Below are 141,042 nucleotides of genomic sequence, written 5' to 3' on the forward strand. Positions count from 1 at the left end.
TCATTTGGTGCAACGCAGACAGGATGGTGTGAGTGGTGAAAGAGAAGAGTTATTGTCTGTTCTTTTGAGTTTTTATGTTGAGTCTCTGCACGATAAAGTGATGTTAGGATATTTCAGTTATCCCGTACGAGCGTATGTGCCCGAATACATTACATTGTCACCGGTGTCAAGCTTATGGGCATGTGGCAGCAGGCTGACCTCGGTTGTCAGGTGAACAGTGTTTCCTCCGACATATTGGTGCGGCTGGCTTCCGAGTTAAGCGGGTGGGTGTTAAGAAGTGCGGTTTGACAGGTCATGTTTCAGAGGACGACCTTCACCTCCCGAACCCGTTGGGGAGTTGCAGCAATGAGACAAGATCGAAATTGGGGAGAAAAAGGGGGGTTAAATAAAAAACAATGCTAAAAAGGGTGAGGGATCCTGAGAGGATTCGTGTGAGTAGTAGATCTGTATCAGTACAGAGGGATAGACCTATGTTTCTGTAAGATTGGCTTTTTGGCGTTCATAGCAATGGTTATCAACTGTACTGCAGGGATGAAACGTAAGTTGCAGAAAATAGAGGTTGTGGTGGCAGCTGCAGAGAAGTATTTGGGTGTGACGTTAGAAGAGTTACAGGGTGTGTTGAGTGGTGGTGTCCTGTCCTTTCAGCCTGTTGGCCTGAGGTAGGACTAGGTTTAAATTATTGTGGAGTAGGGTAACGAGTGTAGTTAGCTTTTGTTTTTGGGCATTTGTGGATTAATGTTAAAAAAATGTTTTGCGGAAGATGGCAACTGCCAATAAGCCTCATCGAAGAAGAAGTTGCCAGGATGTCATGTGTCCTACTTATATCAGTACACTCGTAACAACCTAAGCATTACGAAACTTCTATTCGATTAAATAAGCCACAAGTAGCATTTTGTGATACAAAAATAAAAAGAAAGGGGGAAAAGAAAAATTGCACCACCAAATAACCCTACACCTATATACCACTATTTAATATAAAAACACAACTTTGACCCTAACTGATCCTACACCAGGCCAACGACAGAATTATTTAGTTCAACACACCTTCTGCAGTAAAATATTGTACACCCAAGTACTTCTCTGCAGCTGCCACCACAACATCTATTTTCTGTGATTTGCGTTCCATTTCTGCAGTACAGTTGATAAACATGTCAATGAATGCTAAGAAGCCAACGTTACTGAAGCACATATTCTATCACTCTGTATTGGCTTAGGCCTACTACTCACCCTTGACCCATCATCCTCTACTCTCTCCACTGCCTCAACATACAAAACCTGTTATACTCTGACCCTGACAACCTCAACCAGCCTCTCTCGCACTGGGCACTTCTGATCCCCAGCAACATGAGCATCCGCACCTCTCTGATTCAGAGGGGTGGGGTCAAATGCAGATGACACGTTTTGATTGAATGCATTCAGTTGTGCAACTGACTAGTGTTGCATTCACGTGCTAGTCGGAACTCTGACATTTCCAACATGCTAGCTGGTTGTAGTTATACACTAATCAGCAAGTCTTACATTTCTGAGTTTCCTTGTTCTGACTAGGATGTGGACGCGGCATAGGTATTCCCTTTCCCTTCCCTTCCCCATCAATTGACACACAGTTTTTCCCACTGATACTACACATTCCTTTCTCATGCCCTCCTACACACTTCTCACATCTCAGAATCTCCCTCCTACCCACTGCTGCAACATGACCATAAGCTTGGCCTCTGAAACACCTTAGTGGGTTCGGCACAAAAGCTCTCTCGGGATAACTGACATGTTCTAACATGACTTTGTCAGGTGAAACTCAAAAGGACCGACAGTGACTTTTCAGTTTCATCATGCTCGCCACCGGGTCTGCGTCGCACCAAACAGCGGGTGTCACAGACTCAGGAAATCTTCCATTTCAGTAGCTTCGCCTAAACAATTAACATCACCCCAGTTATCACTCAATTCGAAGGAGCCCTGCTCTAGAGAGCAAGGCAAGTCACAGGTCTTGTCCCAGGGCATGTGACTCTTTTGAGGAAGTGTATACTGGCTACGGCGTTCCAATGTGCAGGGATACTGGAGTAATAGATGTAGATATGTATGTATTGGGGTAAGGTGAGTAGGCATCAGGATATATGATAAACAGTAGCAGCAGCGTAAATATTGATTGTATGTGATTGTGTGTGCGTGTATGAAAAGACAGTATAAATGTCTGCATTCTACTCTATGTGTGTGTTGGAGTGTCAAATCAAATCATATTTTATTTGTCACATGCGCCGAATACAGTGAAATGCTTACTTACAAGCCCTTAACCAACAATGCAGTTTTAAGAAAAATACCAAGAAAAAATTAAATAAAATGAACAAATAATTTAAGAGCAGCAGTAAAATAACAATAGCGAGGCTATATACAGGGGGTACCGGTACAGAGTCAATGTGCGGGGGCATGGTTAGTCGATGTAATTGAGGTAATATGTACATGTAGGTAGAGTTATTAAAGTGACTATACATAGATATTAAACATTGAGTAGCAGCAGCGTATAAGAGAGGGGGGGGGGGGGTGCAAATAGTCTGAGTAGCCATTTGATTATGTGTTCAGGAGTCTTATGGCTTGGGGGTAGAAGCTGTTTAGAAGCCTCTTGGACCTAGACTTGGCGTTCCGGTACCGCTTGCCGTGCGGTAGGAGAGAGAACGGTCTATGACTAGGGTGGCTGGAGTCTTTGATCATTTTTAGGGCCTTCCTCTGACACCACCTGGTATAGAGGTCCTGGATGACAGGAAGCTTGGCCCCAGTGATATACTGGGCCGTATGCCTACCCTCTGTGGTGCCTTGCGGTCGGAGGCCGAGCAGTTGCTATAGCCAGGCAGTGATTGCAACCCGTCAGGATGCTCTCGATGGTGCAGCTGTAAAACCTTTATCTTACCCTCTTCACGACTGTCTTGGTGTGCTTGGACCATGTTAGTTTGTTGGTGATGTGGACACCAAGGAACTTGAAGCTCTCAACCTGCTCCAATAATCTCCTGTGTCTTGATCACGTTGAGGGAGAGGTTGTTGTCCTTGCACCACACGGTCAGGTCTCTGACCTCCTCCCTATAGGCTGTCTCATTGTTTGGGGTATGTACGTACGGTCACTGTGGGGACGTCCTCGATGCACTTGTTCATAAAGCCAGTGACTGATGCGGTGTACTCCTCGATGCCATCGGAAGAATCCTGGAACATATTCCGTTCTGTGCTAGTAAAACAGTCCTGTAGTTTAGCATCTGCTTCATCTGACCACTTTTTTATAGACTGAGTCACTGGTGCTTCCTGCTTTAGTTTTTGCTTGTAAGCATGAATCAGGAGGATATCATTAATGGTCAGATTTGCCAAATGGGGGGCAAGGGAGAGCTTTGTACGCGTCTCTGTGTGTGGAGTAAAGGTGGTCTAGAATTTTTTCCCTTCTGGTTGCACATTTAACATGCTGATAGAAATTAGGTAAAACTGATTTAAGTTTCCCTGCATTAAAGTCCCCGGCCACTAGGACCGTCGCCTCTGGATGAGCGTTTTCCTGTTTGTTTATGACGGTATATAGCTCGTTGAGTGCAGTTTTAGAGCCAGTATCGGTGTCTTACCTGTTCTTAATGTCGTCGTTCAGCCACGGCTCTGTGAAACATAAGATATGACAGTTTTTAATGTCCCAAGTGGATGTGACACCTACTCCGGTTGCCTGCTGCACTGCTGTTGGGATTCTACCTGGTGATCTGTTCACTGTCTGCCCTGGCCTGTCTCCCCCTGTCTGGTATAGGTACCCCCACCACACTCCCCCATCTCTCCCGAGCTTTCGCTCGCCTCCAGCACACACACACTGTTGTGACGAGTGACTCTGAACTTACAATGGCTAGCCCCAAGTCATTATATATTTTTTTCTTGTGCATTTTGCTATTTTGCTATTTGCCTCATGTCTGAATGTACATTAGATGGCAACAAGATCATATTATATAGTAATTTCATCAGGTAACATGAATACAAAGCCGGTGAGAGGTGGGTAGAATAGGATGGGAGGCCAAAAGTCTGTGTAACCAATATATAGTCAGTGTCCCGAATGTTGGTATAAACATTGTCTCTCCCGTGGTTGGGTAAACAAGAAATTTCATAGTCAACAAAGCAAGCAGGAGTCGATGTCATAAATCAGCACTGCAGAGCTCTCCCTGTCCTCTGCAGTGCCTTGATTGCATTACTGCTTGTCAGGATTTGGCCAGGATTGTTCCGGTTTTGGCCACTAGATGCCCCCATTGTGCTTTTTGACCCTTTTGTTTTCCCTTGTTTCCAGTTATTATTTGCACCTGTGCCTTGTTTCCCTTGAATGTATTTAAACCCTTAGTTCTTTGCTCTGTGTTTGAATGTTAGCACCCAGCGATGCTGTGAACATTTGTTGCTCCAGTTGGACTGTCTTTTACACCTGCATCTGTCTATCGTCCTCCATCAGCACCGGCCTGTGCCCTACCTGCTCTAAGCTCTCTCCTGGCCCCTAAGTCTGAAATTGTCCTGCTAGGTGACCTAAACTGGGACATACTTAAACCACCCGACCAGTCCTAAAGCAATGGAACGCCCTAAATATTTTTCAATTATTACCAATCCCACAAGGTATGACTCCAAAACACTCAGGAAAAGGCTACTGTCCTCGATGTTACCCTCACAAATAAACCTGATAGCTATCAGTCTGTTTTCTGTAATGAACTTAGTGATCACTGTTTTACAGCCTGTGTTCGTAATGGCTGCTCAGTGAAACGACCTGTTCTGATTTGTCATAAACGCTTAAACTTTAATGAGCAAGCCTTCATGAACTGGTCTCTGTAAAATGGTATAGAATCAGCTTGATCCCCTCTGTCGAAGACGCTTGGACCTTATTTTTGATATTTTCAGTGGTATTGTTAAACACGCCCCATAAATAAAATGAGAATTAAAAACAGGTTCAGCCCCTGGTTCGACCATTATCTTGCAGATTTATTCCACCTCAAGAATTGCATTTGGCGAAAGGATCGGCACACGCATACTCACGCTGACTGGCTCTCATTCAGGCAAATGAGAAATAAGTGCACTCAGACCATCCAGAAGGCCAAAGTTTAAGGAGCAGTTCTCTCTCTTTGGGTCTAACCCCAAGAAGTTCTGGAAAAAGGTTAAAGACCTGCAGAAAAAACCCTCTTCACAGCAGCCCATGTCCCTTAATGTTGATGATGTGGTTGTTACTGACAAGAAGCACATGGCTGATCTCTTTAATCGCCACTTCATTAAGTCAGGATTCCTATTTGACTCAGCCATGCCTCCTTGCTCATCCAATATTTCCTGATCTCCCACCCCTTCTAATGCGACTAGCCCCGACGCTTCTCCCTCATTTTCCCCCTGCCCTGCTACAAAGTTTCTCCCTGCAGGCGGTCACTGAGTCAGAGGTGCTAAAGGAGCTCCTGAAACTTGACCCCAAAAAAACATCTGGGGCAGATGGTTTAGACCCTTTCTTCTTTAAGGTTGCTGCCCCTATCATCGCCAAGCCTATCTCTGACCTTTTTAACCTGTCTATCCTTTCTGGGGAGTTTCCCATTGCTTTTGAAGGCAGCCACAGTTCATCCTTTATTTAAAGGGGGAGATCAAGCTGATCATAACTGTTATAGGCATACTTCTATTTTGCTCTGTTTATCAAAAGTGTTGGAAAAACTTGTCAATAATCAACTGATTGGCTTTCTTGATGTCTTTAGGATTCTCTCTGGTATGCAAGCTGGTTTCCGCTCAGGTTATGGATGTGTCACTGTAACCTTAAAGGTCCTCAAATATGTCACCATTGCCCTGGATTCTAAGCAATGTTGTGCTGGTATTTTTTTTGACTTGGCCAAAGCTTTTGATACGGTAGACCATTCCATTCTTGTGGGTTTGCTAAGGAGTATTGGTGTGTCTGAAGGGTCTTTGGCCTGGTTTGCTAACTACCTCTCTCAAAAGAGTGCAGTATATAAAGTCAGAACATCTGCTGTCTCAGCCACTGCCTGTCACCAAGGGAGTACCCAGGGTTCGATTCTAGGCCCCACGCTCTTCTCAATTTACATCAGCAACATAGCTCTGGCAGTAGGAAGCTCTCTCATCCATTTATATGCAGATGATACAGTCTTAGACTCAGCTGGCCCCTCCCCGGATCTTGTGTTAAATGCTCTACAACAAAGCTTTCTTAGTGTGCAACAAGCTTTGTCTACCCTTAATCTAGTTCTGAACACCTCCAAAACAAAGGTCATGTGGTTTGGTAAGAGGACTGCCCCTCTCCTCACAGGTGTGATTAAGACCTCTGAGGGTTTAGCGCTTGAGGTAGTCACCTCATACAAGTACTTGGGAGTATGGCTAGATGGTACACTGTCCTTTTCTCAGCACATATCAAAGCTGCAGGCTAAAGATAAATCTAGACTTGGTTTCCTCTATCGTAATCGCTCCTCTTTCACCCCAGCTGCCAAACTAACCCTGATTCAGATGACCATCCTACCCATGCTAGATTATGGAGACATTAATTATAGATTGGCAGGTAAGGGTGCTCTCGAGCGGCTAGATGTTATTTACTCTTCGACCATCAGATTTGCCACCAATGTTCATCACTGCACTCTACACTCCTCTGTAAACTGGTCATCTCTGCATACCTGTCGCAACCCACTGGTTGATGCTTATTTATAAACCCTCTTAGGCCTCACTCCCCCCTATCTGAGATATCTACTGCAGCCCTCATCCTCCACGTACAACACCCATTCTGCCAGTCACATTCTGTTAATGGTCCTCAAAGCACACACATCCCTGGGTCGCTCGTCTTTTCAGATCGCTGCAGCTAGCGATTGGAACGAGCTGCAACAACACTCAATCTGGATAGTTTTATCTCAATCTCTTCATTGTGTTTTGTCCTATATTTATTTATATTTTTTTAAATCCCAGCTCCCATCCCCGCAGGAGGCCTTTTGCCTTTTGGTACGCCGTCATTGTAAATAAGAATTTGTTCTTAACTGTCTTGCCTAGTTAAATGAAGGTTAAATAAAAACTTATTTTTTTTAAAATGCTACTACCAGGTGTTCTTGTGGGATCAAGGACATGAATGGAGGGTAGGCTAAACACTTTCCCTTTGAATATTCAGAATGTTAGGCTACATGTCCGTAGTTACACGCACACACACAGTGGTGCCTGTGTGTGTGTGTGTGTGTGTGTGTGTGTGTGTGTGTGTGTGTGTGTGTGTGTGTGTGTGTGTGTGTGTGTGTGTGTGTGTGTGAGAGAGAGAGAGAGAGAGAGAGAGAGAGAGAGAGAGAGAGAGAGAGAATGAGGGAAAGGATACCTAGTCAGTTGCACAACTGAACAGTGGTGGAAAAAGTGCTCAATTGTCATACTTGAGTAAAAGTAAAGGTGCCTTAATTAATGGAAAATGACTCAAGTAAAAGTGAAAGTCAACCAGTAAAAAACTACTTGAGTAAAAATCTAAAACTATTTGGTTTAAAATATACTTAAGTATCAAAAGTAAATGGAATTGATAAAATATACTTAATTAAGAATCAAAAGTAAAAGTAAAAGTATGAATCATTTTAAATTCCTTTTTTAATTTTTTTTTTTAATGTATTGATGGATAGCAAAGGGGCACACTCCAACACTCAGACCAAATTTACAAATCTAGCATTTGTGTTTAGTGAGTCTACCAGATCAGAGGCAGTAGGAATGACCAGGGATGTTCTCTTGATAAGTGGGTGAATTGGACCATTTTCCTGTCAAAATGTAACGAGTACTTTTGGGTGTCAGGGAAAATGTTTTGAGTAAAAAGTACATTATTTTATTTATGAATGTAGTGAAGTAAAAGTATGTTTCCAAAACCTCGTGTGAATCGTGTGTGTGTGTGTGTGTGCGTGTGTGCGTGTGTGTGTGTGTGTGTGTGTGTGTGTGTGTGTGTGTGTGTGTGTGTGTGTGTGTGTTTGACTGCTTGTCGCGCTGAAGCGCAACACTTTTGGTGTAGCTTTGTGCAACTTCATATGCCTTCAATCTTTGACCCAGGTCCGGAAACGGATGTTTCTGAGTCACTTAAATCACATTATAAGTAAATAAATAGTGGTTTCCAGGGGAACTGACTCTGTTTCTTAGCAACATAATACAAATAATGTGAGCAAAAAAAAAAGAATTAGTAGTACATGCAAAATAATGTATTATCTTGGTAGCCTAGCCAATGATGACATCATTATGTAGCCCTCATCACTCCATCTTATCCCATAGCAGGACGTTGCTGCTTTAAATTGGAACCATCACGCCAAATTAAACAATAATAACAATGACAATCAATTAAATGAATTAAACTGTAATTATTTCATTAATTTATAATTTATATCAGGTTGTTAATATAAAGATTATTCATCTAAATGGAGGAGGGTGGTATCGGATGACTCGCAGTAGAAAGATGTGGAAATAACGCTTGAGACATTTCATACCTAATTTGGTTGCAATGGGCGGGAATCTGGGGGGGAGGGTTTTTTCTCACTATGACTGTGTTAAATTCAGGACTAGGAAGGCTACCAGTGTAAATTCGTATTCGATTAGAGATCCTGAGAGAGAACGAAACATTTTGCAGTCCCAAAACTAACGATAAGGTAATACCTTTTTGTTTCAGAGTTATATTTGAGATTGTGTAATAGAATACGGGTCTATCCGAGAGTTAGCGTAGTTTTTATACATGTTTTCTACAGCATGTTCTACAAACAGTTGAAACTTGGCCTACCTGCATGCTTTTCTATAGTTTTAACAGTCTATTGAAAATAATTATTTTCACCGTGAGCGCTGGAAATAAAACATCACTTTTGCACGGGATCAAGTAAATTGCTTATTATTAGCAGTATTTAGGACACAAGATAGGATAGTCAAGAAAATAACTGCTGCGGTGTTGTAAAACTTGTTTGCCATGGAAATGTTTTTGTTTTCTATGAATGACTTGATGGTGGATACACTCGTTTTTTTTGTAACACTGGGAAACTCCAGTGCGCGGCACAATTTGCACTTCACGCATCACCTCGGACTGTGGTTGTCAATGCCCAACCAGAATAACGGGAGGATAACGGTAGGCAACAGCTGCCAGAATAACGGGGAAGTTGTAAACCGATTTTAGCTGACTCTTTTGAATGAGGGCTCTGATATACACTACATGGCCAAAAGTATGTAGACACATGCTCGTCGAACATCTCATTCCAAAATCACGGACATTAATATGGAGTTGGTCCCCCTTAGCTGCTATAAGAGCCTCCACTCTTCTGGGAAGGTTTTCCACTAGATGTTGGAACATTGCTGTGGGGACTTGCTTCCATTCAGCCATGAGCATTAGTGAGGTCGAGCACTGATCAAATCAAATCAAATTGATTTATATAGCCCTTCGTACATCAGCTGATATCTCAAAGTGCTGTACAGAAACCCAGCCTAAAACCCCAAACAGCAAGCAATGCAGGTGTAGAAGCACGGTGGCTAGGAAAAACTCTCTAGAAAGGCCAAAACCTAGGAAGAAACCTAGAGGAACCAGGCTATGTGGGGTGGCCAGTCCTCTTCTGGCTGTGCCGGGTGGAGATTATAACAGAACATGGCCAAGATGTTCAAATGTTCATAAATGACCAGCATGGTCAATAATAATAAGGCAGAACAGTTGAAACTGGTGCAGCAGCACGGCCAGGTGGACTGGGGACAGCAAGGTCTTAGGGCTCAGGTCCTCCGAGAGAGAGAAAGAAGGAGAGAATTAGAGAATGCACACTTAGATTCACACAGGACACCGAATAGGACAGGAGAAGTACTCCAGATATAACAAACTGACCCTAGCCCCCCGACACATAAACTACTGCAGCATAAATACTGGAGGCTGAGACAGGAGGGGTCAGGAGACACTGTGGCCCCATCCGAGGACACCCCCGGACAGGGCCAAACAGGAAGGATATAACCCCACCCACTTTGCCAAGCACAGCCCCCACACCACTAGAGGGATATCTTCAACCACCAACTTACCATCCTGAGACAAGGCTGAGTATAGCCCACAAAGATCTGATGTTGGGCGATTAGGCCTGGCTCGCACTAGGCGTTCCAATACATCCCAAAGGTGTTCGATGGAGTTGAGGTCAGGGCTCTGTGCAGGCCAGTCAAGTTCTTCCAGACCGATCTCGACAAACATTTCTGTATGGACCTCGCTTTGTGCACGGGGGGGCATTTTCATGCTGAAACAGGAAAGGGCCTTCACCAAACTGTTACCATAAATTTGGAAGCACAGAATAATCTAGAATGTCATTGTATGCTGTAGCGTTAAGATTTCCCTTCACTAGAACTAAGGGGCCTAGCTCGAACCATGGAAAAACAGCCCCAGAGCATTATTCCTCCACCAAACTTTACAGTTGGCACTATGCATTGGGGCACATAGCGTTCTCCTTGCATCCGCCAAACCCAGATTCGTCCAGACCATGTGTGATTAATCACTCCAGAGAACACATTTCCACTGCTCCAGAGTCCAATGGTGGTGAGCTTTACACCACTCCAGCCGACACTTGTCATTGCGCATGATGATGTTAAGCTTGTGTGAGGCTGCTTGGCCATGGAAACCCATTTCATGATGCTCTCGAAGTTCTTGTGGTGACGTTGCCTCCGTAGGAAGTTTGGAACTAGTGAGTGTTGCAATCGAGGACAGACAATTTTTATGCGCTACACGCTTCAGCAGTCCAGTTCTGGGAGCTTGTGTGGCCTATCACTTCGCGGCTGAGCCGTTGTTGCTCCTTGAAGTTTCCACTTCACAATAACAGCACTTAGTTGACTGGGGCAGGTCTAGCAGAGCAGAAATTTGACTAACTGATTTGTTGGAAAGGTGGCATCCTATGATAGTGCCACGTTGAAAGTCACTGAGCTCTTCAGTAAGGCCATTCTACTGCCAATGTTTGTCTATGAAGATTGCATGGCTGTGAGCTCGATTTTATACACCTGTGCTGAGCACTTGTTGGCAGCTTTTCCTTCACTCTGGGGTCCAACTGATCCCAAACCATCCCAATTGGGTTGAGGTCGGGTGATTGTGGATGCCAGGTAATATGATGCCGCACTCCATCACCCTCCTTATTGGTCAAATAGCCCTGACACAGCCTGGATGTGTGTTGGGTCATTGTCCTGTTGGAAAAACAAATGTTAGTCCCACTAAGCACAAACCAGATGAGATGGCATATCACCACAGAATGCTGTGGTAGCCATGCTGTTTAAGTGTGCCTTGAATTCTAAATAAATCACTGACGGTGTCACCATGAAAGCACTATCACACCTCTTCCTCCATGCTTCATGGTGGGAACTACACCAAAAATCTCAAATTTAAACTCATCAGACCAAAGGACAGATTTCCACCGGTCTAATGTCCATTGCTCATATTTCTTGGCCCAAGCAAGTCTCTTCTTATTATTGGTGTCATTTAGTAGTGGTTTCTTTGCAGCAATTTGACCATGAAGGCCTGATTCACGCAGTCTCCTCTGAACAGTTGATGTTGAGATGTGTTTGTTACTTGAACTCTGAAGCATGTATTTGGGCTGCAATTTCTGAGGCTGGTAACTCTAATGAACTTATTCTCTGGGTCTTTCTTTCCTGTGGTGGTCCTTGTGAGAGCCAGTTTCATCATAGCGCTTGATGGTTTTTGCAACTGCCGCTTTGACTGACCTTCATGTCTTAAAGTAATGATGGACTGACGTTTCTCTTTGCAAATTTGAGCTGTTCTTGCCATGTTATGTACTTGGTCTTTTACCAAATAAGGCTGTCTTCTGTGAACCAACCCTACCTTGTCACAACACAGTTGATTGGCTTGAACACATTAGGAAGGAAACAAATTCCACAAATGAACTTTTAACAAGGCCCACCTGTTAATTTAAATGTATTCCAGGTGACTACTTCATGAAGCTGGTTGAGAAAATGCCAAGAATGTGCAAAGCTGTCATCAAGGCAAAGGGTGGCTACTTTGAAAAATCTCAAATATAAAATATTTGAGATTTGTTATAACACTTTTTTTGTTTTGTTTACTACATGATTCCATATGGGTTATTTCATAGTTTTGATGTCTTCGCTATTATTGTACAATGTAGAAAATAGTAAAAATAAAGAAAAATCCTGGAATGAGTAGGTGTCCAAACTTTTGACTAGTACTGTACTTTTGTGTGTATACATACATGCATACATGCATACAGTTGAAGTCGGAAGTTTACATACACTTAGGTTGGAGACATTAAAACTAGTTTTTCAACCACGCCAAAACTATAGTTTGTGTAAAGTTGGTTAGGACATCTACTTTGTGCATGACACAAGTTATTTTTCCAACAATTGTTTACAGACAGATTATTTCACTTATAATTCACTGTATCACAATTCCAGTGGGTCAGAAGTTGACATACACTAAGTTGACTGTGCCTTTAAAAAGCTTGGAGAATTCCATAAAATGATGTCATGGCTTTAGAAGCTTTTGATAGGCTAATTGACATAATTTGAGTCAATTGGAGGTGTACCTGTGGATGTATTTCAAGGCCTACATACCTCTTTGCTGAACATCATGGGAAAATCAAAAGAAATCCACCAAGACCTCAGGAAAAAAATTGTAGACCTCCACAAGTCTGATTCATCCTTGGGAGCAATTTCCAAACACCTGAAGGTACCACGTTCATCTGTACAAACAATAGTACGCAAGTATAAACACCATGAGACCACGCAGTCGTCATACCGCTCAGGAGGAAGACTCGTTCTGTCTCCTAGAGCTGAACGCACTTTGGTGCGAAAAGTGCAAATCAATCCCAGAACAACAGCAGAGGACCTTGTGAAGATGCTGGAGGAAATGGGTACAAAAGTATCTATATCCACAGTAAAACAAGTCCTATATTGACATAACCTGAAAGGCCGCTCGGCAAGGAAAAAGCCACTGTTCCAAAACCGCCATAAAAAAAAACAGACTACGGTTTGCAACTACACATGGGGACAAAGATCGTACTTTTTGGAGAAATGTCCTCTGGTCTGATGAAACAGAAATAGAACTGTTTGGCCATAATGACCATCGTTATGTTTGGAGGTAAAAGGGGGAGGCATGCAAGCCGAGGGAACACCATCCCAACCGTGAAGTACGGGGGTGGCAGCATCATGTTGTGGGATGCTTTGCTGCAGGAGGGACTGGTGCACTTCACAAATAGATGGCATCATGAGGCAGGAAAATGATGTGGATATATTGAAACAACATCTCAAGACATCAGTCAGGAAGTTAAAGCTTGGTCGCAAATGGGTCTTCCAAATGGACAATGACCCCAAGCTTACTTCCAAAGTTGTGGCAAATGGCTTAAGGACAACAAAGTCAAGGTATTGGAGTGGCCATCACAAAGCCCTGACCTAAATCCTATAGAAAATTTGTGGGCAGAAAAGAGTGTGCGAGCAAGGAGGCCTACAAACCTGACTCAGTTACACCATCTCTGTTAGGAGGAATGGGCCAAAATTCACTCAACTTATTGTGGGAAGCTTGTGGAAGGCTACCAGAAACAACATTTGGCCCAAGTTAAACAATTTAAAGGCAATGCTACCAAAAACTAATTGTGTATGTAAACTTCTGACCCACTGAGAATGTGATGAAAGAAATAAAAGCTGAAATAATTCATTCTCTCTACTATTAATTCTGACATTTCACATCCTTAAAATAAAGTGGTGATCCTAACTGACCTAAAACAGGGAATTTTTACTAGGTTTGAGTGTCAGGGATTGTGAAACACATTCATTTAAACTCAGTTTATGTAAACTTCCGACTTCAACTGTACATATACATACATTTAATAGTGTATTTTGTGTGAATATAGTCTACTATTGATCAGAACACGTGGAAGCAAATATTTCCCCTTATTATTGCAGCTGAACTATGGAGCATGATGAAACATGTGAACATCTCCAGCCTGGGAGCCCATAGCTCTTTAACTGAATTATGGGTGAAATCGAGTTAACCATGTTGTCATAACAACGCTCGTGACCCTGGCTGCAAACAAACACGGAGTCTCCTCACCCTCGTGTGTGTGTGTGTGTGTGTGTGAGGGAGATAATTTGACTAATATCCTGTTTTCTCTCCTGCCCAGGCTGTGTGGGACTGTGAGTGTATCTCTAAAGGGAAGTCCCTCTGTTTGGATGATAACCTAGTCTTTTCCATGCCACCCCTTATAAGGTGGCTTCCATGTAGGGACTTTATGGTCTTTTACCAATTTTCCTAACATTCAAGTAATGGCAGGGAGGGGATGGATTTCCATTACTGCCTTCCATATGTTTTTTCTAGTGTGTGTGAGAGAGGGAGAGAGAGGGAGAGAGCGAGAGAGAGCGAGAGAGAGCGAGAGAGAGCGAGAGAGAGCGAGAGAGAGAGAGAGAGAAGGGACTTGGCACCTTTGACCCAGTTTGCAGTTCGGCAGCAGTCTGCACATCTGGGATAAATCAACGAGTTGGAAAATCTTACGGGGAAGAGAAATGGAGAACAAGGGAGGGGCAGAGAGGGAGGGAGGTGACTCACTGCTCTGCTATTCCTCATGTTTAAAATGTGTCCTTCTGAGGTTAAGGCACAGGGCTTTCCCCATTTTTCCTTTTTTTTCTCCTCGTACTTCTCCTCATACTTTTCAGCTAGACTTTTCTGCCTGACTGTTTTGGTCACTCTCACTTTGAGTTTGTCCATTTTTCAAATCTTAATTCATCTGTCTGTTTCCTCTCTTTCTCTCTCCATATCCCTCCCCCCACTCTCTGTCCCCTGCTGTTTGAACAACTTATTTTATTAATGTAAACATGTGTCTCTGTTTATGAGTTCTTCAACCGTATGTAAACTGGGAACATGGACTCACTATTACTTGTGGGGGATAGTGGGAGGGAGCAGCCCTGAGTGTCTCTGGATGTTGGGACTGTTAGTGGATGAGGCCCTTCCGCAGAGGCTGATGACAGATTGGCTGAGAGGTCGGGTAGAGGTCTCAGCACCACATCTGTCTGAAAGGGGGGGGTGAAGGAATGTCCAGTGACACGGACTCACTGACTCACAGAACAGGAATCCCTCCGCTGGTAAAGCACTCTCACAGAGTATAAAACTGAAGAGAATCCATACTTTTGATTCTCCTTGTACAAGGTATCAAAATAGGATTTTTATTTTATTTTTAACTTTCATGTTGAGATGGAGATAATGACACATTGCTACTGTTGCCCTCATGAGTCCAAATATGATATCTCATCAAGAATGTACATTGAAAATCATAATGGAATCAATACTTGCTTTGAGATTTAAAAAAAATATGAATGCATGCTGTCAATTTGTTCTTTGTTACTGACAGCTGCTCTCTATTCTGTGTCTCCTTATAGATCATTCTGCCACAGATGCACCAAGAACTGTAGGCCTAGGGTATTTCACAGAAACACCTACATCTCTGGCCAATTCAGCCCTTCAGTCTAACCCGTCCTAGTTGTCAAGCATCATCCATATCTCATCATGCCGATAGTGGTGGTGCACTCCAACCCCCTGTTCTGGGTGCGTTTGTGTGCTCTGGTCTTCTCCTGTGTGGCTTTTGCTGTGACCATCCATGGGGCTGAGCTCAAGCACGGTACAGGGGACTGGTGTGTGTTCTGCTGGGCCTTCAGCTTCGCTGGGACTCTGCTGGTGTTGCTGGTAGAGCTGTTTGGCCTGCAGACCCGTGCCCCCGTCTCCTGGAAAAACTTCCCCATCACCTTCGCCTGCTATGCCTCCCTGCTCTGCCTCTCTGCCTCCATCATCTTCCCCCTCTATTTCCTCAAGGGCCAGACCTCCCGCAACGAGACTCATAACTACCGCATTGTGGCCACCGTCTTCTCCTGCCTGGCCACCATCGCTTACATGAGTGAGGTGAGCATCAGCAAAGCCCGGCCAGGTGAGGTAGCAGGTTACATGGCCACCGCCCCGGGTCTGCTGAAGGTGTGTGAAACCTTTGTGGCCTGTGTCATCTTTGTCTTCATCAGCGACCCAGTGTCCTACAACTCTCATGCTGCACTGAGGTGGTGCCTGGCCGTCTACTGCATCTGTTTCATCCTGTCGGCGGCCATCATTGTGCTGTGTATCTGCGAGTGCACTGGCTGCCTGCCTTTCCCCTTCGCCCGCTTCCTGTCTGCCTACGCCCTACTGGCTGTCATCATGTACCTCTCCGCTACCATCGTCTGGCCCATTTTTACATTTGACAAGGAGCACGGGGGCACTTCCTCCAGGCCCACTTTCTGTGGTAACAGTCAAGGGCTGTGTTCATGGGACAAGAAGATGGCTGTGGCTGTGCTCACTGCAGTCAACTTTGTGCTCTACCTGGCAGACCTGATCTACTCTGCCCGACTGGTGTTTATTACTGTGTGAGCAAAAGGCATAGAGGGGAAGAACGAGAAGAGGTAGTTGATTTTGAGTAGGATGGAAAGAGAGGTTGAGGAGTAGAAATGAAGAGGTGAAGAAAGAGGGAGAAACAAAGAAACTGCTTACTGTATTTTGTGTCATTTATATATCAATGTTAAGCCATTAGTCACCTCCACACATAGAGAAAGACTAAATTATTTCTTATTTCATGCAAAAGGAAAAGTCCTTACACAACGATTTTATGGACCCAAGAACTATGATCAGATGGAACATATGTTTCCTAAGTTTGAGCTCTGATTATCTGACACACAAATGTAGTATTCCAAAGACAGGATCTGCTGAGTATGTTGACATTACTATAGATCATGTAAAGTCTTACAACTTTCAATGGTCTTTTAATAAGCATGACTTTTTACATGATGGGAAACTGTAGGTAAATTTTACAGAACAACTCACACCTTCCCAGTTTGTTTAAGATGAGTTACGAAGGGATAGAAGTAATTCAATCAAACCCCGAAGTAATTCCTAGAAGATTGGTACACTGCTCCAAATGTTTTCAAGACATGAAGTAGAACACATTTTTTAAATTAATGTAAAGATATACTCTGTTAGTGTAGGTTTTTTGCTAATTTTACATTCCTGTTTTTACCCATTTTTAAATTTTTATATTTTCATATTCTGCCAAGCTACATGTCAGGAGTATATTGTATGTTGAAATAATATATGCATACGGTAACTGAATTAAAACTCACTGTGTAATGAACAATTACTGTTTGACACTTATGTGTTTGTAGGCTATGACGTCTCCAAAAAACAACATCTTAGAATAAAAACAAAACGTTGTAAGGAAAATGTATTATTCTTAATCTGGCCCATTGCTTTGTACTTCTGTAACAGTCTGCTCTTGTGGATGAGAATGTCCACTTTGCCAGAGAGGGATCCATTTGCTGCATCGTCCTCACTACTTCCTGCTGTTACTAAACACGAGGGTTTTTCCCCCGCTGTGCTTGTTGAGACTGTGCGTACCACATCAGTGTTATGGGAACATACAATCCAGTGTTCAGTAAAAGCAATGTGATAAATTATAGCAGGGTTTGTCAACTGGGGGCCCACGGGTCATTTTATTTAGCCCCCAAGTTTTTTGAACCCCCCACACACACCACCAAATTTAAATGATTTGACATAAAGGACTAAAAACACCAGCAAATCAACTTCAACTGTTTTTTTTTAATTTTGGGAATCTGTTTCAAAATTATTTCCACACATAACAGAGTGAGTAATGTGATTGTATACACAGCTAAGTTTCAAATTATTATGTTTGAATCAAATGTTATCTGTTTGGGCTTCTTGCAGTCAATTTGCAGTCTACAGTCTGGCTGAATGTAGTTGATGATCCCTGAATTATAGCCTATGTATATCTGTCTTTGTCCTTGTTAATTGAACAAAATAAACTAACACTTAGGTGTTCTCAATCTCTCTCTCTCTCTCTCTCTCTCTCTCAAATGTGCGCACACACACACACACACCAAACCGCTGTGGGAGGTGTGGTTGTGGGTTGCTGCTTTGTATACACTATGTAGGTTTATAAAAGGGATGCCACAGGTGGCTCCAGAGAAGCTTATACAATCTCCCCCTGTCTCTGTGGTAGAGAATGGCACAAACAGGTCCTCTGGATAGAGCGCAATTGTGCTGCTCAATTTGTCTGGAGATACTGAAGGAGCCAGTAGCTCTTCCCTGTGGACACCGCTACTGTATGGGCTGTATCAGGGCCTGCTGGGGTGAAGATGACTCCTCTTACATCTTCAGCTGTCCTCAGTGCAGACAGACCTTCACTCCAAGACCAATTCTGAAGGGAAACATCATTTTGGCTGAGATGGTGGAAAAACTGAATACAGGAGGACTCCAAGCTGTACCCTCTGGTCAACGCTGCCGGTATGCTGAAGCTGGAGATGTGGCGTGTGATATCTGCCTCGGTGGTCAGATCAAAGCCACCAGATCCTGCTTGGTGTGTCTGGCCTCTTACTGTGCAGCTCACCTCCACACTCACAACGAATCTCCTGCCCTTAAGAAGCACACCCTGGTTGAAGCCACCATGCCACTGCAGGGGCGGATCTGCTCTCATCACGATAGACTACTGGAGATCTACTGTCGTACTGATCAGCAGTGTATCTGTCTGCTGTGTGTGATGGATGAACACAAGAGCCATGCTACCGTCTCAGCTGCAGCAGAAAGCACCAAGAAACGGGTAAGGACTGAAAAACAATATTGTCCTTCAAACTCAGTTGTTTAACCATGACAGAATATGTACATTTCTGAAAGTATGTTATGTGCATTGAGAATACTTATGCCCATTCCTATGACTGGTAACTACAAGGAAGTTGTATGTTTGGTGCCTTCTATACTGGGAGTGATGGATATCATTTGAACAATGTGAACATTTCCCTGATAATGATCAGAGTTGAGGCCATAAAATCGAAAGGTTAGAGGTACATTTCTATCAATAGAACTTCCTTTCCCAAATTCAAATGTTAACTCTGTATCTGACACCTGCCTATATGTAACCAGGGGTCTGAGGAAGTTATCCTATCCTGAATAAGGTGTGTCAGGTGCCTGTCATCGGTTCAGTCAGTTGCTTTGAATGTGGCACCATGCACTGTTTCCACATGCAAAACCTCTTCATCTCTTTTGACTATCTGACTGAGATGATGTGCCAATGTGTAACATGATTCTCTTAAGGGAAGGCTACATTTTCCCTTCATCCATAGCCTAGCTGCTACAGGTGTGTGTAGGTCATTTTATGACTCAATGTGTCCATTTTGAGTAGGCTTTTTTTCATTTGAGGAATGTAGAATGTAAAAAGGAAAAAAATAATGTATGTAGAGTGTTATGGAGACTAAACAACCTCACAGCTTTCATCAGCTAAATATTCAATTTGACAAAGCGAACGACCATAAGATCAGGAGCCCCAAATATTTACTAAGATAGGCTTGTGGGTGTGTCCTTGTCCCTGCAGAGGCAGCTGGGGAAGACGAGGAAGAAATCCAAACTGAGAATGCAAGCCAAAGAAAAGGAACTACTGGATCTGAGACAGGCTCTGCAATCACTGAAGGTGATGCACTGTGGCGATCCGTAGAGCAATGGCAGCCATGGCCAAGTCCGAAGCGACTTTCAAGTATTAATAAGCTAATATTTTAGTGGATGGGGGAGGTTTTGGGAGTTTGTTCATACTTGGCTAAATGTTATATCTTGACCACACTCTGTCTCCCACCAGCACTCTGCACAGACAGCAGTGGAGGACAGCCAGGAGATCTTTACTGAGCTGATCTGCTCCATAGAGAGAAGGTGCTGTGAGGTGAGAGAGCTGATCAGAGCCCAGGAGAAGACTGCAGTGAGTCAGACTGAAGGGCTCATACTGAGACTGGAGCAGGAGGTGGCTGAGCTGAGGAAGAAAGACTGTGAGCTGGAGCAGCTTTCACACACAGAGGATCATATCTATTTTCTACAGGTAGCATCACTGCTGCTCTGGCTTCGGTATAATTAAGGTGTCCAGTGTTTTTCATAAAAAATCCTACAATGTGATTTTCTGGATTTTCTTTTCTCATTTTGTCTGTCTCAGTTGAAGTGTACTACCTATGATGAAAATTACAGGCCTCTCATCTTTTTAAGTGGGAGAACTTGCACAATTGGTGGCTGACTAAATACTTTTTTGCCCCACTGTACATGATCAAATACAAATCTTAGAATCAACTATTGAAGACCACCAGAACCCACTGGATTCTCCAATTAAATTGAATGAACTACAGGACAAAATACAAAACCTCCAACTTTAAAAGGCTTGTAGTGTTGATGGTATCCTCAATGAAATTACAAAATATACAGACCACAAAATCCAAACCACAAAAGTGGAGATACATTTGGAAAACCTTGGAAAATTCCTCTGTATTATCATTAACAGCAGACTCGTACATTTACTCAGGGAAAACAATGTACTGAGCAAATGTCAAATTGGCTTTATAGCAAATTACCATACGACAGACCACATATTCACCCTGCACACTCTAATTGACAAACAAACAAACCAAAATAAAGGCAAAGTGTTCTCATGCTTTTTTGATTTCAAAAAAGCTTTTGACTCAATATGGCATGAGGGTCTGCTAAACAAATTGATGGAAAGTGGTGTCGGGGAAACAACATACAACATTATAAAATCCATGTACACAAACAACAAGTGTGCGGTTAAAATTGGCAAAAAACATACACATTTCTTTCCACAGGCCCGGGGGGTGAGACAGATGCAGCTTCCTCCCTCTTCAACATATATATATATCAACGAATTGGCAAAGGCACTAGAAAAGTCTGCAGCAACTGGCCTCACCCTACTAAAATCTGAATTCAAATGTCTACTGTTTGCTAATGATCTGGTGCTTATGTCCCCAACCATGGAGGGCCTGCAGCAGCACCTAGATCTTCTGCACAGATTCTGTCAGACCTGGGCCCCCGGATTTTTTTTCTTCTCATTTTGTCTGTCATAGTTGAAGTGTACCTATGATGAAAATTACAGGCCTCTCATCTTTTTAAGTGGGAGAACTTGCACAATTGGTGGCTGACTAAATACTTTTTTTGCCCCACTGTATTTGTATCTTGTAATCCGTCCCACACTTTGTCTTCCACTCTCCTGGGTTCTAGAACTGCCAGTCAATCTCTAAATCGACTGAACTCACAGACACACCCAGAATCACAGTGGTTCCTCTGCTGGATTTCGGTCAAGTTCGAGCCTCGGTATCAGCACTCCAGAAGAGATTGGAGGACCTGTTGAAAGGGGAATGGCCCAAAATATCCAGGGCAGGTGAGACTGGACACTTTACTGTAATTCACTCTATATTGCATTGAAGCTGTTTTAAAAGTACAGATTTTTTTTCCTCTATGGAACATTACTACTCTTCACTGTCTAATTCGTATTCCTCTGTAGCGGGCACAGTGAAACTCCTGCAGTGTCCAGAGCCCCGGATCAGACCAGAGTTCTTATACTGTAAGTCGGTTTCAACTCCATTAATAGCCAGAGCGCTGCATCTGCTCTTAGCTCAGGGCTAAATCTGCATCGTGGCGGTGCTCTACGGATTCCATTCATCTTCTTGTTACCGTTCCTTTCTTATAGTATAGTACACTGACTCCTCCTTTCATACCCTTCATCTTCTTTCCTCGTAGATTCCTGTCAGCTCACACTGGACCCCCGGACAGCCCACAGGGACCTGAGTGTGTCTGAGGAGAACAAGGTGGTGACAGTGAGGGCCAGGGACCACTCCTGCCTGGAGCACCCAGAGAGGTTTGATCACTGGAGCCAGGTGCTGTGTACTGAGGCCCTGTCAGGGCGCTGCTACTGGGAAGCCGAGTGGAGCGGGAGTGGCATCAACATGGCTGTGGCGTACAAAGAGATGACCAGGAGAGGAGAGGGCAACGACTCCCACTTTGGACGCAATGACAAGTCCTGGAGTTTGTTCTGTTCCAGAAAAGGTTGTACCATCTGGCACAATAACGTGGCCACTAGAATACCCACTTCAACCTCCTCTAGGATAGGAGTGTACCTGGATCACAGGGCAGGAAGTCTGTGTTTCTACAGCGTCTCTGACACAATGACCCTGCTCCATAGAGTCCAAACCACATTCACTCAGCCCCTCTATCTTGGCTTTGAGTTTATGTGTTTCGGAGTCTTCGTTAAATTGTGCCAGATGGAGTGAAAGCGAAACAGCTGAGAGAAAGGCAGTAGCATGTGTGAAAATGTGTTTAATGTTGAAGTTAATAATTGATAGTCTCAAATGTTGCTCACTCCAGTTTGTATTTGTTTATTACTGAAGAGTTAAAGTATAGTTTAGTAGTTTAGTTACTGTAGAGTTTTTATAATTTGTATTTTGCTGGCAAAACAAAGTACAATAATTTCAATGCAAATTCTGCAAATACCTTCTTGTGAAATTAAAAGAAAAGTCTTTCCTGTTCCCCCATTCTCTAATCTGACTGTCATCACATCCCCATTATGTTGATTCGAAATTGTCATATTAAGGGCAATATCAATAGCACTGACATTTGATGTTTTTAAAACACATTTATTGTGGTATGTTTTTATCAAAAGTATCACAAGTAACCTCTGTGGCAACAGCACAGCAGTGCGCAAAAGTCCAGTCTGTTGCGAAATTGTCACGCCCTGACCTTGGAGATCCTTTTTATGTCTCTATTTTGGTTTGGTCAGGGCTTGAGTTGGGGTGGGCATTTCTATGTGTTGTGTTTCTATGATTTTCTATCTCTATGTTTTGGCCTGGTATGGTTCTCAATCAAGGACAGCTGTCTATCGTTGTCTCTGATTGGGAACCATACTTAGGTGTCTTTTTTTCCACACCTATCTTGGTGGGAAGTTAACTTTGTTTGATGGCACATAGCATGAAGCTTCACGGTTTGTTTGTGTATTGTTTAGTCGGTGTCATTTTGAGTTAATAAAGAGAAAATGTACGCTCACGACCCTGCACCTTGGTCCAGTTCCTTCAACAGCCATGACAGAAATAGACATGAACAAATGTCATACTGTCTCTCACGCACACACTCACGAACAGGGCCGGAAGTTCCTTTTTCTTTGTTACACAGTAACCACACCTCCTGTAACTGCTGGTTGAACCAGGAAGTACAACATAATTCCTAAATTTTCTCTATCAAAAGAAATCAATATGGTTCTCTCCCTCTCCCTCTCTGAAATGTCGCAGGCAGAGGAACTCATCTACCAAGATCAACTTCTCTGTCCAGTGTGTCTAGATGTGCTAGGAAATCAAGTGGCTATCCCCTGTGGACACAGTTACTGCATGCCCAGCTAACAACAAACACTGGAGAATGGAGAACGTTCCCTTAAGAGTCTCATTAGGTCCTTAACTAACGTTTTCATAGGATGTGCAAGGTATTTTTCCAAGAGATCATTCCCTTAATGTCAAATAGAACTCACCCAGAACGTGGTTACCATGTTCTCAGAACTTAAGATATTGTTATAGACATGTTTAATGGGAACGTTTCATGAACATTCATGCCCAGTTTTCTGAGGGTTAAGAGAGTATTCCATCAACATCCACAGAACATGGTTGCCATGTTCTTAGAACGTAAGATATTAATGTTCTAGACACGTTTCATGAACATGTATGTGTCTGCCCAAAACAGCTATACACATCACTGTTGCTGAGCCAATCAAGGCCCTGATTAGTGAACCATTGATAACTTTTTTTCTGTTGGTAAGGACATTCACACACAGTGCTTTTAACTTACATATTTGGCATACATGATTATATTGTGCATGTTCATTCATACATGAATAATTATTAAACATGTACTCACCTGGGATTTGAACTCACATCCTCTTAGTTCACAGTACTCCGATCTCTACACCACCATGTCCATGTCAGGTATCAGTTGATCTGACTATTCGCTCATCATTGATTTCATTGACTTATTTCAGCAATTAAAGTGCTTTCTGTATACAGATGGATCTTTATTTGATCACTCTTTGGTTGATGAGAATTTTCCTCCACAGAAGGAAATGCAAACTTGTTATGTACTCAAGGTTTAAAAAGGCTTCTGAAGTTTGTAATTTTAACTAAAAAATATCAGACTTGATTGGGCCTAATGTAAAATGTGTCAACCCCTACAAAATATATCCATGAATTATAATCCACATAATAATTCTCACTACCTGTAGCTGCAGGATTATTTTCCTGCTGTAGCAAACTGGCTCAAATTAACATCCTACATCTGTAGTTATCTAATGTTTGTGGGGCATATTAACCTGTTTTAATAATACTCAATCACTATGATCAATAAAATATTTTCTTGAGTGTACTTTTAACAGAGCTGAGATTTAATTTAAAGTGCATTCATCCTATTGCTTACACCTATCAAGTTGTTTCAGATCTACCCAAGTACTGCCTAGGGAGGAAGGGTTAGGGTTTCTTCTGGACAGGGCCTACAGTGCCTTGAGAACGTTTTCATTAATTTTGTTGTTACAGCCTGAATTCAAAATGATTAAATATACTTTTTTCTCACCCATCTTCACACAAAACCCCCTAATGACAAAGTCAAAAAACATGTTTTTAGAAATGTTTGCATATGTATTGAAAATGAAATACAGAAATATCTAATGTATGAATTCACACCCCTGAGTCAATACGTATAAACTCTGCAAAAAAAGAAACGTCCTCTCACTGTCAACTGCGTTTATTTTCAGCAAACTTAACATGTGTAAATATTTGTATGAACATAAGATTCAACAACTGAGACATAAACTGAACAAGTTCCACAGACATGTGACTAACCGAAATTGAATAATGTGTCCCTGAACAAAGTGGGGGGGTCAAAATCAAAAATAACAGTCAATATCTGGTGTGGCCACCAGCTGCATTGCAGTGCATCTCCTCCTCATGGACTGCACCAGATATGCCAGTTCTTGCTGTGAGATGTTACCCCACTCTTCCACCAAGGCATCTGCAAGTTCCCAGAAATTTCTGGGGGCATGGCTCTAGCCCTCACCCTCTGATCCAACAGGTCCCAGATGTGCTCAATGGGATTGAGATCCGGGCTCTTCGCTGGCCATGGCAGAACACTGACATTCCTGTCTTGCAGGAAATTACGGACAGAACGAGCAGTATGGCTGGTGGCATTGTCATGCTGGAGGGTCATGTCAGGATGAGCCACATGAGGGAGGAGGATGTCTTTCCTGTAACGCACAGCGTTGAGATTGCCTGTATTGACAACAACCTCAGTCCGATGATACTGTGACACACCGCCCCAGACCATGACGGACCCTCCACCTCCAAATTGATCCCGCTCCAGAGTATAGGCCTCGGTGTAACGCTCATTCCTTCAACGATAAACGCAAATCCGACCATCACCCCTGATGAGAGAAAACCGTGACTCGTCAGAGAAGAGCACTTTTGCCAGTCCTCTCTGGTCCAGTGACGGTGGGTTTGTGCCCATAGGCGACATGGTTGCTGGTGATGTTTGGTGAGGACCTGCCTTACAACAGGCCTACAAGCCCTCAGTCAAGCCTCTCTCAGCCTATTGCGGACAGTCTGAGCACTGATGGAGGGATTGTGCGTTCCTGGTTTAACTCGGACAGTCGTTGTTGCCATGCTGTACCTGTCCCGCAAGTGTGATGTTCGGATGTACCAATCCTGTGCAGGTGTTGTTATACGTGCTCTGCCACTGTGAGGATGATCAGCTGTCCATCCTGTCTCCCTGTAGCGCTGTCTTAGATGTCTCACTGTACAGACATAGCAATTTATTGCCCTGGCGACATCTGCAGTCCTCATGCCTCCTTGCAGCATGCCTAAGGCACGTTCACGCAGATGAGAAGGGACCCTGGGCATCTTTCTTTTGGTGTTTTTCAGAGTCAGTAGAAATGCCTCTTTAGTGTCCTAAGTTTTCATAACTTTGACTTTAATTGTCTCCTGTCTGTAAGCTGTTAGTGTCTTAACGACCATTCCACAGGTGAATGTTCATTAATTGCTTATGGTTCATTGAACAATCATAGGAAACGGTGTTTAAACCCTTTACAATGAAGATCTGTGAAGTTATTTGGATTTTTACGAATTATCATTGAAAGACAGGGTCCTGAAAAAGGGCCGTTTCTTTTTTGCTGAGTTTAGCTGGGAATCTAAGAGCTTTCCACACCTGGATTGGGCAATAGTTGCCCGTTATGCTTTTCAAAATTCTTCGAGCTCTGTCAAATTGGTTGTTGATCATTGCTAGACAACCATTTTCAGCTCATGCCATAGATTTTCAAGTAGATTTAAGTCAAAACTGTAACTCAAAAAACATTTTCTTCTTGGTAAGCAACGTCAGTGTAGATTTTGCCTTGTGTTTTAGGTTATTGTTCTGCTGAAAGGTGAATTCATCTCCCAGTGTCTGGTGGAAAGCAGACTGAACCAGGTTTTCCTCTAGGATTTTGCCTGTGCTTAGCTCCCTTTCATTTCTTTTTTATCCTGAAAAACTTTTACAAGCTTACCCATATCATGATGCAGTCACCACAATGCTTGAAAATACATGTAGAGTGGTACTCAGTAATGTGTTGTATTGGATTAACCGCAAACATAACACTTGTAGTGTTGCCTAAGTGCCTTGATGCAAACAGGTTGCATGTTTTGAGATATTTTGTATTCTGTTCAGGCTTCCTTCTTTTCGATTTGTCAGTTGTGGTGTAACTACAATGCTGTTGCTTCATCCTCAGTTTTCCCTTATCACAGACATTAAACTATGTGACCGTACTTTTTTAAAGTAACCATTGGCCTCATGGTGAAATCCTTGAGCGGTTTCCTTGCTCAAGTTAGGAACAACGCCTGTATCTTTGTAGTGACTAGGTGTATTGATACACCATCCAAAGTATAATTAATAACTTCACCATGCTCAAATGGATATTCAATGTCTGCTTAATTTTTTTTTAACCCATCTAACAATAGGTGCCCCTCTTTGCGAGGCATTGGAAAACCTCCCTGGTCTTTGTGGTTAAATCTGTGTTTGAAATTCACTGCCCGACTGAGGGACCTTACAGATACGTGTGAGGTACAGAGATGAGGTTGTCATTCAAAAATAATTTTAAACACTGTTATTGCACACATAGTGAGTCCATGCAACTTATGTGATTCGTTAAGCACATTTTTACTCCTGAATTTATTTAGGCTTGTCATAACAAAGGGGTTGACTACTTATTGACTGAAGATATTTCTGCTTTTCATTTCTTATGAATTTGATCTAAATTGAATCAATTTCAAATTCAGGCTGTAACACAACAATATGTGGAAGAAGTCAAGGGGCAATAAACAAAGACGCATAAATAATGTTTTTTTAAGTGTTGTAACGAAATGTCCATATTACAATCAAAATGTCTGATAAATGCTATTCAAAATGGCAATAATGACATGAACATATATTGTTAAGAATGTGAGAGCACTAATGAAAAATGTCCTAACAATAAGGGATATCTCTAAGCACATTCCTTAGACCGAGGTAAAGTTGGTTATATATCCACACATTTGGACATTCAACAGACATTCGCCAAAAGCCATTTCAAAATGTAAAAATAAATAACTTAATTCACCGTTTGTCACAGAATCATCAAACTAATGATGATTTATTTTATTAATGTCTAGCATTCTTTACAACCTTTGTTTTGAGTAGAAATTCCAGTTGTGACTTGATAGAAATACATCAAATCTATAAAATGCCAATTAGAGCGGTTTAAATCATTAATTAATTCACCGTTTGTCACAGAAACATCAAACGAAATATGACTTATTCTATAAATGTCTAGTATACTTTTACAACCTTTGTTTTGAGTAGAAATTCCAGTTGTGACTTGATAGAAATACATAATCTATAAAATGCCATTTAAAGTGGTAAAAATCAATAAGTAACTCACTGTTTGTCACAGGAACATCAAACTAGGTATGATTTATTCTATAAATGTCTAGCATACTTTTACAACCTTTGTTTTGAGGACAAATTCCAGTTTTGACTTGATAGAAATACATAACTTCTATAAAATGCAATTTAAAGCTATATAAATCAACAACGTTTTCTCTGATTATGACATAATCATCAAACTAGGTAGGATTTGTTCTATAAATGTCTAGTATACTAGTATACTTTTACAACCTTTGCTTTGAGTAGAAATTCCAGTTTTGATTTGATACATAAAATCTCAAATTGTATTGTGAAATGGAAGGAGTATCAGACCACTGCAAATCTACCAAGACCTGGCCGTCCCTCTAAACTTTCAGCTCATACAAGGAGAAGACTGATCAGAGATGCAGCCAAGAGGCCCATGATCACTCTGGATGAACTGCAGAGATCTACAGCTGAGGTGGGAGACTCTGTCCATAGGACAACAATCAGTCGTATATTGCACAAATCTGGCCTTTATGGAAGAGTGGCAAGAAGAAAGCCATTTCTTAAAGATATCCATCAAAAGTGTTGTTTAAAGTTTGCCACAAGCCACCTGGGAGACACACCAAACATGTGGAAGAAGGTGCTCTGGTCAGATGAAACCAAAAGTGAACTTTTTGGCAACAATGCAAAACGTTATGTTTGGCGTAAAAGCAACACAGCTCATCACCCTGAACACACCATCCCCACTGTCAAACATGGTGGTGGCAGCATCATGTTTTGGGCCTGCTTTTCTTCAACAGGGACAGGGAAGATGGTTAAAATTGATGGGAAGATGGATGGAGCCAAATACAGGACCATTCTGGAAGAAAACCTGATGGAGTCTGCAAAAGACCTGAGACTGGGACGGAGATTTGTCTTCCAACAAGACAATGATCCAAAACATAAAGCAAAATCTACAATGGAATGGTTCAAAAATAAACATATCCAGGTGTTAGAATGGCCAAGTCAAAGTCCAGACCTGAATCCAATCGAGAATCTGTGGAAAGAACTGAAAACTGCTGTTCACAAATGCTCTCCATCCAACCTCACTGAGCTCGAGCTGTTTTGCAAGGAGGAATGGGAAAAAATGTCAGTCTCTCGATGTGCAAAACTGATAGAGACATACCCCAAGCGACTTACAGCTGTAATCGCAGCAAAAGGTGGCGCTACAAAGTATTAACTTAAGGGGGCTGAATAATTTTGCACGCCCAATTTTTCAGTTTTTGATTTTTAAAAAAAGTTTGAAATATCCAATAAATGTCGTTCCACTTCATGATTGTGTCCCACTTGTTGTTGATTCTTCACAAAAAAAAACAGTTTTATATATATCTTTATGTTTGAAGCCTGAAATGTGGCAAAAGGTCGCAAAGTTCAAGGGGGCCGAATACTTTCGCAAGGCACTGTATGTAAAAATCACTGTGTGATTATGCCTAATCTTGCCAACAGACAAATGGAGCTGTGGGTGGTTCAGTGTTTCACCAATTATGGGCATGGCAACAGGAACAAGTCGTAATGTGTAATTTAGGGGGGGGGTCTCTTTGGACATCCTGACAACTGATACACAGAAATGCTCTTGCAACGTACCCATGAAACATGTCTAGGACTTTAATATCTTACATTCTGAGAACTTGGCAACCAAAGTTCTGTGTATGTTTAATGTGAAAATGATTAAATATTCTCCAATCCTCAGAAAACTGGACAGAACGTGTCTAGAACATTATTGTTGTTTAATCTGAGAACATTGTAACTATGTTCTAGATAAGTTATGTTTGACTTTAAGGGAATGTTCTAACTAACTAATACCAAAACATGTAACAAAAAGTCATTGCTAACATTGAGAGAATAAGGAAAAACTGGACATTCAAACATTACGGGGTAACGTTACCCCTAGAGATATTAGCTGGGTGGTCTATATTGAAGGCTGTTGGGACCAGGCTGAACAAAGCTGAGGAGAATACAGCTGCCCTCAGTGCAGCGCGGAACTCCTTTTTCCAAAAGACCAGAACTGGAAAGGAATACCATTTTGGCAGAGATGGTTAGGAAAGTTAAGGTCTTAGGAGTCCAAACTCCTCCTCCTGTTCAAAGCTATGCTGGGCCTGAAGATGCTGCTGCTATGCTGGGCCTGAAGTCTTGTCTGGTGTGTCTGGCTGTATTTTGTGAGACTCACCTTCAGCGCCATTTGGAATCACCCTCTCTAAAGAAGCATTCACTGGTTGACGCCACCAGGCAAGTACAGGATAATATCTGCTCTCATCTACTGTCGTACTGATCAGCAGTTTGTCTGTATGCTGTGTGTGATGGATGAACACGTGAGCCATGCTACCGTCTCAGCTGCAGCAGAGAAGACAGACAGACAGACAGACAGACAGGTGGGGCTTGTCATAGCATTCACACACCCCATAGGGCCCATTGGATATGACAGGGAGACAGGGAAGTGCTGTATTTTTTAAAGGGCGTGTTCTTTTTGTGTGCAAAAGGAAATATTGTCATCAAATGCATGGTCTTAATTTGGAGACTGGAGAATAATTGCATCAAACATACACGTTTATGCCTGTCTGTAACACTAAAGCTATCAATAGAGGGAGACAAATGACTGCAGTGTTTTTGGGAAATTCACAAGACAACAATCAAATCATTATTTTCAATAAATATGTGGTAATGTATATTTTCAAACAATGCCTGGAAAGCTGACATGAAATGTCTAGTTCCCTTTCAGTCGGTCACTCGGTATAAAATACTATGGGGAATCAACGACCAATAATATTCACCTGAAGAAAACTGTCACGCCCAACGGGCAAATGGATGCCTAGCCCGCCCTCGAAGCCCCAGTATTATGCCCAGGAAGTGGGGCTTCGAGGGCAGGCTAGGCATCCATTCCCTAAATTTTTTGCTCTTCAGCTCGCCTGAAGGAAGAATGTGTCATGCAATTTGCTAACTTTTCAACATTTGTACTTAGGTGTCTGTTAGTGGGGAGAGGGTACTTGTCCCCCTAGATGTTGTGAGTTTTGGGTCTTGGTATCAGTTTTTGTGTTTGCTAAAATTGAACTACTTTTTGCTCTGCTTGTGTAACCAGTGCTTCCTTGCTTGAGTAAGACGGCCAGTGGTAAGAGTAAGTTCAAAAAGGCTAACCAGCCGAGTTTGAACCTCCGACTATGCCCTAGGACAAGGGTACTCAACTCTTACCCTACGAGGCCCAGAGCCTGCTGGTTTTCTGTTCTACCTGGTAACACACCTGGTGTCCCATGTCTATATCAGTCCCTGATTAGAGGGGAACAATGAAAAAATGCAGTTGAACTGGCTTTGAGGTCCAGAGTTGAGTTTGAGAGCCCTAGGGCATGTAAAGATACTAATGAGTGCTGTCTGGGGTGGAAACACGCACAGGAGGCTTTGGCTCAGACCAGTTTGTGTGACCATTGTTTCCGGCTGGGCTCAACTTTCATTGGGTGTCGGGCTGACTTTGTGGAAAAGATTGGGGCTGCTGGCGAAGGGTCTTCGGGTTAAGCAACCTCAAGAATGGGGTTGTCGGAGGTCAGGAGAGAGCAGCAGCGGTGGTCGGAGTTGATAGGGGTGTCATCCCAGGCAAGTGAGGCTCCATCCAGTGTGAATAGGATTACATCAGTCCGGGGCAGCCTAAAGCCCAGCTTTGGATTCAGTGGGGGAGAGTGACCATTGGTTGTTAATGCGCCTTTGATGGAGCTGTGTCGTAGGGCGGAAACCATCTGGGGGTGGAATGTACATCTTCTCCCCCAGGTTGGGGGAAGGTATTTACTTCCTGTCCATGCAGCGGTGAAGCATTGCTTACCCCTGTTTAAAGATTTCTCTCATGACCTAAAGACAACCTCAGATTCCCCTCATTCAGCCAGGCTGGTGCTACCAGGTTATGGGGAGTTCATGAATGTAGAGGGTATGGAGGAGGCAAGGATCGTTTGCATATCGCCAATGGATGGAAAGCTGGCGAGTTACTTAGTTCCAGAGTCTAACAATGGGGCTATTCCTAGCACGGTGCTTCTGAATAAACAATGCCGTTTATCAGCAGATCAGCTGGTTGCAGTTCTTGAGAGGAACAGGCAGATGTATTTGGATGAGTCAGTTTCGTCAACAAGGTTGTTTGGCTCAGTTATGGAGTCCTTACAGGCCCGTTTCGAGGAGGTAAAAACTGGTTCTTCCACAGCACGGGGAAAGAGCAGATCTCATGACCCTAGCTGCAGGGCGAGGGAGGAGTTATGTTCTCGGGGCCCACCTCCCCAAGAATTTACTGTGGCAACAGTGCTCCCAAGTGGCTCGGTCAATGGGGGCAACTTACTGGTTTCCGAAGTTCCCGAATCCGGTGTGGTCTGGGTATCAGAATGGCTGTACCACGTAAGCACATTGTTTCTACCCAAGGTTCCTCAGTGTTCAGGGGTATCAAGAGTGAGGTATCGTCCAGGTGTGGACATAATAAACACAGATCCTTCCCCACTTTCAGACACATAGTTGTCAAGGGTGGTGGAGACTAAAAAAATGATGACAAATAAATTTAATATCCCAGTCCTCAGGGTGGCGCTCTGCCCCTTAAGAACATAATGTATGGGAGACTGGGAGCATGTTCCGTCCAGTGGCGGGCATATGCAGTTTCATCATGGGTGATGTGGACAGTGACTAAGAGGTACCACCTGGACAGTGACTAAGGGGTACCACCTGGACAGTGACTAAGGGGTACCACCTGCCGTTTTCTGTGCGTCCTCCTCCTTTCATGGCAGTCCTAGCACCTGTCGTCTTCAAAAGCAGGTTATTCGGGTGGTTCCAGTGTCAGAAGTATGGAGCGGTTGGTGCAGCCGGTACTTCTTAGTTCCCAAGAGAGATGGAAAGTTGTGTCCCATCCTGGACTTGCGTGTTTTAAACAAGCACCTCAAGGTCCGCAAGTTTAGGATTGACAGCCCTACCCCGGGGTCTCGTACTCTGGTGGTGCGGTTCCTGAAAGGCGTGCGCCGGCTCAGGCCAGTTTCTAAGCCTTTGGCACCTTCCATGGAGGGAAGCCTCTATTTGAACCATTGGAGTCTGTGGACCTGAAGGTCCTTTCCTACAAGACTGCCCTGCTCATGGCCTTGGTGTCGGCCAAGGGCGTTGGGGATCTCCATGCGCTCTCAGTACACGTGGAAGGGAGCCTGGCGGATAGGAGCGTTGGGCCAGTAACCGAAAGGTTGTTGGATCGAATCCCCAAGGTAAAAATCTGTTATTTTGCCCCTGAGCAAGGCAGTTAAACCGCTGTTCCACCGGTGCCAAGGACGTGGATGTCGATTATGGCAGCACCCCACACCTCTCTGATTCATGTGGAAGACACATTTCAGTTGAATGCATTCAGTTGTACAACGAACTAGGTCTTTCCCTTCCTGTTTGGAACTTGCGCCTGGCGACTCCAAAGTGATGTTACATCCTAATGCAGGTTTTGCTCCCAAGGTTATGCCTATGTCTTACAGGTCCCTGGCTTTCAAGCTGTTCACTTTCTCACCTCCTTCATTTGCTTCCAGTCAACAATGGAGGTTGCATAGCCTGTGTCCGGTGCTTTACGCACATACAGAGCCTTCGGAAAGTATTCAGACCCCTTGACTTTTTCCACATTTTGTTATGCTACAGCCTTATTCTAAAATTGATGAAATGTTTTTTTTCTCTCTCATCAATCTACACACAACACCCCACAATGACAAACAAAAACAGGTTTAGACATTTTTGCTAATTTATCAAAATAAAAAAATGAAATATCACATTTACATAAGTATTCAGACCCTTTACTCAGTACTTTGTTGAAAGCACCTTTGGTAACGATTACAGCATTGAGTCTTCTTGGTTATGACGCTACAAGCTTGGCACATCTGTATTTGGGGAGTTTCTTCCATTCTTCTCTGCAGATCCTCTCAAGCTCTGTCAGGTTGGATGGGTAGCATTGCTGCACAGCTATTTACAGGTCTCTCCAGAGATGTTCGATCGGGTTCAAGTCCGGGATCTGGCTGGGCAACTCAAGGACATTCAGAAACTTGTCCCAAAGCCACTCCTGCATTGTCTTGGCTGTATGCTTAGGGTCGTTGCCCTGTTGGAAGGTGAACCTTCGCCCCAGTCTGAGGTCCTGAGCGCTCTGGAGCAGGTTTTCATCAAGGATCTCTCTGTACTTTGATCCATTCATCTTTGCCTCGATCTTGACTAGTCTCCCAGACCCTGCTGCTGAAAAACATCCCCACAGCATGATGCTGCCACCACCATGCTTCTCCGTACGGATGGTGTCTGGTTTCCTCCAGACACTTGGCCTTCAGACCAAAGAGTTCAATCCTGGTTTCATCAGACCAGAGAATCTGGTTTCTCATGGTCTGAGTCTTTTGGTGCCTTTTGGCAAACTCCAAGCAGGCTGTCATGTGCCTTTTACTGAGGATTGGCTTCCATACGGCCGCTCTACCATAAAGGCCTGATTGGTGTAGTGCTGCAGAGATGGGTTGTCCTTCTGGAAGATTTTCCCATCTCCTCAGAGGAATTTCAATGCTGCAGTCTTTTTTTGGTACCCTTCCCCAGATCGGTGCCTGTCTCGGAGCTCTACGGACAATTCCTTCGACCTCATGGCTTTGTTTTTGCTCTGACATGCACTGTCATCTGTGGACCTTATAGACAAGTGTTTGCCTTTCCAAATCATGTCCAATCAATTGAATTTACCACAGGTGGACTCCAATCAAGTTGTAGAAACATCCTAAGGATGATCAATGGAAACAGGATGCACCAATTTCAAGTCTCATAGCAAAGGGTCTGAATACTTATGTTAAAACCTGTTTTCACTTTGTCATTATGGGGTATTCTGTGTAGATTGCTGAGGAATTTGTTTCATTTAATCCATTTTAGAATAAGGCTGTAATGTAACAAATGTGAAAAGTCAAGGGGTCTGAATACTTTCCGAAGGCACTGTATATGGATAGGACCAAGGATATTCCAGTTCGTGACCAACTTTTTGTGTGTTTCGTTATCCAGCTCAAGGTAGGGTGATTTTCTAAGCAGTGTCTTTCTCATTGGATTGTGGAGGCTATCTCAATGGAATATGACAGCAAAGGACAAGGGTTGGTGTACATGCTCACTCCACTAGGGGTGTGGTGGCTGCTTGGGCGTTGTTCAGGTGCATGATGATTGGTGATATCTGTGCTGCAGCAAGTTGGGTTTCCCAACATAACTTTGAGGATTTATCGCTTGGATGTAACTGATCCCAGTGTGCCTCACATGGTTCTCATGGCTGGGTCCAGGAGTGGGTATTAGGCAGTGCACAGGTTGCGCATTTATCCTGGTTACCACAGTTTCCTCTGGGTTTGAGCCTTTGGCTGCCATGGTTGCGCACGAGTACACAGTCTCCAGGTTACTGCAGGTTACTCTCTGCATCTCCCACCAGCACTCTGCACAGGCAACAATGGAGTACAGTGAGAGGATCCTTACTGAGCTGATACACTCCATAGAGAGAAGGTGCTGTGAGGTGTGAGAGCTGATCAGAGCCCAGGAGAAGACTGCAGTGAGTCAGCCTGAAGGACTCACACAGAGACTGGAGCAGGCAGCTGAGCTGAGGAAGAAACACTGAACTGGAGCACCTTTCACACACAGAGGATCACATTCCTCCAGGTATTATCAAGTATTACATGTAAAAAAAGTTTTTTAAACACAATGATTGCATATTGATGGATTTCTCATTTGTATCATTTTGTATCCTCTCACTGTTCCCTCTGTAGATATGGCCGTCTCTATACGCCCCTCCTGAAACTCCAGACCAATCCAGTGTCCCTGTGGGTCAGGCCTATCGGTCTGAACTAACAGAGAGACAGGAAGACATCCTGAAAGAGAATTGGCTTCAGATTTTAAGAGCAGGTGTGACACTGATATGTCTGATATTCCACACCACTACATAAATAGAACTTGGCAGTGGTACATAACCTATTTCATAAAACTGGGGGGAAAATGATATTGCTCTTCAATCGTTTTTCTAAAATGGATTGGTGCATAATTGTTGATAGCCCTTTGTTGATCAGGGGTGTGGGCATGGGTGGGCCTGGGTTGACACAGGCCCGCCCCCTGGGGAGCCAGGCCCTGCCAGGTCCACCCAATCAGATTGAGCCCTTTGTTGTTATTACTTGAAAACTTCCCCATCTGCAGTCAATACAATGGAGATTATGTACACCCCAGAGCCCCTCTCAGAGAAATACTTCACAAATATATCTAAAATCAATTATCTATTTCATTCAATTGTGCATCCATGTCTTTCTTCACTGTCACCAGGAGACACTGTTGCTAAAAAAACAGCTAAAATGAAAGTATAAATGTATGTTATTACACAAAATGTAAGGTCTATTCTACACTAATCACATGTCGTAAGTACCTCTGTTCTGTTTCCTCCCTCTCCTCTCTCCATAGATTTCTGTCAGCCCACATTGGATCCAAACACAGAATTCTACAATCTCCACCTGACTGAAAGAGACCAGGAAGTGACAATGAAGGAGCCCAAACCGTGCCTCAACCACACAGAGAGGTTTCACAGTATCCAGATGCTGTGTAGAGAGGCTGCTGTTACTGGGAGGGAGAGTGGAGCGGGAAGAGGTCCTACATACCAGTCTTATACAAGGACATCAGGAGGACGGGCTTTGGTCCAGAAGCCCAGTTTGGCCTCATAATGAGAAGTCCTGGAATTTACTCTGCGTCAAATAAGCCTGTAGTTTCCTACATAACAACATAGAGACTAAACTATCTGACCCCGAGTCCTCTAGGATAAGAGTGTACCTGGATAACAGGGCAGGAGATCTGTCCTTCTACAGCGTCTCTGACACAATGAGCCTCCATAGAGTCCAGACTGCATTCACTCAGCCACTCTAGCCTAGCTTTAGGCTGTATGCATACATGGGCCTAATGAAACTTACTTATCTTCAGTGATAATAGATGTTACCCTCAGGAGGAGAGAGATCGGCTATTCAAGCACACACAAAACCATATCCACAAACAGACCAATAACACACATTTACTTGTATAATTTATATTGAAAACTGGTTAAAAACATTAGTCTCCCTTATATAAACGGTAAAATGTATCTGTAATCATACTTACAACTGTGCCCTTGCCATTTAATCCCCATTCAGTATTGTCATATTTGAGCAATACATCATAAACCAAGTGCATAGAAAAAGGTGTGACATGGTAGCAATAAAGCGCTTCATACTATAACAACTGAACCAGACAGGACAGTACTGAGCTTGTCATCCTGGTTGGCTGTCCGTCTGTGAGCCCGACTGGAACGATCTGATGTCTTCTCCTATGAACTCATTCACTGTAGTCAAAAAGACACAGCAGCCAGTCAGAAGTTTAGACATTCATTTATGCTGTATATCAATCCATCAAACATGTTATATTATATGTATTGTTATTCTTGTAACAGTGGAGATCAATACCAATTAGAACTTCGTACTGTACATGCAAACTTCTCACCTTCCTCTAATGTAATGTGGTGAATAGATGATGAGCTGGCAAATTCCAGAGGGGTCGTCTGCATTTTAGACCCAGCCTGAGCCTCCCTTTCCCGAGGTCCCCTGCCCTGGTGGTCCCATACCTCGTTGTGGGAGTATGGTGGTGGGTAGAAGTCCTGATACGGGCTGGAGTTGGAAGGAGGCGAGGGGCAGACCTCCTGAGGGTAGAGGTAGTGGGAGTAGGGTGAGGTAGTCATGGGGGGAAGAGAGGAGGAGGCGATGGGGCTGCCTGCGGGGAAGGGACTCAGAGAGGAGGAGTGGGAGGGAGAGGGGGAGGAGGACAGGTATGGGGAGTCCAGCCATGGGGAGGGAGAGGGAGGTTGGGAGACTCTGGGGTACAGGGGAGGCAGTAGCTCGGTGAAGCCCAGCTCCAAGTTCTCAAAGCTGGGGCGTCTTTCTGACAGAGAACCTCTGCTGTCACCCACAGCTTCAGGCTTGTGGCAGTACTCCTCCTGGTAGCCATGGCCTTGGTAGGGGGGAGAGTAGGCTGAAGGGTAGGGGGGCAGGTGCAAAGCTAGCCCTCTCTCCTTGGGCGTGGGATCATTCCTCAGGTGCAGACCCCTGTCCACCCTGCTGGGCCCCCCCATGGAGCAGAGTGTCACCCCCTCCAGGGGCAAGACAGAGGGATGCGAGAGCAGAGGGTCGTCCTCTTTAAACATGACTGAGGGCGAGAGAGAGAGCGTGAGAGAAGGAGAGAAAATAAGTGGTAATAAGCCCCTAACCTTGTAGATAAATACCATCAGGATAAATTGTTCAAAATGAACCAAAAACAACAAAGATAGTTCCAGTCTAAGCTGAGAGACTGATGGATGAAGTGAAGGGAGACTCACCCGGCAGGTACTTGAAACAGTGAGTGCTGCTCCTTTTCCTCTTCCCGTTGGAGACATAAAGGCACACAGATACTGGGCGGTTCACAGACAGGTCACCATAGGCTGGAATTTGCACACACAGCAAGCACTGTGGGATGACAATATGAACAATGTACATTACAGTTTTAATACATGTGCGCTGAAACACAAATAGACCCAGAAACATACTATTTACCTCACTACTGTTGTCACGGTCAACATGTGCCTCCTCTTCCCACTGTAGCTTTCCATCTGGTAAATATGGATATTAATTATACCTAATTTCATGGATGGTGCACATTGAAGAAAAGAAGAACACGCACACACAAATGCTATGTTATCCTATCTTTGTGGGAACCTAAGATTAATTTGCATTAAAAATCCTATATTCCCTAACTTCTAACTTCCCCTATCCCGAACCCTTTACCTGTCCCTCTTTCCATAAAAAGCACTCTGGACATGGGCAGGAAGTTAGATCCACCCAACAGTAGCTCCTCCCCTCCTTCCACAGAGCACGATATGACACTGACTGACTCCACCACTGGCAGCTCCTGAGCAGAGCGCTGGGCTGAGGAGACACAGAGAGACAGAGAAACACAGCGAGACACAGAGAGACACAGAGAAACACAGCGAGATACAGAGAGACACGGAGAAACACAGCGAGACACAGAGAGACACAGAGAGACACAGAGAAACACAGCGAAACACAGAGAGACACAGAGAGACACAGAGAAACACAGCGAGACACAGAGAGACACAGAGAGACACAGAGAAACACAGCGAAACACAGAGAGACACAGAGAGACACAGAGAAACACAGCGAAACACAGAGAGACACAGAGAGACACAGAGAAACACAGCGAGACACAGAGACACAGAGAGACACAGAGAAACACAGCGAAACAGAGACACAGAGAGACACAGAGAAACACAGCGAGACACAGAGAGACACAGAGAGACACAGCGAGACACAGCGAGACACAGAGAGACACAGAGAAACACAGCGAGACACAGAGAGACACAGAGAGACACAGAGAGACACAGAGAAACACAGCGAAACACAGAGACACAGAGAGACACAGAGAAACACAGCGAAACACAGAGAGACACAGCGAGACACAGAGAGACACAGAGAGACACAGCGAGACACAGCGAGACACAGAGAGACACAGAGAGACACAGAGACACAGCGAGACACAGAGAGACACAGAGAAACACAGCGAAACACAGAGAGACACAGAGAGACACAGCGAAACACAGAGAGACACAGAGAGACACAGCGAGACACAGCGAGACACAGCGAGACACAGAGAGAGAGGACAGAATACAGATGATTCACTAGGATATTCAGAAACCTTATCAAAATACAAGCTCAAAGTAAGAGACTGGACATGGAGAAAAAAAAGAAGTTTTGCATTGTCACAATGTGTTGTTTTACAGGGTCAGCCACAGCACCCCTAGAACAAATAAGGATTAGGTGCCTTGCTCAAAGGGACATCGACTGATTTTTCACCTTATTGACTCAGGTATTCAAACCAGCAACCCTTCAGTTACTGGCCCAACGCTCTAACCGTTAGGCTATCTGCCATACTCACAGCACTCAATAGGCACGGAGGTAACCTGCAGGGCCAGCATCCGTCCAGGCGGGCCCACGGGAAGGCCAAGGGGGAGGTGGGTACGGAACACTAGGCGCACACGCGTGTTTTTCCTCCCTACATCTGTCTCTCCTTTCCTCAGCTCGATGTCCGAGTTCCTCAGCTTCAGAATGCCAGCGCAGTCAATGCTGAAACAGAGATAGGCTGTTATACTCAGCACACAGACAGACACTCACACAGTGCAAAATAGCATGTAAAAGTGCATCCTTAGTATTTACACACATACAGGAAAGCTATTCTTTCTGCCTACTCAGTTACCCCCATACAAAGCCGTTGATATCTATGAGCTTTATCTCTCTGGTAGATACTCACAGGGCAGTCATGTTGGTCTCTGGGTTGAGGGGGATGTCCAGTATTTTGGTGCCAGCCTGTACACTCTCCTGACTGGCAGTACCCACCATCTTACCTGTTACCCTGATGATCAAAAGAAGCATCTTAACAATAAAAACAAAAACACATCAAAACACTTATGAGCACATACTATCATAGATTGATTGGTGTATTGTTGCACGGTAACCTACCTGTGTATCTGATAGAAAGGATGAGGCCGGATGGACCTGTCATCAGCTGTTCCCACAAACACCTGCAAAGAGAGGGGCTGTCTCTCTGTGTACCCAGTCAGCTGGGAGAGACAGAAAAGAGAGCTGTTGTTTAGTTATATACTGTATATGTTAGTCTGGGATTGACGCCATAAACAAATCAAACTTTCTTTAATTGAATCAATTTATTATACCGTAACAACCGGATGTCCCCCTGGTGATGCCTTGACGGCTCCTCTGCTTCCTTCTGTCTCGTAGTGGGCTCGGTGGTGTGGGCGGGGCTGCACGTCGATACGCAACTCATATTGGTCAAACTGAGTTGGCAGTGGCCAATCAAGTGGCGGTAGAGCATTGGATCTGTAAGAACAATGGACCTGTCAGATGTGTGGGCGGAGCGGGCTATCCTGGCCACCCAAACAATAATAATGGCAAGTCAACACAGTGTTGAGGGATACTGTATAAACATAGTGTGTAACCTGAACATAGGGCTGTGGGCGCTGGCTCTGGTCCTCCCCCAGCCCAGAGCAGGGGGTACAGACAGGTAGTCCATGCCCATGGATGCAACCTCTCTCCTTTGCTGCAGTGGCTCTGGCAATGGGCAGTGGGAGCTATGGGCTGGACCCTGCTCCTGCTCCACATCCCTGGGGGAGACCTGGAGGACACAAACAATGGATTTCTGGTTGAGCATCAAGACAAACCTCTATGGAACCTAAGTTCTAAGAACCACCAGCCAGCCACCTTACCTGCTCCAGTGACGTCTTCCTAGTTTTCTGTGGAATGCTCAACTCAAAGCTGCTGTTGTGAGCTTGTGACTGAGAGGTGGAGTCTTCTCCCTCCAGGGTACAGGAGTGGTCCTCAGAGTAGCTGCTCCTGCGGGACGTGCAAGGGGAGGCCAGAGGGGAGTTCCTGCGCTTCTTACCCCCCGGTGAGGTGGGCCGGGAGGAGGGTGACAGGCAGAAATGGGAGGTGACCTCATTGAGCTCCTCCTCCTCCACCAGCAGCGAATCACAGCTGGACGCAGGACTGAGCCAGCCGCGAGAGGAGGGGCTGGAGGCAGGGCTTGGGCTCAGGGATCCAGCGCCGGTGCTGCCTTCGCGGTAGCAGAATGGGTCCATTAGGGGAAGGTAGAGGCGCTCCCTGTCCCATCCACCTCCTGTGTCCCAGAAGTTACTTCCTGCTGGGTCAGTAACATCCTCTGGGGAGATAGTGGTGATCTGGATGCTAGGGCACTCCAACACATGGGACTCTGACACCTGGGAGAGAGATGGGAGAGAGATGGGAGAGAGAGAGAGAGAGAGAGAGAGAGAGAGAGAGAGAAAAGAGAGAGAGAGAGAGAGAGAGAGAGAGAGAGAGAGAGAGAGAGAGAGAGAGACAGATAAGTTAGAACATTAACAATAGAGAAATGCAGGGACCATAGTGTTTGCCTGCCTACCCAACCGGTTCCGGTCAAACGCTACGCCACCCCCACGGCCGTTAGTTTCTTCTCTGCAATGAGTGGGGATCTGAGTACCTCCCCAAAAATGTATAGAATGCAAACACATTCTAACCGTTCTGATTGGTCCCATAAACCGATGGGTTGGGCCAGATTCAGAACACACATGGGGTAAAGTGGCATTTAGGAAATTTGTCGGGGGCGCAGCGCTCAATGGCACTGCGTCACTACAGACCCGAGTTCGATCCCAGGCTGTGTCACAACGGCCGTGACCAGGAGTCCCACAATTGGCCCAGCGTCGTCCAGGTTAGGGGAGGATTTGGCCGGGGGTGCTTTACTTGGCTCATCGCACTCTAGCGACTCCTTGTGGAGGGTCGGGCGCCTGCAGGCTGAATTCGGTCGTCAGGTGACGGTGTTTCCTCCGACACATTGGTGCAGCTGGCTTCCGGGTTGAGAGGGCAGGTGTTAAGAAGCGCGGATTGGCAGGTCATGTTTCAGAGGACGCATGACTCAACCTTCGCCTCTCCCGAGCCCGTTTTGGAGTTGCAGCGATAAGACAAGATCGTAATTGAATATCACAAAATCATTAAAAGAAAATATCACTAAAATAAATAAACATTCGTAATTGGCTTTATTACTCTGATTGGTTACTGATGATCCAATCGCTGATGACTTTCTTTTGTACAACACCCTTCATTTTCACCACAAATGACTTCAATGATGACAGTCTCAGACTGAAGTATGTTGCGAACATAGAGCAGCGGAAGAATTGTTGGAGTCGTCAGGCAACCATACTGTAGGGAACTGTATGGCTTTTAGCATCATTTATGACATACATTTATGAGTGACTGTCCCACTCTCACTGACCAAGAGAGTAACTGGACATCTCCGATTCGCTCACCTGTACAGATCTCGCTGGAAGGCTCTCATAGGTCCCACTGAACTCCCTCACCAAGGCACGCCTGGGGGGCGGGGAATGCATCCCAGCCCTTTGACTGGCTGAAGAATACGTTGGGGTAGGGATGCCGATTGGCTGGCCTACGTGAGTGGTATCCAGGTGGCTCGCTGTGACCAAACAAAAATGTTGGAGAGGGTTGTTAGTAGTCTCCCAGTTACAGGTTGACATGGTAAGCTTTAGCCTACTGAGTTCACCGTAAAGAGATGGTACAGATCTAGAATACATTAAAGTTTCAGAGTAACCAGTTATGTCCACGACAACTATAAAAAACATACCCTAACTTTATTGCTTCAGAAATAATGTAGAGGGGGCTTAAGGTTGTTTATAAAATAGGTAAGTAAATGTTCCATATTTGTGTTTTTACATCAAACATTTCCCTGCTGTGGTGCAATAGACAGTACGGGACAGTCAGGTTCACTGTAGAGCACTGTGTGCATCACTTTCCAGTATGGATCATTGGTCAGCCTAGTGCATCAGTTATAAGGTACAATATACACTGTGGTAACATCCCTAGGTTGGGGTGTGGTATACGTGTTGTATGCCAGTGTGGGCAGGAAATAAATGCTTTAGTGGGTGAGAGGGGTGTGTATCAAAAGCTGAAAGAGGAAAGGAGTGAGGGGGAGAGGAGAGGGAGAACGGAGGGAGAGGAGAGGGAGAACGGAGGGAGAGTAGAGGGAGAACGGAGGGAGAGGAGAGGCAGAACGGAGGGAGAGGAGAGGGAGAACGGAGGGAGAGTAGAGGGATAGTAAATGGAGAGCAGAGGGAGTAGAGGGAGAGGAGAGGAGAGGGAGAGGGAGAACGGAGGGAGAGTAGAGGGAGAACGGAGGGAGAGGAGAGGCAGAACGGAGGGAGAGGAGAGGGAGAACGGAAAGAGAGTAGAGGGATAGTAGATGGAGAGGAGAGGAGAGGAGAGGAGAGGAGAGGAGAGGAGAGGAGAGGGAGGTGTGTATGTGGTGCATGCTCAGTAAACAGAGATTGCGGTTCCATCCAGATGGCAGCTGTTAACTCCACTCACACGCACAGCTGATTAAAACCACATTGAGTTCTGCTCTTACACACACACACACACACACACACACACACACACACACACACACACACACACACACACACACAGAACAGAACACAAGAACTCCATGCACATGAACACACATCCCCCAGACACAGATAAGCACGTGTGCACATACAGTACATCCAGACCGGGGCTCTCCAACCCTGTTCCTGGAGAACTACTGTCCTGTAGTTTTTCAATCCAACCCCAATCTAGCGTGTCTGATTCTAATAATTAGCTGGTTGATCAACCAAATCAGGTTAGTTACAACTGGGGTTGGAGTGGAAACCTACAGGAGGGTAGCTCTCAAAGAACAGGGTTGGAGAGCCCTGATCAGACACATAACTCATCTATACCTGGGTAGAGAGAGAGAGAACATTAGGCCAAATAATTGTACAAATAAATTATAAACGTACTCAGAACAAGTCAACTAAATCATTCACATTATATACACCACACACAGAGGAATGTCTCTACGTTGTGAATGAGTTGCCTACATTGGGGACCATTGAACGGCCTTCAATCTTCCTTTCCTTATCTGTCAATCTCTCTCTCGGTCAATCTCTCCCACATTCACAAACAGTCACACACACTATTCAAGAAAGGGTTCTAACCAGTATTGCTCGACTCTAGGAGCGACAGGGCGCTCTCTGTCCTCTCCCCCACGATAGTGTGCTCCTGGTCCGCGTTGCACAGCGGGGATGGGCCCCGGAGTTGGCGCGTCGGGTCCTCCTCAAAAACCAACTTGAACTCGAACTCCCCCTCCTCCCAACCAGAACCCGGCGCAGCCCCCATCCCCACAGCAAGCGAAAAAAAGTCTGCGAAACGGATGAAGAGAACTCCCAGTTGAACAGATAGTGTGATCTGCTGTGTTATTTCATAATGATAATTTCCTTGGTCCTTTTCATTCGAAGTTTTGGAGAAGACAGATTTAAATAAATATATCGTTGAGTTCTTTGAAGTCCGTTAGCCATAGGACCGGTATCTATCTATTCCATCACAGGCTATCTATCAGTCTTTAATTCTAATGCTCTGTCGCCATCCTTTCTTCTATCCGACCAGAAAAAAAAGTGTATCAAATATTTTGTCGTCCTTTACCCTTAATTGCCTTTGGGTGAGTTGCCCAGCCCAGTTTGGACCGTTACTCGATCTCAATTGGACATTTCGTTTGTCAGTCAATGAGACCCTCTCACCCTCCCCTCTCCCCTTTTCCCCCTGCCTGTGTCCATGAGCCGGGATGTTTCTTTTCACATACTGTGCTTAGTTTACTTTTAAAAAAAAAACTTTTTCCCAGTTCTTAACATAACTAATATGTTAAGTAGGCTATAGCCTATAGATTATTGCCTACATTTCCTCTGACAGTTTGACAGTACATCCTTGTATTTCCAGAAGTTTTCTGTTTTCGCTCCCTCCCTCAAACACCAAACTTTTTAAAGGTATCAACTGGAGTGTAAAAAAGTAATGAAGTGACCCTCTTGAGCCAGATGTTTGGCTGGTGGGCTGTTCCTCCTTGCTGCGGCCTCACTGTATGTCCCTGTGCTCTCTGTCATAAAAAGGACCATGATTCTTCGCTGTCATTCAGAGAGCATAAGGAGGCCAGGCTGTTTCCTGTGGTGTTTACATGATTTACCCCCTCTGTCTTGTCATTCTCCTTTCCTACTCCCATTACCCATCTCAGCCTTTTTCTTTTCCCTCCCCCATGTTACTCCCCTTGCTCTCCCAGGCTCACCCCCCCCCTCCCTCTCTCCCTCCCTCTCTCTCCCTCCCTTGCAAGATCTGTTTCTCATTATCCTCTGTAGTCTGTACTCTGTCTGAGACGGGAGACGAAAAACTTAAATAAACATGCTCTCTCCCACCCTACCTCAATCCCTCTTTCCCTAGGCCCCCCCTCTCTCTCTCTCTCACCCCCTCCTCCAGTTCTCACAATCATCATGTTATACTGGAGCTGGATGCTTTTTTCTTTCATACTCTTGGAGATGTGGGTATCTTCTATCCAAATGAAGATTATTATATTTGGTAAATGTTTATGCGCAATCAAGATTGACTAAAGACTGCTCATTATTTAGGGTAAAATAAAGTTTATATTGTGGGGGATTGGGATTTATTCTATAGGATTGTAGAATTATCTCGCCTTCATAAGGTCTTGGCAAGAGATAAATATAGTTTTTGGGAGTTTATATAACCAGTAGGGTTTTATTTGGGAGGCATATGAGTGTTACAAATTAAAAGGATGCTAATGTGGGTCAAATCCTCAGGCTGGTTTTCAGTTGCTGTTGGATGTCAACGGTTGAATGTCAAATTAATTGACAGAGGAAGGAGGATATAACAATGTGGATATATTGCCACCATGTGGTAGAAAGGTGGAACAGTCTTTCCACAGTATTGGAGATGATGGTGTAAATGCCTCAGTTTCCAACATATTACTACATTATCTGAAGGAACGTTTTGAACGCAGTGAACATTCCAGACAAAATAACTCTCATCATATGTTCAGTATCTCCAAACACCAATGGGAAGCATTTATGGTAATATTTTAATATTTCAACTCACAGAGGAAATAGGCATACAGGAGATAACGACAGAGATGGAAGGACTGAACTAAAACCAGAGAAAGATAAGAACTGGATGGATGTTTTGGTGGCTGGGTGTATGTGTTAGACGGGAACTGAAGAAAGATATCACATGTGTGTGATGCTAAGGACAATGCTTCTATATGCCTGGACAAGGGAGTCTCAATTTTCACTCACTTCTTACCTTACCCTCACTGCATCCTGTTCTTACCTCGTGCCACAAACCCAGGATATAATCAACATTCTTGCGTGAGTGTCAGAGCTCCGTGAGTGAGTGTGTGCAAATCAAAGTTTATTGGTCTTGTACACGGATTTGCAGTAATATCTAGCAAAACAATACACACATAATCCCTTTTTTTATAAAACATTTTTTATACACAATGCCGGAATATATATATATATAAATAAACATAAACACTGTTCAAAAGTTTGGGGCCACTTAGAAAGTTCCTTTTGTTTTTGAATGAGAAGCAAATGTTTTGTCAATTAAAATAACATCAACTTGATCAGAAATACAGTGTAGACATTGTAAATGTTGTAAATATTGTAGCTGGAAACGGCATATTTTGAATGGAATATCTACGTAGACGTACAGAGGCCCATTATCAGCAACCATCACTCCAGTCTCAACATCAACAGTGAAGAGGCGACTCCGGGATGCTGGCCTTCTAGGCAGAGTTCCTCTGTCCAGTGTCTGTATTCTTTTGCCCATCTTAATATGTTCTTTTTATTGGCCAGTCTGAGATATGGCTTTTTCTTTGCAACTCTGCCTAGAAGGCCAGCATCCCGGAGTCGCCTCTTCTGTTGACGTTGAGACTGGTGTTTTGCGGGTACTATTTAATGAAGCTGCCAGTTGAGGACATGTGAGGAATCTGTTTCTCAAACTAGACACTCTAATGTACTTGTCCTCTTGCTCAGTTCTGCACCGAGGCCTCCCACTCCTCTTTCTATTCTGGTTAGAGCCTGTATGCTCTGTTCTGAGAAGGGAGTAGGCCATAGCGTGGTACGAGATCTTCAGTTTCTTGGTAATTTCTCGCATGGAATAGCCTTCATTTCTCAGAACAAGAATAGACTGACGAGTTTCAGAAGAAGGTTCTTTGTTTCTGGACATTTTGAGCCTGTAATCAAACACACAAATGCTGATGCTCCAGATACACAACTAGTCTAAAGAAAGCCAGTTGTATTGCTTCTTTAATCAGACAACAATTTTCAGTTGTGCTAACATAATTGCAAAAGGGGTTTCTAATGATCAATTAGCCTTTTATAATGATAAACTTGGATTAGCTAACACAACGTGCCATTGGAACACAGGAGTGATGGTTGCTGATAATGGGCCTCTGTACAGCTATGTAGATATTCCATTCAAAAGCAGCCGTTTCCAACTACAATAGTCATTTACAACGTCTACACTGTACTCTGATCAATTTGATGTTATTTTAATTGACAAAAAATGTGCTTTTCTTTAAAAAACAAGGACATTTCTAAGTGACCCCAAACTTTTAAACAGTAGTATATATATATATATATATAGTGGCAGACCAGGGGATTGTGTCAAAACATTTGCACAGATCAGACACAGAGTAGGATTAGCTCAGTTTCAAAGGTGTTTATTAAAATAATAGTTCAAAAGAAAAGAATAGGTCTCCCCCAAGAGACCCTCTTCCGGGATACCATCTTCTGGGCTCCGGGTCTTACTGTATCCCCCATGAGACCCTCTCCGGGATACCATCTTCTGGGCTCCGGGTCTTACTGTATCCCCCATGAGACCCTCTCCGGGATACCATCTTCTGGGCTTACCGGGTCTTATCTTCTGTATCCCCCATGAGACCCTCTCCGGGATACCATCTTCTGGGCTCCGGGTCTTACTGTATCCCCCATGAGACCCTCTCCGGGATACCATCTTCTGGGCTCCGGGTCTTACTGTATCCCCCATGAGACCCTCTCCGGGATACCATCTTCTGGGCTCCGGGTCTTACTGTATCCCCCATGAGACCCTCTCCGGGATACCATCTTCTGGGCTCCGGGTCTTACTGTATCCCCCATCTTCTGAGACCCTCTCCGGGATACCATCTTCTGGGCTCCGGGTCTTACTGTATCCCCCATGAGACCCTTCTGGGCTCGGGTATCCCCCATATACCATCTTCTGGGCTCCGGGTCTTACTGTATCCCCCATGAGACCCTCTCCGGGATACCATCTTCTGGGCTCCGGGTCTTACTGTATCCCCCATGAGACCCTCTCCGGGATACCATCTTCTGGGCTCCGGTCTTACTGTATCCCCCATGAGACCCTCTCCGGGATACCATCTTCTGGGCTCCGGGTCTTACTGTATCCCCCATGAGACCCTCTCCGGGATACCATCTTCTGGGCTCCGGGTCTTGCTGTGTCCTGTGGGGATCAAAATCTGAACTCACTCCTGTTACCTCTGCAACCGTCCCCAACTATACAGGTGTCCTTTCTTGCTCTTTCCCTTACATAGACTGACCAGGTGAATCCTGGTGAAAGCTATGATCCCTTACTGAAGTATCTTAAATCCACATCAATCACTGTAGATGAAAGGGAGGAGACAAGCTAAAGAAGGATTTTTAATCCTTGAGACAATTGAGACATAGTGTGCCATTTAGAGGGTAAATGGGCAAGACAAAAAATATAAGTGCCTTAGAAGGGGGTATGTCATGAGTGAGGATGTTGAATCAACGTGGAAAACTGATTGGATTTGCAAAAGTAATCGACTTTAGAGCATTTCGTATTTTTAACCTAAATCCAATGACATGGTGACATTTTTTGTTGATTTCACGTTGAATTCACGTTAGTTGACAACTCAACCAAATGTAAATCAAATCTAGACATTGAACTGATGTCTGTACCCAGTTGGCAGACACAATGCGTGCCTGACTACCTCTAAAGGTGGTCAGGAAGATCACAATCAGATCACAATGTGTCTTTTAATCTTCTACACCTGTCTGATAATGTGGGTACAATCAGAATATTGGCAAGATCAGGACAAAGGGGGGAAGGTTAGCACCAGGAAAAACAGCGCTGTGGAGGGTGTGTGTGTGAAAGAGAGTGAGAGGTTGGAGACTAAAGGAAGGACACACCTCTCTCGCCCTTCAGAGCATGTTACAGCTTGTGGGGCAGCACATTTATTAGACACAGTAGCAGGGAAAGACAGGGGAAACAAGCAGTTGTAAAGAAACAAATAGAATGAGAGAGGGAGTTGGATACAAGCTGTCAGAAAAGAGAGATAAACAAAGAGTATAGATAAACACAAAACTATTGCCACCATATGGTTACACACCCTACTCAGATCCATTGCTCTTCATCACCTTCTTCGTCATCCTCTGAAGTCTTGATTGTGTAGTAAGGTGAGTGGATGCAAATATCCAGAATTTTTCCCTGGGATATACTCGATTCTCATTTTCAGTCTCTCTCTCAGTCTCTCTCTCTCTTTCTCTTTCTCTCTCTTTCTCTTTTCTCTCTCTTTCTCTCTCATTCGCTCTCTCTCTCTCTCTCTCTTTCTCTCTGTCTCTCTCTCTCTTTCTCTCTGTCTCTCTCTCTCTTTCTCTTTCGCTCTCTTTCTCTCTCTCTCTCTCTCTCTCTCTCGCTCTCTCTCTCTCTCTCTCTCGCTCTGTTTCGCTCTCTCTCTCTCTCTGTCTCTCTCGCTCTCTCGCTCTTTCACACTCTCTCTCTCTCTCTCTCTCTCTCTCCCCATCTCTCTCCCAGGTGTCAGAGTCCCATGTGTTGGAGTGCCCTAGCATCCAGATCACCACTATCTCCCCAGAGGATGTTACTCGATTCTCATTTTCAGTCTCTCTCTCAGTCTCTCTCTGTCTCTCTCTCTCTCTGTCTCTCTCCCTCTCTCTCTCTCTCTCTCTCTCTCTCTCTTTCTCTCTCTCTAATTAATTTCCAATTTTCTTATTTTCCAATTCCATCCTCTTCCCTCTATCTATCTTCTTTCCCTCTCATCTCCATGTGTTGATGAGTGAATCCTGTCCCTGTGTGGTTCTGTGTGTTCCTTGCTGTTGACGTAACTCTGCCTTGATTCTTATGTTGACACATAAGGTCAGTTTTTGAAATCCACTTCAAACAGTGTAGATGAAGGGGAGGAGACAGACTAAAGAATGATTTTTAATTCTTGCGATAATTGAGACAGGGATTGTGTATGTGTGCCATTCAGAGGGTGAATGAGCAAGACAACAGATTAGGTGTTCCAGATATTTTCTACACTCAGTGTATAATACAATGCACTTTCCACTGCTGTTCACTTTTTTTATTTGTCAAAATAACTGCACAAGTGGAAACGTGTTGCCCTGTTCATAGCCTGATTGACAAAATGTCCACTTCTGTGAACCATTATTTGGTGTCCTTCCTCTTCATAGCTTTACATAAATATATTTTTTGGGGGTAGAAATAGAAATTACACCACGGAGGAAGACAAGCATAATGCCTGTGATGATAAGAGGAAATTATTTTGGCAATGTGGAGTACAGAGAGCGATACAGAGAGATATACAGAGAGAGATACAGAGAGAGAGCAGAAGGGAGGAAATCAAGAGAAGTCTATGACTATCGAAGTGGAGTCTTTTAAAGGAGCAGCGTTAATATTTGGCATGTTTTAGCATGCCATCTCTGTGTTGTGACAATATACTGTTGGCCAGGAGGGCTAATGTGAATATTTGCTTGCCTGTGTCAGTGGCAAAATGTTTTATGTGTGCTGCAAACACATTGTCTACTGCAAAGATACAACAGTGAGTGAGGGTTGAGCGACATGTAGCCCCAACCTCAAATAGAATTATATCCCAAAGCTATTTCTACCAGTGTAAACATGACCTTGGATGCCCATGCTTCACTCACGTCAACGAGGTGAGATTTGGAAGGATGGACTCGTGAAACTAGTGTAAACCATATGCAAAACAATCCACCTAATTTTGAGTTGGTGACAGTTCCGTGATATGCTACATGCATGACTAAAACTATGGGGACACCTGCTCGTCGAACATCTCATTGCAAAATCATGTGCATTCATATGGAGTTAGTTCCCCCTTTGCTGCTATAATAGCCTCCACTCTTCTGGGAAGACTTTCTCCTAGATGTTGGAACATGGCTGCAGGGACTTGCTACCATTCAGCCACAAGAGCATTAGTGTGGTCGGACACTGCTGTTGGGCGATTAGGCTTGGCTCAGAGTCTGCGTTCAAATTCATCCCAAAGGTGTTTGATGGGGGTAAGGTCAGGGATCTCTGCTGGCCAGTCAAGTTATTCCACACCGATCTTGACCAACCATTTCTGTATGCCCCTTGCTTTGTTCATGGGGACATTGTCATGTTGAAACAGTAAAGCTGGCAACCGTTCCCTAAATGGTTGCCAGCTGAGAAAACACGGCCCAACTGACAACCGAGTCAGCTTGCAGGCACCCGGCCCGCCACAAGGACTCTTTAGAGCACAATGAGCCAAGGAAATCCCGCCGGCCAACCCCTCCCTAACCCAGACAACGGTAGGCCAATTGTGCACCGCCCCATGGGTCTCCCGGTCACGGCCGGCTGTGGCACAGCCTGGGATAGAACCCAAGGATGTAGTGGCACCTCAGCACTTTGATACAGTGCCTTAGACCACTGTGCCACTTGGGAGGCCCACAGAAAGCCCTTTCCTGTTGCACATGGTGATCTTAGGCTTGTGTGCGCCTGCTCGGCCGTGGAAATCCATTTCATGAAGCTCCCGACGAACAGTTATTGTGCTGACGTTGCTTCCAGAGGCAGTTTGGAATTCGGTAGTAAGTGTTGCAACCCGAGGACAGACAATTTTTACGTGTCACGCACTTCAGCACTCAGTGATCCTGTTCTGTGAGCTTGTGTGGCCCACCACTTCGCGGCTGAGCCATTGTTGCTCCTAAATGTTTGCACTTCACAATAACAGCACTTACAGTTGACCGGGGCAGCTCTAGCAAGGCAGAAATTTAACAAACTGACTTGTTGGAAAGGTGGCATCCTATTACGGTGCCACATTGAAAGTCACTGAGCTCTTCAGTAAGGCCATTCTACTGCCAATGTTTGTCTATGGCGATTGCTCAATTTTATACACCTGTCAGCAATGGGTGTGTCTGAAATTCAGTAATTTGAAGGGGTGTCCACATAGTTTTGCATATAGAGTGTACTTCCCAAACATATGTCTCTTTCTCTCTACCCTCGTTTACACCTTGTGCTATTGTGAGTTTTGGGAGATCTGATCAAGGTTTATCGCGTCTATACGTTGTATTAAAATGTGTCTCTTATCCTTCCACTGTGTCAGCACTAAGTTGGTGCCTCCCTGTATGGAAACTATTTGACAGATATTCTTTAAAAATAATCAGAGTTTATTTAAGACAATGATACCATAAATCATTGGTGCTACCTGTGTCAATGATTTTAGAGTGATGATTATAATGATGATTTAAATGGTTTCACCATCCAGGTCTGTTTGATATCCAGACACAATGTGTGCCTGATCCCAATCAGATCCCAATTTTATTGTCTACACCTGTCTAGAAATTTAGCCTGGGCACAATCAGAATGTAGAAAAGATCAAGACAAAGGGAACATGTTAGCAACAGGTATAAACAAACGGGGCTATTGTTTCGCCCTTTACCTCAGAGCTAATAACCGTACAAATGGCCAATGACATTGATTTCCTCCTTTTTTCTGACTTGTCCATCTCCTTCCTTCTTTAATCACACAGAGATTGAAGATGACAGACAGCATCTTGAGCCCTCAACTAAAACCTTTACATCAAAACAATATGTTCTTAGCTTAGCTTCAATAAGTAAAATGTCTACTGATAACTGTGTTTTATGTAGGTCATACTCTTTGTCAATGACCCAAGCTCTGTGCTACTTTTCAACTTGAAGGTTGATAACACACAGTAGCCATTAGAGTCCATGGATAACTCTGTCTTTCTGCCTCTCTCCCTCAGAGCCAATAACCCTCACTATGGCTAAGAATGGCAGTTCCCTCCTCCATTATCTCAACAAGTCCACTTCCACCTCTATCCTCTTCACCAAAGACACTGTTGAGGATTCCAGCATTGTGAGTAATGACGCCACCACAGCCATAGGAGCCCTCATCTTGGGCCTGGTCTTCCTCCTCGGCGTCCCAGGAAACCTCTTCATCATTTGGAGCATCCTGGCCCGTGCCCGCCAACGCTCCGTTACCACCCTCCTCATCCTCAACCTCGCGTGCGCCGATGGCTTTCTCATGTGCCTTACCATCTTCTTCCTAATGTATCTGGCCAGGCAGAACTGGGACTTTGGCGACCCCATGTGCAAGGGGCTGTTTTACCTATGCAACACTAACATGTACGCCTCCATCTTCCTCATCACGCTGATGAGCCTGCAAAGGCTAGTTGCAGTGGTGTGGCCCCATCGAGTGGCGGCCCTGGCCAGCAAGAAGATGGTGGTGCGGGCAATAGCTGTGCTCTGGGCCCTAGTGTTCTCAATTTCTATCCCTGCTCTGGTGTTCAGGCAGGTGAGGTATGATCATGATGAACAGAACAACACCCGCCTGGTGTGTGCCTCAAATCACTCCCGGTCTCGATATGTAAGTTCAAGAGATAAGTGAATATTAAGTTAATAATGAAGTTAGATACATTATATATTTTTTTCTGGTTTAAGTATATAGTTATTCAGGATTAGGAAGAGGTTTACATGTTGATACAGGTACAGTCATTATATGACTACTAAAATCACAGGAGCCTCCCTTTCTTCCTGACATCATAAATCCTAACTAATCTTACATTTTAGCTTGATCTTGGTATGACAGACCCATTCGTGTTCAAATAAGCCTGGTGTTGCACCATGTCATTACATGTGTGCAGTTTATCATTACATACTTTCTCATGTTCAGGTGGTGTACCAGTACACCTTTGAGACAGTAGTGGGATTCCTGGTTCCGTACGGGGTTATAGTGAGCAGCTACGTCTGCATCCTGAGACGCCTCAGACAGACCAAGTTCCGTCGTAAGGTCCGCAGTGAGAAACTCATCCTGGCCATCGTTGTGATGTTTGGCATCTTCTGGTTGCCATATCACCTCAATAACATAATACAGGTGTGTGTGATCATATGGTATTGTTTATCTAGCAATTTCACTCAGTGTGGAGTGTAGCATAGAAAGTTATACTATTTTACAGTTAAGGAATGACTGTACTTTTTTTGGTCTCCTAGGTGGTGGCTGAACAGTTTGATGACAGCTCACCAACGAAAAAGAGGTATGTGCCAACCAACCCAACATCTTTCCCCTCCATTTAGCTAAAGTTAAATTTAACATAAGCACCAACACCCATACAATAAGAAAAGGACTGGAACTGCAACATGAACTCTATCCCTCTCTCTGCAGACTAGATATGGTATGGCAGCCCAGTCGTGCTGTGACCTCCGCTCTAGCCTTCATCAGCAGCTGTGCTAACCCTATTCTCTACACCTTTGCTGGAAAATCCTACATCAGAGAGGACGGCATTGCCTTCATGGCTCGGCTCTTCGAGGGGACATCTCTGGACACTGGGATAAAGAAGGGAATTGGACTAAAAGATGTGTTGTCTTTCAGCAGCACTGGGGGCAATGCTGTGAAGAACGAAAAACAGACACTTGTGTAGAGTTGCACTGCACATGCAACCACTCATCATGACGATGCACTGCTGCACACAGACTGCTTCGAAACCTTTACCTGTCCAAATGGGACCATCTGAAAGAATCCCTACAATATTCAGTGCACCTCGTGTTAGACAAGTTTCTCAGTAGACCCAAAATCACTGCCACTAATTTTTGTAAATGCATTTTTTAAAATGTGCCCCACCCAAAATTAAATACACTGCTTGTACTGATTGAATGTTTGTTGAATCCCATGTTGTAAATAACACTTATAATACTGGGGAATATTGTGATTAAAATAAGTGTGGAAAAGTATTAATAATTTGAGTTCTGAATATGTAAACTCAACTTCAGGTTATAATTACCTAACCAAACAAATCCAATTTAAGGGTCACATACGTGATTAGCAGATTTTTATTGCAGGTGTAGCGAAATGCTTGTGCTTCGTCAGTGCAGTAATATCTAACAAATTACACAACATATACCCAATACACACAAATCTAAGTAGGAATGAATTAAGACTATATACATGTATGGACGAGTGATGTCAGAGCGGAAAGGACTAAGATACAGTAGAATAGAATACAGTATAGGGAGAGGTGCATATGAGATGAGTAATGCACGATATGTAAACATTAAGTGACTAAGATACCGTGACTTATATGTAAACTTCATTAAGGGACCAATATACTGTAGAGGTATAGAAAACAGTATCAGATGAGTAATGCCAGATATGTAAACATTAAAGTGACTAGTGTTCCATTCCTTAAAGTGGCCAGAGACGTATAGTATATGCCTATAGGTAGCAGCCTCTAATGTGCTAGTGGCCATGAGATAGCTGGAACCAAGAGTCTGAAAAACAGCTTTGATGCATCTGTACTGACCTCGCCTTCTGAATGATAGCGGGGTGAACAGGCAGTGGCTCGGGTGGTTGATGTCCATGATATTTTTGGCCTTCCTGTGACATTGGATGCTGTACAGTAGGTGTCCTGGAGGGTGGGTAGTGTGCCCCCGGTAATGCGTTGGGTAGACTGTACCACCCTCTGGAGAGCATTGGTTGCGGGCGGTGCAGTTGCCATACCAGGCTGTGATACAGCCCGACAGGGTGCTTTCAATTGTGCATCTGTAAAAGTTTGAGGGTTTTAGGTGACAAGAAAACTTTGTTTAGCCTCCTGAGGTTGAAGAGGCTCTGTTCCGCCTTCACCACACTGTCTGTGTGGGTGGTCCATCTCAATTTGTCTGTGGGTGGTCAATCTCAGTGATGTGTACGCCAAGGAACTTGAAGCTTTCCACCTTCTCTGCGGTCTCGTCGATGTAGCTAGGGGGGTGCACCCACGATCATCTCAATTGTTTTGTTGATGTTGAGTGAGGTTGTTTTCCAGGCACCACACTCCCAGAACCCTCACCTCCTCCCTGTAGGCTGTCTCATCATCGTTGGTAATCAAGCCTAATACTGTTGTGTCATCTACAAACTTGATGATTGAGTTGGAGGCATGCTTGGCCACACAGTCATAGGTGAACAGGGAGTACAGGAGGGGGCTGAACATGCACCCTTGTGGGGCCCCAGTGTTGAGGATCAGCAGAGTGTAGGTGATGTTTCCTACCTTCACCACCCAAATGAGGCCGGTCAGGAAGTCAAGGATCCAGTTGCACAGGGTGGGGTTCAGACCCAGGGTTTCGAGCTTAATGATGAGCTTGCAGGGTACTATGGTGTTGGATGCTGAGCTATAGTCAATAAACAGTCAATATTCCTCTTGTCCAATTTGTAAGTCGCTCTGGATAAGAGCGTCTGCTAAATGACTTAAATGTAAATGTAATAGGGCAGTGTGCAGAGTGATGGTGATTGCATCGTCTATGGATCTATTGGGGCGGTAAGCAAATTGAAGTCAGTCTAGAGTGGCAGGTAAGGTAGAGGTGATATGATCCTTAACTAGTCTCAAAGCACTTCATGATGACTGAGGTGAGTGCTAAGTAGCAATAGTCATTAAGTTCAGTTACCTTCGCCTTCTTGGGTACTGGAACAATGGTGGCCATCTTGAAGCATGTGGGGACAGCAGACTGGGATAGGGAGACATTGAATATGCCCATAAACACCAACAATAACAATTGTGCCCAATCATTTATAAAAGGTTTCTCCTTGTCTAACAATACTGTACCATGGACAGAGTACGATTTGCTCAGTTTCAAGGGTGTTTATTTGAATAACAAACCAAAAGGTCTCCCCCATGAGACCCTCTCCGGGATACTGTCTTCTGGGCTCCGGGTCTTGCTGTATCCTGTGGAGAACAAAACTGAGCTCCCTCCTTTTATCTCTGGAACCGTCCCCAACTATGCGGGATCAACCTTTCCTCCCCCAGTCCCTTCTCCCGTGTGCTGCCCTTCCGGCAGCTTTATGGGACTTGTCCAGCTGGTGATCAATCAGCCCTTGATTACTCACAAACCACAATCAGCCCCAATTAGTCCTTGCCAGAGAGCCCGGCGAGACCTGGCACATCCAGAAGACGGAGCCATCGCCTTGTGATGTAGACTCCGTCTGTCACTAGGCCTTGACGAGTCTCCCCCTGGTGGCTGACCTGCTGTACGCCACACTTCCCACAATACGTTGGGTGAATTTTGGCCCATTCCTCCTGACAAAGCTGGTGTAACTGAGTCGGGTTTGTAGGCCTCCTTGCTCGCACATGCTTTTTCAGTTCTGCCCACAAATTTTCTATGGGATTGAGGTCAGGACTTGACTTGACTTTGTTGTCCTTAACCCATTTTGCCACAACTTTGGAAGTATGCTTGGGGTCATTGTCCATTTGGAAACCCCATTTGCGACCAAGCTTTAACTTCCTGAGTGGTGTCTTGAGATGTTGATTCAATATGTCCACAGAATTTTCCTGCCTCATGATGCCATCGATTTTGTGAAGTGCACCAGTCCCTCCTGCAGCAAAGCAACCCCACAACATGATGCTGCCACCCTCGTGCATCACGGTTGGGATGGTGTTCTTTGGCTTGCAAGCCTCCCCCTTTTTCCTCCAAACATAATGATGGTCATTATGGCCAAACAGTTCTATTTTTGTTTCATCAGACCAGAAGACACTTCTCCAAAAAGTACGATCTTTGTCCCCATGTGCAGTTGCAAACGTAGTCTGGCTTTTTTCTGGCGGTTGTGGACGTGGCTTCTTCCTTGCTGAGCGGCCTTTCAGGTTATGTCAATATAGGACTTGTTTTATTGTGGATATAGATACTTTTGTACCTGTTTCCTCCAGTATCTTCACAATGTCCTCTGTTGTTCTGGGATTGATTTGCACTTTTCGCACGAAAGTACATTCGTCTCTAGGAGACAGAATGCGTCTCCTTCCTGAGCGGTATGACGGCTGAGTGGTCCCATGGTGCTTATACTTGCGTACTATTGTTTGTACAAATGAACGTGGTACCTTCAGGCATTTGGAAATTGCTCCCAAGAATGAACCAGACTTGTGGAGGTCTACAATTTTGGTCTTGGCTTATTTATTTTGATTTTCCCATGATGAGGCACTGAGTTTGAAGGTAGGTGTTGGAATACATTCACAGGTACACCGCCAATTGACTCAAATGATGTCAATTAGCCTATCAGAAGCTTCTAAAGCCATGACATCATTTTCTGGAATTTTCCAAGCTGTTAGTGTATGTAAACTTCTGACCCACTGGAATTGTGATACAGTGAATTATAAGTGAAATAATCTGTCTGTAAACAATTGTTGGAAAAATGACCTGTGTCATGCACAAAGTAGATGTCCTAACCGACTTGCCAAAAGTATAGTTTGTTAACAAGAGATTTGTGGAGTGGTTGAAAAACAAGTTTTAATGACTCCAACCGAAGTGTATGTAAACTTCCGACTTCAACTGTATGTAATAGTAATGTTTCAACTTTAACTTTGATCTTTTGTCTACCTCAGAGATGATCCTGAAATTGATATTTGACAGGAAGCTGAACTTCCCGTTGCCTTTCCAGACAGCCTTAGCCTGAGGAAGACAGGTATTACTGTTTATCAACCTCAGACTCAGTGGGGAGAACAGTTGAGATGTCCACCTCTCTGTCATGGATGCTGGCCCCATCTTCAGATGTTCATTAGCGCCCAATGTACTCTTTCTGCATTACTGAATCAGAAAACTGAGAGATGTTGTCCATGACTTGATGGACCATAACCCTTGTAAACAGATTCACAGCATTGCCGTATATCTATGAAGAGCTGTCGGAGACTGCATATCTTACAGAAGAAATGTAGTTCTGAAAGTTAAATCAGTAAGGCTGGTCTGAATGGATCATCAATTTTAATTAATCTAGTAAACTCATAATTCACATCGCTTCCTATCTCACTCATCAGCATTATAGGTATTTACACTGAACAAAAATATATACTCAACATACAAAAAATTGTAAGATTTTACTGAGTTACAGTTATTTGTAAATCAGTCAATTTAAATAAATTTATTAGACCCTAATCTATGGATTTCACATATCTGGGAATGCTGATATGCACCTGTTGGTCACAGATACCTTAAAAAAGTAGGGAGTGGGTCAGAAAACCAGTCAGTATCTGGTGTGACCACAATTTGCCTCATGGGGCACGACACGTCTCCTTTGCTTAGAGTTGATCAGGCTGTTGATTGTGGCCTGTGGAATGTTGTCCCACTCCTCTTCAATGGCTGTGCAAAGTTGCTCAATATTGGCAGGCACTCGAACATGCTGTCGTACACGTCGATCCATAGCATCCCAAACGTGCTCAATAGGTGACATATCTGGGGAGTATGCAGGACATGGAAGAACTTGCACATTTTCAGCTTCCAGGAATTGTGTACAGATGCTTTCGACATAGGGCAGTGCATTATCATGCTGAAACATGAGGTGATGGCGGCGGATGAATGGCACGACAATGGGCCTCAGAATCTCGTAACGGTATCTCTGTGCGTTAAAATTGCCATTGATAAAATGCAATTGTATTCGTTGTCTGTAGCTTATAACTGCCCATACCATAACCCCACTGTCACCTTGGGGGCCACTGTGTTTTTGGGAACCTTCAATGCTGCAGAAATGTTTTGGTACCCTTCCCCAGATCTGTGCCTCGACACAAACCTGTCTCTGAGCTCTATGGACAATTCTTATAACTTCATGGCTTGGTTTTTGTTCTGGCAACTGTGGGACCTTCTTTAGACAGGTGTGCAGTGCTTAACTTGAGCCGGATCCTGTCGGAACAGGAGCCTGCACCTCTCAGATTTGGCTGTTTGTTCCAGCACCTATTTGCCCAGATCCGGTACCCCTCGCAGCATGATTTATTCATAATTTCATTGTTCGCACTGTAGACATTCTAATAAAACCAATAAGCATTAAATCAAGTTGTCTCCTCATCTCCCGGGTGGCGCAGTAGTTAAGGGCGCTGTACTGCAGCGAGGAGACAACTTGATTTAATGCTTATTGGTTTTATTAGAATGCCCAGGCCCAGGCTCTGTCGTAACCGGCCGAGACCGAGAGGTCCGTGGGGCAATGCACAATTGGCCTAGCGTCGTCCGAGTTAGGGAGGGTTTGGCCGGTAGGGAAATCCTTGTGTTATCGCGGACCAGCGACTCCTGTGGCGGGCCGGGCGCAGTGCACGCTAACCAGGTTGCCAGGTGCACGGTGTTTCCTCCGACACATTGGTGCGGCTGGCTTCCGGGTTGGATGGCGCTGTGTTAAGAAGCAGTGCGGCTTGGTTGGGTTGTGTATCGGAGGACGCATGACTTTCAACCTTCGTCTCTCCCGAGCCCGTACGGGAGTTTGTTGCGATGAGAAAAGATAGTAGCTACTAAACAATTGGATTTTTTTTTTTTTTTATTAAAAAAAAGTTGTCTCGTTATTTCTCCTGCCCCCCCAGACCATCATGTAAAAGTGTGGTGATCCTTCTATGTAATCATCCTATCCTGTACATAGAGGTTATTGGGAGGGACAGTGGGGTAAGTAACTGATCTTGACACAGGTCCTGGTAGTGGTGGTCAGCTAGTCCCTACGTAGTCACGTCACGTAGCCTAGTCTAGTCGTCTCCCTACTGAATTTGAATCATGGGAAAGCCAACAAAAAAAATTGATAAAAAAAGGCAATCGAGTTTGACATTTTTCAAGTCCAAAAATCCAGAGAAAGATGGTGAATTCGAACCCAGTACGAGCCAGAGAACTGTCAGTGCGTGAGAGGAGTGAGGGGCAAACTGTTCCTGATGGCAATGCTAATATACAGTGTCAAGTAAAAGTATGTGAACCCTTGGAAATACCTGGACTTCTGCATAAAATGGTCATCAAATTTGATCTGATCTTCACAAAAATAAGCAAACATAGTGTGCTTAAACTAATAACACACAAATTATTGTATTTTTCTTGTCTATATTGAATATATAATTTAAACATTCACAGTGTAGGTTGTCCAGATAATTCCAAAGGATTCACATACTTTTTCTTGCCACTGTACCTGTTGCAAGACCCACTGGTTGATGCTTATTTATAAAACCCTCTTAATGCTCACTCCCCCCTATCTGAGATATTCTGCCAGTCACATTCTGTTAAAGGTCCCCAAAGCACACAGATCCCTGGGTCGCTCGTCTCTCTTCAGTTCGCTGCAGCTAGCGACTGGAACGAGCCGCAACAAACACTCAAACTGGACAGTTTTATCTCAATCTCTTCATTCAAAGACTCAATCATGGACACTCTTACTGACAGTTGTGGCTGCTTTGTGTGATGTATTGTTGTCTCTACCTTCTTTCCCTTTGTGCTCTTGTCTGTGCCCAATAAAGTTTGCACCATGTTTTGTGCTGCTACCATGTTGTGTTGCTACCATGCTGTGTTGTCGTGTGTTGCTGCCATGCCATGTTGTTGTCTTAGGTCTCTCTTTATATTGTGTTGTCTCTTGTCATGATGTGTATTTTGTCCTATATTTTTAATTGTATTTATTTTGTTAATCACAGCCCCTTGTCCCCACAGGAGGCCTTTTGACTTTTGGTAGGTGTCATTGTAAATAATAATGTATTCTTAATTAACTGACATGCCTAGTTAAATAAATAAAGTTAAAAAATGATTCCGCCAGTTCAGCATCACCACCGGCTCCTCTACTAGCTAGTATTTTTTTTAGCAAGAAGTTGACTCGAGAGTTAAATGGACTTGACATGGGTAAAGTCATTGTGGGAGTTTGTAATCTGAATATGTGCTTCATATTATCACATAGGCAGGAGGCCTACATATTCTTATATGTGGGTTCTGCTGTAGCCTACATAGATTTATTTTAAGTTATATTCCAATATTGCAAAATTTGTCATGAAATATGAAATTACGGGTCTTGTGAGCCCCACAGCTGAGTATGTGTGCATATGGCGGGTGTTCTGCAGCGACGTCTAAAATGCTTTGAATTAATTAGCACTTTGCAGAGTGCTGTCCGTTTCACCTCCATAGATAGTAGGCTACTTGGCTGCTACGTTGTGCTTGACACTTTTTCTCAATGTGTTATGGTACCTCAGAGACCACCCGGATACCCCCCCCCCATTAAAAAAATAAATAAACCTGTTTTCACTTCGTCATTATGGGGTATTGCATGTAGATTGAGGAACATTTTTTATTTAATCAATTTTAGAATAAGATAACAATGTGGAAAAAGTCAATGGGTCTGAATACTTTCCTGAATGCACTGTATTCATTAAGGACTGGGGAGTTTTTCAGGATAAAAAAGAAGCAGAACGGAGAGGCACAGTCAGAATCCTTGAGGAAAACCTGGTTCAGTCTACTTTCCACCAGACATTGGGAGATGAGTTCACCTTTCAGCAGTACAATAACCTAAAACACAAGGCCAAATCTCCACTGGAGTTGCTTACCAAGAAGACAGTGAACGTTCCTGAGTGGCCAAGTTACAATTTTGACCTGAAAATGGTTGTCTAGCAATAATTAACAACCAATTTGACAGAGCTTGAAGAATTTTTCAAAGAATAATGGGCAAATGTTTCACAATCCAGGTGTAGAAAGCTCTTAAGAGACTTAACCAGAAAGACAACCAGCTGTAATTGCTGCCAAAGATGATTCGAACATGTATTGATTGACTCGGGGGGTTGAAGTGTTTCATTTTTAATAAATCTTTCACAAATGTAAAAAAAAAAAAAAAAATGCCTTCCACTTTCACATTAAAGTATTTTGTGTATAGATCGTTGACAAAAAAACAATTAAATACATTTGAATCTTACTTTGTAACACAACAAAATGTGGAAAAAGTAAAAGGGTGTGAATACTTTCTGAAGGCACAGTATACATAGTGGCTGTAGAATTAACACATTTCAGAGAGGGGTCTGGAGAAGCACTCGATGGCTTAGTTGAGTCTTTCTGGGTAAGTAAGAGATTTGCACACCTGGATTGTACAATATATGCACATAATTTTTAAAATTCTTCAAGATCTGTCAAATTGGTTGTTGATCATCACTGGACAGCCATGTTCAAATCTTGCAATAGATTTTTAATCCGATTTAAGTCAAAACTGTAACTAGGTCACTCAGGAACATTCAATGTAATCTTGGTAAGCAGACTTTAACATCGCTGCTCTACCAGGGGTCGGGTCAGAAAGAACAGGGAGGGGGCGGTTAGGTCAGGTAGAGCACTAGAGCAGCGGCGGTGACTGAGGACAAGGGAGCTAGTGGATGCTCTGCGTCTTCTGGGCTTTGTGATTGAGAGATAAGACTGAATGACTTTTATATGGCTATAGGGGGGGTCTGGTGACGCCATAGTAGCGATAAATTGTGCCGTAATTAGGCTATTGATTTAGCATTTAGCTTATTATAAAAGAGATAGGCTATTAGTTTGAGAGCCAACCATTATAAAGGTACATCTATAATACCTTAACCCTCAGCTGAGGGTCCGCTCATACAATTTAGCGATTTTCCCCCCCTTCATTTTAGGATCAAAAGAATCGTGCCACCGGCAGTTTAGATATTCTGCTGTGTTTTGCATTTGTTAATTTTCCCGTTTGAGCTTGGAATGGCACGGTTACTATGGGAAAGTCACATGTCATAATGCACATGTAAACGTTTGTCGGCCAATTTTGAATCTGTAGATTACTATATTAACTATGATTCATTTTAAACTTTTACGTCATTAAAAAGTGCCATCTGGCGGCCAATCGGGCTAGTGCCACCAGTGGAATAAAATTAGAACCCTAACAATTTAGCCCACATGGCTCCAGTTCCATTTGCAGAAACTTAAACATAGGGTGACAGTGAGCAAAATAACAATAGATGGGAAGTTAATGGTTTATTAAAAGGTATAAATTATACTAGGGTTGCAGTCCTCAGATTGAAATTGCATTGAATCAAATCCAATGATTTATCGACCATAGGACGGGGTACCGCAATTACAAAATACCACGGGTATGACGCTAAAATATTTAACTGGATTATAAAAGCAATAAGGAACCTCATGGGTTTGGTAAAACGCTTCAGGTCGGTCACGTGTGCTAGCAATGCAGAGGTCACGCCGAATTGGAAGCGGCACTCCCTAAACCAGCAAGACATCCTCTGCACTCCTCCCCCCTCGTGGGGGCTATTTGAATGCTCATGGAAATTGGGGGCCGTTAGAACATTCTCTTTTACAAGCAGCACTCGCCTAGCCACGCTAGCCTTGCCCTCATGCGGTAGCTAGAAACCGACAGCTAGTCAGCCAATCCTGTAATGGTGAGACGCTATAGTGATTTTATTGGTGACTAAAGTTATGGCGCGTTTGATTTAAAATGCACTCGAGTGAATTTAAATTGTTTAAACAGTTAACTCCTTGATCACAGCTACGTCGCGCAAATGGTACGTAGTACGCAGCAACTGGTGTGGGAAAAGTCCAAATTCACGTACCATTTATGTCAAGCAGTCAACGCAGTTTGACGCGTATATTGGATTATCGAACGAATGCGCCACACCGAATGCACTACAAATCAAACGAGTTTCATTGTGAATTATATTCTGGTATACCTAAATGCAACGTTTCGGTTGGTGCGTTCGAAGCGTAAGGCCAACACACAACTAGTCAAATCAGCCAATTATTCACCACTAAGATCACATTTACATGCCTTTAGAGAATATAAAGCAAGCATACTTATAATGCAGTCACATTTGCTCCCGAGTGGCCAGGCAGTCTAAGGCACTGCATCGCTCGAGTCGACACTACTTTATCACAAGCCGTGATCGAGAGTCCCAATTGGTCCAGCGTCGTCCGGGTTAAGCAGTCATTGTAAATTTAATGGTTAACTGACGTGCCTACTTAAATACAAATTCCTAGGACTTCTTAACCACTTGTCCGTGTCTGCTAGATGAAAGTAGGCATACAGTTGAGTGACTTCAAAAGGCATTATTCCACCTGTAGCCTAGACCATTACACCTGATTCAGGGGGATTTGGTGAAAGGTAAATGACACATTTCAGTTGAACGCATTGTTGCAGAACTTATACTTAGGTATCCCTTTCCCCCGGAAAAGAGAACATATACCTAGCCTTTATGTCTTTGCAGGCAACAGCTGAAGTAAAGGATGTATTAACAGTTACAACTGCCAATGGCATTCCATAAATGATACAGTTAACATTCACTGCATTTATTGAACACTTTGAACCAAAAGTAGCATTTTGTACAATTTTGAACCAGTTCGATAGTGCCGCAGACAAAACGCATCTGGTTAGCAACTGTAGAGTACATACGTAGTCATTAGATGTACATAAATTTGACCTCAAACTAGATTACAGATCTGAAGATCCAGGGGTTGAATGGAAGCGGGTGATCAGTCCTACAATGGCAGTTCACATTACCTAGAGATGGACAGATGGGAAACCATTAGTACAACACAGAATGAGAGATTCTACAACAACTCCTTAATTTACTCAGCGCATGTGTATAATCACTAGGGTTCAGGTGAAACACGGATCATGCAACAAACTCATCATAGTAAGTAAGGTTACTGAAAGGCTGGATTCAGGAGCAGAAAAGCTTATAGTTACCCGATTTTCCAGCACAGCAAGGATTGAGCTTAGATTCTCTAAAGTGACATACAAACAAAAGTCAGTTACCTAATAGTCATTGTCAGAAGTGTTAAATGTTGACATCGTCAACCCAGTCAGTGCAGTGAAATTATAATCACGAGGTTCAGCTGAAACACGGACTCACATGCAAATCATCATTTTGAGTTTGACGATACAACATTTGCAAGTGGTCACAGGTAAATAACGTTAGCGATGTAATAATGACCCAGGTAGCAAGCAAAATGGCTAGTCCTCGGAACCAAACCCCCCCAAATAATAATTACGTTTAGAGATATCTGGCTAGCGGCTGTACAGTACATGCACAACATCTGCTTACTGTCTATGTAAGGGCCTACGGCATTAGAATTCGTGGTTAAAAAATTCAATTTAAATAGTTAGGCCCAATTCTTCAGGCAGGTAAAACATTAAGAAAATACTTGGTTTACCGTAGCCAAGGCCTTTGAATGGTCGGTTTAGTGAACCAATTTTTTAAAAATTAAATGTATCAAGATATATTAGGCTGGCCTAAAGCTAGCCTAGCAAGTTTGCCACCAAAATGACATACCAGCCAATTGCAAGCAAATAACCCAAAACTTGAGTCAAATATTACCTAATAAAAAAATAGTTATAAAAAAATAACTAACTTACTGTCAAAATTAATCAATTGGTAGTTTATGGCGAAATCGTCCACATGTGCTGATATCCACTTCTCCTCCAACCGCAGTAGGTGAGAAAGACTGATTGAGGGGACTGGGGGCGGATTTATATGTTTTACAAACCACGTGTTGTTGTGGGAAACACGCATGTTGCTTCCGGGTGTGGTATCTCCCCCTAAGACATGTCTTTGTTTCAGTTCCGCGTGGAACGAATCAACGCTGAACACTTTAAACCGCGAAAGATCATTCCCGAGTTTGACAAGATGTAATATAGAAATTGTCATGGTTCGCTATAATTTTCCCCTTCGATCTGGATATCTGAGAATACAACAAGTCACACTTTCTCAGAGGAAATAATTGACCCGTGTGCAGTGCTTGACCTGGGCAGGAACTCACCGGATGCTTGAGCTCATGTGCCTCTTTAAGAGCATTAGCTCAAAAGTTTTATGGAGCTCCTGAACCTTAATGTAAAACAATACCGGCACATAAAAAGAGTACCGGCACCTAGTTCAGTCCAAATCAAACATTTGGGATCAAACTATTATGTTATCATAACAAACATTTGTTCCATTAATCTGATATTGATTTATAAAGGCCAATTAACTGACAAACCAATAACTGGCTGATGACTGATCTGGTATATCCATATTTTCGAAACATGCCTATGTCTAACATTATTGCCATTTAGTTGAAAGTGTTGCTGGAAACACATTGCGTTTTTTTTAAACATCTCCGCTTGTAAGCGTAATACAAGATAGTGATTGTATAATTGGATTGAAAGGACAGCAAGTTATTTTCCTTACCTCACAAAAATGGAGGAAGGCTCTGTTCAGTATGGCATGTGACATATCTACTGGACACCGTTGGACAAATTCTTCTGCGTACACTTTAAAAAATATATTTTAACTTCATTTAACTAGGCAAGTCAGTTAAATAACAAATTCTTATTTTCAATGGCGGTATAGGAACAGGGGTTAACTGCCTTGTTCAGGGGCAGAACAACAGATTTTAACCTTGTCAGCTCGGGAATTCGATCTTCCGGTTACAAGATCAACGCTCTAAACACTAGGCTACCTGCAGCGCCGTGCCAATTTGAGTTAGTGTACTGTGCAAAATCAACACAGGAAAGCAGAATTCCAACCCAGGAACTGGAAATTGTGTGTTATGAGAGTGTTAATAGGTATGTATAAATCAGACATTTTTATTTAACTAGGCAAGTCAGTTACAATGATGGCCTAACGTTACCACTGATCTTCAATAGCGTAACGTTACTTGGCTACTTGTAACTGAGTGTTTGTTACATTGAACGTATACTATTAGCTAGTTATAGAAATCGTTATCAAACATGCATTCTGTGGTTTCAGTTTCATGTCATGCGTGCGGTAACTGTAGAGGAACCGCGTCAGTTTTGCTAAGGACATTTCGTTCACATTTGAAAACCCTTGTAAATATAGCCAGCTACCTTGTTTTGTAATTGAGCAAAGTGCGCATGCGCGTCAATATGACGTTTCTTTGAACACTTATCTGTATTGTTTGGTGAACTAAGATTCTTATGCCTAGAGTAATTGCTGGTTGTTAATACAGGTTCAGAGTTTTATTTATGTTCTCATCCAAATTTCTAGCATCGTCTATGTTTTGGACTGTGAAAAATAAAATACCAATTACTAACAGCAGCTTCCCTAATCTAATCTTGTGGTTGTCAAACCTGTTCCATGTATTTGATCTATTCCAGAGTTAGCATACCTGATTGAACTTGTCAACTAATTATCAAGCCCTTGACTAGGTGAATTAGGTGAGCTACTTCAGGGCTACAACAAAATTGTGAAACATCTAGGGGTCCCCAAGGAGACGTTTGAGAACCACTGATATAATCAATCTTGTACTTATCCTGGCTTGTTATATTGTAATATTCTCTCTGCCTTTTATTTTCATCAGGAGGAGGATCTGGGTTTGTGGGAAGAGAGCTGACTTGTTTACTCAAGAACAAAGGTCATGAAGTCACAATAATATCTCGACAGCCAGGTCTGGGAAAGATCACATGGGTATGATTATGACCTAATTTTATAGCACTGTCATGGGCAAGAGCACGCACTGAAATAATTGTAATTCATTTTCCTTTAGTATTATAATACAAGTATTTCTCACTCCTACAGAGTAACCATTCTTTATATTAGCAACCATAAGTGATCTTTGTATGCACGAATGACTATAAGTCACTTTGGATAAAAGCATCTGCTAAATGGCATTTATTATTGAAGTTATTATATATTGGAATCTTTCAGGTTGACACCCAAACATAACACAAGGTTTCATCTAATAAACAATAATTTAATTTAATCTCATGCCCTGTTTGCAGGGTGAATTGGAGTCTGGTGGCCTCCCACCATGTGAGGCTGCTGTCAATCTGTCTGGGGAGAATCTTATGAACCCACTGCGATGGTGAGCAATGGAGCCCTCATTTTAAGCCTTTTCCAAAAATGAAAGCAATTGTCTGAGGATGGTGCTGGACCATCAAATTTTATTTGTCACATGTGGCAAATGCAACTGTTGTAGACTGACGTGAAATGCTTGCTTACTAGCCATTCCCAACTATACAGAGTAAAATACATGAGGAATAGAATACACAACCATGAAGATGTATACAGAGAGTATGAATAGCAGATCAATGTGCAGGGGTAAGAGGGATTTGAGGTAGGTATGTAAATAAAGGCAGGATAAAGTGATTAGGTATCAGGATAGATAATAATAAGAGTAAGAATAAAGAACAGAGTAGCAGCTGCATATGATGAGTGTGTTGTGTCGGTGCATAGTCATTGCAAGATAGGGTCAACGTAGAGTCCTTCTAACCATTTAATTAACTGATTAGCAGTCTTATGGCTATTTAGCTGTCTTGTGGCTTGGGGGTAGAAGCTGTCTCTGAGCCTGTTGGTCCGAGAGCCGATGCTCCGGAACCATTTGCCGGATGGTAGCAGAGTGAACAGTCTTTGGCAATTTTTTGTGCTTTCCTCTGACACCACCTGATAAAGAGGTCCTGGATTTCAGGGAGCTCGGCCCCAGTGATGTACTGGGCCTGCACCACCCTCTGTAGTGCTTTGCGGTCGAGGGCGGTGTATTTGCCATACAAAGTGGTGATGTAGCGAGTCAATATGCTCTCTGGTGCAACTGTAGAACTTGAGGATCTGAGGCCCTATCTGACATAAAAAGAAAAGGGGACAGTTTGATGAAAACGTTTTAAATACAGGTTAATATCCATCATGGACTGGACTCTTTCCATACCACTCTTTGCCTCTCTCTCTCTCTTTTCTTTTTATGTTTGTCCCTCTCAACCCCACCCTCCCATGTTGGTACAGGTGGAATGAGGGTTATAGGAAGGATCTGTTCTCCAGTCGGGTTGACACAACCACAATTCTGTCTCAAGCCATTGCTGGGTCCCCCAGTCCCCCTCATGCTTGGGTCCTTGTCACAGGTGTAGGTAAGTATCCTAGGTTCCTTGCATAAAGTTTCAGTGGCACTTAAAGCATCCTTAGATAGTCACAAACAATATTACAATATTTTTACCACAATTGTTGGTTTGTTTTTGTCTCTTCCCCACAGCATGTTATAAACCCAGTCTAACAGCTCAGTACACAGAAGACAGTGAGTGGACGCCATTTGACTTCCTGTCAAGACTGGTGAAGGAATGGGAGTGGGCGGGGCGTCTCCCTGAAAACATTGCACAGAATACCAGACAAGTAGTAATCAGACCAGGTGAGTACTATACATTTATTATCAGAGTGTGTGTGTGTGTTAGATACAACTGGACAATGCTAATATGAATACGGTCCATTGAATGAGATGGCAGTCTTTTGTGATTTCACCACTGATACCCCTGCTCTACTGCCTTCCTCCAACAGGGGTAGTACTGGGCCGTGATGGTGGGGCCATGAAGCAGATGATGACTCCTTTCTGGCTAGGCCTTGGAGGCACGTTGGGGTCTGGCAGACAACCATTCCCCTGGATCCATGTCTCTGACCTGGCTGGAATCATCGCTCATGCCCTGGTGCCCTCTCCCGACACCCCCTCCTCTGCTGTCCCTCAAGTGTTTAACGGTGTCGCCCCAGCACTGAACACCAATTACGAGTTCACCAAAGAGCTGGGCCGGGTTCTGAGGAGACCCACTGTCTTCCCTGTGCCTGGATTTGTCATTGATGCCCTAATGGGTTCAGAGAGAGCCATAGTGCTAACCCAGGGTCAGAAAGTAGAACCCAAGAGGACTCTGGAGTCAGGCTTTCAGTACCAGTACCCAGACCTGAGCTCTGCCCTGAAGGAGATTGTTGGGAGCTAGATGTGAAACAGGAGATGTCAAGAGACTGAATGAGATTAGATTTTGTAACGTGAGAGAACTTCACTGATGTGAGCTTTTTTCCCTGAATAAATATGAGATGGACCCTGTCTTTCAAAAAAAGTGTCCAGTGTCCACTGCAAGAAAGGATTATGTACATATATAAAATCTTCTACACGTTAGCCAATATTGCATTCTCAGCCTAGAGGTTTGTGACCTCAGAATGGAATGAGTAACATGATTTGAGCACTTGAACTTCAGGGTTTATTAACTTTTATTTACAATGTAAATATGTTATTCCCCATTACAGGAAACAACATGCAATTTATGGACCGTGAGCGGAGGGTGGGGTTCTGACCAAAGTATGATGAATGTGTTTGGCACTTATTCACTTAAACACAGGATCCTTGACAGTTCTACTGAACAATGTTCACATTAACAATCTTCACCACATACCCTTTTAGGAGAGTTGCGCATTAATCAAATGTTGGTGTTTCATGTCATGCCAGTTATCCTCAGCCTGATGATGTCAACCTGTTTTTGATCAGTCTATGAAGGAAACAGTTGATTTCACAGCACCAGGAAGAATGACCTTGGAGGGTGTTTCTATCTCGTTAATACATAATGGCACTGACTGGTCAGTCTAAATTACTTGAGTCATCCTCTGGCTGAATGATTGGCAGTTGATCTCCCCAATCACTACTCCGGGCACAGCGATATACGTCTCTGTGGAAAAGATACAATCAGTCATGTATGCAGTTTAACTTGGACAGTGGAAGTGTAATGATGCTAGTTGGAGGATTCAACGTACCTGCCATGTCGATGGGCTGTCACCACAACCCGTTTAATCTCTCCACTAGAGCAGCAGACCTGACAGTGAACATGTCTCGGCCTGCGCAGCACTGGTGCTGTGAGCCTGGCCCAGTCCAGCCCCTCTCCACCTGCCCAGTCTGTTCTTGACAGAACCAGGTAGCTGAACCTCTCGGTCAGTCGGTCTGGAGCCTGTGAAAGAAATAACAGGACTAAGAATAGGACAGGCCAGATTATCTTGCATTCATTGTTGACACATGGTCAAGTATGCCAACAACCAGAAAATACAGTCAGATCCTTCAGATTGATCTCTTACCCCAGGTAAAGGGAGTGGGCTGTAGGCTTGAGAGAAGTTGCAGGGTACTAAGGGCAGTTGGAACAGCTTGGGACAAGGTGATTCATGAGGACACTCAAAACAAAGCAGACAAAAAAACACAGGTGAAATAAACTGGCGAATGAGACAATGTATTATAAGGTGGTTCATGTATAATAATAATATAACATACTGGGGCGAACACAGATGGTCTTCTAGGGTCATGGGCTGCTCTTTCTTGTTTCTGGGATTAGAGTAATAAAGGCATCATTATACTTTCAATGACTCATGTATTTAGATATTAAAATCGATTGATTATAGTATATGTTTGAGAGAGTGAGACCTTAAGTAGTATGTCTCTGGCATCCATAAGTATCTGGTGGCCCTCTTTGGTCCCATTTTCTACCAGCACCTACAACAAAAGCAGAGTTCAAAGAAATGAGGTTGGGGTGATTCAAGGTAATATTACTTATTGTACAATGGATGGGGTTTGAGGGAACATTTTCACCAACCAGATAAGAGCTGGTCTTTCTCCACAAAGTGAGTATGGCATCTTCCCTCTCCTTTTGACTGGCCAATTCTGACAGAGAAAAGGCCCCCACCACCAGATCAAATTGCACCTGAAAGTATAACACCGCATCATCACTAATGCCATCACATTGTTAGTCTTGCACATAACTAGACACATTGAAGGTAACTAGACTAACCTTAGGGGAGACAGGAAGGAACTGACGGAAGTATACTTGTTTGATGACAGGCTCATCTTTTTCGCTGCTGCCTGCTCAACAAAGAACAGCATAATGATTATGTAATTCTCTGTCTCGCTCCCTGTACATTGACATGAATGACTGGAGGTGCATACTGTACCTCTGAGAAGGCGATCTGCTATAGTGTTCATTGCCCCAGAATTGTCGACACACACCATCTCCTTCAACGTATCACCCCAAAATGAGTGTGATGCCCTGGGAAAAAAGGAAGGAGAATCTTAAATGTGAAGTCTCACTACACAGACAGACAACTGAAATGATGTTATTGTTCTGATCCTCACCAGACAGCTGTTCCTAATCCTGAACCAAAGTCCAGGAGAGAATGAGGGGAGAAGGAGGGATCTCTTTTCTTTATCTGGAAAGAGTGATGAAAAAAAGTGAAAGGTCCCACTGTTGGCAAGAGGGGATCAGACTGTATATAAAGCATGTTGGTATGTGGTAAGACTGGTTACTTTACCTCATTTAGAACTCTTTTCACTGCAGCGTAGCCACCTGCCAGCTTAGCAACCATGTACACCACACCCAACTCTTCATCATACCTAGGACAGAGACAGAAGAGCAGAGTGAGACAGAAAGATTAATTTACATGCTACTTTAAGCTTACCATGCAGAGATGTACATAGTTGAGGAAAACACACATAGCTACCTCATAGGGGACCAGTGGTATGTTATCTTCCTGAGATCGGAGAGCACTTTCTTTGTGATTTGGGTCTTCAGCAGTTGAAGATCTACATCTTAAATAAAAACAGACGTTAATTTCACATTACCACATGTTCTCCATCTTGTGTCCAATTGAGCAAGACACTCCTGGAAGTTGTTCATCCAGTTCACCTTTCCCTCACTCCCAACATTCCATATCGCCAATCTCTGCCCCTCTCTTTCTTTTAACATCCATTTGTATTAAGTCTGTCACCTCCACCCTTCTCTTTTGTCTTCTCCCACAGATTCTTCTCCAGTGCCATGGCTCTTTCCCTTAGTGTTACATCCTCAGGTGCTCTTTTCCTGCTCCACAGGAAGTTGGTGAGACTGCGTGCTTTGTCAACCAACCCACTCACTTCTGTGCCTGCAAGTTGGGAGGATAAAAGACTAGAATAACACTGTCTCTAAATGGTAATAGATTAACACTGTCACTAAATGGTAACACTGTCTCGTGATATTTTATTACTCTAAATAAATACCATGGCAAGAAGTAACACTATTGAGATATGGATGTCAAATCTCCTCTACCTTGAATGATAGCTTGTGCTGCTTTCTGGAGTTCATCTGGCAGGCGCAGTGTCTTCAGATTTGTCACCCCTGGGTGTTTCCTGTGGGGAGCACCTTTTAGGAAGTCTGCATGGGATTGGGGATGCACTTCTGCACTTAGTGCCTGTGGGTAAAGAGAAATTATTCGAGACATAACTGACATTAACATCCTCAATATTATTATTCCCAACCTCTATGAATAAGGATGGTCAGTCTTCAATTAGACTTTAAGGTCACAAAAAATAAGGATGTAACATAGAAGAAAAGGCCACATTTAAGAGAATGGATCAATGACAGGGCGAGAAGACCAAAAACAAGACATACTCTGTACATTATCCTCACAGCAACCACCCTTTGATAAAGGACACGCGCACCATAAGCTCGAAAAGCCATATCTTCGTTTTAACAATCCCAAATGTCTACATGGAATAGTAACTATACTAAATAGCTAGCTATTGGCTACCTGGCTGACACAACATGCGAAGCGATCACGTGTACGTTTACCAAATACTTCCGCCTAGGCAACCGCTAAGGCGGAACCTTTATTGCCGAGCTAATTCACAGCATATCTCAACAGAGGCGCTAGCTGGTTGGGTGATTTCCCGCGTTAATCACTTTCTAGTCTGCATCTGCCTAAATTCTTTAGTGTTCTTAGATACAAAAAACGTTCTTATTTGGCAAGTAACATAAACATTGTACAACATGAGACGCACAAGAAGCTCCACGAACACATCTCAAGGTGTAGCATCAGCAAATGGAGTGTCTCCGTCCAAGACAGGTTAGTGCTTGCTGGCAGGCTAACGTTAGCTTTGTTGTTAGCTGGCTAGCTAGCTACGCTTCGGTTGTGTGTAATTTTGCTTACCTAACGTTAATTAGCCACTAACAAAGTACTGACAGGAGCTGATAACTATTCTGCTTTTTTAAAAACTTGTTGAAAAGTTTGCTTGACTCAAAGTCTGTTGTGACATTGATTGGCTATAAAGCTGTATAGCTCTGTTTGACTGAAACATAGCTATGCAAAAACGTGTATGTCTAGTCTACAACATCTGTTGCGTTGTTATATTAATATCTCTGTGACTGTTCTCTCCTCAGTGTGGCAGTGGAAGGGGGATGAGGGTCAGTGGGAGCCATACCCACCATCCGCATGTGCCCAGCTAGACTCAGCCCTCAGCTCTGGAGACGCCACGGTCTCACTGACGTTTGGCTCTGGAGCGGCATATGACGTAGACTTGAAGAAGATGGTCCAGGTCAACACAGTAACCAAGTACAAGAGGAAAATACGCTCTCACACACTGAAACCAGGTTAGTTGTCAATGTAGATATTACATGTGTCTATGTATGTGTGTTACCTACAACAAACCAACACATGCTATCCCCCTGTAGAGAGTTTAAATGGAGGAGATGCAGTGGATTTAACCCAACAAGATGCGAGTCCAGTAAAGATTAAAGTGGAGGAAATGGAGGAGCAGCCAATCGCCAAGAAGAAGCGGGGTGAGGGAAGGAGCCAGAAGAAAAGTAAAGTGATGCCCATGGATGAAACAGAGAGCAAAGGTTCTAGCATTTCCTTCCATTTTTATAATTTAAATGTGTTGTCTAAAGTGCTTTCAATGCTATAAATTCCCATTGTTTTAGGACATGGACATCTATTTTTGTTCATGTGTGATACAGTAATGTAAGGGGTTGTGTCAATTACTGTATACTGATGGCTCTTTGTAATGTGTTCATGTTCTCTTAATAATTGTGGTTAATGTCAGATGTCTTTTTGATGTGTTTTGTATTAATGGTGCTGTTTATGTTTTGCAGAGATTGTGAAGACTGTGGTCATGAAAGGAAAGGCTCCAGTTGATTCAGAATGCAAAGCCAAAGCCGGCAAGGTACAGTACACTGGGATTTTTTTAGACTGGCAACTGAAATGTTCTCTTGTGATGCTCACCCCTCGTCTAGGTGACAAAACCACGGCATCTGTGAGCTTTTCTAAGACAAGCTTTGGTCACAGTTCTCAATGTGGTGTTTCTGTTTGAAAGTGTTTTAGTCACATGCCTCTGACACAATCTACCATGTATGCAGTATGCACAAAATCTAGAAAAAATGACTAGGGTCTGGTTTCAATGATGGGACACTTTTTGCAACTTTCAATACGGGAAAAAAATATGTTCCGGGCGGGTCCTCCTCAGACAGACGACTATTCCAACAAATAGCGAGGCAGACATGTCAGAATGGCGTGATTCAAAACCAATGTTTGCAGGCAAAATCATTGCAGTGTTTTAGTGAAGGTAGTTGTTGCAAACTAGCCACTTGCGAAATGCACTCATTAAAAATAATCTCCATTGATCTCCATCTGGCTAGCTTCTATTATGTATTTTAGCTTCAATGCCATTACAACTCTCCTTCTGTGGCCTCCAATTGCTCTTAAATACAAGTAAAACTAAATGCGTGCTCAACAAACCGATCGCTGCCTGCACCTGCCCGCCTGTCCAACATCACTACTCTGAACGACTCTGACTTAGAATATGTGGACAACTACAAATACCTAGGTGTCTGGTTAGACTGTAAACTCTCCTTCCAGACCCACATCAAACATCTCCAATCCAAAGTTAAATCTAGAATTGGCTTCCTATTTGGCAACAAAGCATCCTTCACTCATGCTGCCAAACATACCCTTGTAAAACTGACCATCCTACCAATCCTCGACTTCGGCGATGTCATTTACAAAATAGCCTCCAATACCCTACTCAACAAATTGGATGCAGTCTATCACAGTGCCTTCTGTTTTGTCACCAACGCCCCATATACTACCCACCGTTGCGACCTGTACACTCTCGTAAGGCTGGCCCTCGCTTCATACTCGTCGCCGACCCACTGGCTCCATGTCATCTACAAGACCCTGCTAGGTAAAGTCCCCCCTTATCTCAGCTCGCTGGTCACAATAGCATCACCCACCTGTAGCACGCGCTCCAGCAGGTATATCTCTCTGGTCACCCCCAAAACCAATTATTTCTTTGGCTGCCTCTCCTTCCAGTTCTCTGCTACCAATGACTGGAACTACAAAAATCTCTGAAACTGGAAACACTTATCTCTCTCACTAGCTTTAAGCACCAGCTGTCAGAGCAGCTCACAGATTACTGCACCTGTACATAGCCCATCTATAATTTAGCCCAAACAACTACCTCTTTCCCTACTGTATTTATTGTATTTTATTTATTTATTTTGCTCCTTTGCACCCCATTATTTTTATTTCTACTTTGCACATTCTTCCACAGCAAATCTACCATTCCAGTGTTTTACTTGCTATATTGTGTTTACTTTGCCACCATGGCCTTTTTTTTGCCTTTACCTCCCTTATTTCACCTCATTTGCTCACATCGTATATAGACTTGTTTCTACTGTATTATTGACTGTATGTTTGTTTATTCCATGTGTAACTCTGTGTCGTTGTATGTGTCAAACTGCTTTGCTTTATCTTGGCCAGGTCGCAATTGTAAATGAGAACTTGTTCTCAACTTGCCTACCTGGTTAAATAAAGGTGAAATAAATAAATAAATAAAAAATATTCAAGCGGATAGAGTAGTGATGTAGGCAGTGATGTAGTTTCTCTATGCCAAAACAGTCCATAATTGAAACCAGTCTCTAGTCACTGTTGCCTAGTGTTGGGTATTCCAGACTTCCCTTCTCACCAATTCTAAACCCTCTCTTTTCCTCACAGGCCCATGTCTACAGTGAAGGAAATGACGTATATGATGTAATGTTAAACCAGGTAAAAACATAACGACATAGTAATAACTACATAAGTGTATTTGCTAAATGATTTGTAAGGGAGATGATTTGTTTGTTGTTTCACAGACAAATCTTCAGTTCAACAACAACAAATTTTTCCTGATCCAGCTACTTCAGGATGACAGTGTTAAGGCCTACAGCGTGTGGTTTAGATGGGGACGAGGTGGGTTCATGTCTTTGTTTTCCCAAATGTTTTGTGATATTGGGAAGTAGTGTTTTCTAACACATGGTGCCATCTCTATTTAGTTGGTAAGGTTGGACAGAACAATCTAGTTTCCTGTGGTGGAGATCTTCTTCAAGCCAAAAATCTCTTCAAAAAAAAGTGAGTGTGCTGGGGGTGTTGTGTGTGTGTGTGTGTGTGCATATGATGGGAGTTGAGTGATATTGGGTGTTTGAATGATTGGGGGAAAATCTACATTTTTTTTAACTAAGTGAATATTGCTAAGAGGATAATGTATAAATTTGTGTTTTGGTGTAGGTTTCTGGAAAAGACCAAGAACGAGTGGGCACACCGAACAGACTTTGAGAAAGTGGCAGGAAAATATGACATGGTGTTTATGGACTACAGTACCAATGGAAAGGCAAGGAATAAATAATCTCAGACTTTCCTCATATCGTCAATGTTTTATCTCTCAATCAAATCAAATGTTATTGGTCACATACACATGGTTAGCAGATGTTAATGCGAGTGTAGCGAAATGCTTGTGCTTCTAGTTCCGACCGTGCAGTAATATCTAACAAGTAATCTAACAATTTCTCAAAAACTACCTTATACACACAAGTGTGAAATCATCTACATATCCCCCTGCTCTGCATTCATTAATTCTCCATTCCATATCTTCTCTCCCACCCCTCTGACCTTAATGGTCCACTGTTCTCCAGCTTTAGCCAGGTGAATCTGTGCCTAACCAGTGTTCCTCCTTTTCCAGGAAGAGCCCCAGCCCCTGCTTGCATCACTGTCCCAGAAAAAGCCCTCCAAGCTGGATGTGAAGGTCCAGTCCCTTCTCGAACTGATCTGTGACATCAAGGCCATGGAGGAATGTGTGCTGGAGATGAAGTTTGACACCCGAAAAGCTCCTCTCGGTGAGTATGTGTAACTGACAAAGTAAATGTGACATTGTTTTTGTAACTTTTCATTGCGGTTGTTTTCCTCTGTAGGCAAGCTTACAACAGAGCAGATCCGTGCAGGTTACTCAGCACTGAAGAAGATTGAGGAGTGTGTGAAGAGAAAGGGAAGCAGCCGCGAGCTACTGGAGGCATGCAACCAGTTCTACACACGCATCCCCCATGACTTTGGGTCAGTAATGAATGTTCTGTATTTCAAGCTGCTCTATCCACTGGCATGTGTCCATTCATGGTAAATAACAATTTTATTATATTTTTCCCAGGTTGCGAACTCCCCCAATAATCCGCTCAGAAGAGGAGCTGAAGGAAAAAATTGCTTTATTAGAAGTGAGCATGACTTATTTGAGTACTATATTTTCTATTACCTGCAGATCCTACCATTCAATAACATGTTCTTACAAATTGAAATTGCTGGATGTTGGTTTGGTATGGAATCACGCCGTCTGCAGCCTGTTTGACAGTGTGTTGTCTATCTCCAGGCACTGAGTGACATCCAGATAGCAGTGAAGATGGTCCAGTCCAGTGCCTACGGTGATGAGCATCCTTTGGACAGACAGTACAACGCCCTCCAGTGTCAGCTACAGCCACTGTCCTCTTGTAGCCAAGAGTATCAGGTGAGCACCTGTGCTTTGCTTGAGTTTACTCAAAGTATCTTCATGTGTAGTTTAGAGGTCTGTTACAGCTGGGTTGGAACAAAAGCCTGCATATATTGATCAGGTAGGGTGTCTCTTCCTTCCACTGCTCAATTGTTGTTCTCTCTCTGAAGGTGATTGAGAGATATCTTCAGACAACCCATGCTCCCACTCACTCTGACTTCACCATGACTGTTCTGGACATCTTCTCTGTGGACAGGGAGGGGGAGAAGAATGGCTTCCTCTCACAACTACACAACAGGTACCTAATGTTTTATTGTCTGCTTACACAGGCTGTCCAATGCCACTTTAAAAGGGATTTTAAAATAAAGATGGTACCCGTGGTGAATGGTTCTCCTTCGGGGTGTGTTCTGCATTGTTATTGTGTGTGTCTCCCTCAGGACGCTGCTGTGGCATGGCTCTCGTCTGTCTAACTGGGTTGGAATCCTCAGCCAGGGCCTCAGAGTGGCCCCTCCAGAGGCTCCTGTCACTGGATACATGGTGAGATTGTGTGAGTGAGAGACTGTGAGAGAGAATATGACTGAAATGAAATGGCACATGTTCACCTGCTGCATAACAGGGCGATGACAATTGTTTCTTTCTCCTAGTTTGGGAAAGGTATTTACTTTGCTGACATGTCATCGAAAAGTGCCAACTACTGCTTTGCCAATCAACGCAACAAAACTGGACTTCTACTGTTGAGCGAGGTGTGAGATTTGTAGTTCTATTTTTTTCCTCTACACAAATGCATTGTTTCCAATTTGAGAATAACCCTTCTGGAAATGATCTCATCCATATGAAGCGTTTGTTTCCATACACCTGCTATTATTCATTTGATTTATTAGGATCCCATTAGCCGATGGCGACAGCTAGTCTTACTGGGATCCAACACATAACGGAAAAAACATTACAATTTACATGCATGTAAAAAAAAATATATATATATATCCCTGTGTGATGCAATATGATGTGTGTACTCCCTTGGTAACAAGTTGTCTGTTTATTCGTTGTCTTGGTAACAGGTTGCCCTGGGTGACAGTAACGAGCTGTTAGCAGCTGACTATGAGGCTGCCAAACTACCTGCAGGGAAACACAGCACCAAGGGCCTTGGACAGACGAGCCCAGACCCCAGGAACGCTGTCACATTGTGAGTTTCTCTCCCTTTCACTCACTGTAAATGTTTGTTTGGTTGGTTGGTTTACTCTAACACAGATGAGTAATAAAAAACAGACATTTCTAATATTTTTACTTGAACCTGAATCAAGATTTCCGTCTTACATGTTGTATATGACTCGCTTGAGTCTTCCATTGTTCACTATTGTCTCCTCGCTCTCTCTCTTGCCCTGTTCTGTGGTTCTCTCAGGAATGGAGTGACAGTCCCAATGGGGCCTGGAATGAAGACTGGGGTGGGAGCAGGTGGCGGCTACTCCCTCCTCTACAACGAGTTCATTGTCTATAACCCTGCCCAAACCCACATGAGGTATTTACTAAGAGTTCAGTTTAACTATACCTCGCTGTGGTGAGACAGGGATATACTGTAAAGACGTGTGTAGCAAAAAGAGACATTAACACATGAAGTAAACTGTCGCATAATAGTAATTTGGGGGGGGTGCTTATATTTGTCCTGTTACACACAAGTGTGTAATGGAAATGCCTTAAGGGCACAGCAACAGATTTTTTTGTTATTCTTTCGATTACTGACCCAATGCTTCAACCTCGAGGCTATCTGCCGCCCTTAAGCTTAAGCGGTGGTTATGAAAAAGGAAGAGTAGACCCAGAGAAATTCTGATTAAAAAAATTCACAACTCATGAAATGATCCCTAAGGGGTTTTAATGTCTGTGGTGTTGAGGCTGTATTACTCCCAATAGCTTTATTTCAAAGCCTTGCATTGTATGATGTCCATAAGAGGGCAGCAACAATTAACATGGGTTAAATTCATACATCTGTTGCATTCCAAGCATTTTTTTAAATACAGTGGATGATGTGAGTGTTTTGAAGTGATACAGCTTGTTTAGACATCAGCACAGATTTTGTTTTATGTTGTCAAATGTCACCCTGAGTGTTTCATTCTAATGTAAATCAATATAATAAAAATGCATGAATTGAAGGTTGTTTTATATATATAAGCTATTGCTATAACTATCACCACAAAACAGATTTTTATTGATAACAAAAATATGAAAAGTAAGTCTGTAAGAGCGAGAGATATCACTCATCAAATATGTATGTCCAGGGGTTTCCATGTAAAACTAAATAAAGACTGTTTTCATTGTGAACAGGAGTTTTGCATGTGTGTTCGGAGTAGAGCTGGGACGATAAACCGAAAATTATCGGCACCAACCATACTGATCACTTCTCCAGGGCCAGATTAACAAGTCATAGGCCTTACACTTTGGTTTTTTATATGGGGGGGTTAACTCAGTCGTGGTCTCAACTTACTGTTGAGAGTTAAAATGGTACGATACACAGGGTGCAATTTCAAAATATGAAATGCTTACTTTCAAGCCCTTAATTAACCAACAATGCAGTTCAAGAAATGGAGTTAAGAAAATACTTACTAAAGTAACACAATACAATAACAAGGCTATATACAGAGGGGCAGTGTTTCTCTGTCAGTCAATAGCTAGGTTTCCAATTGGTGACAGATTTTCATGTGAATATACTAAAATACGCATAAAAACAATATGCATTTTTTCCCACCAGAGATGTTACATTCTAATTGACTTGTTGCGGATAAAAGGATGTGCGTGATGACGTAGTGCACGTACAAATATATTTTGCTTTTAAATTCCCATGTACCGAAACAAAACAAAAAACTGGTTAAATGGGTTTCTATCGCATTTTCACTCTACTGATGGTTTTGTCACAAAAGATGTATATAGAATGTGCCCGCTCTGGTATTGTCATGTGCGATCTGGCCAACAGCTCACATACAGTGCCTTCAGAAAATATTTACACCCCTTTACTTTTTCCACATTTTGTTGTGTTACAGCCTGAATTTAAAATGGATTAAATAGACTTATTTTTTTTGTCACTGGTCTACACACAATACCATAATGTTGAAGTGGAATAATGTTTTTACATTTAAAAAAGAAAGAAAAAAAAGAGCTGAAATGTCTTGTGTCAATAAGTATTCAGCCCCTTTGTTATGGGAAGCCTAAATAAGTTCAGGTGTAAAAATTAGTTTAAGTCACATAATAAGTTGCACGGAATCACTCTGTGCAATGTGTTTAACCACATAAATGTAAAGTCCCCATATTTGGGGACTCTATTAGATTTTTAAAAATTAAATTCAGTCTGGTATGAGAACAGTAGCCCCTATCTGCAAAAGCAGGGTGTCTGTGGAAAGCTGAGTATCTTGGCTATTGATCTGTGCCTTAATCTTTGGTGTTACTTACTACCATATATGGGCATACAAAAAATATAATGGCATGCCGAGGTGATGACAATTCAAGATGACTGCTACATAGATTCCGGTTAGCGTTGTGTAGCATAAAGGAAATAAACACGGAATACGTTGATACACACCGAAAGCCGGGACTGCACAGATCACGAGGATGTTTTATTTGTCTGCCGGTGACCTACCGTTATTGACCACCAGCCCCAAGAGTCCAAATGTTTTATTTTACACAATTTATTTTTCACCAAACAGTAAACATCAAATTTTATTGGTCACATACACATGGGTAGCAGATGTTAATGCGAGTGTAGCGAAATGCTTGTCATCTTACAAAGTAAGCTTCGATTTGGTTTGTGTTTGCGCTAAAGATACATGGGTGGTATCAAATTAATCCGTAGGTTGGTAGGAACCAATCTAGCATATTTCCAATGTTATCTGATGATGTATGACTAAATGGCAACATCGAATGTCCACTGAGTGACTATCTTTGCGCATCAAAAATATGACGTTGCCTGTTTTACACGCTGAAGGCATCCATTACACGGGATTGACTACTATGGCACCTTGATGGTCTTGTAGCCAGCGAGATGAGCTTCCAGGGATATGCAGTTGACCTGGGTGGGACAAAGCAAGGACTAGAATATTTGATGCGTAATGCGAGTTATTGCTACCTGGCTCAGGGACGAGATGCACTGAGTACGCCACATTAGATTGTAAACTGATGAATCGCTTTAATTTCAACACTTTTTAGCATAAAAGATGGCTTCTCGGGGGGGGGTGGTAAAAACTAAGAATATTGAACAGGGAGCTAAAAAGGAGGCAGCTATGAATAAGCATACCGGCATAGAAGCTTTGGTCGGACTCGGATCGGGGAGCGATTTGGACAACGAGATTTAGACTCGGCCAACGACGATAGTTTTCTAGAAGGATTGGATCCACTTTTAGATCTGTAAGTAAATCATGTTCATGACTTTTACATAACTAATTTGACTATGTATTTAGTTTACCTCGGCCTATGTAACAAGTAATTTCAATGTAATATAATTCCTAAATTTCATCCTTGTGGCCATGTTCCTTCTCATGGCCATGTTTACTTGTGGTTCTCACCTCCTGCCTTTGTCTCCAAAGTGTTATTGTTTGCATTGTGTGTGTTTCACACCTATGAGACACTGTACAGATCAAGTTAAGGCTTGGTGTTTTTACTTTACAGTAATGTCCTTTTTGTAAATTTAGTCAACTGTAATTCTGTGTGTCTTACAACAATATATCCCTTAATTTAATTCACCGCAGAGGATTTGGATGATGACGTTTGGGAGCCACCCCTCCCCAGCAAGCGCCCCCGGTCAAGGTCTTCACCCCCCACTGCTATGACAATCACCCCATCTGATGGTTCTACATCCACTTTTCATAGATCTCTTGAAAAGAAAATAGGGGCTTGTGGCACCATTCGTCCTAACATAATCGGTTTCCCCAGGACCAAGGTAAACAACATGACAAAGACAGCGGAGAGGGGGACCATATGTTGTATCAGGACGAACAAGCTGCTTTTTGTGAAACTAGGGAAGTCAAATCAAATCAAATTTATTTATATAGCCCTTCGTACATCAGCTGATATCTCAAAGTGCTGTACAGAAACCCAGCCTAAAACCCCAAACAGCAAACAATGCAGGTGTAAAAGCACGGTGGCTAGGAAAAACTCCCTAGAAAGGCCAAAACCTAGGAAGAAACCTAGAGAGGAACCAGGCTATGTGGGGTGGCCAGTCCTCTTCTGGCTGTGCCGGGTAGAGATTATAACAGAACATGACCAAGATGTTCAAATGTTCATAAATGACCAGCATGGTCGAATAATAATAAGGCAGAACAGTTGAAACTGGAGCAGCAGCACAGTCAGGTGGACTGGGGACAGCAAGGAGTCATCATGTCAGGTAGTCCTGGGGCACGGTCCTAGGGCTCAGGTCCTCCGAGAGAGAGAAAGAAAGAGAGAATTAGAGAGAGCATATGTGGGGTGGCCAGTCCTCTTCTGGCTGTGCCGGGTGGAGATTATAACAGAACGTGGCCAAGATGTTCAAATGTTCATAAATGACCAGCATGGTTGAATAATAGTAAGGCAGAACAGTTGAAACTGGAGCAGCAGCATGGCCAGGTGGACTGGGGACAGCAAGGAGTCATCATGTCAGGTAGTCCTGGGACATGGTCCTAGGGCCCAGGCCAGTTGAAACTGGAGCAGCAGCATGGCCAGGTGGACTGGGGACAGCAAGGAGTCATCATGTCAGGTAGTCCTGGGGCATGGTCCTAGGGCTCAGGTCCTCCGAGAGAGAGAAAGAAAGAGAGAAGGAGAGAATTAGAGAACGCACACTTAGATTCACACAGGACACCGAATAGGACAGGAGAAGTACTCCAGATATAACAAACTGACCCTAGCCCCCCGACACATAAACTAATGCAGCATAAATACTGGAGGCTGAGACAGGAGGGGTCAGGAGACACTGTGGCCCCATCCGAGGACACCCCCGGACAGGGCCAAACAGGAAGGATATAACCCCACCCACTTTGCCAAAGCACAGCCCCCACACCACTAGAGGGATATCTTCAACCACCAACTTACCATCCTGAGACAAGGCCGAGTATAGCCCACAAAGATCTCCGCCACAGCTCAACCCAAGGGGGGGGCGCCAACCCAGACAGGCCGACCACAACAGTGAATCAACCCACCCAGGTGACGCACCCCCCAGGGACGGCATGAGAGAGCCCCAGTAAGCCAGTGACTCAGCCCCCGTAACAGGGTAGAGGCAGAGAATCCCAGTGGAAAGAGGGGAATCGGCCAGGCAGAGACAGCAAGAAGTAACCATGCTCACCACACAGCATAAGGCATTCAATAGCAACCATGTCTCAAGGAGGGTGAAAAAGGAGAATGTCCCCATTCCTGATTCTGTGAAGGACTACAATGCCAGCATGGTGGGTGTTGACCTACAGTTGAAGTCAGAAGTTTACATACACTTAGGTTGGAGTCATCAACTTGTTTTTCAACCACTAACAAACTATAGTTTTGGCAAGTCGGTTAGGACATCTACATTGCATGACACAAGTCATTTTTCCACCAATTGTTTACAGACAGATTATTTAACTTATATTTCACTGTATCACAATTCCAGTGGGTCAGTTTTCAACCATTTCTACAAATTCATTATTTATATATGATCAAATATTGTCACCTCCATTCTCATCCACACAACCTAATGAAACCATTCTGAAAATGTGGTGTGGTATGGTATTTATTAAAGGAGAGAAAAGATAAATAACATGTTTGACACACAGCTGGGGAACAAAGGACAAAAAGCTAGTTTCATGTGAACTTAAAATTAAACTTAATTTATATATTTCAAGTAACTATTGCATACTACATGCATTATAGCTGATTTACATTGAGGTCCTTCTCTTAGGTTTTTAAAGGCATGTACATACAATTGAGGTTGGAAGTTTACATACACTTAGGTTGGAGTTAATAAAACTCGTTTTTCAACCACTCCACAAATTTCTTGTTAACAAAATATAGTTTTGGCAAGTCGGTTAGCACATCTACTTTGTGCATGTGACACAAGTCATTTTTCTAACAATTGTTTACAGAGAGATTATTTCACTGTATTACAATTTCTGTGGGTCAGAAGTTTACATACACTAAATTGACTGTGCCTTTAAACAGCTTGGAAAATTCCAGAAAATTGCATGGCTTTAGAAGCTTCTGATAGGCTAATTGACGTAATTTGAGTCAATTGGAGGTGTACCTGTGGATGTATTTCAAGGCCTACTTTCAAACTCAGTGCCTCTTTGCTTGACATCATGGGAAAATTAAAAGAAATCAGCCAAGACCTCAGAAAACAATTGTAGACCTCCACAAGTCTGGTTCATCTTTGGGAGTGGTTTCAAAACGCCTCAAGTGGGTCTTCCAAATGGACAATGACCCCAAGCATACTTCCAAAGTTGTGGCAAAATGGCTTAAGGACAACAAAGTTAAGGCATTGGAGTGGCCATCACAAAGCCCTGACCTAAATCCTATAGACATTTTGTGGGCAGAACTGAAAAGGTGTGTGCGAGCAAGGAGGCCTACAAACCTGACTCAGTTACACCAGCTCTGTCTGGAGGAATGGGCTAAAATTCACCCAGCTTATTGTGGGGAGGTTGTGGAAGGCTACCCGTAACATTTGACCCAAGTTAACCAATTTAAAGGCAATGCTACCAAAAACTAATCAAGTGTATGTAAACTTCTGACCCATTGGGAATGTGATGAAAAAAATAAAAGCTGAAATAAATCATTCTCTCTACTATTATTCTGACATTTCACATTCTTAAGAATAAAGTAGTGATCCTAACTGACCTAAAACAGGGAATTTTTACTAAGGATTAAATGTCATGGATTGTGAAAAACAGTTTAAATGTATTTGGCTAAGGTGTATGTAAACTTCCGACTTCAACTGTATCAAGACAAGGAAGTGGTATACTTTTTTTTACCACTTTGTGGACATTGCTACAGTAAATGCATTCATTCTCCACAATCAGATGGCCAAAGAAAATGGTCAAACCCCTTTCTCCCAGTTGGCCTTCACCAGCCACTCTATTCATACCCCTTGACCTATTTCACATTTTGTTGTGTTGTAGCCTGAATTCAAAATGGATTACATTTTTCTCAGGCATTTACACACAATATGCTATATTGACAAAGTGAAAACATGTTAAACATTTTTGCAAATTTATTGAAAATGAAATACAGAAATATCACATTGACATTTTTTAAAAACCTTTATTTAACTAGGCAAGTTTAAGAACAAATTCTTATTTACAATGACGGCCTACACCGGCCAAACCCGGACGATGCTGGGTCAATTGTGGGCCGCCCTATGGGACTCCCAATCACGGCCGGTTGTGATACAGCCTGGATTTAAACCAGGGTGTCTGTAGTAACGCCTCAAGATGCAGTGCCTTATCATCTAATTCTAGTCCAATGTTATTCAAGGATGTCATTAGAATGATACAAAATAAGGACAACAAAACAGATTTCATTTAACTGTTGAAAGCACGGAAGGAATGAAGCAACAATAGAGAGAGAAAGAGAAGGTTGGCTAATAACATTGGAGTAACCCTGGATTGTAAACTATCATGGTCAAAACATATTGATGCAACAGTAGCTAAGATGGGGAGAAGTCCTTCCATAATAAAGTGCCGCTCTGCATCCTTAACAACACTATCAACAAGATAGGTCCTACAGGCCCTAATTTTGTCACACCTGGACTACTGTTCAGTAGTGTGGTCAGGTACAACAAAGAGGGACTTGGGAAAATTGCAATTGGCTCAGAACAGGGCAGCACGGCTGGCCATTAAAAGTACACAGAGCTAACATTAATGACATGCATGTCAATCTCTCATGGCTCAAAGTGGATATTGACTTCATCATTACTTGTTTTTGTAAGAGGTGTTGATAAGCTGAAGGTACCGAGCTGTCTGTTTAAAATAATAGCACACAGCTCGGACACCCATGTATACCCCACAAGACATGCCACCAGAGGTCTCTTCACAGTCCTCAAGTCCAGAACAGACTATGGGAGGCGCACAGTACTACATAGAGCCATGACTACATGGAACTCTATTCCACATCAGGTAACTGATGCAAGCAATCAGATTTAAAAAGCAGGTAAAAATACACCTTATGGAACAACGGGGACTGTGAAGAGACACACAAAGGTACAGACACATGCATACTCACACATTAGGATATTGCTGTATGGTGGTATTGAACATTTTGTGTTGTGGATGTGTGGTGGTGTAGGGATGTTGTATGATGCACTGTTTTATCTTTAGCTCATTCAGTACAAACAGTTCACTGTTTTATCTTTTGTTTTATATGAAATGTGGGTTCTTTGGTGTGTTTGGACCCCAGGAATATGGGGATCCCTAATAAATACAAATGAATACAAACAAGGTATATACAGTGCCTTGGGAACCTTGATTTTTTTCCCCACATTTTGTTGTTACAGCCTTATTTTAAAATGGATTAAATAAAATAAAAATCTCATCAATCTACAAACAATACCCCATAATGATGAAGCAAAAACAGGTTTTTAGACATGTTTGCAAATGTATAAAAAAAAAATGAAATCACATTTACATAAGTATTCATACACTTTACTCAGTACTTTGTTGAAGAACCTTTGACAGTGATTATAGCCTCGAGTCTTCTTGGGTATGACGCTACAAGCTTTGTACACCTATATTTGGGGAGTGACTCACATTCTTTTCTGCAGATCCTCTCAAGCTCTGTCGGGTTGGGTTGGAAGCGTCGCTGGACAGCTATTTTCAGGTCTCTCCAGAGATGTTTGATCGGGTTCAAGTTCGGGGCTTTGGCTGGGCCACTCAAGGACATTCAGGAACTTGTCCCGAAGCCACTCCTGCGTTGTCTTGGCTGTGTGCTTAATGTTGTGAACCGTTGCCCCAGTCTGAGGTCCTGTGTGTTCTGGAGCAGGTTTTCATCAAAGATCTCTCTGTACTTTGCTCCGTTCATCTTTCCTTTGATCCTGACTAGTCTCCCAGTCCCTACCACTGAAAAGCATCCCCAAAGCATGATGCTGCCACCACCAGGCTTCATTGCAGGGATGGTGCCAGGTTTCTTCCAGACGTGAAGCTCTGCATTCAGGCCAAAGAGTTCAATCTTGGTTTCATCAGACCAGAGAATCTTTAGGTGCCTATTGGCAAACTCCAAGCGGGCTGTATTGTGCCTTTTACTGAGGAGTGGCTTCCGTCTGGCCACTCTACCATAAAGGCCTGATTGGTGGAGTGTTGCACAGATGGTTGTCCTTCTGGAAGGTTCTCCCATCTCCACAGACGAACTCTAGAGCTCTGTCAGAGTGACCATCAGGTTATTGGTCACCTCCCTGACCAAGGCCCTTCTCCCCCAAATGCTCAGTTTCGTTCCAAACTTCTTCCATTTAAGAATGATGGAGGCCACAGTGTTCGTGGGGACCTTCAATGCTGCAGACACTTTTTGGTACTCTTCCCCAGATCTGTGCCTCGACACAATCCTGTCTCGGAGCTTTACCAACAATTCCTTCCACCTCATGGCTTGGTTTTTGCACTGACATGCACTTTCAACTCTGGGACCTTATATAGACATGTGTGTGCCTTTCCAAATTATGTCCAATCAATTGAATTTACCACAGGTGGACTCCCAAGTTGTAGAAACATCTCAAGGATGATCAATGGAAACAGGATGCACCTGAACTCAATTTCAAGTCTCATAGCAAAGGGTCTGAATACTTACGTAAATAAGGTATCTGTTTTTTGTTGTTTTTTAATTTGCACAAACAAAATACTGTTTTCTCTTTGTCATCATGGGGTATTGTGTGTAGATTGATGAGGGAAAAATTAAATGTATCAATTTTAGAATAAGGCTGTAACGTAACAATGTTGAAAAAGCGAAGGGGTCTGAATACTTTCCGAATGCACTGTATATACAATGTGTGTGTAGCCTACATGATGTTATTAATATGGACTAAAGAGCAAGATTATTTTATTTGTCAAACGGCAGCTAAGCATCTGTCATCATGTCACTAGAATAAGAACCATTGTATTTATTGAAAAGGAGCATAAAGCTCATCACCTTGCACTTTCATCACCCTGTAAAGTTCATCAGAATTTATTTCACTTGTTGCCTAATAAACTGCATGGTTTCCCAAGTCGTAGTGGGAGAATAACACAACATGTCATCGCATGACTTCAAGTCTACATCGATATGATGGCTATTATATTTGTGCTTAAAAGAGTTTCCACTGCCATTTCGCGCATTATTAATTTTACCGACACAAAAAGATCCCACCTTGTCTAGCATATTTAGTTTAGTCAACATTTGGAAAGTTTACCAACAAATTTGCTGTTTCCATCAGGCCTGTCATAAAATGTTTTATGTGACATGTATTTTTCTTGCAAAAAAATATTGGATGGAAACCTGTTTACTGACAGTCATTCAATAAGCCATGTCAGCTAACACTTTTTAGACAAGTTAGCTGGCTAGACTATCTAATCCTGTAATAACCATGGCTGCATGCAGGGCACATGCCCAGGGGCCCTGACCTCCTGGGGGCCTCCTTTGATTTTGTTATTCACTCTCACTGAGATATCATTAACATGGCATAAGTCATGGCAAAATGTGTAGAATTGCAGGTAATTAGCTTTAAAACTGCAAAAATGACTCTCCACCCCATGGCAAAATGTGTAGCGGGGCAACTAAAGTGTTTTACACATGTGGGCCCCCTTCTTCCTCTCTTCCCCCATCTGATGATTAGCAGAGTGGCAGAAGGATGTCTATATTCATTGAGAGCGGGCTCCTGAGTCCTCCTGTGTTTGGTGGTTGTAGTAAAAAAAGATGTATATTTGACCTATATATACTGTATGTATTTCCTTTTTTTGTGCCTCTTGGGCCCCCTACAAGCCTGGACCCAAAGGCTCAAGAAATGTGATGTTTGAAATTAAATAAGTTTGCTAATATGGATGATTGTTAATGGGACAATTGATGACTACAACCATCAAACTAGTAGTAGTAGTTTTAAAGGATACAAAAAAAGAATGGCGCACATTGTTATAAACGTATCATTCTATTTATCGTTATCACATCAATTCATGCAATTTATCGCAATATGGATTTTTGTCAATATTGCCCAGCTCTAGTTTGGAGTGCTACGGACTATAGCTACATATGTGTGTCATTGTAGGTTTCTGCCAGGTGTTGACTATTTGCTGGAGCCTCCCATTATGATGAGCAGATAGAGGAAGATGTTAATGATGTCCAGGTACAGGATCAGGGCAGCAAACACATACTCCTCTGGATCTAGAGCGTACTTCTGCCTGCCCATCACCAGCTGGCAGTCAATCGCCAAGAACTGAGGGAGAGACACAGAAAGGGAAAAGGTGACGGAGGAAAGAAAGCGTTTAGGGTGCAATGGATGGAGGCATTCATTCTGGCTATAAGGCTGGATAAACAGAAATGGCCTAAAAGGAGAAGTAACATTGAGTGAGTTCTGTACCAGTGAGAAGAGCAGGGCTCCCAGAGATCCGTAGACTATCTGCAGCACATTGGAGTAGAAGAAACAGCAGAAGAAGCTGAACATGAGAAGGTCCACTGCCAGCACCAGCAGGATGCCATTACAAATTGTGAAGTCCACTCGAGTCTGCAGACCAAAGAGAGGACAGTGAGTAAGGCTAGATAGGCTTGGTCACTGATCAGCCTGACCACATTAAACACACGTGGTAGGTACTACAGTAGTGGTCCAATTAAGCATAATATCATGTTTTTTGTTATTTGAAAAGACTGAGTCTGACCTGGGCTGAGAAGATGATGATGGTGAAGGAGATCGCCACTGTTGCTCCCATGGCGATGACTACAGCAGTGGTATTGTGAAATGAGGCCACAGTGCCGACCAAGTAAGATAGGGTGAGAGTGACCACTGACTAAAGGTAGTACATTACACAGTTAGAATAACACTCACCCAACCATAAAGCACACTATATCTTTGTCTTATGTGTTTAAGACAGTTGTTCTCATTAGTCATGCAACTAGGTTCTAGGAGAATGGCTTTGGCATTAACTAACAGGAAGAAGCATTTATAACCATCACAGGTAAGTTCTCTTTTTCAATAATGTTTGGGAACATCTAAAGAACAATTACGTAGTTTATATACAGTATATCAGTCAACAGATGAACCTTGAGCTCAATTCAATCTAACCCACACTTCAGTATTAACTCATTGACTGCATTAGCCAGTATGTCAGTCACTGCTCTACCTAGCTGCGAAAGGGGTTGTGTTTGTCTGTGTGTGACCTACCAGTCCCACCAGGTTCCAGGGATGGCTTCTGCTGAAGGAATTGGAGAAGCTAAGGGAGATGGCCACCACAGCAAACAGGATGTATGAGCTGAGGTAGATCCAGATGTTGCTCTGCACCGCCGCCCTCACCACACTGGAGAACGTGAACACACACACGATGCTGAAGGTCACCAGCAACTGCAGGGTCACGACACTGAACACCTGCACAGGTAGAAAGACAGGGTTACCGTTAGCCACTTTGCTTGCCAGGTATACTGGGGAGGTCACCATGAAACCTGGGAGTCAAAGACTAAGGGCTCTATTCAATCCGTAGTGCTGAAGTTCCGCATTGTAGCCCGATTGACATTTAAAGACAATGTTCCCACAGTAGCAGACTGCATTTGTGTTAAACACTGTATATGTCGACTAAATTGGAAATTACCTTTACATTTCAAGCACGCTGTAGCTCTGAACTTTGGCGATATGGATTGAATAAAGCCCCAAATCTCTGAGACTCATCAGTACAGACCTTTCTGATAAATGCCTTCCTTATGGTCTTGTCATCAAAAGATGACACCAATAGGGTGGCGCCTGCCTCTGGTGAAGACGATCCTTTGTGAGTGACAGAACAACAGTCCCATGTTGTTATTGGACACAACACTGGAATACTGTAGTGACCAGACTTTGCAGACTTTTCAGTGGTTATGTAACACAAGTGAATTTAGAGGACATTAATTATTCAATCAGAAATGTTCAATGTTATAGTAATTGGCAGTAATATGAGGAAAGACGTGAATAATCCATCCGCATGATCGATTCCCTCTTTCCTTGCTATAGCAGGACAGATACATACCTGGCTCTCCCAAAGGGTTACACTCTCCAGGGGGGAGAGTTCCCATGTCTACCCCTGCCTGTGGTGGGTACAGGACTGGGGGGTAGGGGGATGGAGGATACATGGCTGGAGCTGCAGAGTAGGGGGGTGGCATGTATGGTGGCATGGGGTCCACTTGAGTTTCCCCATGGGGGTAAGGGGGTGGCAGGTTAGAGTTCAGGGCATCCTGAGACTCTGTGGGCATGGAGTAGTTCTGAGCATCTGTCATTCTGGCAGAGTGTAGTCTGAAAAGGAGGAGTGGTTAGAAGACACTGATGTTGAAAGGAAAGTACAGAGGACGTTGATATCAAAAGGTCAGTAAGAAAATAGAGGTGCAAAACTTAATTTTGAAAGTAAAAATGTGTTGCAGGCATATTGCCTCATTGGGGGGTTCCACATAAGGAGAAACCTGGGTTGAGTAAACCATGTATAGTAGAAGAAATAGAACAGCCATGTATCGGAAAAATCATGCAACAATAACATCCTTGCATTTACGACCAATCGAACATACTCTGCATGTTACTACCAGATAATTTTTTTGTATTAGTGTACTCACTGACACAGGTGGTTTTGTCTATGTGTGTGAATGCAGTTCTTAGTAGCAGGAACAAGAAGAAGGTCAAACCACTGTGACAGAGTTCAGCGGTGAACACATCAAAATGACAACTGGAAAGCTAAGCCCAAAAAGCAATCACTTTTACTGTATCAGTTATACAAAATTAGATAAAATGTTTGTGTTGTCCAATTCATCATCAGATATACAGTACCAGTCAAAGTTTGGACACCTACTCATTCAAAAGTTTTTCTTAATTTGTATTATTTTTTACATTGTAGAATAATAGTGAAGACATCAAAACTATGAAATAACACATGGAACCATGCAGTAACCAAAAATAGTCTTAAACAAATCCAAATATATTTTAGACTCTTCAAAGTAGCCACCCTTTGCCTTGATGACAGCTTTGCACACTCTTGGCATTCTCTCAACCAGCTTCATGAGGAATGCTTTTCCAGCAGTCTTGAAGGAGTTCCCACATACGCTGAGCACTTGTTGGCTGCTTTTCCTTCACTCTGCGGTCCAACTCATCTCAATTTGGTTGCGGTCAGGAGTTTATGGAGGCCAGGTCATCTGATGCAGCACACCATCAATCTCCAAAAACAAATGATAGTCCCACTAAACACAAACCAGATGGGATGGCGTATCACTGCAGAATGCTGTGATAGCCATGCTGTTTAAGTGTACCTTGAATTCTAAATAAATCACTGATAGTGTCACCAGCAAAGCACCCCCACACCATCTCCTCCATGCTTCACGATGGGAACCACACATGCGGAGAACATCCCTTTACCTACTCTGTGTCTGACAAAGACATTGTGGTTGGAACCAAAAATGTCACATTTGGACTCATCAGACCAAAGGACAGATTTCCACAGGTCTAAAGTCCATTGCTCGTGTTTCTTGTCCCAAGCAAGTCTCTTCTTATTATTGGTGTCCTTTAGTAGTGGTTTCTTCAGCAATTCAACCATGAAGGCCTGATTCACAGTCTCCTCTGAACAGTTGATGTTGAGATGTGTTTGTTACTTGAACTCTGTGAGGTTCAATCTGAGGTGCAGTTAATTCCCGATTTCTGAGGCTGCTTAACTCTAATGAACTTACCCTCTGCAGAAGAGGTAACTCTGGGCCTTGCTTTCCTGTGGCGGTCCTCATGAGCCAGTTTCATCATAGAGCTTGGTTTTTGCAACTGCACTTGAAGAAACTTTCAAAGTTCTTGAAATTTTCCGCATTGACTGACCGTCATGTCTTAAAGCAATGATGGACTTTCATTTATTTTTGCTTATTTGAGCTGTTCCTTGCCATAATATGGTCTTGGTTTTTTTTACCAAATAGGGCTATCTTCTGTATACCACCCCTATCTTGTCACAACACAACTGATTGGCTCAAACGCATTAAGAAGGAAAGAGATTCCACAAATTAACAAGGCACCTGTTAATTGAAATGCATTCCAGGTGACTACCTCATGAACCTGGTTGAGAGAATGCCAAGAGTGTGAAAAGCTGTCAAGGCAAAGGGTTGCTACTTTGAAGAATCTCAAATATAAAATATATTTTGATTTGTTTAACGTTTTATTGGTTTCAACATGATTCCATGTGTATTTCATAGTTTTGATTTCTTCACTATTTTTCTAAAATGTAGAAAATAGTAAAAATAAAAACCCTGGAATGAGTAGGTGTGTCCAAACTTTTGACTGGTACTGTATCTTACTGCATTTTTAAAATCCAAACTGACACATACTATATGTCATCCACAACAGCGTGAGATCTTTGACATCCCCAAAATTCTGTCATCTGGTTCAGTCAATGAATTGGTTGTTTACAAAGGCAGCCCAATTCTGACTTTTCTTCCCCCCAGTATTGGTCTTTTAACTAATCACATCATATTTGTTTCCAATTCAATTTGGTAGACAAAACAGGAGATGACTTACCTCCTTTACACCTGGGTTTCACTTGAACTTCAATGACCGTACTGTCCTTCCTGTTGATCTAGCCTACACACAGACTGTCAATTGCTGCTTGGCTCAGACAGACTCTGGAACATCTACCTTTAGCAGCCTGTGCCCATTTGTGTTATTTCCTGAACCTAACTGTCACTGACAGTGATGGTGATTAGAGGAACTAAGGCTGCGTTTACACAAGCAGCCCAATTGTTTTGACCGATCACATATTTTTCAGATCTGATTGGTCAAAATACCAATTAGTGAAAAAAAGATCAGAATTGGGCTGCCTGTGTAAACCCAGCGTGTGACAGAACAAACCAACATACATTTTCAGATCTGTAGCTTGGGGAAATGGAAAACCACAAAGTTTCTCCACTGTTCTTTTCCACAAATGTAGTCAGAAGGGGATGTACTTTAATCGTTAAGAGGCCTAACAACAGGAAATGCAATAATGTAATCTGGTGCTCGTAAAGGTTTGAGTAACCATCTTTGGTAAATCTAAAGAATGCAACCAGTTAGGAATATACATAATTGTGAAACTGACCCCCAAATTTCACTTTGGTCGAGAGAAAGAATGGAGGACAGTCATTTACAATGAATAACTTAACTGTAGAAATCACTATATAAAAATGAGTGTCACACCATTACCTCTTTAGCAATGACCATTGCAGACATTCCACAAAACACTTATGAACACTACAGTACTCACATATGCAAACAAGGACAATGACAAAACATGGCTCACACAAGTATATTTATTACATACAAAATACATATAAAAATACATATAAAAACAACTTTGAGACATACAAAAGATTGGAGCTTAGAAACAGTATAATGAACAGACAAAGACCAAGCCAATTTGAATTGCAATACATATGTACACTTTAATAAATAAACGGATTGTTCTGTTATACCAGAGAAGGCAGATTGTCCATATCTTGGGATGCAGATATCACCATGGTGACCTTAAAAACATTATCATTGAATATATCAATTATCGTCCTTGGAGAAAAGCTATGCTGCCGAGTAATAACATATGTAAAAATGGAGGTATTGCACCACACAGCTAAAAGGGTAGAGTAGTAAAGTAAAGGAACATTTGGGGCTTCAGATTGTCCATATTTTCACTGACAACCCCTCCGCTCCCTCCTCAAAAGTACACAACATCATTATTCATCATCACCACAAATATTGTAACATTTATGTCTAATGATCAATTTCTCTCTTTTTCACACACATCCCCTACCACTGTTTCATGTACACAGACATGCATACATACTTTTGGCGGAATAGTTCTTTCTTATTTTTTGGGGACGAAAGGGTAACATGCACCGGGCTGCCATCTAGGGGCAGGAAAGGTCGTAGCACCTCAGTTCAGAATGCAAGATGTGGGGCAAGAACTCGGGGATATCATCCAATAGGAATGCTGAACAGTGCTGATCCTCATGCTGGTAGCATCACTGTAGCATCACCACTGATCCCCAGAGTACACTACACCAGAGGAGCCTGGACAGATAAATCTCACCAGGCAAAGGCAACCAAAACACAGGCAAATGTATCTGATTAGCACATTTAGTAGTAATAATAATAACTGGAATAATACAATGTCTATAAATCCTCTTATGAGGAAAGGGGGGTGGGGTAATATAAGAATCACCCCATCAGCTGTTCTTTGCTTCCAGCGACAGGAATCATGGGATAGGCAAGGCAGCTGCCTTATGGAGTAATCATGCCATTAAATACATCATCCCTCCCATTCAGACATGAATGCAGTGAGCCAGATGGCCAGACTAGCGCACAGGGCCTGGTCCAACAATCCGGACAACACCCTTGAGAGGCAGGGGGACATGAAGACCCACAAACACCACCACATGCCTTCAGCACAACAGGCGAGGTGGGTCTCACAGAGGGAGGCCATGTCAAAGTAGCAGAATGTTTTTAATCACACAGATAATCATTGTGATACTTTGTTCCTAAAAGTAAAACTATCGCTTTCACCCAGGGCACTAAGCACACACACCTCTCATGTATACAGCCAGTGAGAGGACTGCAGTTCACTTCTGCGGTGCAGTCAGGCGGTGTCATCCCAACATTAGCTGGCCCCATTTGTCCACACCGCTATCGCACGCACACACACACAAACAACCGTATGGAAATATCAACAACCTGCTACCGCTGCAGTAAAGGACCTAATACAGTGGTGTCAGCACCAACCAAACAAACTGACCTAAACTGACCAAACTATCAATCAACTCACACCCACCATCCTTCTCCTGAAATGTGTCATGGTGACAACAGAAAAACACCTACAATCACTATGACAACCCCACCCACAAAATAAAGCCCTGCGTTCCAACATATGGCTTTTAAAAACAATACATTGCAATATTTACACATAATCAACTCATTTATTTTTTCCCGGAGCTGGGCTGTTTTTTTATGAACAGAAACATTTATCCACTGTAACGTGAATCTCTGCACAATATTGTTTTGCAGCATCAGGAAAGATAACATTACCTTTTCATATGGATAGTCCACATTAGGGTAAGAAGAATGCAGGGAGCACAGAAACACATTTTCCTCTCCTTGAGTTCCAAAGGTCTTTCAGGGTACTGCCAACCTTGTATGATATTGTATCCCCTCCAGCAGTTTAGGCTATAGTTTCGGCTACATTGACAGAGGAGAGGTGCCATCTATTCCAGGGGTGATTATAGTGGTCTGCGTTGAGTTCAAATGGACTAAACCAGGTCCAAGATGGTAAAGTGGTCATTGGTCGCATCTTTGTGGGGTTGTGTCGTTATTAGGAGGCTTGCCTCTGGTATTAATCTTTGTCGTAGTATATTTTCTGCAATTGTAGATACATTGCAGTCTCCTGTGGGGTAAAAATCTAAAGTACGTCAGAAACATTTGGAATGTGTAATCCTTCATATAAAAATCTCTTCATATTCAAGTACATAATCATGTCCACACTAACTTCTACCCAGTTGGGTAATGTGACATCATGAGGATGGAACAAATGTGGTTACGAACATGTACATACCTGAGTCAGGTGTGTCACTGAGCAGGACATGTGACCCATGAGTCAATCAAAAGGGTGTTCAGGACAGCAGGTCTTCACCTTCGCCCAGGAGTCAATACAGCTGGACAGAGAAACAAATGTCTATTTTCCCTTTTGATTATCACATATTCACTTATTTGTCAGGGACCATGCATAATATGTCTATTACAACGGAGTTTTAGATACATAACTAAGTTCCATCTGTGGTCCCGGGGTGGGACTTAACTATGACCATGGTGCAGCTGACTCACTGTGAGACAGCCTGATTAGAAACACTTGTTGTGGTTAGAGTGTGAACGTTTAAAGGAAATTGGGATCATTGGCATTTAAAAATCCCTAAGGCCTAGGGAAAGTTGAATAATATCTATAAAAACAAATAATATTTATAAAACCAGGGATGAAGAGGCAAACTTTAGGCTACTTTGGTGAATGTGAGATACAGATTACCAAGACATATGGAGTTCTTTCTGCCTGCCCCTCCTCTCTCTTCCTCACGCTGGCTCGCCTGCTTGTTCTCTTTGTTAATGATGCGAATGGGTGTTCAGTTTGAGTTTTTTTGTGTGTAGAATATCATAGCCTGGCGCAACAATTTAAGGCTCTGCATCGTAGTGCTTGAGGCATCACTGCAGACCTGGGTTCGATCTCAGGCTGTGTCACAGCCGGCTGTGACCGGGAGACCCATGAGGCGGCATACAATTGGCCCAGCATCTTCCGGGATAGGGGAGGGTTTGGCCAACCGGGATTTCCTTGTCCCATCGCGCTCTAGCGACTCCTTGTGGCGGGCTGGGCTCCTGCAAGCTGACTTCGGTCGCCAGCTGGACGGTGTTTCCTCTGACACATTGGTCCGGCTGGCTTTCGGGTTAAGCGAGCAGTGCGTCAAGAAGCAACGCGGCTTGGCAGGGTCCTGTTTTCGGAGGACGCACGGCTCTCGACCTTCACCTCTCCAGAGTCCATAAGGGAGTTGCAGCGATGGGACAAGACTAACAACCAATTGGATATCACGAAATTGGGGAGAAAAAGGGGTAAAAAGTACAAAATCAAATCAAATAAAACAATATGGTCCTAGCCTATTCATTGATAATAGGGCCTTGCTTTACAGAAGTTGCAAGACATGTGCAAGCCAAGAAATTGCGAGATACAGCTTTTGATTACCGATAGATAGGCCGAGTGAACGGTTCGGATAGTCTGTCTGGTAGCCGACCTGCCTATAACCGTGCCCCTCCCCTCTCTATCCGTTCCTTCACTAACTTGCTATGAAATATGGAAGTGTTTGTGTTCTCGAAAGTACAGGAACTAATCAGTCTCCTCTGTTCCAAAAATACAAAATCTTAGGAGTCAATTGTGTGTGGAATTGAATCGTGACACTCAGAAATGGGAGTTGACACCGGGAGTCGACATGCAAGGAGTAGAGGAATCTATTATTTTGGAGTTGACTATCCACCACTACGTCATCGTCGTCAACAGTTGGAAAAATAGCAGAGAAAGGCACGCGATAGCAGCGAAGTCCTGTATGGCAATACTTTCAGAAGTTAAATACAAACTTAGAAGAATTGTAGTCCAGGTGCAATGCTTAACCATCTGAATGAGACGCACCATGAGACCCAAACTGTAGCGGGCAGGAGCTCAGGCCCCCAACAACAGACATAAGACAGCTTCACACGAAGGAAGAGTGATCAGGGATGTAGCCATGACTGCAGTAAAAGGAGCTGCATTGCCCTCCAGAGGTCATATGCAGGACAATATTGTGCCTTTTGAATTCACATGCAATTTCATACATTTTTTCGTATCTTTTTAACAAAGAAAAAAATGGTCTTTTAAACGTAAAATCTTTCCCCATTTGTCACAGGCCTAGTTGTGGTTACACGCCTAGAGGTTCACACCTCAAGAGACTTCCTGGTCTTAAAGAGGTGAATGACTTACAATAAGGTTAGGTCTTTCAGGGAAAAAAAGAACGAGGTTATTAGACGCTCATTGTTTGCTGCTAGCACAAGAGTTCTTCAGTGGAGCTTTTAGTGATATACTTTTGGTCATTTAGTGTTTATTTTCTATATCAACTTTATTTAACCAGGTAGGCCAGTTGAGAACAAGTTCTCATTTACAACTGCGACCTGGCCAAGATAAAGCAAAGCAGTGCGACAAAAAACACCAACACAGACTTACACATGGGATAAACAAAAGTACAGTCAACAACAATAGAAAAATCTATATACATTGTGAAAATGGGAGTAAGGAGGTAAGGCCTAGGCAATAAATAGGCCATAGTAGCGAAGTAATTACAATTTAGCAAATTAACACTGGAGTGATAGATGTGCAGATGATGATGTACAAGTAGAAATACTGGTGTGCAAAAGAGCAAAAAAAGTCCTTAAAAACAATATGGAGATGAGATAGATAGTTGGATGGGCTATTTACAGATGGGCTGTGTACAGCTGCAGCGATCGGTGAGCTGCTCAGATAGCTGATTGTTACGGATACAGTTATCCTGTGTGTGTGTGTATCCTGTGTGTGTGTTTCTTTTCTCTCCTTCTCCCCTCACAGGTGAAAATCATCACTCCCCAATCAGTCAACAATCAATCAGAAGACACACCTCCTCCTACTTCCTACCCTATCACAGTTCCTTCCCCATGGTTTAAAAACCCCATCATTTGTTTGTTCTAGAGCTCAATCTCTCTGTAAATGCCATGTCTGTAGGTCTCTGTGTTTCACTCTCGCTTTGTGTCTTAACCTCTCTTTTGTTTAAGCACCTCATAGCACTTTGTCATCACCTGTGAGTATTGTTTTTGGTTATGGTGTTTGTTTGTTGCTGGTGGGAAAAGGGGGAAACCAAGACAAGTCGCCCATGGGCATACACTACCCGTAGGTGAACTTTGTTAAATACACTAGTTAGAACTGGGCGGACCACCCACTGTATTTTTGGTTAGTTAGTTAGCTGGTGTTAAAGTAGGCTAGTCTAGCTTAGGGGTGTTTTTGAATACTTATTGTTTCTTTTCTTGGGTCCAGCTCAGCCCCTTTTCCTGCTCCCCCCATTACCGTGTGTTTATAAATAAACCTAGAGTTTGACGGTAGATTTCTGTTGTCGTGGTTATTTCGTGCACACTTTTACTTTGTCACAACAATAATTTGCATGAGTTATGTTACGGGTCTCATTACCATCCCCCCTAGACTGTCGGGCCAAAAGGGATTCGTAACACTGATGTTTAAAGTTAGTGAGGGAGATATATGTCTCCAACTTCAGCGATTTTTGCAATTTGTTCCAGTCATTGGCAGCAGAGAACTGGAAGGAAAGGCGGCCAAAGTAGGTGTTGGCTTTGGGGATGACCAGTGTGATATACCTGCTGGAGCGTGTGCTACGGCTGGGTGTTGTTATGGTGACCAGTGAACTGAGAAAAGGCGGACCTTTACCTAGCAAAGACTTAGATGACCTGGAGCCAGTGGGTCTGACGACGAATATGTAGCGAGGGCCAGCCGACGAGAGCATACAGGTCAGTGGTGGGTGGTATATGGGGCTTTGGTGTCAAAACAGATGGCACTGTGATAGACTGCATCCAAGAGTAGAGTGTTGGAGGCTATTTTGTAAATGACATCGACGAAGTCAGGGATCGGTAAGACAGTCAGTTTTACGAGGGATGTTTGGCATCGTGAGTGAAGGAGGCTTTGTTGCGAAATAGGAAGCCGATTCTAGATTTAATTTTGGATTGAAGATGCTTAATATGAGTCTGGAAGGAGAGTTTACAGTCTAGCCTGACACCTAGGTATTTGTAGTTGTCCACATATTCTAAGTCAGAACCGTCCATAGTGATGTGAGCATGCATTTAGTTTAACTAGCGTTTAAGAGCAGTTGGAGACCACGGAAGGAGTGTTGTAAGGCGTTGAAGCTCGTTTGGAGGTTTGTTAACACAGTGTCCAAAAAAGGGCCAGATGTATACAGAATGGTGTCATCTGCGTAGAGGTGGATCAAGGAATCACCCGTAGCAAAAGAGCGACATCATTGATATATACAGAGAAAATAGTCGGCCCGAGAATTGAACCCCGTGGTACCCCCATAGAGACTGCCAGAGGTCCGGACAACAGGCCCTCCGATTTGACACACGGAACTCTATCCGAGAAGTAGTTGGTGAACCAGGCGAGGCAGTCATTTGAGAAACCAGGGCTGTTGAGTCTGCCAATAAGAATATGGTGATTGACAGAGTCGAAAGCCTTGGCCAGGTCGATGAAGACTGCTGCACAGTACAGTCTCTTATCGATGGCGGTTATGATATCGTTTAGTACCGTCAGCGTGGCTGAGGTGCACCCGTGACCAGCTCAGAAACCGGATTGCACAGCGGAGAAGGTAAGGTGGGATTCAAAAGGGTCAATGATCTGTTTGTTAACTTGGCATTCGAAGTCTTTGGAAAGGCAGGGCAGGATGGATATAGGTCTGTAACAGTTTGGGTCTAGAGTGTCACCCCCTTTGAAGAGGGGGATGACCGCGGGAGCGTTCCAATCTTTAGGAATCTCAGACGATATGAAAGGGAGGTTGAAAAGACTAGTAATAGGGGTTGCAACAATGGCGGCGGATAATTTTAGAAAGAGAGGGTCCAGATTGTCTAGCCCAGCTGATTTGTACAAGTCCAGGTTTTGCAGCTCTTTCAGAACATCTGCTATCTGGATTTGGGTAAAGGAGAAGCTGGGGAGGCTTGGGTAAGTAGCTGCGGGTGGGTGCGGAGCTGATGGTAGCCAGGAGGAAAGCTTGGCCAGCCGTAGAGAAATTCTCATTGATATTCTTGACTATCCTGGATTTATCGGTGGTGACAGTGTTTCCTAGCCTCAGTGCAGTGGGCAGCTAGTAGGAGGTGCTCTTATTCTCCATGGACTTTACACTGTCCCAGATCTTTTGGGAGTTAGAGCTGCAGGATGTAAATTTCTGTTTGAAAAAGCTAGCCTTTGCTTTCCTAACAGACTGTGTGTATTGGTTCCTGACTTCTCTAAAAAGTTGCATATCGCGGGGACTATTCGATGCTCGTGCAGTACGCCAAAGGATGTTTCTGTGCTGGTCGAGGGCAGTCAGGTCTGGAGTGAACCAAGGGCTATATCTGTTCTTAGTTCAATTTTTTTTGAAAGGGGCATGCTTATTTAAGATGGTGAGGAAATTACTTTTAAATAACATATGGACGGACACCTGCTCGTCAAAAATCTGGGGCAGGAAGTGTTCTCCTGGAATCTGCCAAACCCAGATTCATCCTTCAGACTGCTAGATGGTGAAACGTGATTCATCACACCAGAGAACGCGTTTCCACTGCTCCAGAGTCCAATGGTGGCGAACATTACACCTCTCCAGGCGTAGATTGGCATTGTGCGTGGTGATCTTAGGCTTGTGTGCAGCTGCTCAGACATGGAACCCCATTTCATGAAGCTCTCGACAAACAGTTATTGTGCTGACGTTGCTTTCAGAGGCAGTTCGGAACTCGGTAGTGAGTGTTGCAACCGAGGACAGACGATTTTTACGCACTATGCACTTCGGCATTTGTCGGCCCTGTTCACAGCTGTGCCTTTGTTGCTCCTAGATGTTTCCACTTCACAATAACAGCACTTAAAGTTAACTGGAGCAGCTCTAGCAGGGAAGAAATTTGACAAACTTTTTGACAAAAAAATTTGCCACGTTGAAAGTCAAAGTTCCTCAGTAAGGCCATTCTATTGCCAATTCACGAGTCATGAACGCAGTCAAATTCCAAGTGACCGCTGAGTAACAATAACTAGGCTACTCAAAAACTGTTCTCTGTAAATAATGATGCTGATGGTCGTTAGTAGCCAACCAAACTTGTTAATGGCCCTCAAGTCACAAATGGCCTGGTACTCAGCACTCCATTGTCCCTGTAATCACTCTGACATCAATGCAAATACAATTGAAAATCAATTCAACCACTTCATGATTGAATTTGAATATCACCTGTCACGTAGCGAGAGCCAGCTCCTCAGCTTTTTGATGTGTGTAACAAAATAGTGCATGCATTTTTTTGCGACTTTTTCACATCATCAAAATTCACGTCATGCAGCCCATATATGTTTGATTTTTCAAAAACATTCTAAAGTTTGGATTACAACTAAAGTTGCCAAATAACTCTATATTAAGCATATAGGACATGTTAAAAAGTATCACTTTTGATTTGCATGACAGTTACCAGCTCACAAATTGTCATAACTGCTACAGTCCTAAATGAGATTTCAAAAGAATACAACTCATGATTGTATCACATGCTTCCCATGCATCACAGTTGCATAATTTCTTCCTGGTAGATGGAATAGAAAAGTATCAATGAATTATCAGATCTGTGCTCTTGTGTGTGAGAAATGTCACCCCTTTCCCTACTGGGCAAAGTGTATGCCAGCATCCCAAAATGGCACATTATTCCCTATATAGTGAAATACTTTCGACCAGAGCCCTATGGGGGGCCCTGGTCAAAATAAGTGCACTATATAGGGACTAGGGTTCCATTTGAGACATATATATTGTGTGTATTAAATCCTCAGTGTAATTACCTCTTGTGGTAGACACAAAGGCAGGCCAGCCGGGCGATGGTCTCTCCCTGCTGCAGCTCGTCCAGACAGATGGAACACTCACCGCTGTCCTTCCTCAGCACGTCCACTGAGACCACCACACACATCACAGAAATGACAGTTAGACAAAGCACATCCGCTGAGACCACAGTTTGTGTAATAGACTGTAATAACACCATAATAACACCACTCATGACCCAACGTGAGTATTACATTTAGCATGCAATGTCAACCCTTTCTCTGGGTGAATGTAAAGACAGTAGGGCTGGGAATTTCCAGGGACCTCACGATACAATATTATCACGATACTTAGTTGCCGATACTAGGGTTGAATGGCAGGAACGCGGTTACCGGGATTTACCGTCCAAAACCACTCCCTTTTCCCAAGATAAATAACTGCAAGAAACCAGTAAATTATAATTAATAATTTATATGAACACCATGACATGAAATGGAACTGTTAAATGATATGCAATATCTAAATCTGGTTTCTCTACGGCCTCTGCATGTTGAATCAACGCTCAGGGTGGGGACATACAGCCCATCTCAGTATGGAGCGCAGTTCACAATGCATGTAGACCTACAGTATCATCTCATGAAAAAAAAATGGCATCAATATCTGCAGTAATATAAAGACCGAATGCGTGTCTAATTTACATATCTCCATCTGAATTTCAGGGCTCACCTTGTTTTGAACTGTAAGATAATCATTTTTTTGCAGCTGCAGAGTTTTAAAACAGCCTATCACTCGAATATCGTTGCTTTAAATAAGTGCACGCGGGAGTACTCTCACAGTCTTTCTTTCTCTCTCTCTACATCAACTCCATTCAAATTGCTTCCAAAATACATAATTCTGTTCTAGATTGATATACATGTCCTAGCCTCTCTCTTTCAGGCAATATATTCAATGCAGTACTAGCTTATATTTAGCAAATTAATGATGGGTTATGCAAAATATGCTTCTTACATATAGCCTCTGTCTCTTGAGCAAAACACAAGCACCTGTGCTCCGCTGACCTCTCTCCTTAAAAAACACTCTGTAGCTCTTGGAGTCCCAGGCAGGAAAAACTAGACCAGAATAGCTTGCTGGACATAATTATTTTTTAGCATTTCTTATACCAATAGACAATTTGAAGAGAGACGCAAACTATTTTTTTGCTGAATGTTAAATACTGCAGCCAATAGAACTCATGGGTAGTTTGAAAGAATGTGAACACGAGATGGTGGTAAGCTATAGCAGTTATTTATTCAGACCCATAACCATTCAATCTTCATGAAGAGAAATGAACGCCTTCTGCATCTAATTGTAGTCCTATATTATTCAAGGATGTCTTTAGAATGATTAAGATAAGGACAACAAAACGTATTTAATTTAACTGTTGAACGCGAGGAAAGAATGAAGCAACAATAGAGAAAATGGTAGGCTAATAACATTAGGTCTAAATATTATAAAAGGTATAAATGCGTCAGCCTACTAATTATACAAACAGGCCCTATTATATTTCAAAATTAAAATCAAATTCGCCAACCTATACTTTGTAGGCCGCATGTGCTGCACCAGAATCGCATGTTTTCTCCTGCTTTATCATGGTTTGAACAATGTGCGCAATTCCAGTCCATATAATACAGTATAATACAGTACAGTAATACAGTTCACACTCAAAAAGATGAGCCTACAGGACTTGGGCTTTTATGTTTTAATGTCGTGCGTAATGTGCAGTAGCCTATATCATATATGTATTGCATAACGGCACAATCATTTTGGCTTTTTTGGGCTTGGGCTCATTAAATGTCATAAATGTATGGCTCGTAAAATGTATTTAATATATGTCTCATCAGGCTCAGCTAGCATCAGGTTTGAATGTTCATGCTAATCAAATCTCTAATCAACTCCAGACATTTATATGCCTCTTTCAATGACACTTACGGCTTTGGCGGGAAATACTGGGTTATCCGGGTGAAAAGTGATTTATTCTCGTGATGGAACATTTGTAAAAAACCTGGAAAATATTTAACCCTAGCTGATACGATATGTATTGCAATTCTCCCGTTTCTATATGTATTGCGAGTCGATACTGCGATTTTATTTGATGTTCCAAACATATTAGGGTAGCTTAGCGGTTAAGAGAGTTGGGCCAGTGACTGAAAGGTCACTGGTTTAATCCCTGAGCTGGCAAGGTGGAAATATCTGCTGTTCTGCATGGCAGTTACCCCCAACAACAACTTTTCCTCGGGCGCAGATGGTTTGGATGTCGATTAAGGCAGCCCCCCGCAACTCTCCGATTCTGGGGGGGTTGGGTTCAATGCGTAAGACACATTCCAGTTGAATGCATTCAGTTGTACTGACTATCCCCCTTCTTTTATTACTCACTATATATTTGCTGAAGAGAGATACTTACTGTTGTAAGGGAGAGGGGGAGATGTGAGACAGCTCAACAGGTGATCCTCAATTCTGCCACCCGGGAAAGGCTTGGAGCAGAACGGACAGCGGATATCTGGGAAGGAGACGACAACATGCTCATGTTTAACAACAACACATTAGAAAAACAAAAGAGGGGAGTTGATCAAATCAACTAATGAAATCAACTTGTCCATCATGCATGCCATTGGTCTTCAGTAGATGTTGACATTTGCGTGATCAGCGTGTCATGACGAATGATTAAGGTCAACTGACCCGTGATTAGTTTTCTAGTCATCATCATTCTAACAGACCAGGCAATCACGCATAAGAAGAGGAGTCCAGCCTCGGGGATGGGACGACGTGGGGGAGAGCGTTCCCAGTTAGCCTACATTCCTCTCTGGCCCTCCTGTCAGCCATGCCCAAGTGAGGACTTTGACCCATTTCCTAGACTTGCTCTGAGCTGTGTTTGTGTGTTATGGCGCATGGGAAAATAAATCCAACGTTGTGTTTGGGCAGGGGTCTCACTCATATACAACCACATCTGTTCATCTGTCTAATGAATAACATAACATAGGTCTACACTGAGAATCTCTCTCAGTCTGGGACAGGTCATATTGGAAACGTCCCTAGCTACCGTAAGTCAATGGATTTTGTTGAGAGTGATGTATGGGCTATTGTTAGAGAGCTCATTGATGAATCTCGAATGAATTCATGGGTGTGCTACATTCTGAAATTGTCAAAGCAGTCAGTTTGTAGTACTACTGTATTAGCTAGCTAATCTATTAACAGCAGCCTGATTGTTACAACTTAAAACAATGGGTTCTGCTGTAATAAGTCAAGTTGCTTGTAAGCACGAGAGAAGATCATACCTCCAAGAATGCAGGTTCAGTAGTAAGCCTGGACAATTTGTGTCACCATAAAACTGATTGTTGAGCCCTAGCTTAATAGAGAATGGAGGATTTTTGTTGGCACTAACTTCATCATGGCTCTTTGGCCAAAGCATATAGGGAAATTAAATGGGGGTTTGAGGGTTTTTGGATAAACACAGAAAGAAAGTTAAATACAGGCCTAGATCTTATACATTTTGTTCTATGAGATTTTGTTCAATCAGCTAACGGCAATTTTTGTGAATTTTGAAGCATTTATGTAATCAAAACAAGCACATAAAGGCTTCATAATGGTCATGTTAACTGACTGATATTATCTCATAGAACAAAATGTATAAGACCTCCTAGCCCGTGTTAACCTCAGACCTTATTTTAGGTGTTTATCTAATCAAATCCAGCTTTATTTATACAGCACATTTCGGACATAGAATGCAACGCAATGTGTTTTACAGGAAAAATATATATAACAAAACAATGAAAATAAAAGCTGAAATGTATACTACACAACATAAAAAACTAAATGACACAAACTGAACAACTAAAAAGCACATTCAGGAAAATCCAAGCAAAAATATGTGTTTTAAGATCTCTTTTAAATATGTCCACAGTTTCAGCCACCCTGACTGGCAGGTTATTCCAGAGGCTGGAGGCATAATAAGGCGTAAAAAGCTATTTTGATCACAATCCTAACGTGTGATTCAGAATTTAGTTCAGAATCTAAAATAACACCTAGGTTTTTTACCTGGTGTTGTATCTTTATTGCCTGTGAATTAAAATGTGCGGCTAGATTCTCTCTCGGTGCTTTGGCTCCAACAATAAGTACCTCAGTCTTGTCTTGATTTGGCTGGAGGAAGTTGTGAGCCACCCAGGTATTTAAATCACTAATAGTCTAATTTATTTATGAAGCTAACATCATCTGGTGACAAAGGAATGTAAAGTTTTATAACGTCTGCGTAGCAGTGAAAATCAATGCTGTGCTTTCTGATAATGCTGCCAAGGGGTAACATATATAAACTGAACAGTACACCAGACCCAAAATACCCAACCCCCATTTATTTCCCCTAAGGGAATGGCTGGACGAACCAGATATAACTAATTTCAAGTTTTTTGGACCACAAGCTGGCAAGCTCTATACCAATGGGGCATTTCACTGTGTTTTTGTTCACACTGTGTGTGTAATAATGTATGGTTGTCAAATCTGCGAGAGAAAATAGGAACAGCAACTTACTGCCATGTCGGCTGTTGACACGGTAGAGGCCAATCCAAGCCTCCGACACTGGGCGCTGATGGATGCCTCTCATCCGTGCGGATCTTGCGCTGACGTTGCGCCCAGAAGAGTGTCGATTACCGGGTAAACGTTCGGAGAAAGTGCGGTGAGGCACTTGACCTGTCTCCTCTCCAGGCAGATGTTCCCCGTTTACAGCACCCGCAGGACTGCTATTGCAGTCTTCCTCGCGTTTGCATTCGCTGTTGTCTTCTGCTGGTGATGATGATGGGCTGATGGACGGGTGGCTCTTGTGGTCGACGGGGCTTCCACCGGTGCTCGCCTGTTGCCCCATGTCCGAATCGCTGCCCTCCTCCGATCGGCTATGGTTGGTCTCTGAATCGTCAAAACTCCCCAAAAAGTCTACCATAATACTGGTGGGCCTATTGCACCGGGGTCGTCGATAGGAATCCCGGGTGATGCCATCTTTCCCGAAAGTCGAAGGCACTGGGTCCTCTTGTAAACGACTAGCTCTTGTCCCCATCTCTTTCGTTGAGAGCAGTTAGCTAGCCAGCTAACTCACCTATCTAACGTTAGATAAACTAGCCTTCTCAGTACCTTTACGGACCATAAAACAGGAGATTTTAGATGGTGTTATTCTCGAAAAGTGTATTTAAAATTCTTCCCACGATCTCTTAAATGATATGTGTTCTATAAATAGAGTATTGTCTACCGGTTGATATCCGTCGTCTGTCTATGCGGCAGCTGGCAGCAGCGGAAGTGAATTCAGTTTCTTCTTCGGTATCATGGCGTTTTCACATTTTGTTTGTGCATGCCGCCACCTACTGTGCGGAAGTGTGTGTTCAATCACGTTGCATTTTGTGAAAATGAAAAATTGCACCACCAACTAACTCTACACCTACATACCACTATTTAATTAAAATTAAAATCCCCACCCTATTCCACTACTTTGACCCTTACTGATCCTACGCCAGGCCAACGGCATGAGAGGATGACACTCTTTAGTTCAACACACCTTGCAACTCTTCTGCCGTAAAACCTTGTGCACCCAAGTACATCGCTGCAGCTGCCACCACATCTATTTTTTGTGATTTGCGTTCCATTTCTGCGGTACAGTTGATAACCATGGCAATGAATGCTAAGAAGCCAACGTTACTGAAGCACATATTCTATCACTCTGTATTGGCTTAGGCCTACTACTCACCCTTGACCCATCATCATCTACTCTCTCCACTGCCTCAGCATACAACATCTGTTCTACTCTGACCCTGACAACCTAAACCAGTCTCTCTCGCACTGGGCACTTCTGATCCCCAGCAACATGGTCACCTCCACAATTGACCGTTTTTTCCACCGATACTACACATTTGTCCCATGCACCCCTACATACTTCTCACATCTCGGAATCTCCCTCCTACACACTGCTGTAACATGACCCTCAGCTTGGCATCTGAAACGCCTTAGTGGGTTCAGCACCAAAGCTCTCACTGGATAGCTGACATATCCTAACAGGAATATATTAGGTAAAGACTCTGCTTCAAAACTCGAAAGGGCAGTGTCTTCTCAGTTTCACCACACTCGCCACCGGGTCTAAGTCGCACCAAACGGCCAGTATCACAACAGAGACAGCAGAATATGGTTTGTACTTGGCGCCATTTTTCCTCAACACACATCTTCCCTCTGCACTCGGCTCTTCTCCTTCTTCCTCGCTGTCCATAACCACGTCTATCAGTTCACCACGCTCATCTTCATTCGCTATACTGCTTGCAGAACAAATACTGATGGCCTTTCTCCAATACCCACCTTCTGTTCCTTAGCCCAATTTACTAGTCTATCTATCTCTGGCCTCTCCATGCTCCTAAACGTGCCACAGTCATCAAAACCTATAAATCTCTACTGAATAAAAATATAAACACAACATGTAAAGTGTTGGTCCCATGTTTCATGAGCTGAAATAAAAGATCCCAGAAATGTTCCATATGCACAAACAGCATGACCAACCGCAGAACATTTCTAACCACGCTAGCCCAGGACCTCCACATCTAGCTTCTTAATCTGTGGAATATTGCGAGACCAGGCACCTGGACAGCTGATGAAACGGTAGGTTTGCACAACCAAAGAATTTCTGCACAAACTGTCATAAACCGTCTCAGGGCAGCTCATCTGCGTGCTCGTTTACCTCACCAGGGTCTTGACCTGACTGAGGTTCTGTCACTCCCTGACCTTAGAGAGCCGTTTTATTTCTCTATTTGGTTAGGTCAGGGTGTGATTTGGGGTGGGCATTCTGTGTTGTCTATTTCTTTGTTTTTGTCCGAGTATGGTTCCCACTCAGAGGCAGCTGTCTATTGTTGTCTCTGATTGGGGATCATACTTAGGCAGCCCTTTTGCCTACTTTCTGTTGTGGGATCTTGTTTTTGTTAGTTGCTGGTTTAGCGCTACATTACTTTACGCATCGTTTATCTTTCTTGTTTTGTTGGGTTGTTCATTTAATAACTTCAAAATGTAACCCTACCACGCTGCACCTTGGTCTCATTACGACGACAGCCGTAACAGGTTCGGCATCGTAACCGACTTCAGTGGGCAAATGCTCTCCTTCGATGGCCACTGGCAAGCTAGAGATGTGTGCTCTTCATGGATGTTTCAACTGTACCGGGCAGATGATGTCATCTGGGCAAGTTTGCTGATGTTAACGTTGTGAACAGCGTGCCCCATGGTAGCGGTGGGGTTATGGTATGGGCAGGCATAAGTTACGGACAACGAAAACAATTGCATTTTATCAATGTCAATTTTAATGCAGAGATACCGCGACGAGATCCTGAGGCCCATTGTCATGCCATTCATTCGCCATCACCTCATGTTTCAGCATGATAATGCACAGCCCCATGACGCAAGGATCTGTACACAATTCCTGGAAGCTGAAAATTTCCCATTTCTTCCATGGCCTGCATACTCACCAGACATATCACCCATTGAGCATGTTAGGGATGCTCTGGATCAACATGTGTGACAGTGTGTTCCAGTTCCCGCCAATATCCAGCAACAGCCATTGAAGAGGAGTGGGACAACATTCCACAGGCCACAATCAACAGCCTGATCAACTCTATGCAAAGGAGATGTGTTGCACTGCATGAGTCAAATGGTGGTCACACCATACTGACTGGTTTTATGATCCATGCCCCTACCTTTTTTTTAAGTATCTGTGACCAACAGATGCATATATGTATTCCCAGTCATGTGAAATCCATAGATTAGTGCCTAATTTATTTATTTAAATGAGCTGATTTCCTTGTATGAACTGTAACTCAGTCAAATCTTTGAAATTGTTGTATGTTGCGTTTCTATTTTTGTTCAGTGTAATAACAATCTCTTCCTTTCCCTCCCATATTGCTGGCACTGAAATAGAACGTGTTCCACTGTAGTGTCCATCTCCCGCTGACATTGATCACACTTCCCAGTCTGATGTTTTTCTACCAATTTCAATGTACTGTTTAGCCTTGTGTGGACTTCAGTTTCATTTGTGCTTCTAGAATACACCATTAGAATCATTTCAAGCACACCCTTCATTCTTCCCTACCTTTAATTATCACTGGTCTGATGACTGGACAGTAAATGTTATACTCTCTCCCCCTCTTTTTCTCTTCACTTCCCTCTCATCTCATGCCCCCTTTCTAAATTTCTCTCTCTCTCTAAATCTGTAATAAATTGACTAAGACTGACAGCTATGTTTATTAACCAAGAGTAATATACTATATGATATACTATTGACCATACAATTTATTTGGAAAGATTGACATCTCACCTGACCAGATTTAGAAGAAAGTCCCATAATCTCAATTGGTTGTCCTAATCTCTGGACAGTTATTAGAACCAGAACTGGACAGATTTGGTAGGAAACATACAGGGGTGGATTTAGAAATGTGGGGGTCAATTGCAATATACTGTTGAAGGGCCCCTACAAAAGGGACATTTTCACACAGACTTAACCTGGTGATTGATTATTAATATGCCATTATTACAAATATTTATTTCATGTACATTTAGAAATTATAAAATGTATAAGCCATATAATGTTTAATTCTTTTATAAACATTGAAACCCCTGAAACATAGCAAAGTCCAACCTTGGAAACATCGGCAGGCCTAATCTATCACATTCTTTTGTCATTTTTTAAACATTTATTAGGAGGGTTGGGAGACTCAACTCTCTTATTGTAACCTATTATATGTTAGAACTTGCACCCTCTATTGACTAGCTTCACAGATTATTTATCCAGGGTTGGATCTCAATTCTGACTTCCTTTCCACTTCTGCTTTAATAATCTACACTGATTTGAAATAACTGAACAGTTGAAACCAAAATCCCAGTATCCACCATATTGCTGTTTCACCTTTGTGTTTTCAGATCTGTGCAGGTGAAGTGAAGGAGACAAGGAGATTAAGCCACTTTACTAACGTATTAAGATGCACCCAGGTTTGTATAAACTATGCTTTGTACAAAATTATGTTCTGTACTGCACGAGGCAGTTCCTCGTCATTTTACTGCCATACATCTAGCATTTCCGAGCATCTTTGTAGTCGTTTCTATGGGACCTGGGTGAGTAGATTTAGCCTAGAAGGGATACAGCTTTTGTCTAAATTGTACTTTTCATAGCAGGGTTAGGGGAAATTACGCAGCAGGTTAGGATAATTAATGAAGCAGGTTAGGAGAATTATGTCAATATTAGGGAAAAGGGTTAGGTAAAATGCAAATAAAGAATAAACTTTTGGCGTCAAAAGCTGTATCCCATCAACACATGACCCGTTTAGAATTGATTTAAAGCGCATCCAACATTTTTTATAACTAGCTCCTTGTTCTATCTATACACTTTTTATAACTAGCTCCTTGTTCTATCTATACACTTTTTATAACTAGCTCCTTGTTCTATCTATACACTTTTTATAACTAGCTCCTTGTTCTATGTGTAAAATTTTTATAACTAGCTCTTTGTTCCATCTGTGGCGCATTAAACAGTGCGTCCACAACAAAGATCTACACACATGCAAGAGGCATTTCTCATTCGGTACAAAACTTGTATTTAATATATTTTTGAAATTTCTCTGGTTTTTGTAGAACCATCTGCAACTGGACACAGACATTTTATGAGATACACTTTTTTCCGAATGGAACGAAGTAAGTATTCCCAAGAGCAGGTAAATTGAGCTTCAGTTGTTTAGCAACAAAACTGATGTGTGTGCAACTATGGGGTAAAACAGATGGGGTCAGCTTAGATTGTAGACAACATATCAACTATATTTAGTCTCCAAATGTCTATTGAAAACATAAATACATTTTCACAATGACCACTTGTCTCTCAAATACATCATTACAGTTGTTGATTAGCTAGCTAGCGAATTTGATCCATATTAGTGTTGACATGAAATCAGTCACAACATCTCAAAACAAGACATGGGGTGTAATCATTATGCCAATTCTGTTACCAAAGGTTTTGCAAATAAAAACAGTTGCTCCAAACAGAAAAAGCAAACGAGAGTTTCTATTGGACATATTCAGGTATGGAAGTCCCTCCCTAAACGTTTCGTTCAGTTTGCTCTATTTGCTTCCGTTCGGTTCTTAAACGGTTTCCATAATGAATTCAATTCTTCTTCTTCAAATCCCATTTTATTTGTCACATGCGCCGAAAGCAAGCCCTTAACCAACAATGCAGTTTTAAGAAAATAGAGTTAAGACAATATTTACTAAATAAAGGGAAAAAAGGAACACAATAAAAGAACAATAAACAGGGGGTACCGGTACCGAGTCAATGTACAGGCGTACAGGTTAGTCGAGGTCATTTGTAAATGTAAGTAGGGGTAAAGTGACAATGCATAGATAATAAACAGTGAATAGCAGCAGTGTAAAAACAAAATGGGGGGTTGTCAATGCAAATAGTCCACGTGGCCATTTGATTAATTGTTCAACAGTCTTATGGCTTGGGGGTAGAAGCTGTTAAGGAGCCTTTTGGACCTAGACTTGGCGCTCCGGTACCGCTTGCCGTGCAGTAGCAGAGAAAACAGTCTATGACTTGGATGACTGGAGTCTTTGACAATTGTTTGGGCCTTCCTCTGCCACCGCCTAGTATATAGGTCCTGGATGGCAGGAAGCTCGACCCCATACGCACAAACCCGCCTTACGCTCTGATGCCGAGCAGTTGCCATACCAGGCGGTGATGCAACCGGCCAGGATGCTCTCACTGGTGCAGCTGTAGATCTTTTTGAGGATCTGGGGACACATACCAAATCTTTTCAGTCTCCTGAGGGGGAAAAGGCGTTGTCATGCCCTCTTCACAACTTTTTTGGTTTGTTTGGACCATGATAGTTTGTTGGTGATGTGGACATCAAGGAACTTTGAACTCTCGACCCGATCCACTACAGCCCCATTGATGTGAATGGGGGCCTGTTCGGGCCTCCTTTTCCTGTAGTCCACGTCTCCTTTGTCTTGCTCACGTTGTTGGAGAGGTTGTTGTCCTGGCACCACACTGCCAGGTCTCTGACCTCTGGCTGTTGCATCGTTGTCAGTAATCAGGCCTACCACCGTTGTGTTGTCAGTAAACTTAATGATGGTGTTGGAGTTGTGCTTGGCCACACAATCGTAGGTGAACAGGGAGTACAGAAGGGGACTAAGCACGCACCCCTGAGGGGCCACCATGTTAAGGATCAGCATGGGAGATGTGTTGTTGCCTACACTTACCACCTGGGGGCGGCTAGTCAGGAAGTCCAGGATCCAGTTGCAGAGGGAGGTGACTCTAGTCCCAGGGTCCTTAACTTAGTGATGAGCTTTTTGGGCTCTATGGAGTTGAACGCTGAGCTGTAGTCAATTAACAGCATTCTCACATACTGTAGGTGTTCCTTTGGTGGGAAAGTGTGGAGTGCTTTTGAGATTGTGTTGTCTTTGGATCTGTTGGGGCGGTATGTGAATTGGAGTGGGTCTAGGGTTTCCGGGTTGATAGTGTTGATGTGAGCCATGATCAGCCTTTCAAAGCACTTCATGGCTATAGATGTGAGTGCTACCAGGCGGTGGTCATTTAGGCAGGTTACCATCGCTTTCTTGGGCTATGGGACTATGGTGGTCTGCATAGTCTATGGTCTGCTTGAAACATGTAGGTATTACAGTCTCTGTCAGGGAGAGGTTGAAAATGTCAGTGAATGCACTTGCCAGTTGGTCCGTGCATGCTCTGAGTACACGTCCTGGTTATCCGTTTGTCCCCGCGGCCTTGTGAATGTTGACCTGTTTAAAGATCTTGCTCACATCGGCTATGGACAGCGTGATCACAATATAATAGCCATATCTAGGAAAACCAAAGTTCCAAAGGCTGGGCCTAATATAGTGTATAAGAGGTCATACAATAAGTTTTGTAGTGATTTATATGTTGATGATGTAAAGAATATTTGCTGGTCTGTGCTGTGTAATGAGGAGCAACCAGACGCTGCACTTGACACATTTATGAAATAGCTTATTCCAGTTACTAATAAGCACGCACCCATTAAAAAAATGACTGTAAAAACGGTTAAATCCCCTTGGATTGATGAGGAATTGAACTGTGTGGTTGAGAGGGATGAGGCAAAAAGGTCTGGCAGCCCAATGAGGCAAAAAGGTCTGGCAGCCCAACTAACTGGCAAATTAAGAAATCATGTGACTAAGCTAAATAAAACTAAAAATAAACAATAATATGAAACAAAGATAAAAGATATAAAGAATGATAGTAAATGTCACGACTTCCGCCGAGGTCGGTCCCTCTCCTTGTTCGGGCGGCGTTCGGCGGTTGACGTCACCGGTAGCCAACGCCGATCCACCTTTCATTTTCCATTTGTTTTGTCTTGTTTTCCCGCACACCTGGTTTGCATTCCCTCATTACTCGTCTTGCATATAACCCTCTGTTTCCCCCCATGTCTGTGTGTGGAATTGTTATGTGTAAATGTATGTGTACTCCAGGCTGGTTTACGCCGGGTTATTGTAACCCATGTGTCAATAAAGGGCTCCATTTGCTATCAATTTCTGCTCTCCTGCGCCTGACTTCCCTACAGCCAGTTACGCACTCCAGTAAAAAGCTTTAGAGCACCTTAAATGACATTTTGGGGAAAAAAGCCAACTCGGCTCCATCATTCATTGAATCAGATGGCTCATTTATCACAAAACCCACTGATCTTGCCAACTACTTTAATTACTTTTTCCTTGGCAAGATAAACAAACGGAGGGATGTCATGCCAGCAACAAACGCTGGCACTACACATCCAAGTATATCCGACCAAATTATGAAAGACAACAATTGTACTTTTGAATTCCGTAAAGTCAGTGTGGAAGAGGTGAAAAAATGATTGTTGTCTATCAAAAATGACAAGCCAAAGGGCTTTGACAATCTGGATGGAAAATGACTGAGGATAATAGCAGACGAATATTCCCGCTCTTATTTGCCACATCTTCAATTTAAGCCTACTAGAAAGTGTGTGCCCTCAGGCCTAGAGGAAAGCTGAAGTCATTCCACTACCCAAGAATAGTAAAGCCCCCCTTACTGGCTCAAATAGCCGACCAATCAGCCTGTTACCAACCCTTGGTGAACTTCGGGGAAATTAATTATGTTTGACCAGATACAATGCTATTTCACAGTAAACAAATTGACAACAGACTTTCTCACATATAGGGAAGGACACTCAACAAACACAGCACATACACAAATGACTGATGATTGTCAGAGAAATTGATGATAAAATGATTGTGAGGGCTGTTAGACTTCAGTGCAGCTTTTGACATTATCGATCATAGTTTGCTGCAGGAAAAACTGATGTGTCATGGCTTTACACACCCTGCTATAATGTCAATAAAGAGTTACTTGTCGAATAGAACACAGAGGGTGTTCTTAACGGAAGCATCTCAAACATAATCCATGTAGAATCATGAATTCTTCAAGGTAGCTGTTTAGGCCCATTGAAAAAGGCAATCTTTACCAACGACATGCCACAGGTTTGAGTAAGGCCACTGTGTCTATGTATGCGGATGACTCAATGCCATACACGTCAGCTACTACAGCACGTGTCTATGTATGCGGATGACTCAACGCCATACACGTCAGCTACTAAAAGACTGCAACACTTAATAACAAAGAGCTGCAGTTAGTTTCGGAATGGGTAGCAAGGAATAAGTTAGTTGTAATGGTCTTTTTCCTCCTCTGATGAGGTGTAGTAGGAAGGATCGGAGGACCAATCTTTTTAAAGAAAGAAATTGAACACTGAACAAAAACAACAAAGTGCACAAATGAAACAGTTCTGTCTGGTGCAGAATACAAACACTCAACAGAAAATAATCACCCACACCACACAGGTGGGAAAAGGCTACCTATGTATGATTCTCAATCAGAGACAACTAACGACACCTGCCTCTGATTGAGAACCATACCAGGCCAAACACAAAAACACCACATAGAAAAAGGAACATAGACAACCCACCCAACTCACACCCTGACCATACTAAAACAAAGACATAACAAAAGAACTAAGGTCAGAATGTGACATTAGTCCTAAATATTTCCAAAACTAAAAGCATTGTATTGGAACAAATCACTCACTAAACCCTAAATCTCAATTACATCTCGTAATGAATAATGTGGAAATTGAGCAAGTTCAGGTGACTAAACAGCTTGGAGTTACCCTGGATTGTAAACTGTCCTGGTCAAAACATATTGAAACAACAGTAGCTAAGATGGGGAGAAGTCTGTCCATAATAAAGCGTTGCTCTGCCTTAACAACACTATCAACAAGGCAGGTCCTATAGGCCCTGGTTTTATCGCACCTGGACTACTGTTCAGTCGTGTGGTCTGGTGCCACAAAGAGGGACTTGGGAAAATATCAGTTGGCTCAGAACAGGGCAGCATGGCTGGCCATTAAAAGTACACGGAGAGCTAACATTAATGACATGCATGTCAATCTCTCATGGCTAAAAGTGGAAGAGAGATTGACTTCCTCATTACTTGTTTTTGTAAGAGGTGTTGACAAGCTGAAGGTACCAACCTGTATGTTTAAAATATTAGCACGGTCACCCATGCATACCCCACAAGACATCCCACCAGAGATACGCACTATACACACACGTACACATGGATTTTGCATTGTAGATATGTGATCGTGTAGAGTATGGATAGAGTATGGGCCTGAAAGCACACACATAGTGTGTTGTGAGTTCTGTAATTAATGTATTGTAATGTTTTAAAAATTGTATAACTGCCTTAATTTTGCCAGACCCCAGGAAGAGTAGCTGCTGCCTTGCCTTGGTGCTCTCAGGATTCAATCTTAGTCCTGTATTGACACTTTGCCTGTTTGATTGTTCGTCTGAGGGCATCTGATTTCTTAATATCGTCCGGATTAGTGTCCCGCTCCTTGAAAGCGGCAGCTCTAGCCTTTAGCTTGGTGCGGATGTTGCCTGTATACATGGCTTCTGTTTGGGATATGTCATACGGTCACTTTGAGGACGACGTCATCAATGCACTTCAAATCAAATCAAATCAAATTTTATTTGTCACATACACATGGTTAGCAGATGTTAATGCGAGTGTAGCGAAATGCTTGTGCTTCTAGTTCCGACAATGCAGTGATAACCAACAAGTAATCTAACTAACAATTCCAAAACTACTGTCTTATACACAGTGTAAGGGGATAAGGAATATGTACATAAGGATATATGAATGAGTGATGGTACAGAGCAGCATACAGTAGATGGTATCGAGTACAGTATATACATATGAGATGAGTATGTAGACAAAGTAAACAAAGTGGCATAGTTAAAGTGGCTAGTGACATAAGAATGCAGTCGATGATCTAGAGTACAGTATATACATATGCATATGAGATGAATAATGTAGGGTAAGTAACATTATATAAGGTAGCATTGTTTAAAGTGGCTAGTGATATATTTACATCATTTCCCATCAATTCCCATTATTAAAGTGGCTGGAGTTGGGTCAGTGTCAATGACAGTGTGTTGGCAGCAGCCACTCAATGTTAGTGGTGGCTGTTTAACAGTCTGATGGCCTTGAGATAGAAGCTGTTTTTCAGTCTCTCGGTCCCAGCTTTGATGCACCTGTACTGACCTCGCCTTCTGGGTGATAGCGGGGTGAACAGGCAGTGGTTCGGGTGGTTGATGTCCTTGATGATCTTTATGGCCTTCCTGTAACATCGGGTGGTGTAGGTGTCCTGGAGGGCAGGTAGTTTGCCCCGGTGATGCGTTGTGCAGACCTCACTACCCTCTGGAGAGCCTTACGGTTGAGGGCGGAGCAGTTGCCGTACCAGGCGGTGATACAGCCCGCCAGGATGCTCTCGATTGTGCATCTGTAGAAGTTTGTGAGTGCTTTTGGTGACAAGCCGAATTTCTTCAGCCTCCTGAGGTTGAAGAGGCGCTGCTGCGCCTTCTTCACGATGCTGTCTGTGTGAGTGGACCAATTCAGTTTGTCTGTGATGTGTATGCCGAGGAACTTAAAACTTGCTACCCTCTCCACTACTGATCCATCGATGTGGATAGGGGGGTGTTCCCTCTGCTGTTTCCTGAAGTCCACAATCATCTCCTTAGTTTTGTTGACGTTGAGTGTGAGGTTATTTTCCTGACACCACACTCCGAGGGCCCTCACCTCCTCCCTGTAGGCCGTCTCGTCGTTGTTGGTAATCAAGCCTACCACTGTTGTGTCGTCCGCAAACTTGATGATTGAGTTGGAGCGTGCATGGCCACGCAGTCGTGGGTGAACAGGGAGTACAGGAGAGGGCTCAGAACGCACCCTTGTGGGGCCCCCGTGTTGAGGATCAGCGGGAGGAGATGTTGTTGCCTACCCTCACCACCTGGGGGCGGCCCGTCAGGAAGTCCAGTACCCAGTTGCACAGGGCGGGGTCGAGACCCAGGGTCTCGAGCTTGATGACGAGCTTGGAGGGTACTATGGTGTTGAATGCCGAGCTGTAGTCGATGAACAGCATTCTCACATAGGTATTCCTCTTGTCCAGGTGGGTTAGGGCAGTGTGCAGTGTGGTTGAGATTGCATCGTCTGTGGACCTATTTGGGCGGTAAGCAAATTGGAGTGGGTCTAGGGTGTCAGGTAGGGTGGAGGTGATATGGTCCTTGACTAGTCTCTCAAAGCACTTCATGATGACGGAAGTGAGTGCTACGGGGCGGTAGTCGTTTAGCTCAGTTACCTTAGCTTTCTTGGGAACAGGAACAATGGTGGCCCTCTTGAAGCATGTGGGAACAGCAGACTGGTATAGGGAGTGATTGAATATGTCCGTAAACACACCGGCCAGCTGGTCTGCGCATGCTCTGAGGGCGCGGCTGGGGATGCCGTCTGGGCCTGCAGCCTTGCGAGGTTAACACGTTTAAATGTCTTACTCACCTCGGCTGCAGTGAAGGAGAGACCGCATGTTTTCGTTGCAGGCCGTGTCAGTGGCACTGTATTGTCCTCAAAGCGGGCAAAAAGTTATTTAGTCTGCCTGGGAGCAAGACATCCTGGTCCGTGACTGGGCTGGGTTTCTTCTTGTAGTCCGTGATTGACTGTAGACCCTGCCACATGCCTCTTGTGTCTGAGCCATTGAATTGAGATTCCACTTTGTCTCTGTACTGACGCTTAGCTTGTTTAATAGCCTTGCGGAGGGAATAGCTGCATTGTTTATATTCGGACATATTACCAGACACCTTGCCCTGATTAAAAGCAGTGGTTCGCGCTTTCAGTTTCACGCGAATGCTGCCATCAATCCACGGTTTCTGGTTTGGGAATGTTTTTATCGTTGCTATGGGAACGACATCTTCGACGCACGTTCTAATGAACTCGCACACCGAATCAGCGTATTCGTCAATATTTCCATCTGACGCAATACGAAACATGTCCCAGTCCACGTGATGGAAGCAGTCTTAGAGTGTGGAGTCAGCTTGGTCTGACCAGCGTTGGACAGACCTCAGCGTGGGAGCCTCTTGTTTTAGTTTCTGCCTGTAGGCAGGGATCAGCAAAATGGAGTCGTGGTCAGCTTTTCCGAAGGGGGCGGGGCAGGGCCTTATATGCATCGCGGAAGTTAGAGTAACAATGATCCAAGGTTTTACCACCCCTGGTTGCGCAATCGATATGCTGGTAAAATTTAGGGAGTCTTGTTTTCAGATTAGCTTTGTTAAAATCCCCAGCTACAATGAATGCAGCCTCCGGATAAGTGGTTTCCAGTTTGCAAAGAGTTAAATAAAGTTCGTTCAGAGCCATCGATGTGTCTGCTTGGGGGGATATATACGGCTGTGATTATAATCGAGGAGAATTCTCTTGGAAGATAATGCGGTCTACATTTGATTGTGAGGAATTCTAAATCAGGTGAACAGAAGGATTTGAGTTCCTGTATGTTTCCTTCATCACACCATGTCTCGTTAGTCATGAGGCATACGCCCCCGCCACTCTTCTTACCAGAAAGATGTTTGTTTCTGTCGGCGCGATGCGTGGAGAAACCCGTTGGCTGCACCGCATCGGATAGCGTCTTCCCAGTAAGCCATGTTTCTGTAAAGCAGAGAACGTTGCAGTCTCTGATGTCCCTCTGGAATGCTACCCTTGCTCGGATTTCGTCAACCTTGTTGTCAAGAGACTGGACATTGGCAAGAAGAATGCTGGGGAGTGGTGCGCGATGTGCCCTTTTTCGGAGTCTGACTAGAACACCGCCTCGTTTCCCTCTTTTTCGGAGTCGTTTCCTTGGGTCGCTGCATGCGATCCATTCCGTTGTCCTGTTTGAAAGGCAGAACACCGGATCCGCGTCGCGGAAAACATATTCTTGGTCGTACTGATGGTGAGTTGGCGCTGATCTTATATTCAGTAGTTCTTCTCGACTGTATGTAATGAAACCTAAGATGACCTGGGGTACTAATGTAAGAAATAACACGTAAAAAAAAAAAAAACTGCATAGTTTCCTAGGAACGCGAAGCGAGGCGGCCATCTCAGTCGGCGCACTTATTGATGATGCTGGTGACTGAGGTGGTATACTCCTCAATGCCATTGGATGAATCCTGGAACATATTCCAGTCTTTACTAGCAAAACAGTCCTGTAGCGTAGCATCTGCGTCATCTGACCACTTCCGTATTGAGTGAGTCACTGAGACTTCCTGCTTTAGTTTTTGCTTGTAAACAGGAATTAGGAGGATATAATTATGGTCAGATTTGCCAAATGGAGGGCGAGGAAGAGCTTTACGCGTCTCTGTGTGTGGAGTAAAGGTGATCTCGAGTTTTTTTTCATCTAGTTGCACGTGGCATGCTGAAATAAATTAGGCAAAACAGATTTAAGTTTGCCTGCATTAAAGTCCCTGGCCACTAGGAGCGCCGCTTCTAGATGATCATTTTCTTGCTCGCTTGCCTTATACATGTTCTTGAGTGCAGTCTTAGTGCCAGCATCGGTTTGTGGTGGTAAATAGACGGCTACGAAAAATATAGATGAAAACACTCTTAGTAGATAATGTGGTCTACAGCTTATCATGAGGTACTCTACCTCAGGCGAGCAATACCTCGAGACTTCCTTAATATTGGACATCGCGCACCAGCTGTTATTGACAAATACAGTGGCAAGAAAAAGTATGTGAACCCTGGAATTACCTGGATTTCTGCATAAATTAGTCATAAAATTTGATCTGAGCTTCATCTTAGTCACAACAATAGACAAACACAATGTGCTTAAACTAACAACACACAAATTATTGTATTTTCTTGTCTATATTGAATACAGAATTTAAACATTCACAGTATAGGTTAGAAAAAGTATGTGAACCCCTAGTCTAATTACTTTTCAAAAAGCTAATTGGAGTCAGGAGTCAGCTAACCTGGAGTCCAATCAATGAGACAAGATTGGAGATGTTGGTTAGAGCTGCCCTGCCCGATTAAAAACACTCACAAAATTTGAGTTTGCCATTCACAAGAAGCATTGCCTGATGAACCATGCCTCGAACAAAAGAGATCTCAGAAGACCTAAGATTAAGAATTGTTGACTTGCATAAAGCTGGAAAGGGTTACAAAAGTATCTCTAAAAGCCTTGATGTTTATCAGTCCACGGAAAGACAAATTGTCTATAAATGGATAAAGTTCAGCACTGTTGCTACTCTCCCTAGGAGTGGCCGTCACCACGGAAGAAGCCACTGCTGTCCAAAAAAACTGCAAAAGAGCAATTGAATGTTCCACAGCGCTTCTGGCAAAATATTCTGTGGGCAGATTACACTAAAGTTGAGTTTTTGGAAGGAACACAAAACACTATGTGTGGAGAAAAAAAGGCAGAGCACACCAACATTAAAACCTTATCCCAACTGTAAAGTATGGTGGAGGGAGCATCATGGTTTGGGGCTGCCTCAGGGCCTGGACAGCTTGCTATCATTGACGGAAAAATGAATTCCAAAGTTTACCAAGACATTTTGCAGGAGAATGTAGGCCTATTTGTCCGCCAATTGAAGCTCAACAGAAGTTAGTTGATGCAACAGGACAATGACCCAAAACACAGAAGTAAATCAACAACAGAATTGCTTCAACAGAAGAAAATACGCCTTCTGGAGTGGCCCAGTCAGAGTTCTGACCTCAACCCGATTTAAAATGCTGTGGCATGACCTCGAGAGCGGTTCATAAAGGACATCCTAAGAATAATATTGCTGAACTGAAACAGTTTTGTAAAGATGACTGGTCCAAAATTCCTCCTGAACGTTGTGCAGGCCTGATCCGCAACTACAGAAAACGTTTGGTTGAGCTTATTGCTGCCAAAGGAGGGTTAACTGTCAACCAGTTATTAAATCCAAGGGTTCACCTACTTTTTCCACCCTACACTGTGAATGTTTACACGGTGTGTTCAATAAAGACATGAATACATATAATTGTTTGTGTGTTATTAGTTTAACTGTGTTTGTCTATTGTTTTGACTTAGATGAAGATCAGATCAAATTTTATGATCAATTTATGCAGAAATCCAGGTAATTCCAAAGGCTTCGCATACTTTTCCTTGCAGGCCTGATTATCCTTTGCGTCAGACTCATTAAATAAAAATCTTCTTCCAGCTCGAGGTGAGCAATCACTGTTCTCATATCCAAAACCTCTTTTCGGTCATAAGAGACGGTAGCCTCAAAAATATGTACAAAATAAGCACAATTGGTTAGGAGCCCGTAAAACTGCAGCCATCCCCTCCGGCACCATTAATCAACAGTGTCTGGTGTGGTTGTCAAGAGATCAAGAACCTTGAGGATTTAAAGACACTCATACTTCTCGAGCAGCCCCTTTTGATGAGTTCAGATTTTTTGTGGCCCCCACCCCCATCAAAGTTGCCCATCCCTGTCCTATGCGGAGGCAACCAAAATAGTTTTGAAAGCAAACTACTGTGTTGAAGATATGGGCTGCAGTCCAAACTCAAAGTAGACAGCCCGACTTGGCCCTAAACCCTCAGCCCTTGAATGACGTTTTACATCGTCACATCCGAATGTACCTTAAATGTCCCTTGCCCAAGCGAGGGAGAGTGATGATCGGAGAGGCAACGTCCTTGGTGAAAATCTTGAAATTGAGGCTAAAAACAATCAACCTGAAGCTATTAATGTACTTAGCAAGCTAACCTAGCTAGCCTGCACTCCTGTCAGGGAGTTGGTTTCAGTTTGCTCATTTATTCCAATAAATGTCAGAGAAAACAACCTGTTTGGACTGTAGCCAAGGTCGCTTTTGTGTCAAACAAGAGAAACGGATACGCTGTGGGTTAAAAAGGTGGATTTTGGAGCATTCATTGCAACTGTTCTTTACTGTATGGCACAAATTACGAAGAAGTTGGACATCATTGTGGCTGCAGCTTGAAAAGTATCTAGTACTTCAGGAGTTCACAGCGGAAGATCTCCAAGGGGTATTGCCAATGGAAGATGTCACCCATTTTTTGGTGTGTTTTTGTTGGTAGTTTGTATGGATATTTCCCCCAACCCAAGAATGTTCCCATTTTTGGGATCTTTTTGTTTTCATCCCGCACATTAGGTGGCAGCAATACACATTTTTGGGTGTACTCTGCCAATAAATCTTAAAGAAGAAGTAATGGAAGCGAACATAGTTATTATTACATATGTGACGTAACACACTTTAGCTAGTGTTACACCCTAGAAAGAAAAGTTCAACAACTGGTAAAGAATCAAGCCAACTGCTAGTCTAATAAACCGAAGAACAACTACTCAGCACAGCCTACATTTCAGCAACCACAGCAACCTCTTTTACGATCGAAAAAGGCTTTCAACGCGTATATTGCTTGAAGATCACAGACAAACAACCAGTAGGCAGTTGTAATGGTAAGCGTCGAATCATGTTGAAACGGTTTTGATTATACGTGTAAGTGATGTTTTGATCTGTGGTGTCCGCAACAATGGTGTACATTTTTAAACTTACCATAAATTGCCCCTGTATAATAGAGATAGTTAACATTTGTGTTGACAGGATCGGAAAGGGCGATGCCATTGTAGATTTGGAGTGTGAGGGAGAAGTCATGGTTAGCCCATCATACCCCAATAATGCACTAAAGAAGCCTAAAGTTACTCCTTATCATCAAAGGACATTAAATGTTCCGTTTATAGGCGAAATGCCTCTGGAAGCCAAACCCGCTAAATACTCAATCCTAACATGAATCGATTCTCAATTGCCTTACAGTTCTATGAACATAAATCCCTCGACTTTCCTAGCACATTAAAACCATTTCACAAACGCAAAATACACACGGTTTATTTATATGATTTTATTAAGCGTCATACACCTACCAGTGCCCAGCCCACATGGGTTTACATTTTTCCTTGTACTAAAAACAAAATAACATTTGACAAATTATAATAATCATGGCAGGTACAGCTACACTACACAAAAAAATACATTGTTTAATTTTTTTTGCAGCAGCCAGTATTTTTTTAGTGTCGACAGTCTTCCGTTTACACACAGGTGTTCAGAGACGCAGATAGCTAATTAGCACAGGTGCCACTCTGTCTTCCGTCATTGGGGGCTATTCTATGGGTGCTGAAACCAGTTGTTTCTTTTTAAAAACAAAATAGTTATGTCGGAGCTTCAGTAGTTGTTTCTCAACTCCATCCTAAATCGTTTGAGTTTAATCATCTACTTATCGTGGGTCTTCTTAAGAGCCCCGATGCCTTCTCTAAAAGGTAACGCAAATTACGGTACGGTTTTGGAAACATAAGGAATGTATTTTTCATATCGGAAAAAGAGGGTATATTAAGACATCATTTAGGGTTTCCGCACAGCCATATCTCCATGTTGCTACGCGTGTTAACGGAAAACCGAGGCAGCCATCTAGCGTGCTCGGAACATCTGTGTGTAAGCATACAGTGCGTTCGGAAAATATTCAGACCCCTTGCCTTATTCTAAAATGGATTAAAGTTTTTATTTATCATCAATCTACACACAATACCCCACAATGACAAAGAAAAAATAGGTTTCTAGAAAACGTATAAAAAAACGGAAATCACATTTAAATAGGTATTCAGACCATTTACTCAGTACTTTGTTGAAGCATCTTTGGCAGCGATTACAGCCTCGATTATTCCTTGGTATGACGCTACAAGCTTGGCACACCTGTATTTGGGGAGCTTCCCATTCTTCTCTGCAGATCCTCTCAATCTGTATCAGTTTGGATGGGTACTGTCGCTGCACAGCTATTTTCAGGTCACTCCCGACATGTTCGATCAGGTTCAAATCCGGGCTCTGGCTGGGCCTCTCAAGGACATTCCAAGACATGTCCCGAAGCCACTCCTGCATTCTCTTGGCTGTTTCCTTAAAGTTGTCCTCCTGATGGAAGGTGAACCTTTGCCCCAGTCCGAGGTCCTAAGCGCTCTGGAGTAGTCTTTTAATTTTTTTATTTAATTTTAAAAACTTTAATCTGTTCATCTTTGCCTTGATCCTGACTAGTCTCCCAGTCCCTGCCACTGAAAATCCCCACAGCATGATGCTGCCACTACCATGCTACACTGTAGGGATGGTGCCAGGTTTCCTCCAGATGTGACGCTTGGCATTCAGGCCAAAGAGTTCAGTCTTTGATTTCATCAGACCTGATAATCTTGTTTCTCATGGTCTGAGAGTCCTTTAGGTGCTTTTTGGCAAACTCCAAGTGGGCAGTCATGTGCCTTTTTTTACTGAGGAGTGGCTTCCATCTGACCACTAACATAGATGCCTGATTGGTGCTGCAGGGATGATTGTCCTTCTGGAAAGTTCTCACATCTCCACAGAGGAGATGTGACCAAGGCCCTTCTCCCCTGATTGCTCAGTTTGGCCGGCGGCTAGCTCTAGGAAGAGTCTTGGTGATTCCAAACTTCTTCCATTTAATAATGATGGAGGCCCCTGTGGGGACTTTCAATGCTGCAGATTTCTTTTGATACCTTTCGCCAGATTTGTGCTTCAACACAATCCTGTCTCGGAGCTCTACGGACAATTCCTTCAGCCTCATGGCTTGGTTTTTTTCTCTGACATGCACTGTCAATTGTGGGACTTTTATATAGACAGGTGTGTTCCTTTCCAAATCATGTCTGATCAATTGAATTTACCCCAGGTGGACTCCAAACATTTCAAGCATAATCAATTGAAACCAGATGCACCTGAGCTCAGTTTCGAGTCTCATAGCAAAGGGTCTGAATACTTAAGGTATTTCTGTTTATTTGTAATACATTTGCAAAACAATTTTAAAAACTTTTTTCGCTTTGTCGTTAATGGGGTAGTGTGTGTAGATTGAGGAAAAAAATTAAAATAATTTAAAAATAAGGCTAACAAAAGGTGGATAATGTCAAGGGGTCTGAATACTTTCTGAATGCACTGTAACTGGGGAGGGAGTGTAGTTCATCAACTGGAGGCACACAGAGCATATGGATCTGTGCAAAACTGCTACAGTAAGTGTGTATTTTTATTTTAAAAATTATTTCTCGCTGTTATGCCCCTTATCTTTCACATTCATATCATCATATGTTTCGAAAACCGCTTTGCAAGCTATGATTAACGCGTTTTTCTAAACGATAAAACTTAGCGTCGGAATTGTAGTTCACACTGAGCCAACCCTGGGCAAGTTTTTTTTTTTTTTTTTGAGAGTTAAATTATGGTGAAACTGAGTGGCCTACATATTGATACGAACAATCCAAGACCTAGCGGCCTCTTCAAGGGGTTAATTGTTGCTGGACCTGGGTTCGAGTCCTGGTCGGGGCTACCCCGCGAATTCACTACACTGGTGTCGGAAGTGGGAGGGTGCCCGTTAGGCCATCGGAGAGGCGTGCACACGAGGGACTTGGTATAGTATTGAAACGCGGCGACATTCTTTCCCAAAGGAAGAGAGTATAATGTAGTGACCAACCCAACACCTAGCAATCTCGTCAAGACCTCTTGGCATAACGGTTAAGGTGTTGGCTTGACAAACGGATAAGGTGTTGGCTTGACAAACCGGGCTCGAGACCCGGTTTGGGCTACCCCCAAATTCGCTACAATAGGTTTTCTTTAATACAAGAGCCATAACCATTGACCAATCCTTCTGTGTATTTTTCTAAATCCTCTGAATTAATCCACAATGAGCAGCCTAGTGTAGAAAGAGGGCAGTGCTGTTATGTGACACAAGGTATATTTCTCCCCCCCACACACACACTATTTACCAGGAAAAACAACAACAATTCACTGGGATCCTCTACACCAGCAGAATGCTCAGGACCTGTGCAGGTGATAGTGCTATCAATATTTATACTTTTTTTTAATGATATTGATGGCATCTTTAATTGCAGGAAAAGTAGAAGCCTGAAAACACATCAGGATCAAAGGAGAATCTCACCTCTTCTGAAAAACACTCTAAAACCAAAGAGGTAAGCATTTTGGTTGAATTTGTTGCTGTACTCTTTATTTATCAATATGGAATCTCAACTCAGAATGTACTTAACTGTAAAACATGTGTCCCTTTCTTTGTTTCAGGATAACCTATCTACACAGTGATCTGTCAGCCAGCAGTGACAGTCTCTCAGACAAAACATCAAAGGTGAGGCTGGTGTTACACAATGCAACTTGCCTCCAATTTGTTTTGCATGCAACTAGGTTGCATTTGGATCGCTTCATTTAACACCCCCAGCAAATAATAAGCAGCTTTTAATTTATTTTTTGTCTTTATCTGTCAGAACAAACTGGTTGGAGCCATGAACAAGCTGAATCCTTTTAAATCAACTCCCAAAGTAAGACGACATAGCTGTTGTACTAGCCAATGAGATTACACTAATAAGATCCCTCCAGAAAAAAATAGATTTCACTTGTAGAAAATCACATGATTTCGCATGAAATTCATGTGGTTTTTCCATAGGTTGTGCTTATTTTCTTTCACTATCATATGACAGTTTGAACTATGACGATAGAGTAATTACATTTATAACGATGCTTGAGACTGATAGTTTGAGCTGAATATGGTGGCAACATCTACAGCCCGAGAACAAACATACTGAACAAAATATAAATGCAACATGCAACAATTTCTATGATTTTACTGAGTTACAGTTTATATAAGGAAATTAGTCCATTTAAATAAATAAATTAGGCCCGAATCCATAGATTTCACATGACTGGGGATACAGATATGCATCTGGTGGTCACAAAAATGTGTCAACTAACTTTTTGTCCTGAATAAGAAGTCTTATGTTTGGGGCAAATTAAATACAATACATTACTGAGTACCGCTCTCCATATTTTCAAGCATAATGGTGGCTGCATCATGTTACTGGTATGCTTGTAATCGTTAAGGGCAGGGGAGTTTTTCAGGATAAACAAATAAATGGAATGGAGCTAAGCACAGGCAAAATCCTAGAGGAAACCTGGTTGTCTGCTTTCCACCAGACACTGGGAGATACATGTACTTTTCAGCAGGATAATAACCTAAAACACAAGGCCAAATCTACAGTGGAGTTGCTTACCAAGAAGACAGTGAATGTTTGAGTGGCAGAGTTAGTTTTGACATAAATCTGCTTGAAAAACTATGGCAAGACTTAAATGATTGTCTAGCAATAATCAACCAATTTAACAGAACTTGAAGAACTTTGAAAAGAATAACGGGCAAATATTGTACAATCCAGGTGTGCAAGGCTCTTAGAGACTTACCCAGAAAGATTCACAGCTGTAATCACTGCCAAAGGTGACTCTAACATGTATTTACTCAGGGGTGTGAATACTTATGTAAATTATATTTCTTTTTCATTTTCAATAAATTAGCTAACATTTCTAAAAACATGTTTTCACTTTGTCATGATGCGTTTTTGTGTGTATATAAAAAAAAAGGTTTTAATCCATTTTGAATTCAGGCTGTAACACAACAAAATGTGGAGTAAGTCAAGGGTTATGAATACTTTCTGAAGGCACTATATAAGGAACCAGGATCAGATGTTGAAGAGCCACCTGCCACCACAGAAAAGCTTCCCAACCACAGACATTCCTATGTACGGCCCTGTTCATCTGTTACTGTTCCTGTTTCATTATGTAATTCAAGTCGTATTGCATGTCATTTCTGTCAGAATTACCAATGGAGCCATATCAAAAATGAATCCATTCTGCTCTTTAACTACAGTAAAAATTACAATGAATTTAACTGTTGGTGGTGGTGCTTGTATCAATGATAATGATTTTTGTGAAATGTTCGTTAGGATTATGATGGCGTGATGTTTTCCCGTCTGGATTACTGCAACTCGCTGTTGGCTGGGCTCCCTGCCTGTGCCATTAAACCCCTACAACTCATCCAGAACGCCGCAGCCCGTCTGGTGTTCAACCTTCCCAAGTTCTCTCACGTCACCCCGCTCCTCCGCTCTCTCCACTGGCTTCCAGTTGAAGCTCGCATCCGCTACAAGACCATGGTGCTTGCCTACGGAGCTGTGAGGGGAACAGCACCTCAGTACCTCCAGGCTCTGATCAGGCCCTTACACCCAAACAAGGGCACTGCGTTCATCCACCTCTGGCCTGCTCGCCTCCCTACCACTGAGGAAGTACAGTTCCCGCTCAGCCCAGTCAAAACTGTTCGCTGCTCTGGCCCCCCAATGGTGGAACAAACTCCCTCACGACGCCAGGACAGCGGAGTCAATCACCACCTTCCGGAGACACCTGAAACCCCACCTCTTTAAGGAATACCTAGGATAGGATAAAGTAATCCCTCTCACCCCCCCCCCCCCTTGAAATATTTAGATGCACTACTGTTCCACTGGATGTCATAAGGTGAATGCACCAATTTGTAAGTCGCTCTGGATAAGAGCGTCTGCTAAATGACTTAAATGTAATGTAAATGTTTTCAAAGTCGCGATAGTGGCGGTTTGTGTTGGTGGTTTTGAGTTCAGTGCAAGTGGTGATGCTGCAGAGATGTTAATCAATATGGTGAGAAGGATGATCCCTTTAAAATAACAATGTCTTTCCTTGTTCAGAAGGACAATGAAGATGCAAAGTTACTCGGGGACAAGGAGAGGCAGGAAGAGGAAAAGCAAAAACAGTGAGTTTGTTACATTTATACCACACACACTTGTTCTACTATCCTAGCGGAGACCTAAAATTGATTTCCATTCTAAATCTTATTTACCCTAAACCTAACCGCTAACCATAATTCTAAACATAACTGAAAATAGCCTTTGTGATTGTGGGGACATTGGAAATGTTCTTTGTTTTACTATCCTTGTGGGAAGGATAGAAGATCAAGACCATACACACAATCAAAGTTGCTTCTCTCTTTCGAAAGTCCTCTCTCTTCCTTGTCTCCACCTTTTCCTAAAGTTCCCACCAGCCTTTGCTTCTCTAACTCCCACAAAGTCACAGGAACAGAACAGTGATTGACTGAGTGTCCTTGTCAGGTCAAAAGCAATCCGATCCAGAGGGAGAGGAAGGAGAGAACTGAAACACAGCCGGCAGTTCCTCCCAGACCCACTGAAGAGGTAGGCAAACTGCTCCTCCTTACCGTATGTCAAATGTTTTATATATCTCTACTGAGGTTGTCTGTCACCCCTCCACAGGAGCTGAAGGATACAGCCTTACATGACAGACTGAAGAAGAAGGAGACGAACGACAATCAGGTATGGTTTACACCAGTCATGTTCATTTTTGGATGTGTGTTATCTATAGTGGGGTCTGAATTTAATTTGAGGGTCAAAGATCATACTTCCAAGACTTGCTAACCTCTCACCATTAACATGGGGAGGTTAACATGTCTTGGGGGTATGATCTTTGATCCTCTTGTAACTATTCACTAATAATTATTCACGATTCATTCAGGATTATCCATAATCATTGAAGCATCCACATTAGGGCTGTCCTGGACCAAAAAATAAATACTTAGTCGCCTGAAAGTCATCTGTTCGATTCGCCAATTTTTTAAATTTTTATGAGTATTTTCCCCTATATAGACACATGCTTTTTTAATGAAATAAACACAAATGACTCGGGAGCCAGAGATCTAGCTAGATAAGCCGAAGAAAAACATACATTTGACCAAACCATTCTCATCCCTCTCCTGCTGGCTTTTGCAGATTCTGCCATTACTCTCCTGAAGTTGCCGGTAATAGGCTAAATGAGGAGTCGGCAACCTTTCATGTGGCATGCCAATTTATCTTACTTTTTCTACCTATCTGTGTGCCAGTTGTGGTTTTCATAAGCACATTGTTGTGGAACAGTTTTGTTTTATAATAACGTCTTCATATCTCAGTCATTGTCATGTGATTAATCAAAATTCTATCCAAATTTGAATAAAAATGATAAACCTAAAGTGACTCCTATTGCCATTGCCAACTATGTAAAAAAATGTGCCTACATAAAGACAACAAATAAAAACATTGCAGCCTGCAAGTAGAAAATATTCTGATTTAAAAAATAAATAACCTATAAATCACATTGGCTACGCATGGCCTGTCTGCAACCAACTTGAAACATTGTATTAACTTTGGTCTGGCCCAATGCTTGCCTAACGAACTTGCAACATTGTATAAAATATTCTGGGCGCTCAGTTTCTGTGCCAGTGAGCTCAGGACAGACACAGCTGTAGGCTATTTACGCAAGGGATATTAAGCAGTGCTTGACTTGGGCAGGAGCTCACTAGAGCTGAGTACCGACACCTCAAATGCTCTACTGCTTGAGCTTCTGTTCCTCTTATAGAATATTATCTCAAAAGTATTGTGGAGCTCCTGTACTTAAACAGTACCAGCACCAAAAATGAGAACCGGAACCTATTTGTCTAAGTCAAGCACTGATAAGTTATCAGGTAGGTCTGTTTGATGACGTTTCCACTGGATCGGAGCATGACATTTTTCCCTTTCACGCTGAGTGGTTATCGAAAGGGAGAGAGCTGGAAAGATTTTAAAAATACATTGAGGAACTATTGTCATTCTCAATGGATGTAAAAACATGCTTTGTTTGCTTGCTATTTAGGTGAAGAAAACATTACTTTGAGAAGCTCTACAGCCAATCAGAAATACTATCAGATCCCCAAATGGGCACATTCCTATTCCTACATTTGCGAGCAGGCCAGGTAGCCTACAGGCCTACTTCTAAGGGTAGTCAAACTCCAAGCGGGCTGTCATGTGCCTTTTACTGAGGAGTGGCTTCCGTCTGGCCACTACCATAAAGGCCTGAATGGTGGAGTGCTGCAGGGATGGTTGTCCTTCTGGAAGGTTCTCCCGTCTCCACAGAGGAACTCGAACTCTGTCAGTGACCATTGAGTTCTTGGCCACCTCCCTGACCAAGGCTCTTCTCCCCCGATTGCTCAGTTTGGCCAGGTAGCCAACTCTAGGTAGAGTCTCTGTGGTTCCAAACTTCTTCCATTTAAGAAAGATGGCGGAAACTGTGTTTTTGGTGACCTTCAATGCTGTAGACATTTTTTGGTACCCTTCCCCAGATCTGTGCCTCGACAAAATCCTCTCTCTGAGCTCTACAGACAATTCCTTCAACCTCATGGCTTGGTTTTTGCTCTGACATGAACTGTCAATTGTGGGACCTTTTATTTAGACCGGTGTGTGCTTTTCCAAATGATGTCCAATCAATTGAATTTACCACAGGTGGACACCAAGTTGTAGAAACATCCCAAGCATGATCAATGGAAACAGGATGCACCTGAGTTCGAGTCTCATAGGCAAAGGGTCTGAATACGTACAGTACCAGTCAATGGTTTTTCTTTACTATTTTCTATATTGTAGAATAATAGTGAAGACATCAAAACTATGAAATAATACATATGGAATCATGTAGTAAACAAAAGTGTTAAACAAATCAACATATTTTATATTTGAGATTCTTCAAAGTAGCCACCCTTTGCTTTGATGACAGCTTTGCACACTCCTAGGTAAGTTAGGATCACTTTATTTTAAGAATGTGAAATGTCAGATAATAGTTGAAATGTATTTAAGCTTTTATTTATTTATTCATATTCCCAGTGGGTCAGAAGTTTACATACACTCAATTAGTATTTGATAGCATTGCCTTTCAATTCTTTAACTTGGGTCAAATGTTTCGGTGTAGGCTTCCACAAGCTTCCCACAATAAGTTCCTCCTGACAGAGCTGGTGTAACTGAGTTAGGTTTGTAAGCCTCCTTGCACGCACATGCTTTTTCAGTTCTGCGCACAAATGTTCTATAGGATTGAAGTCAGGGCTTTGTGATGGCCACTCCAATACCTTAACTTTGTTGTCCTTAAGCCGTTTTGCCACAACTTTGGAAGTATGCTTTGGGTCGTTGTCCATTTGGAAGACCCATTTGTGACCATGCTTTAACTTCCTGACTGATGTCTTGAGATGTTGCTTCAATATATCAACATCATTTTCTTTCCTCATGATGCCATCTATTTGTGAAGTGCACCAGTCCCTACTGCAGAAAAATGATCCCCACAACATGATGCTGCCACCCCCGTGCTTCACGGTTGGGATGGTATTCTTTGGCTTGCAAGCCTCCCCCTTTTCCCTCCAAACATAATGATGGTCATTATGACCAAACAGTTCTATTTTTGTTTCATCAGACCAGAGGACATTTCTCAAAAAAGTACGATCTTTGTCAACATGTGCAGTTGCATACCGTAGTCTGGCTTTTTTATGGCGGATTTGAAGTAGTGGATTTCTTTGCTGAGTGGCTTTTCAGGTTATGTCGACATAGTACTCGTTTGACTGTGGATATAGATACATCTGTACCTGTGAAGATGCTGAAAGTAACAAGGTCCTTTGCTGTTCTGGGATTGATTTGCACTTTTCGCACCAAATTATGTTCATATCTAGGAGACAGAACGCGTCTCCTTCCTGAGTGGTATGACAGCTGTGTGTTCCCATGGTGTTTATACTTGCGTACTATTTTTTTGTACAGATGAATGTGGTACCTTCAGGTGTTTGGAAATTGCTCCCAAGGATGAACCAGACTTGTGGAGCTCTACAATTATTTCTGAGGTCTTGGCTGATTTCTTTAGATTTTCCCATGATGTCAAGCAGAGAGGCACTGAGTTTGAAGGTAGGCCTTGAAATACATCCACAGGTACACCTCCAATTGACTCAAATGATGTGAATTAGCCCATCAGAAGCTTCTAAAGCCATGACCTCATCTTCTGGAATTGTCTAAGCTGTTTAAAGGCACAGTCAACTTAGTGAATGTAAACTTCTGACCTACTGGAATTGATACAGTGAAATAATCTGTCTGTTAAACAATTTTTGGAAAAATGACTTGTCATGCACAAAGTAGATGTCCTAACCGACTTACCAAAACTATTGTTTGTCAACAAGAGATGTTTGGAGTGGTTGAAAAATGAGTTTTAATGACTCCAACCTTTGTGTGTGTGTGTGTGTGTGTGTGTGTGTGTGTGTGTGTGTGTGTATCAGCAAAAAAATAAACTTCTCACTGTCAACTGTTTTATTTTTAGCAAACTTAACATGTATAAATATTTGTATGAACATAAGATTCAACAACTGAGACACAAACTGAACAAGTTCCACAGACATGTAACTAACAGATATGGAATAATGTGTCCCTGAGCAAAGGGGTGGTCAAAATCAAATTAACAGTCAGTATCTGGTGTGGCCACCAGCTGCATTAAGTACTGCAGTGTATCTCCTCCTCATGGACTACACCAGATTTGCCAGTTCTTGCCGTGAGATGTTTCCCCACTCTTCCACCAAGGCACCTGCAAGTTCCCGGACATTTCTGGGGTGAATGGCACTAGCCTTCACCCTCCGATCTATCAGGTCCCAGACGTGCGCAATGGGATTGAGATCCGGGCTTTTCGCTGGCCATGGCAGAACACTGACATTCCTATCTTGCAGGCATTCCTATCATACACAGACATTCCTATCATACACAGAACGAGCAGTATGGCTGGTGGCATTGTCATGCTAGAGGGTCATCTCAGGATGAGCCTCTTTTAGTGTCATACGTTTTCATAACTGTGACTTTAATTGCCTACTGTCTGTAAACTGTTAGTGTCTTAATGACTGTTCCACAGGTGCATGTTTATGGTTCAAGCATAGGAAACAGTGCTTAAACCCTTTACAATGAAGATCTGTGAAGTTATTTGGATTTTTACGAAGTATCTTTGAAAGACCTTGTCCTGAAAAAGGGACATTTCTTTTTTTGGTGTGTGTATATGTACATACAGTGGGGCAATCGTCAGCCACCAATTGTGCAAGTTCTCCCACTTAAAACGATAAGAGAGGCCTGTAATTTTAATCATAGGTACACTTCAACTATGAGAGACAAAATGAGAGAAAAAATCCAGAAAAATCACATTGTAGGATTTTTAATGAATTTATTTGCAAATTATGGTGGAAAATAAGTTTGCTGTGTCTGTCAGCGTAGTGTCCAGAGCATGAAGGCGCTACCAGGAGACAGGCCAGTACATCAGGAGACGTGGAGGAGGCCGTAGGAGTGCAACAACCCAGCAGCAGGACCGCTACCTCCGCCTTTGTGCAAGGAGGAGCAGGAGGCGCACTGCCAGAGCCCTGCAAAATGACCTCCAGCAGGCCACAAATGTGCATGTGTCTGCTCAAACGGTCAGAAACAGACTCCATGAGGGTGGTATGAGGGCCCGACGTCCACAGGTGGGGGTTGTGCTTACAGCCCAACACCGTGCAGGACGTTTGGCATTTGCCAGAGAACACCAAGATTGGCAAATTCGCCACTGGCGCCCTGTGCTCTTCACAGATGAAAGCAGGTTCACACTGAGCACATGTGACAGACGTGACAGAGTCTGGAGATGCCGTGGAGAACGTTCTGCTGCCTGCAACATCCTCCAGCATGACCGGTTTGGCGGTGGGTCAGTCATGGTGTGGGGGGGCATTTCTTTGGGGGGCTGCACAGCCCTCCATGTGCTCGCCAGAGGTAGCCTGACTGCCACTAGGTACTGAGATCCTCCGACCCCTTGTGAGACCATATGCTGGTGCGGTTGGCCCTGGGTTCCTCCTAATGCAAGACAATCCTAGACCTCATGTGGCTGGAGTGTCAGCAGTTCCTGCAAGAGGAAGGCATTGATGCTATGGACTGGCCAGCATGTTCCCCTGGGAGGAGATCCCTCAGGAGACCATCCGCCACCTCATCAGGAGCATGCCCAGGCGTTGTAGGGAGGTCATACAGGCACGTGGAGGCCACACACACTACTGAGCCTCATTTTGACTTGTTTTAAGGACATTACATCAAAGTTGGATCAGCCTGTAGTGTGGTTTTCCACTTTTAAATCCAGACCTCCATTGGTTGATAAATTAGATTTCCATTGATCATTTTTGTGTAATTTTGTTGTCAGCACATTCAACTATGTAAAGAAAATAAGAATATTTCATTCATTCAGATCTAGGATGTGTTATTTTAGTGTTCCTTTTATTTTTTTGAGCAGTGTATATGTGTGTGTATATTACGCGCTACTGCTTGACAAAAGAAAATCTTGGTCGACCAACAACCTATCGACCAAACAATCGACCCGTTGACTAATTGGGGTCATACCTAATTCACATTAATGTATTTAGAAACATATATTATATTTTTATTTACAATAAAAATGACTCCAATGACACACTACATTATATACCATTAATTTCTATTGGGCACTAAATCTGAAACCCAACTAAAATAAACCGCAAATGCATCCAAGCTTTATGTTGTCATTGCATTCTAGGACCAAATGCTAAACTTTTGAAGACTTCAATTCTAAGATTATTTAGGGGTGTCAATTTTGACCCCTACCCTTTTTGAGAAAAAACAAGTATTACTTGTTAACAGTCTTTCTCTGAGCAATTGTTTTAGTATAAAATATAATGCAATATTTAGCATACAATATAGCTCAGTATTTGAATTGTTTATTTTATACAGTTATTACTGCTCATCTTTATCAAGGATGTCAATCATTTCTGACCCCTCTGTATATGTAGTGTACCGGTATCTCTGTTTAATTAATGCACAATTCAGATGGTGACTATATTCGTCCTTCTGACTATTTCAGGCTAACCGTAATATGATGCCGAGTGAGAGGAAAGGGAAAACTGCTGAAACTCCAGTGGTTCCTCCTAGACCCACAGAAGAGGTAGGCTTGGATGATTGACTGGTCAGGATTTATAATCATATCTAAATGATCTGTATCTATCAGTTATCCTGTGTCATGGTGGCTCATATAGGAGGATTTTGTCTTATGTTTCCAGGAGATAAACAGACCAGCCAGACGTGGTCAGCAAAATACAAAAAAAGACAATCTGGTAAGCGCATGCACATACGCTCGCACACACACACACACACACAC

General features: G+C 43.0%; 10 protein-coding genes, 2 long non-coding RNA genes and 1 pseudogene across 18 annotated transcripts in view; 8 read left to right on the forward strand and 5 right to left on the reverse strand.

The window, feature by feature from the left end:
- The first annotated feature begins 8,479 nt into the window (after nucleotides 1-8,479).
- On the forward strand, nucleotides 8,480-17,809 carry myadmb (myeloid associated differentiation marker b). The gene is made up of 2 exons (XM_029643073.2): nucleotides 8,480-8,588; nucleotides 15,328-17,809. The coding sequence occupies exon 2, from the start codon at nucleotides 15,455-15,457 to the stop codon at nucleotides 16,337-16,339; it is 885 nt and encodes a 294-aa protein (XP_029498933.1). The 5' UTR covers nucleotides 8,480-8,588; nucleotides 15,328-15,454; the 3' UTR covers nucleotides 16,340-17,809.
- An 86-nt stretch (nucleotides 17,810-17,895) lies between these two features.
- On the forward strand, nucleotides 17,896-22,840 carry ftr66 (finTRIM family, member 66). Of its 2 annotated transcripts, none has more exons than XM_029643070.2 (6): nucleotides 17,896-18,578; nucleotides 19,347-19,442; nucleotides 19,605-19,838; nucleotides 21,020-21,179; nucleotides 21,303-21,362; nucleotides 21,539-22,840. In XM_029643070.2, exons 1-6 carry the CDS (start codon nucleotides 17,985-17,987, stop codon nucleotides 22,066-22,068), a joined length of 1,674 nt encoding a protein of 557 aa, XP_029498930.1. In that variant the 5' UTR covers nucleotides 17,896-17,984; the 3' UTR covers nucleotides 22,069-22,840. The 2 variants fall into 2 exon arrangements, with proteins under 2 accessions (XP_029498930.1, XP_029498931.1); XM_029643071.2 differs by having other exon boundaries at nucleotides 19,605-19,685.
- A 230-nt stretch (nucleotides 22,841-23,070) lies between these two features.
- On the forward strand, nucleotides 23,071-36,438 carry LOC135565715 (E3 ubiquitin-protein ligase TRIM65-like; annotated as a pseudogene).
- Nucleotides 36,439-36,778: 340 nt separating this feature from the next.
- On the reverse strand, nucleotides 36,779-44,901 carry nfatc4 (nuclear factor of activated T cells 4). The gene is made up of 13 exons (XM_029643074.1): nucleotides 44,379-44,901; nucleotides 42,657-42,820; nucleotides 41,067-41,576; nucleotides 40,800-40,975; nucleotides 40,518-40,680; nucleotides 40,306-40,406; nucleotides 40,097-40,198; nucleotides 39,725-39,912; nucleotides 38,557-38,697; nucleotides 38,326-38,381; nucleotides 38,112-38,238; nucleotides 37,244-37,942; nucleotides 36,779-37,085 (listed from the first exon to the last, which is right to left on the reverse strand). The coding sequence occupies exons 1-13, from the start codon at nucleotides 44,557-44,559 to the stop codon at nucleotides 37,015-37,017; spliced, it is 2,679 nt and encodes an 892-aa protein (XP_029498934.1). The 5' UTR covers nucleotides 44,560-44,901; the 3' UTR covers nucleotides 36,779-37,014.
- A 4,549-nt stretch (nucleotides 44,902-49,450) lies between these two features.
- Nucleotides 49,451-55,182, forward strand: ltb4r2b (leukotriene B4 receptor 2b). Its single transcript, XM_029641923.1, has 5 exons — nucleotides 49,451-49,697; nucleotides 53,276-53,898; nucleotides 54,205-54,405; nucleotides 54,522-54,565; nucleotides 54,694-55,182. Exons 2-5 carry the CDS (start codon nucleotides 53,293-53,295, stop codon nucleotides 54,947-54,949), a joined length of 1,107 nt encoding a protein of 368 aa, XP_029497783.1. The 5' UTR covers nucleotides 49,451-49,697; nucleotides 53,276-53,292; the 3' UTR covers nucleotides 54,950-55,182.
- A 10,336-nt stretch (nucleotides 55,183-65,518) lies between these two features.
- Nucleotides 65,519-66,711, reverse strand: LOC115114661 (uncharacterized). Its single transcript, XR_003861257.2, has 3 exons — nucleotides 66,604-66,711; nucleotides 65,935-65,972; nucleotides 65,519-65,745 (listed from the first exon to the last, which is right to left on the reverse strand). It is a non-coding gene; the product is annotated as an uncharacterized LOC115114661 (long non-coding RNA).
- A 699-nt stretch (nucleotides 66,712-67,410) lies between these two features.
- On the forward strand, nucleotides 67,411-71,042 carry sdr39u1 (short chain dehydrogenase/reductase family 39U, member 1). Its single transcript, XM_029643078.2, has 6 exons — nucleotides 67,411-67,791; nucleotides 68,547-68,653; nucleotides 68,968-69,050; nucleotides 69,962-70,083; nucleotides 70,206-70,358; nucleotides 70,505-71,042. Exons 1-6 carry the CDS (start codon nucleotides 67,776-67,778, stop codon nucleotides 70,933-70,935), a joined length of 912 nt encoding a protein of 303 aa, XP_029498938.1. The 5' UTR covers nucleotides 67,411-67,775; the 3' UTR covers nucleotides 70,936-71,042.
- A 146-nt stretch (nucleotides 71,043-71,188) lies between these two features.
- On the reverse strand, nucleotides 71,189-74,580 carry mettl17 (methyltransferase like 17). Of its 2 annotated transcripts, none has more exons than XM_029643077.2 (14): nucleotides 74,392-74,580; nucleotides 74,050-74,191; nucleotides 73,736-73,885; nucleotides 73,469-73,550; nucleotides 73,280-73,361; nucleotides 73,104-73,177; nucleotides 72,923-73,017; nucleotides 72,763-72,833; nucleotides 72,568-72,675; nucleotides 72,399-72,467; nucleotides 72,249-72,299; nucleotides 72,059-72,151; nucleotides 71,744-71,934; nucleotides 71,189-71,658 (listed from the first exon to the last, which is right to left on the reverse strand). In XM_029643077.2, exons 1-14 carry the CDS (start codon nucleotides 74,458-74,460, stop codon nucleotides 71,571-71,573), a joined length of 1,365 nt encoding a protein of 454 aa, XP_029498937.1. In that variant the 5' UTR covers nucleotides 74,461-74,580; the 3' UTR covers nucleotides 71,189-71,570. The 2 variants fall into 2 exon arrangements, with proteins under 2 accessions (XP_029498937.1, XP_029498936.1); XM_029643076.2 differs by having other exon boundaries at nucleotides 73,469-73,556.
- Nucleotides 74,581-74,610: 30 nt separating this feature from the next.
- parp2 (poly (ADP-ribose) polymerase 2) lies at nucleotides 74,611-81,875 on the forward strand. Its single transcript, XM_029643075.2, has 17 exons — nucleotides 74,611-74,845; nucleotides 75,160-75,369; nucleotides 75,451-75,618; nucleotides 75,871-75,941; nucleotides 77,771-77,821; nucleotides 77,908-78,004; nucleotides 78,088-78,163; nucleotides 78,320-78,422; nucleotides 78,771-78,924; nucleotides 79,000-79,138; nucleotides 79,230-79,293; nucleotides 79,446-79,580; nucleotides 79,733-79,860; nucleotides 80,000-80,099; nucleotides 80,207-80,305; nucleotides 80,621-80,745; nucleotides 80,962-81,875. The coding sequence occupies exons 1-17, from the start codon at nucleotides 74,770-74,772 to the stop codon at nucleotides 81,119-81,121; spliced, it is 1,956 nt and encodes a 651-aa protein (XP_029498935.1). The 5' UTR covers nucleotides 74,611-74,769; the 3' UTR covers nucleotides 81,122-81,875.
- A 5,851-nt stretch (nucleotides 81,876-87,726) lies between these two features.
- si:ch211-284o19.8 (protein lifeguard 1) lies at nucleotides 87,727-96,346 on the reverse strand. The gene is made up of 7 exons (XM_029643081.2): nucleotides 96,196-96,346; nucleotides 93,695-93,957; nucleotides 93,371-93,453; nucleotides 92,863-93,063; nucleotides 92,360-92,488; nucleotides 92,065-92,208; nucleotides 87,727-91,920 (listed from the first exon to the last, which is right to left on the reverse strand). Exons 2-7 carry the CDS (start codon nucleotides 93,939-93,941, stop codon nucleotides 91,771-91,773), a joined length of 954 nt encoding a protein of 317 aa, XP_029498941.1. The 5' UTR covers nucleotides 93,942-93,957; nucleotides 96,196-96,346; the 3' UTR covers nucleotides 87,727-91,770.
- A 598-nt stretch (nucleotides 96,347-96,944) lies between these two features.
- Nucleotides 96,945-111,064, reverse strand: zgc:66427 (uncharacterized protein LOC406256 homolog). 2 transcript variants are annotated; one of them, XM_029643082.2, is made up of 5 exons: nucleotides 110,319-111,064; nucleotides 108,202-108,297; nucleotides 105,785-105,890; nucleotides 99,251-99,350; nucleotides 96,945-99,082 (listed from the first exon to the last, which is right to left on the reverse strand). In XM_029643082.2, the coding sequence occupies exons 1-4, from the start codon at nucleotides 110,836-110,838 to the stop codon at nucleotides 99,293-99,295; spliced, it is 780 nt and encodes a 259-aa protein (XP_029498942.1). In that variant the 5' UTR covers nucleotides 110,839-111,064; the 3' UTR covers nucleotides 96,945-99,082; nucleotides 99,251-99,292. The 2 variants fall into 2 exon arrangements, with proteins under 2 accessions (XP_029498942.1, XP_029498943.1); XM_029643083.2 differs by having other exon boundaries at nucleotides 96,945-99,097.
- Nucleotides 111,065-127,371: 16,307 nt separating this feature from the next.
- Nucleotides 127,372-133,322, forward strand: LOC135565703 (uncharacterized). 2 transcript variants are annotated; one of them, XR_010461805.1, is made up of 5 exons: nucleotides 127,372-127,616; nucleotides 131,079-131,156; nucleotides 131,263-131,326; nucleotides 131,463-132,764; nucleotides 132,969-133,322. It is a non-coding gene; the product is annotated as an uncharacterized LOC135565703 (long non-coding RNA). The 2 variants fall into 2 exon arrangements; XR_010461806.1 differs by having other exon boundaries at nucleotides 131,463-131,516; nucleotides 132,630-133,322.
- Nucleotides 133,323-134,132: 810 nt separating this feature from the next.
- LOC115114664 (apolipoprotein L5-like) overlaps nucleotides 134,133-141,042 on the forward strand; it is a 13,052-nt gene continuing 6,142 nt past the window's right edge. Inside the window, exons 1-4 of one of the 3 annotated variants that reach the window (XM_065013555.1) lie at nucleotides 134,133-134,234; nucleotides 134,313-134,372; nucleotides 140,749-140,829; nucleotides 140,945-140,998. In XM_065013555.1, the coding sequence (XP_064869627.1) occupies nucleotides 140,761-140,829; nucleotides 140,945-140,998 (123 nt within the window). In that variant the 5' untranslated portion in view covers nucleotides 134,133-134,234; nucleotides 134,313-134,372; nucleotides 140,749-140,760. Of the gene's footprint in view, nucleotides 134,235-134,312; nucleotides 134,373-140,748; nucleotides 140,830-140,944; nucleotides 140,999-141,042 lie in introns of those variants that run through there. The other 2 variants (XM_065013556.1, XM_029643087.2) reach the window with 2 other exon arrangements.

This window comes from Oncorhynchus nerka, linkage group LG9b, assembly GCF_034236695.1.
Source record: "Oncorhynchus nerka isolate Pitt River linkage group LG9b, Oner_Uvic_2.0, whole genome shotgun sequence".
Taxonomy (NCBI): Eukaryota; Metazoa; Chordata; class Actinopteri; order Salmoniformes; family Salmonidae; genus Oncorhynchus; species Oncorhynchus nerka.

Coding starts and splice junctions, on each gene's coding strand:
- myadmb (XM_029643073.2), top strand. CDS start 15,455: ATGCCGATAGTGGTGGTGCACTCCAACCCCCTGTTCTGGGTGCGTTTG.
- ftr66 (XM_029643070.2), top strand. CDS start 17,985: ATGGCACAAACAGGTCCTCTGGATAGAGCGCAATTGTGCTGCTCAATT. Junction 19,839..21,019: donor ATCATATCTATTTTCTACAG/GTAGCATCACTG, acceptor CCTGGGTTCTAG/AACTGCCAGTCAATCTCTAA. Junction 21,363..21,538: donor CAGACCAGAGTTCTTATACT/GTAAGTCGGTTT, acceptor CTTTCCTCGTAG/ATTCCTGTCAGCTCACACTG.
- nfatc4 (XM_029643074.1), bottom strand. CDS start 44,559: ATGGGGGCTGCGCCGGGTTCTGGTTGGGAGGAGGGGGAGTTCGAGTTC. Junction 40,199..40,305: donor CCTTTCTATCAGATACACAG/GTAGGTTACCGT, acceptor TTTGATCATCAG/GGTAACAGGTAAGATGGTGG. Junction 38,698..39,724: donor CTCCGTGCCTATTGAGTGCT/GTGAGTATGGCA, acceptor GTGTCTCCTCAG/CCCAGCGCTCTGCTCAGGAG.
- ltb4r2b (XM_029641923.1), top strand. CDS start 53,293: ATGGCTAAGAATGGCAGTTCCCTCCTCCATTATCTCAACAAGTCCACT. Junction 54,406..54,521: donor ACCTCAATAACATAATACAG/GTGTGTGTGATC, acceptor TTGGTCTCCTAG/GTGGTGGCTGAACAGTTTGA. Junction 54,566..54,693: donor AGCTCACCAACGAAAAAGAG/GTATGTGCCAAC, acceptor CTCTCTCTGCAG/ACTAGATATGGTATGGCAGC.
- sdr39u1 (XM_029643078.2), top strand. Junction 68,654..68,967: donor GTCTGGGAAAGATCACATGG/GTATGATTATGA, acceptor CCCTGTTTGCAG/GGTGAATTGGAGTCTGGTGG. Junction 69,051..69,961: donor CTTATGAACCCACTGCGATG/GTGAGCAATGGA, acceptor ATGTTGGTACAG/GTGGAATGAGGGTTATAGGA.
- mettl17 (XM_029643076.2), bottom strand. CDS start 74,460: ATGGCTTTTCGAGCTTATGGTGCGCGTGTCCTTTATCAAAGGGTGGTT. Junction 73,362..73,468: donor TACCACTGGTCCCCTATGAG/GTAGCTATGTGT, acceptor TCTCTGTCCTAG/GTATGATGAAGAGTTGGGTG. Junction 72,152..72,248: donor GACCATCTGTGTTCGCCCCA/GTATGTTATATT, acceptor CTTTGTTTTGAG/TGTCCTCATGAATCACCTTG.
- parp2 (XM_029643075.2), top strand. CDS start 74,770: ATGAGACGCACAAGAAGCTCCACGAACACATCTCAAGGTGTAGCATCA. Junction 78,005..78,087: donor GTGGTTTAGATGGGGACGAG/GTGGGTTCATGT, acceptor ATCTCTATTTAG/TTGGTAAGGTTGGACAGAAC. Junction 80,100..80,206: donor CTCCTGTCACTGGATACATG/GTGAGATTGTGT, acceptor TCTTTCTCCTAG/TTTGGGAAAGGTATTTACTT.
- si:ch211-284o19.8 (XM_029643081.2), bottom strand. CDS start 93,941: ATGACAGATGCTCAGAACTACTCCATGCCCACAGAGTCTCAGGATGCC. Junction 93,454..93,694: donor TAACCCTTTGGGAGAGCCAG/GTATGTATCTGT, acceptor TCACTCACAAAG/GATCGTCTTCACCAGAGGCA. Junction 93,064..93,370: donor GGAAGGCATTTATCAGAAAG/GTCTGTACTGAT, acceptor CTACCTGTGCAG/GTGTTCAGTGTCGTGACCCT.
- zgc:66427 (XM_029643082.2), bottom strand. CDS start 110,838: ATGGGGACAAGAGCTAGTCGTTTACAAGAGGACCCAGTGCCTTCGACT. Junction 108,298..110,318: donor TGTCAACAGCCGACATGGCA/GTAAGTTGCTGT, acceptor TCTCCTTCCCAG/ATATCCGCTGTCCGTTCTGC. Junction 99,351..105,784: donor CTTTGTGTCTACCACAAGAG/GTAATTACACTG, acceptor TTCTCTGTCCAG/CTGTATTGACTCCTGGGCGA.